The sequence below is a fragment of the Helianthus annuus genome, chromosome 3 (assembly GCF_002127325.2).
Source record: "Helianthus annuus cultivar XRQ/B chromosome 3, HanXRQr2.0-SUNRISE, whole genome shotgun sequence".
Lineage (NCBI taxonomy): Eukaryota > Viridiplantae > Streptophyta > Magnoliopsida > Asterales > Asteraceae > Helianthus > Helianthus annuus.
This window is the reverse complement of record NC_035435.2, coordinates 164,492,304-164,636,482: the sequence shown is the minus strand read 5'-3', so window position 1 is coordinate 164,636,482 and position 144,179 is coordinate 164,492,304. Positions and strand designations below refer to the sequence as shown.

At 37.0% G+C, this 144,179-nt stretch overlaps 7 protein-coding genes and 2 long non-coding RNA genes across 32 annotated transcripts; 5 read left to right on the top strand and 4 right to left on the bottom strand.

The window, feature by feature from the left end:
* The first annotated feature begins 37,653 nt into the window (after positions 1 to 37,653).
* On the top strand, positions 37,654 to 43,999 carry LOC118490247 (ribosomal RNA processing protein 36 homolog). Of its 2 annotated transcripts, none has more exons than XM_035987705.1 (10): positions 37,654 to 37,813; positions 38,452 to 38,581; positions 39,282 to 39,418; positions 39,503 to 39,569; positions 39,745 to 39,797; positions 40,600 to 40,654; positions 40,755 to 40,829; positions 40,921 to 41,038; positions 41,969 to 42,015; positions 43,741 to 43,999. In XM_035987705.1, exons 2-10 carry the CDS (start codon positions 38,459 to 38,461, stop codon positions 43,849 to 43,851), a joined length of 786 nt encoding a protein of 261 aa, XP_035843598.1. In that variant the 5' UTR covers positions 37,654 to 37,813; positions 38,452 to 38,458; the 3' UTR covers positions 43,852 to 43,999. The 2 variants fall into 2 exon arrangements, with proteins under 2 accessions (XP_035843598.1, XP_035843597.1); XM_035987704.1 differs by having other exon boundaries at positions 38,442 to 38,581.
* A 3,036-nt stretch (positions 44,000 to 47,035) lies between these two features.
* Positions 47,036 to 51,180, bottom strand: LOC118490246. 12 transcript variants are annotated; one of them, XR_004888805.1, is made up of 10 exons: positions 51,009 to 51,180; positions 50,298 to 50,416; positions 49,370 to 49,851; positions 49,137 to 49,257; positions 48,812 to 49,031; positions 48,486 to 48,606; positions 47,902 to 48,102; positions 47,611 to 47,667; positions 47,336 to 47,392; positions 47,036 to 47,248 (listed from the first exon to the last, which is right to left on the bottom strand). It is a non-coding gene; the product is annotated as an uncharacterized LOC118490246 (long non-coding RNA). The 12 variants fall into 12 exon arrangements; XR_004888804.1 differs by having other exon boundaries at positions 51,013 to 51,180; XR_004888812.1 differs by lacking the exon at positions 51,009 to 51,180 and having other exon boundaries at positions 49,370 to 49,551; positions 49,642 to 49,851; positions 50,298 to 50,540.
* Positions 51,181 to 68,086: 16,906 nt separating this feature from the next.
* LOC110930416 (F-box protein PP2-A13) lies at positions 68,087 to 70,434 on the bottom strand. The gene is made up of 3 exons (XM_022173713.2): positions 69,938 to 70,434; positions 68,817 to 68,935; positions 68,087 to 68,645 (listed from the first exon to the last, which is right to left on the bottom strand). Exons 1-3 carry the CDS (start codon positions 70,271 to 70,273, stop codon positions 68,249 to 68,251), a joined length of 852 nt encoding a protein of 283 aa, XP_022029405.1. The 5' UTR covers positions 70,274 to 70,434; the 3' UTR covers positions 68,087 to 68,248.
* A 2,536-nt stretch (positions 70,435 to 72,970) lies between these two features.
* LOC110930418 lies at positions 72,971 to 76,397 on the top strand. 6 transcript variants are annotated; one of them, XR_004888802.1, is made up of 6 exons: positions 72,971 to 73,117; positions 73,595 to 73,648; positions 74,240 to 75,278; positions 75,368 to 75,460; positions 75,535 to 75,610; positions 75,736 to 76,397. It is a non-coding gene; the product is annotated as an uncharacterized LOC110930418 (long non-coding RNA). The 6 variants fall into 6 exon arrangements; XR_004888800.1 differs by having other exon boundaries at positions 75,368 to 75,610; positions 75,736 to 75,870; XR_004888799.1 differs by having other exon boundaries at positions 74,240 to 75,460; positions 75,736 to 75,870.
* A 17,261-nt stretch (positions 76,398 to 93,658) lies between these two features.
* LOC110930420 (23 kDa jasmonate-induced protein) lies at positions 93,659 to 94,735 on the bottom strand. The gene is made up of 2 exons (XM_022173715.2): positions 94,212 to 94,735; positions 93,659 to 94,115 (listed from the first exon to the last, which is right to left on the bottom strand). Exons 1-2 carry the CDS (start codon positions 94,644 to 94,646, stop codon positions 93,927 to 93,929), a joined length of 624 nt encoding a protein of 207 aa, XP_022029407.1. The 5' UTR covers positions 94,647 to 94,735; the 3' UTR covers positions 93,659 to 93,926.
* Positions 94,736 to 97,642: 2,907 nt separating this feature from the next.
* LOC110930421 (phosphatidylinositol glycan anchor biosynthesis class U protein) lies at positions 97,643 to 106,104 on the top strand. 7 transcript variants are annotated; one of them, XM_022173720.2, is made up of 15 exons: positions 97,643 to 97,787; positions 98,186 to 98,398; positions 98,484 to 98,531; positions 98,607 to 98,667; positions 99,342 to 99,371; positions 99,614 to 99,738; positions 100,264 to 100,398; positions 100,481 to 100,557; positions 100,650 to 100,858; positions 102,891 to 102,947; positions 103,396 to 103,411; positions 103,661 to 103,718; positions 104,254 to 104,339; positions 104,420 to 104,476; positions 105,736 to 106,104. In XM_022173720.2, the coding sequence occupies exons 2-15, from the start codon at positions 98,236 to 98,238 to the stop codon at positions 105,826 to 105,828; spliced, it is 1,215 nt and encodes a 404-aa protein (XP_022029412.1). In that variant the 5' UTR covers positions 97,643 to 97,787; positions 98,186 to 98,235; the 3' UTR covers positions 105,829 to 106,104. The 7 variants fall into 7 exon arrangements, with proteins under 7 accessions (XP_022029412.1, XP_022029408.1, XP_035843595.1 ...); XM_022173716.2 differs by having other exon boundaries at positions 103,396 to 103,564; XM_022173717.2 differs by having other exon boundaries at positions 97,647 to 97,787; positions 98,191 to 98,398; positions 103,396 to 103,564.
* Positions 106,056 to 111,577, bottom strand: LOC110932425 (cytochrome P450 87A3). Its single transcript, XM_035987701.1, has 9 exons — positions 111,259 to 111,577; positions 110,293 to 110,614; positions 107,697 to 107,846; positions 107,328 to 107,579; positions 107,159 to 107,248; positions 107,001 to 107,079; positions 106,538 to 106,644; positions 106,289 to 106,416; positions 106,056 to 106,197 (listed from the first exon to the last, which is right to left on the bottom strand). The coding sequence occupies exons 1-9, from the start codon at positions 111,456 to 111,458 to the stop codon at positions 106,098 to 106,100; spliced, it is 1,428 nt and encodes a 475-aa protein (XP_035843594.1). The 5' UTR covers positions 111,459 to 111,577; the 3' UTR covers positions 106,056 to 106,097.
* Positions 111,578 to 133,336: 21,759 nt separating this feature from the next.
* Positions 133,337 to 133,898, top strand: LOC110932550. The gene is made up of 3 exons (XM_022175878.2): positions 133,337 to 133,549; positions 133,620 to 133,697; positions 133,803 to 133,898. Exons 1-3 carry the CDS (start codon positions 133,400 to 133,402, stop codon positions 133,896 to 133,898), a joined length of 324 nt encoding a protein of 107 aa, XP_022031570.1. The 5' UTR covers positions 133,337 to 133,399.
* Positions 133,899 to 134,345: 447 nt separating this feature from the next.
* On the top strand, positions 134,346 to 135,331 carry LOC110932551. The gene is made up of 5 exons (XM_022175879.2): positions 134,346 to 134,361; positions 134,542 to 134,698; positions 134,795 to 134,951; positions 135,032 to 135,127; positions 135,210 to 135,331. Exons 1-5 carry the CDS (start codon positions 134,346 to 134,348, stop codon positions 135,315 to 135,317), a joined length of 534 nt encoding a protein of 177 aa, XP_022031571.1. The 3' UTR covers positions 135,318 to 135,331.
* The last annotated feature ends 8,848 nt before the right edge of the window (positions 135,332 to 144,179 follow it).

The window sequence follows — 144,179 nt, the reverse complement described above, 5'->3', positions numbered from 1 at the left end:
TTGTGACTTCCATCTGCAATCTCTGGGATAGGCTTGACTACCCCTGGAACACTTGAGATCATGTCCTTTAGTTTCTGTAATTCCCTGGCCATAGCGTGATTGGTACCTGTATCCTGCATGAATCCATGGTTAGTGGAAGGATAATTATTTAAAGTGTTACCTCCCATTGGGTTCAAGTTAGGGAATCCATATTGCTGGGATTCTGGAACAACGGAGGGACCAGTGGAAGCAATGGTCTGCATTGGAATGAAGTCCCCTTGATGGACATCTGGATTTCCTGTTTGCAAACTTTTTAGGGATCCTGGCATCTGTAAGGATCCTGGTACGAAGGAGGATCCTTGAACCTGGGATGATCCTGGAACAAAGGAGGATCCTTGGCCCTGGAATGATCCTGGAATAAAGTAGGATCCTTGAAACTGCTGTGCCCCCGGATAGGCTCCCGGGTTCATGAAGGATCCCATGTACTGAGGATAGGATCCTATTGGCTGAAAATGTGAATCTGATGTCTGAGTCATTGCTGCCGAGTTGAGACGTGATCCTCTTGACTCCCCTGTGATCTGTACGTCTGGGATCCCTGATGGCTGAGAGGTGACCATTGGAGTCTCAAAACTCAAGGATTTTGGCATCAGTGGGGAATGATCCTCTGCCGCTTTCTTTTGTCTTTTGAGATCTCCAATCTCCCTGAGGATCCTGTCATTAGTTTCATCCTGCCGCTGCATACGATCCTTCATCTGCAAAATTAAAGCAAACACATCACTAGTACTGGGAATAGAAGAATTCATAGCAGAAGAAGATGGAGGTTTAGAGAAGGAAGGGGTTGGTCTCTTCTCAGCATTTCTCTGGGATCCTGCCGGTGGAGGAGGTAGAGTGGTTTGTGCTGAGGTGACTGCAGACATCGCCGTGGAGGTGTTCTTCAATGATGAAGCCATGTAACTCTTTGAAATGATTTCGAACAAAAGATTTTCTTTATGAATGAAGCACCAATTGCCCCACGGTGGGCGCCAAACTGTTTTGGTCAAAAATCACACAAGGATAATGTAACCAAACTTTATGTAAACGGGGTATGATGCTTGGTTAGCTATGAAAGTAAAGGATCACTTTTGTGATAAAGATACAAAGACACAGTGATTTATACGAGGAAAAAGCCCTTGATCAATGTATGATCTCCGGCATAAAAAACCTCGGGTGATGGCAACTACCGATCACCAACTTCAATATAATAAAAATGTAGTTACAACTTCGGATGATAATGAGCTGGGTACAAGGATCACTAAGTGTCTAAGTGTTGAGAGTTGTGTCGTATGTTGTGTCGTATGTTGTGTGTGTTCTTCCGAATGAAGAAGAGTGGTATTTATACATGTGTAGGTGACTTATTTTAGGTAGATAGACCACTAATCAGCTCATTACCCCTTTAGAAATAAAGATAATCTAGCCTAAATTGCTGCCCATTAATCAAGCTAAGTTTCCATATCCGGTACAACGTCTATCTCCAATTTAGCTCTTGCCATATTTGTGAAAACGCGTCCCTGGATCATGATGTGTAGGGCATATCCTGCTAGGTGTTCCTGCAAAACAATTTTGTAACAAGTGGAAGTGACCGTTAGTGTAAGGATCACCATATCGTCCCATGATCCTGATCCTGAAGTCTGGCTGAGGATCACTATCTGCCAAAGAAACAAGGATCACTGGTCAGGATCACGTATAAGGATCATTTATAGTAAAATCCAGCCCCAACAACTACCCCTGGAACACTTGAGATCATGTCCTTTAGTTTCTGTAATTCCCTGGCCATAGCGTGATTGGTACCTGTATCCTGCATGAATCCATGGTTAGTGGTAGGATAATTATTTAAAGTGTTACCTCCCATTGGGTTCAAGTTAGGGAATCCATATTGCTGGGATTCTGGAACAACGGAGGGACCAGTGGAAGCAATGGTCTGCATTGGAATGAAGTCCCCTTGATGGACATCTAGACTCCCTGTTTGCAAACTTTTTAGGGATCCTGGCATCTGTAAGTATCCTGGTATCTGGGATGATCCTGGAACGAAGGAGGATCCTTGAACCTGGGATGATCCTGGAACAAAGGAGGATCCTTGGCCCTGGAATGATCCTGGAATAAAGTAGGATCCTTGAAACTGTTGTGCCCCCGGATAGGCTCCCGGATTCATGAAGGATCCCATGTACTGAGGATAGGATCCTATTGGCTGAAAATGTGAATCTGATGTCTGAGTCATTGCTGCCGAGTTGAGACGTGATCCTCTTGACTCCCCTATGATTTGCACGTCCGGGATCCCTGATGGCTGGGAAGTGAATATTGGAGTATCGAAGCTCAAGGATTTGGGCATCAGTGGAGAATGATCCTCTGCCGCTTTCTTTTGTCTTTTGAGATCTCCAATTTCCCTGAGGATCCTTTCGTTGGTTTCATCTTGCCGCTGCATACGATCCTTCATCTGCAAAATTAAAGCAAATACATCACTTAGTACTGGGAATAGAAGAATTCATAGCAGAAGAAGATAGAGGTTTAGAGAAAGTGGGAGTTGATCTCTTCTCAGTATTTTTCTGAGATCCTGCCGGTGGAGGAGGCAAGGTGATCTGTGATGAGGTGACCGCAGACATCGCCGTGGACGTGTTCTTCAATGATGAAGCCATGTAATTCTTTGAAATGATTTCGAACAACAAAATTTTCTTATGAATGAAGCACCAATTGCCCCACGGTGGGCGCCAAACTGTTTTGGTCAAAAATCACACAAGGATAATGTAACCAAACTTTATGAAAACGGGGTATGATGCTTGGTTAATTATGAAAGTAAAGGATCACTTCTGTGATGAAGATGCAAAGACACAATGATTTATACGAGGAAAAAGCCCTTGATCAATGAATGATCTCCGGCATAAAAAACCTCGGGTGATGGCAACTACCGATCACCAACTTCAATATCACAAAAATACGATTACAACTTTGGATGATAATGAGCTGAGTACAAGGATCACTATCGCTTTTGGTGTCTAAGTGTATGAGAGTTGTGTGGAATGTTGTGTGTGTGTTCTTCCGAATGAGGAAGATGGGTATTTATACATGTGTAGGTAACTTATTTTAGGTAGATAGACCACTAATCAGCTCATTACCCCTTTAGAAATAAAGACAATCTAGCCTAAATTGTTGCCCATGAATCAAGCCTAGTTTCCATATCCGGCACAACGTTCATCTTCAATTCAGCTCTTGCCATATTTGTGAAAACGCGTCCCTGGATCATGATGTGTAGGGCATATCCTGCTAGGTGTTCCTGCAAAACAATTTTGTAACAAGTGGAAGTGACCGTTAGTGTAAGGATCACCATATCGTCCCATGATCCTGATCCTGAAGTCTGGCTGAGGATCACTATCTGTCAAAGAAACAAGGATCACTGGTCAGGATCACGTATAAGGATCATTTATAGTAAAATCCAGCCCCAACAAAAGTGTACATGTATTGAGTCTTGTTTATGTATTGTATACTAATGTGATGAATGTATGTGGTGAGTGCAGGTTGTACGAATCACGAGTCATGAGGATCATCAAGGGATAGAGATCGAGGATCGAGTCACTAGTGAGATTGTACGGGAACGTTGATGTATATAATGTAGTAAACATAAGCTATGTTTTTACTTAGTAAATAAGTCGATTGATGGATTTATGTGGAAGAGTTATGTTAAAGTTAATTTTTAAGTAAGTCAAGGTAATTATAAGGAAAGAAATTTTATGGTACGTGTTTCCGCTGCGACTTTAGTCAAATACAAAACTAGGGTGTTACAAGTTGGTATCAGAGCCCTGGTTTGAGGGAATCAAGTACGAGAAGGTAAGTACTTGAACTCAAACTTGTGTGCTCTTGAGATAAGAAATCCGTACAATCCAAGACTCGATCAAGATCCAAAGGTAAAGGGTTGATGAAAGTATGCATTTATGTATACGTATAACAAAACTGACGGTTTTGTATGTGCAAGGTAAGCATAAGTGTTGGAAGAGGATGATCCGTGAATGCAGCCTAGAATGAATACTAAGGTAGGCAAAGAGGTAATAAGACAAGTAGGCAAATGAACCCAGGTATGTGAATTTAATGTAAGGATGTAAGCAATGGTAAAGTTCATTAAAGGAAGGAAAAGTTTTAAATGAAAGACAAGGATTGTATGTAATGAGGTACTGAAAGTGATACACGCGCCGAAACCTAAGTCTACGGACATAAGGTGACAATTACATGAAGGCACGAAACTACTATGTGGATTGCGTACCTGGCCAGTACACGAGAAACGTATGACGTTCGTGAGATTATGATAATTGTTACAGGTATGTCCGGTAGAGTTGGGTAGCAGGCGGGCGTGTGGGGGAAATGGGAATTAAGACTCTCGGGAAGTTGAGAGTACTATGTAGGAATGAAAAGTATGAGTGGTAAAAAAAAATGAAGAATGTTGAATCCGTAAGAAGGTACGGATCAACAAGATATGAATGCAATGTATGAATGAAATGTTTGAATCCACGAGATGGATTCAAGGAATGCAATGTATGAATGAAATGATTTGAATCCATGAGATGGATTCAAGGAAGGAAAGATATGAATAATATGTCTGAATCCGGGAGATGGATTCAAGGAATGAAAGTTATGAATGCAATGTTTGAATCCGTGAGACGGATTCAAGGATGAAAGGCATGAATGATATGTTTAAATCCGCGAGACGGATTCAAGGTATGAAATGCATGAAGAGAATGTTCGAAACCGCTAGACGGATTCAAAACATAGAAATAATGAAAGGTATGGATGCTATGATTGCGTCCGAAGGACGAGTTAAAATATAGAAATGATGAAAATAGCCCACATCGCGATGTGTCAATAGTTTGACCGTGGTTGTGTCAAACGAATCATGTGAGTAAGTGCAAGGTAACTGGATGAAAGAATGATTAGGATTGGCATGCAAACCCAAATTTTTAATTTTAAAATGAAAGAAAGAAGTTTTGAAACCGGGATGAGTTAGATGTGTTAGTAATCGACTCGTGGGAGTCATAATGTAAGGCGAGCTACCACCCGGACAATAAGTTAAGTATGAATAAGAAGGGTAAGCTTGGTCAGGAGTACCAGAATAATGTAATGAATGTCTTTTCAAGTAAGTATGAATGGAAAGAAGCACGAACGTGTACCTCGATGCATCTATGATAAGTAAGAGGTGTCAGTGGGACTTGAAGGGTCAAACCGCAAGGGTGACGAAATAAGTAACTAGAGTAAAAGAATTGTATGTAAGGAATGAAGTATGGAATGTGTTATAGCATGTACGTAGGAAAATTGTAGAAGAGTTATAGATGGGTAATCACCTAGTGTAATGAATGATTGAATGATATATGCTAACCGCTGATGTTGTTGGTGATAATGTTGGATTAGTGATGTGATGAAACCAATCGTATTGGTGAAAGGACGTGCACGAGCGGAAGCTCATTACACGAAGGAATGAAAGTTGGCCTAAACGGTTAGTACTTGAGGAGAAGATGATCGATCTGGGTTGCAGATCGTGGTTTAGGAAATGAAAAAGAGGTTAGTGAAATGTTTAACTCATGATTGGAGAGATATGAACTATTTATATACGTGAACTAAGTAATGCATGAAGAGAAAGTAATAGTAATGTAAAATGAACGAAATGATTTAAAGACAATATAAAGGTATGCAAGGTATACGTAACTGTTGAAAACGTAGAGTAAGATTAACGTTAGAGTTAAGCACGTTGTTGTGACTATGAAATAGTAAGTTTTGTGGTGGTAACAAAACAAAAGTTGAATGTTATACAGAGTATGTAGAGAATGTAAATTTTTAGAGGTGAGATGGAGTAATTAGATCCATTAAGAATGGATCATATTAAAGGATGGAAGAGTATGTGTAATGACCAGTTATTGACAGGTCAAGTAAATGAAAATGCAAATGAAATAGGAAAGAATGATCAGGCAAGTATGGGCTAGTGGTCGTATGGATGGACTGGAAGAAAAGATAATGTGTGTTCGATGAAAGTGAGAAAGGTTTCGGGGACGAAACCTTGTTTAAGGGTGGTAGACTTGTAACGACCCAAAATCTGAATGTTAATGTTTGTTGTATGTTATTATGTGACACGTCAGGAAATAAATAACTAGGCTATTTAACCTAGTTAAGGGTATGGTCAAAAGTCTTAAATGATAAAGGTAATGTCATTTATGTTTTAAAAGTAAACCAAGGGGCTAAAATGGAACAAATGAAAGTTAAGTTATAAAATATCTAACACACACAAACACACACATACGTGTGTTCGAGAGAGAGAGAGAGAGAGCAGGAGGCTCCCATGGAGCCTCAAACCCTAGTTCCATCTTTATGCTCAAATCGGAAGGCAAGATGAAGCTCAAATCCATAACCGAGCATGGATTAATGATCTCCAACACGAGGGGATCATAAGGTATGTCGAAAATCTAAGATTGGTGATCATGTGTAAAATGGGTTATGTTCTAATCCGTGAGTTCAAGTGAAATTGAGCATTGGTATGTGTTATAATCATCATATAGAACATGGATTATGCATGGTTTAGGTTAATTTGATGTTTAAGGGTGAAACCCGTTTGTTATGGTGAAGATGATGACATGGATAAATCATCTATGTCTAAATTCTTGCTTAAAATTGATGTATTTTGATTTGTAAGATGGATTCTTATGAGGGGAATTGAAAGAAATGTGATACTAGTATGTTTGATGTTTATGCATGTATGATTCATGTTGATTAGAAGGAAGAAATTGATGAATTATGTATGAGATTAGAAGGATATGCATGAACTAGTTGTACACTATGCTTACAAGGTAGTACACATATCAAAAGCATGATGAAATTATGAAGAAATTAAGATTAGATCACTTGTAAGTGATTAATAAGTAGTTATGAAGTGGGTTTTAGATGATGTAATGTAAATTGATGATTTACTTATGTTAACAATGTTTGGAATCATACATGTGTGTGAGTGTTTAAAGAAATTGGATAAGAAACGGTGAATTGTTGTTAGATGAAGTGGACAAAATGTGATGATAATATGTATGATGTTTAATTTTAAATACCACATGTTGATTAGTAGAAGGATTTGATGAACTATGTATGAATTTAGAAGGTTGTGCATGAATTAGTTGTACGTTATGCTTAAAAGATGGTACGCGCCCCAATCGTATGATAAAATGTATGTATTGTCGTCCGTATAGTCGATTATGATGTTGCGGGTATATAATGATAAGTCGAAAGTTAAACTAAATGAACCGTTGACTTCTAAAAGTCAACCGTGTATAAGAAGGATGGTTAGGCGGGTTGTCCTAATTGTAAGATTAAGGTAACTTATATGGAGCGCGTTTGACGAATGTGTGTTTAATGCGATGACATGATGGTTTACATGAGTTTGAAATGATATGAATTTGGTCACATGTATTATGCTTGCTAGAAGTAACTAATGAAAGTCAAATAGGAATTATGCGATAGATATGATCGTTAACATGTACAATTATGTATGCTAATAAGAATGTGATTTCGATGACATGGAAGTATAGGAATCATGTCGAGACGGAATCAAGCACGGAAGGCTAACGGGTCAAAAGTGGCGAGGAAACGAGTATGAACATGGACGCACGAGGTAAGTGATTTCTTTGTAATCACTTCTTAGTTGTTTATGGAAAGTTATGTGCGATTTAATTAAGTATGATGATCGAGGTCAAGTAGGAAAGAATTGTATGAGACCGATGAAGTATTAAACGGATCTCCGAGCGAGGTATATGTGATTAAGAACTGTAGCTAAGTAGTAGGATTGGTTACTTATGCAAGGGAGTCCTTTGTTGTTAAGGATAGAGCAAAGTTGACAAAAACGCCCTTGATGGGTAAAACGAGCAAATGGTCTTAAAAGTTGATTACAAACAAGCTATTTGATTAAATGAATGTTTTGAAAAAGCAAGAAAGCGAGAAGTATGGTTGTCGTAAGCTAAAGACCTTAAAATGCGCAAATACCCTTAACGGGTCAAAATAAGCTCTTGAGCGAAAATGGGTCAAGAGGATGCAAGGCATCCGATAACTTAATCTTGTATGATATACAATGTGGACATTATTAGGTTCATAAGAAGTCTTGGTCAAACAAACTAGTTTTGTGGATGAAGGCATGAACGGGTCGAATAAATCATAAATTAATAATAAGGCGATAGCGTGTAAGATAAGAATTTCATTAATCCGGATATGGGATTTTAAGTTTATATGATAGAATGTGAATTTACAAGCATGTAGGAAGAAACGAGAGGTCAAACGGGTAAACGGTTCAAAAGTTACGTGCGTTTTAGTGCGTACGGACGACGAAACGAACCTGCAGAAAACTGCAAAAAAAAAAAACTAGAGGGCGTCGCCGACGGGTAGGGAACCTAAAGGTGGGATCCTAAGGAATATGTAGTAAAATGGTACCTAAAGGTGGGATCCTAAAGAATATGTAGTAATATGGTACCTAAAGGTGGGATCCTAAAGAATATGTAGTAATAAGGTACCTAAAGGTGGGATCCTAAGGAATATGTAGTAATATGGTACCTAAAGGTGGGATCCTAAAGAATATGTAGTAATATGGTACCTAAAGGTGGGATCCTAAAGAATATGTAGTAATAAGGTACCTAAAGGTGGGATCCTAAAGAATATGTAGTAATATGGTACCTAAAAGTGGATCCTAAAGAATATGTAGTAATAAGGTACCTAAATGTGGGATCCTAAAGGATATGTAGTAATATGGTACCTAAAGGTGGGATCCTAAAGAATATGTAGTAATATGGTACCTAAAGGTGGGATCCTAAAGGATATGTAGTAATATGGTACCTAAATGTGGGATCCTAAAGGATATGTAGTAATATGGTACCTAAATGTGGGATTCTAAGTTAAGAATTTCCTTTATGTATGTAGAAGCGTATTTATGTATATATGAAGATACGTATGGGTGTAGGCATGTATGTATTGAGATATGGATGTATGCACGAGTATATGAAGTATGATTTTGGATACGTTAAGTGTTAATGATATTAATTATGTACCTGGAAAACGAAGATTTATGCAGGTACATTATTGAAGACTCACAAGGGAATGGATACGCTAATGATATGCTTAAAGTTAGAGAGAAAGCTGAATGGAAAGTGTACATGTATTGAGTCTTGTTTATGTATTGTATACTAATGTGATGAATGTATGTGGTGAGTGCAGGTTGTACGAATCACGAGTCATGAGGATCATCAAGGGATAGAGATCGAGGATCGAGTCACTAGTGAGATTGTACGGGAACGTTGATGTATATAATGTAGTAAACATAAGCTATGTTTTTACTTAGTAAATAAGTCGATTGATGGATTTATGTGGAAGAGTTATGTTAAAGTTAATTTTTAAGTAAGTCAAGGTAATTATAAGGAAAGAAATTTTATGGTACGTGTTTCCGCTGCGACTTTAGTCAAATACAAAATTAGGGTGTTACACTATTGTGTTTAATCTCAGTGATACAATTGCACATACTTGAGTCTAGACAAGAACTTAGGACAAATTCGGATTATTACTCCTTTTTGTCTTTATTTTCGATTTGATTTTTAATAAGTTTTGGAGCAGGAAAATGCCACCTGTTATATTCCGAGGAAGAGGAAGGGGAAGAAGAGGCCGAGGAGAAATCGTGACACATCACGATCAAGAAGCTGGACCATCTGGTACAAGACATCCTTCGATGACACGGAGCGAAGAGCCACAACGACGAAGAGATCTTTACGAACCAGCGAGGCATTCCACTTCGCACAGCTCGACGCCATCCTACCGGCACTCCTTTGGGCCAGATTCAGAAAATGATCCCAATAACCCACAACCTTCCTTCATACCTCTACAACGTTCGGTTTCGCACCGGAATTATGACGACCCTACTCCATACTACATAGGTCAGTTTAATCCGGCTGACTACATACAGGAACCTTCAGGTTTTGTTCAACTAGGGCCACAAGACCATTTTTCTGAAGATCCCATGGAGGAAGATGAGGATCCCACTGAACCAGCTCGTGGTACGCCCACGCATCCGATAGAAGTTTCTGATGGGTCATCCTTCCATGGAACGCCCTATCAAGGACCTGACAGTTTCCAAGCGATGTTTGACCGACATGAATGGTACTACACGCCATCTCAACAAACATCTCAACAACCGAGACATCCACAGGATCCCTCTGAGGATTCACGCTTGAGGCAGTTACACCACCACCTCCGCCACCGGCACAACCAGTAATACCTGATCCGCCGAGGCGTAGGAGGACAAATGCTCGTATGTCTACACGAGGAGGAGGGGGTATCCACTTCAGCACTCCTCGACATTCTAGTAGTAGCCACTACCCGCCGCTACAAGAAGAAGGACCTTCAAGTCCTATACAAGAAGCGAACTCCGCACCAGCTGCACGAAATTCGCCACCATTTGGGTATGACCAACCCATACCTGCTTATACGGGTCCAACGGCTTACAACCCGTTCGAACCATCACAAGCACAATACAATTACGGCTATGAGCGCGACCCATATGTGGTGTCGGCTAGATATAATGCGCGCTACCCTGACGGAGCACATGGAAACATGGGACCACCGGACTACTCAGCTCATGGGTATCCAATACCTCCCAGACCTCCAGTTCCGCATCAAGCGCCGCAACCACGTTTTTCTCCTCCTGAACAGGAAGAAATACTCCATCGACTAGATCGTGTGGAGAGAGAGTTCGAGGAAGAAAAGAAAAGCCACCGAGGATTTCTCAAGGGCTTGGCGAACCTACTAAAGGGCAAAAAGAAGAAACGTGACCATTAGCCCTTAATAGTAGTACTACTGTAATTTCTACTTTGAAATAAGTCCCTGCGTGGACAACTTATCATATTTCAGTCCCTACGTGGACTTATCTTTAGTCCTTGCATGGACACCTATCTTGTATTAGTCCATGCGTGGACTTGTCACTTATTTTAAAAACCTCTATGAAGGTATGTATTATTTGAAAGACCCGTTTAGGGCAATATGTAATTGTATTTGAGATTTTGGAATGTATGTTATGAGTTTTGTTTTAATATATATAAAATAAATCAAAACCATTCCTTTTATATTGATCTGCCTAAATAAAGAATCTTAAAAGGTGAAACCTAGCTTGGGGTCTGTTAAGATCTAGTCAAGATGGTACGACCTAATTGAAAAGATTCTGATTCCCTGTTAACCTCTGTACGCATGTTAACATTCATGGCAGATGTGATTCGTTAAAATCACGCACGTCATTCTTATACAATAATCCTTTAAGGGTTTCAAAACCCAACTAAATGATTTATAAATCGCGGGTTAAATCACCAATAAAGGTGGCCAGAATTATAAAAACATCCATTAGTGATGTAGTGCCTACGGGCCAGTATTATTAAAACATCCATTAGTGATGCAGTGCCTACGGGCCAGAATTATTAAAACATCCATTAGTGATGTAGTGCCTACGGGCCAGTATTATTAAAACATCCATTAGTGATGCAGTGCCTACGGGCCAGAATTATTAAAACATCCATTAGTGATGTAGTGCCTACGGGCCAGTATTATTAAAACATCCATTAGTGATGTAGTGCCTACGGGCCAATATTATTAAAACATCCATTAGTGATGTAGTGCCTACGGGCCAACCATATTAAGACATCCATTAGAGGTGTAGTGCCTATGGGCCATAATAATTGTCTTATAAAGACAAAAGGCAGTGGTAGTCTATGACTCTCTGTCAGAAAGAGATAAAAGAACTACGGTTCAACTCTCTATGCCTTTGATTCTCTGAAATCTCGGCTAACATTATAAAACATCATCATGATTAGGCTTTATGCCGCCAATACTATTTATATAGTTAAAATAGGATATATTCAAATCCTAATATTTAATGAAATAAAAAGTTAACCAAATATGGTCTCTGTACCATGGTTGACAAATTGTCATAAAAGACAATCATATAATAATCTCCTAAATTAAAATTTTGTTATCTTCTGTAACAGATTCAAGTTACAATGGCGGATCCCAATGGAGAGAACAGCCACACAAACGAAGATGACTATGACAATGCGTCAGTGCATTTGACAGGCGCACAACTGAAGGCTCTGATTGACAATGCTGTCCAGGCAGCTATTGATCGTCAAAATACTGAGTCTCAAGGCAGAACTGTGTCAAAACCACCCTCTAAACCAAAGACACACTCCAAACCACCCTCTGAACCCAAGAAAGATGACGACAAGCACTCGTCTACTGAGCACAGCGTTCATCGCGATAGAGAATATACTGATGCGTCTAGTGCTAAGGGTTGCACCTACAAATACTTTGTATCATGTAAGCCCCGTGAATTTACAGGGGAGAAAGGTGCGGTTGATTGTATCACCTGGCTGGACGAGATGGACACGATTGTGGACATCAGCGGGTGCGCTGAGAGGGACGTGGTTAAGTTTGTGTCCCAGTCATTCAAGGGCGAGGCCCTGGCGTGGTGGAGAGCTCTGGTGCAGGCTTCAGGTAAGTCTGCCTTGTACAAAATGTCATGGGGGGAGTTTATTACCCTCATAAAAGAAAACTACTGCCCTCAGCACGAGGTTGAGAAGATTGAGGCAGATTTTGTCTCACTAGTGATGACAAACCTGGATTGTCAAGCATACCTGACAAGTTTTAACACTATGTCACGCCTGGTGCCATATCTTGTGACACCAGAACCTAGAAGGATTGCCCGTTTCATTGGGGGCTTAGAGCCGGCGATCAAGGCCAGCGTAAAGGCCTCTAGGCCAACGACCTTCAGGTCAGTTACTGACCTCTCCTTGTCTCTTACACTTGATGCTGTCCGTCTGAGGGCACAAAGGAGCAAGGAGGCTGAAAAGCGAAAGCGTGAGGATGAAATCTCACGAAAGTCTGGGAAAAAGCACCGTGGAAACGGTGAAGGCAAGAGAGGGTCGGAGGCAAAGAAGGAGGTGCAAGCTGATGGAAGACCTCACTGCAAGGTCTGCAAGAAACCTCACTCCGGGAAGTGTAGGTTTGCGTCTGGTTCACAGTCGCAACAAAAGACTCCATCCTGTGGGCTATGCAAGTCCAAGGATCATAAGACAGTGGAGTGCAAAAAGATAAAGGATGCAACCTGCTATAATTGTAATGAGAAGGGGCATATAAAGAGTAATTGCCCGAAGTATGCCAAGAAGGCGGAAGAGACGAAGAAGTCGAATGCGAGAGTTTTTCGCTTGGATGCAAAGGAAGCGGTTAAGGACGACAATGTGCTTACAGGTACTTTTCTCGTAAATAATATATTTGCAAGAGTACTGTTCGATTCTGGCGCTGATAAATCCTTTGTAGACCAGAAATTTTGCCAACTACTAAATATGCCAATCAAAACCCTTGACGTGAAATACGAAGTAGAGTTAGCAGACGGCACGATAGAAACCGTCTCTACTGTTCTAGAGGGATGTGAAATGTCCATTAGGAACCATTCTTTTCCTTTATCTCTACTTCCTTTCAAACTTGCGGGTTTTGATATCGTGCTAGGCATGGACTGGTTATCCCATAACCAGGCCCAAATCATTTGCGGCAAGAGGCAAATAGTCTTAAAGACTCCGAGTGGTGAATCTCTTACCATTCGAGGGGATACGCATTACGGATTGCCCGAAGACGTATCTATGCTGAAAGCTTCAAGGTGTTTGAACAGAGGCTGTGTAATTTACATGGCTCAGGTGATAATTGAAGAACCAAAGCCGAAGATCGAGGATCTTCCAGTCATTTCTGAATACCCCGAGGTTTTTCCTGAAGAACTACCTGGTTTGCCACCAGATAGACAAGTGGAGTTCAGAATTGACATCATTCCTGGAGCAGCTCCGATAGCAAGAGCACCTTACAGATTAGCGCCAACGGAAATGAAAGAACTGAGGACCCAGTTGGATGAACTGCTGGCGAAAGGTTTTATCAGACCTAGTTCATCTCCCTGGGGAGCTCCTGTCCTATTTGTAAAGAAGAAGGACGGATCGATGCGGTTGTGCATCGACTATAGAGAACTGAATAAAGTTACCATAAAGAATAGATATCCTTTACCAAGGATCGATGATCTGTTCGATCAGCTGCAAGGAGCAAGCTACTTTTCCAAGATCGACTTAAGGTCGGGTTATCATCAACTAAGGGTCAGAGATGAAGATGTACACAAGACTGCATTTAGGACTCGCTATGGTCATTACGAGTTCCTAGTGATGCCTTTTGGGCTCACGAATGCACCGGCTGCGTTCATGGATCTCATGAACCGCGTTTGCAAGCCGTATTTAGATAAATTCGTCATAGTCTTCATAGACGATATCCTGATCTATTCTAAAAGCCAAGATGACCACGAGAAGCATCTCCGTTGCATTCTCGAATTACTACAGCGTGAGAAACTCTACGCCAAATTCTCGAAATGTGAATTCTGGCTACGAGAAGTTCAGTTTTTAGGTCACGTTGTGAGTGAGCGTGGTATCCAAGTGGATCCCGCTAAGGTAGAGGCAGTCATGAACTGGCAAGAGCCAAAGACGCCTACCGAAATCCGTAGCTTCCTGGGGTTAGCAGGATACTACCGGAGATTTATTGAAAATTTTTCAAGGATTGCTGCGCCCTTGACTTCTTTGACCAAGAAGAAAAAAAAGTACATTTGGGGCCCAAAGCAGCAAGAGTCCTTCGAAATACTGAAGCAAAAGCTGAGCAACGCACCTGTGTTGACCTTACCTGAGGGTACAGATGAATTCGTAGTTTACTGCGATGCATCACACACGGGCATGGGGTGTGTGCTTATGCAGAAGGGCAAGGTGATTGCCTATGCTTCAAGGCAATTAAAGGTGCATGAAAAGAATTACACCACCCATGATTTGGAGTTGGGTGCCGTTGTATTTGCACTTAAGTTGTGGAGGCACTACCTTTATGGCATTAAATTTGTGATTTATTCTGATCACAAAAGCCTCCAGCACCTGTTCAACCAGAAAGAGTTAAACATGAGGCAACGCCGTTGGATGGAAACCCTGAATGATTATGACTGCGAAATCAGGTACCATCCCGGCAAGGCAAATGTAGTCGCCGATGCCTTGAGCAGGAAAGAAAGGGTAAAACCCATTCGAATCTATGCCAAGAGCATTGAGGTTAAAAATAATTTAATGGAAAGGATATTAGCTGCGCAGCGTGAGGCTGTGTTGGAAGCTAATTATCCTAATGAAAAGCTGGGAGTAACTGAGGAGCAGTTGACTCTTAGCAAGGATGGAATTCTTAGACTGAACGGACGTATATGGGTTCCGATATATGGAGGACTACGAGATGTTGTTCTCCAGGAAGCCCATAGTTCCAAATACTCAGTCCATCCTGGTGCTGATAAAATGTACCAAGACTTAAAGGCAAATTATTGGTGGATAGGCTTGAAAAAGTCTGTAGCCGCCCATGTAGCAAAGTGCTTGACTTGTGCTCAAGTCAAAGCCGAGCACCAAAAGCCGTCTGGCTTGCTACAACAGCCTGAACTTCCCGAGTGGAAGTGGGAATGCGTAACTATGGACTTCATAACCAAGTTACCCAAAACCAGGAAAGGAAACGATACAATATGGGTCATAGTTGATAGGCTGACTAAATCAGCTCATTTTCTACCCATCAAGGAGACGTATAGCTCCGATATGTTAGCCCAACTATATGTTGATAAGATTGTAGCCTTACACGGCATACCTGTGTCTATTATCTCCGACAGGGATACTAGATACACATCTCATTTCTGGAAAAGTTTCCAGCAATCTTTGGGCACGCGTTTAAACTTTAGTACGGCTTACCATCCACAGACGGACGGTCAAAGTGAGCGTACTATCCAAACGCTAGAAGACATGCTTCGTGCATGTGCGATCGATCTAGGTGGTAATTGGGATAAAAACCTACCCCTGATCGAATTCTCCTACAATAATAGCTACCACACCAGCATAAAGGCTGCGCCTTTTGAGGCATTATATGGTAGGAAATGCAGATCGCCTGTTTGTTGGGCGGAAGTAGGAGAGGTCCAATTATCGGGACCAGAGATTGTTTTCCAGACAACGGACAAGATTGTCCAGATCCGGGAACGTCTCAAGGCTGCCCGTGATAGGCAGAAGAGCTACGCTGATCCAAAGCGTAAGGATTTTCACTTCGAAGTGGGTGAGAAGGTATTACTTAAGGTATCACCCTGGAAGGGGGTGATGCGTTTCGGCAAGAAAGGCAAACTGAGTCCGAGATACATAGGACCTTTTGAGGTCATTGAACGAGTCGGATCAGTCGCCTATAAGTTGAACTTGCCTGAAGAGCTCAATGGAATTCACAATGTGTTCCACATCTGCAATCTCAAAAAGTGCTTCGCCGACGAATCGTTGGTGATTCCACACACAGATGTGCATATAGATGAGAGCTTAAAGTTCATAGAAAAACCTTTGTCGATTGAAGATCGACAGGTGAAGAAGCTTCGCAGAAAGCACGTACCGATTGTAAAAGTCAAATGGGATGCTCGTAGAGGTCCTGAATATACGTGGGAAGTCGAAGCTACAATGAAAGAAAAATACCCCTATTTATTTGAGTAAATCTCGGGTCGAGATTTATTTTAAGGGGGTGAGGATGTAACACCTCGAAATTTTGTGTCCAATGATGTGTTAACACGTGTCATTTGTTTACACGTGGCATCTATAATAAATAAAGGACTAATTTTGACAAACCTTGAAAGTATATAAATTCGAGGGTTATAAATGTCAACAAGGGTAAATATACTGTATAGTATCCCTAAATAATGCTTAAACCTTCAAACGAATAAATTATAGATCGTACAGAAACAAAACGCGGAAGAAAGTGAGAGATTACAAACTACAGGGGTTAACTGTGTCAACATGTTTAATAATACCTCTGAGTGACCCTTTAACGTTCCAAAGACTTTGTAACGGTATTATACCCTCACTAAAATAACATATATGAATTTCGCGAAGTTTCGATATGAAACGAGAAAGTTACGATCGAATTCGTAGAAGAAGGGTTAAAAGCGTCAACAGTGAAAGTTAAGGCTTTCCAATATAATTAATAAATAAACCGGGGACTTAATAATGCGGGTAAATAACACGAGGCCCCTATCGGTAAATAACCGAGGGCCAAACCGCAAAGTTACCCCTTCAAAACCGAAAGGTCGGGTAAATCATTACGAAAGATTTCGTTATTAATGGCCAGATTCTGCAATCATAACAAAAGATTTAAAAATTCTGAAATCTTAACCTCTCGCGACCCGCGTGAAGGTTATGTTTAAGTTGAGGCGGGCCGCGAGCCACCTCAAATACGCGTTTGATCCTTTAAACTCAAGCGACCCGCGTTAAAGTGCATGGGAACTCCCATGCGGGCCGCGTAAAGTGCCCAGATGCAGAATTGTTGTAACTACTTGGCCTTTGGACCATTTGAACGACCAAACACCAATTAATGGGGCATGGGCACCCTATACTCGACCCATAACCCTCTAATACACCTGCCATTCATCCAAGGGCACTTGTAGAGTTGTGTGTAATGATCTTGGAGCTTGGTTTGCACTATAAATAGCAATGTTGTAGTTACAACATTCACACAACTTAAAACACAACTACTGATCATTCTAAGAAGCTCCAAGCATCTTTCTCTGCTCCATAAGCAAGAACACAACTTCTGTAAGTGATCTAACCCTTTGTGGTGTCACATTTCCTTAGTAAATGGCTAAGAACCAAACCGTCGTAACTACGGTTTGACTTTACAATAAATCAGTAATGGTTCAGTCTTATGACGAATCAAAAGTGGTTATGAGTTGGTATTTACGTGGGTAATAAACCTCTAAAATGGTTCCCCCTGATCACCACTCTAACTATGTCAAATGTCGAGTCAAACGTGCGGTTAAAAAGTCAACAGAAAGCTATTTTAGCGATTTATGCATAATCTGTAATATATATGTTATGGAACCTGTTTTGATAATCATAAAACATGATAATAAGTATATAAACATGTTTGCGCTCGTTTGAATCGATCATTTACTATATTGAACCGGTTCGGAGCCGAAAGTCGCATAAGTTTGACTTTTGCTTTGACTTCAGTTCTGACCCGTTTTAGTGAGGTATAAATATACCTTAGGACTCTCTTAGGACCAGGTCACATGTTGGTATACGCCTCTGTGGTCGGTTCATGAGTTATCCGAGTCTTTTACGTATTTCCGTCATTCGCCTAAAAGTTGACCGTAACGGCCTTTTAAAATTAAAACGAGTATTTCGGACACGTGAATGGACCAAAACCTTGCTTGTTAAATTATAAGCATGTCCTTAAAGTTTCACGTCAATCCGAGGCCTAGAATGAGAGTTATGCTAAAAGGCGCACTTTTAAGAAAGTTTTGTAATTAACGGCGCAATTAGCATAACGCCCATCTAACCCAAGTTTTCGTCACCAAAACTTTTACCCACTGTGGTAAAATAATATTTTGGGAATTTTAAAGATTTTTAATAAATTTTACCTTGCTCATAACCTGCGGTTATGGCTACGGTTCGGTAAATACCGAATATGCCCTTTTTGGCCAAAACGGGAGTTCTACAAGGTCTTTTGATCCGATTCCAGTTGCTACTGGTTTTAAATAATAAATAAAGTATTTTAAGCTTTATAAGCTGTTCGGGAAACTCAGATTTCCTGTAGAACTCGAAAAGCCCTTTTAAAGTCTTTAAAATGACCGAAAAGCCCCTACGGGGCATAATATTAACTTAAACTCGTTACGGGCGTCACGGAAGGTATCCTACTGATACCAAAATACTTTTAAGGCATATTGACTTAGGAAATAAGCGTACGACTCTCATAGTTAACCGTTTCGCCTATTTGCGCACACGGTACGGCTCATGGAACTAGTTTTCGTGCAATAGCCGATATGGGTCAAATTATATTATTTGAACCCCAAAATCCAGAGTATGAACTATAAACCCATATAAAACAAGTCTCTGAACTTGTTGGGTCCAAATCATACTCCATTCTCGGTTTTCGCCTTTTCGTGCGAATTAACCATATCTATATATCGGAATCAACCGGTTTAAGCTACGGCTAATACAAGGACCGTTAGGATTCTAAGAGGTTAATTAAAACCTTCGTTCCAGATTAGGAGCCCCAGTAAAAGCTATCGGTGACTTGATCTAAATTAAGGATTAATACTTGCAAAGGTAAATACTTTAACTTATTTCCCCTATATGGGCTTGGGTTACGGTATATTAATACCGCTTGATTGAGCATTATATAATTCCATCGCTTAGGTGGTTAATTGATTAAATATGATCGGCTCATTTAAACAGTTTTGTTGCTTATAAGCCTTTGGGGGGTTTAATGACCGTTGTCCCGGATATCCTTGGCATCATTTTACGAAATGGCCACGACCATCGACATCCCGGTGTAGGCGTACACCCGGTATAAAGTGTCGACATTAAAATTAAAAGACGTAGCCGTTGGTTTTTATACTACGGTTTTACGCAAACGTGGTGTGTCTATAAATCTTTAACCCGGCACGACCCGGGCAACTGAACGTATAAAAGAACATGTAAAACGTTCACAAGATTTTATTATAATTTTCCCAAGTTATAAAAGAGTTTGTGCCTTGTGCATTCAAATCAATTTTAATAAACATTTTCAAATGTGTCAGTTGAATGTATTTACCAGTGTAAACTGACGTATTTTCCCAAAAAGATTAAGTGCAGGTACCTAAACGTAAATTGGCTGGTATTAGCTCCCTAGCGTCGGGATAAGCCTCGCAAGCTTGATTGCAGTATCTGATGGAACAATACTTTATGTTTACTTACGATCCACTGTGGATATATTCAACCCCTGTAATACATTTTGATATTACGATCAGAGGTTGAAATTTATATATTTATCTTATGCTTCCGCTGTGCATTATATAATTGTGTGGTTTGACTATATTGTTGCCAACATCGTCACGGTAATCCCCCACCGGGCCCACCGGTGAGACACGTGGAAATCGGGGTGTGACATTAAGCATGGGTGATCAGTCCATGCCTAACTAAGGCTAGGCTACCCAATACCCGCCCCTGACAATAACCCTGGTACCTAAAAATAATACTAACACTACTACTACTAATATATTATTACTAATAATAAAACTAATATTAACTACTAAAAATAAATAATAAATAACTAAACATAAACTTAAACGAGAGTATACCTCAAAACTATCTACGGCACGTTGATGTAGAGTTTCCCTACTCCTGCTCCTACTCGCGCTCCAAAAACGACTATTAACAACACCCAACGGGGTATCGTATACTCAGGATTCTCTATACTAGAGCATTCCCGTTAAAAAAACTGGTACCTAAACAACCTACTGAGACTCTTATTTAAAGCAAGCAAGCAGGCACCTCAAATCCGATGTTGGATTCAATTGACGTGCCTATGCTAGCTTGCTTGCTTATATATATTAGAGTAAATTACAAGTTTTGTCTTTTATGTTTGTCCCAAATTTCAGGTATTGTCCTTTACCTTTAAAATTGATGAGTTGTGTCCTTAATGTTTCCAAATCCTGCATGTTATGTCCTTTAGGCCAAACCCAGTTAGATTTTTTGGTTAAATCTGGTCACCCAGGGGTATTTTAGTCTTTTTACCCTGTTTACTTAGTATTATTAAAAAATAAAACAAAATGATTTTAAAAATTATTATTATTATTATTATTATTATTGTTATTATTATTATTATAAGTGTATATATATATACCGTATATCTTTAACAATTACCGCAACCCGTCACCGCCATCTCCACCACCCTCCACCGTCACCGTCACCACCACCACCCTCCATCTCCTCTAACCGTCGCATCACTCAAACCACCCACCTGCACTACCTCAACATTACCTTCACCTTCATGTTACGGTTCACCACAAAAAAGAGAAGCAGAGAGAGAGGGAGAGAGAGAAGAGTGGTTGTGATGTTCTGTTGAACAGTTGAAAGAGAAAGAGAATGGAACAAAGTGCGGCGGCAATTGTTGAGATTTAGGATTTTGAGGGGCCAAAATTGGGAAGACTGCTTGCCATCACCTGCCGCCACCACCTCCCACCCTCACCTGCCGCCGACCACCACCACCACCTCCCACGCTCACCTGTCGCTGACCACCCACTATCTCCACCATCGCCCGACCCACCATCACCACTCACTCCACCGTCTCCAACATCACCATCAACATCCACCCCTTCATGATTCCCCAAAACAGAGCTACAAAATATCCCCAAATCTACAAACTATCCACCCCTATGAAATCGTCTGAACAAACAAAAAATACCCAAATCTCCAAACTATTCAGATTCTCCAAAACAGAGCTACAAAAATATTCAAATTCTCTTTTCAAAAAAAAAACAAAAATATTCAAATCCCCAATGAAATTAAAAAACAACCTCCACATTTCTGTCTCCTACAACAAGCCCATGAAAAGAGCTACAAACAAGAGCATCATTAACCAACTTCTGAACCAATTCTAAGTCTATTGAGTGAGGATCGGAGATGGGGTTTTTGTGAGAATTTGTTGAGGAGTTAGTTGTAATACTGCTGCATTTGGGGGGCGAATTCATTAAGGATTTGGGGAAATGGGAATAATAAGTGAGATTAGATGGGGAGATGATGAAATTTGGTGGTGATTTGGGGTCATGGATAGTGGATGAATGGTTACTGGGTAACGAAAGAGAAAGGGGGGATGAAAAACAGGTTGCACCCATTTTGACTTTTTGAGGAGTCCACTCAATATAATGGTGATTTAGCCTTCATTGTAGATGGAATCGATTTATCTACCATCATGGCCGCCTTGAAGAATTTTAGGGTTTCGAAGGAAGAGGACGTTGTGGTGGTGGTAAAAGATGGATTCAGTAAATTAGAGATAGAAAGATTAAAGAGAGAAAGAGAGAGTGTGAGTATATATATATATAGTATTTTAGTTTTTTAAGTGTTTTTTAACTAATAGGGTGAAAAGACAATTATACCCTGATGTGCCTAGCTCATGATCTAATTTAACATAAAAAACTGACTGAGTTAGGCCCAAAGGACATAACGTGCAGGATTTTGAAACGTTAAGGACAAAACTCATCAATTTTAAAGGTAAAGGACAGCGCCTGAAATTTAGGACAAACATAAAGGACAAAACTTGTAATTTACTCAAAAGTTAGAAATAAAATTATAACAAAAAATAAACCATTTTCTAGTTAGCTTTAGAAATATTTTATATGGATAATATATGTACAAGTCTCACAAGTACGTGTTGTGTTTAGATTAAATCCAGTTAAAAACATGGTAGGATATTGTAAAATAACATAGATTAAAACCAGTTAAAAACATGGTAGGATATTGTAAAATAACATAAAAAAAGCTAGGTTTTACATTGAAAATAAACTGGAACAACTTCGTAAGTATATCTTCGATATAGAAATCAAAAGGATCCGATTCAAGCAAATTTTCAATTAAAAAAAATGTTGGAACAGCTAAAACTTTTTCGATCCACAATGTATGGCTCACAAATCAACCATCGGTATGATTCTTTGATAGAAAGAAATCACAAAAGGGGTATGTTGCTACCATTTTGAAAGGATTAAGAAACGCCGAAGTAATGTCTAGACCCAATGATTTAAAACCAAGATAAAAGATCCCAAAACAAGGAAACACCACTTCAATCGTCTCACGAATCCAAATAATAAATTCAGTTATATTTGAAACGAGACCGCGGGGGGGGGGGGGGGGGGGGCTTTTTTGTATATCAATACAATAAAGCAAAATAAGTTGTTGTGTATATAAAACCTCATTCAAACGAAATATAGTTTACTTACTATGTGTATGAAAAGTAATCTAAACTGTGCAATTACTTGCATTGCTACGTTGCTACAGGATTTGATGAGCTTGATACCAACCGGTACCGAAAATACCATTACCGAAATCCCTAAAAGTGGGTACTGGCACCGAATATACCTGGTACGGTATGGCTCGGTACCGGTCGGTACTGGTACGGCACCAGTATTTGAGAGTAAAAACCGATGAATACCGGTGCCGAACTGGCACCAAAAATACACCCGGTTTGGTGAATTTGATACCGGTACCAATACCCGATACCATTTACTCATTCCTTAATGATGTTACTATTCATTCAATTCTATTTTTATTACTATTATTATTATTATTATTATCATTATTATTATTATTATTATTATTCATTCAATTATATTTTTAATATATAGGTAAATTAATAATTAATATATATAAATATAGGTGAATGGTATGATAGTCTCTTTAAAATTATAAGGGCATATTACTCACTACTTGTGTGTTTTTTTTACTGAATTTGTTATATAAAACCACATGCTTACTTAGTTTCAATATACATTCATGAAAAATCTAGAATATATGGTTGATCTAGTGATCTACACACACATTATCCTCGTAAAGTAAGAACTTAAATAAAGTGGTTAATTATTTTGTAAATTCATTCCCTTATTGGATAAATAAAAAACCGTTTTACCCCACAAAATTAAAAATAAAAAATTAACAAATGAAAAGAATCACATTTACCTTTGTTGTAAGAGCAAACCTAGTTCAGACATACACACTGGTTTATCATACACTCCACTCTGCAATTACAAAGATACAAATCAAAGGGCAACTGCAGTGTTTTTGACAAAAATTTAACCTAAAATGACATATTTTATCAATTACTGAATTATACTTTTTCATAGTTAAATATAGGGGCTGCTAGAATGAGAACCACCCCGAGTTGTAAGAACCGCGAGAACTACACCCCACGGAGCGCCGTTCGCCGCGATTTTTTTTTACAAGTAGATGTGTGCATTATAAACACGGCCGTAAAAAATCACGGCGAACGGCGCTCCGTGGGGTGTACTTTTTTACACCTCAAGTTTGGTGTTTTTTAATTTTTTTTCTTTTTTTTTTTTCACCAAACTTGAGGTGTAAAAAAGTACACCCCACGGAGCGCCGTTCGCCGTGATTTTTTACGGCCGTGTTTATAATGCACACATCTACTTGTAAAAAAAAAATCGCGGCGAACGGCGCTCCGTGGGGTATAGTTCTCGCGGTTCTTACAACTCGAGGTGGTTCTCATTCTAGCGGCTCCCAATATATATATATATATATATATATATAATACATATAACAAAGGTGACATATGTTAGTTTGCTGACTTTCTGTGATTAAAAGTGTGTTTTTTATATAAACATGAGAACATGTTACCAGAAAACTCGGGATCTACTAATACCATGCTAACAAATTGGTTCAGGTAAAACACAACTTGCACTAAGCAGGTATCCTTCAAGGGGGTTGAAGTGTTGAACCTTATACCTCTGCTAGACGGACTCGAGCGCTTAACATTGCGCCACCACCTTAAAGGTTTATGTGATTAAAAGTTGTACTAACCTCTCTGCAAACTGGACACTTGGAATCCGAGCTTGCATACTTGAGCCCTTCAATGATCAAAACATGAGCTGCTAAACAGGCACAAGACTTGCAAAATATATGCCCACAGCTCAAAGCATATGGTTGGAAAACAAGATCCTGAATCAACAAGCGAACAGTACGATACTTGGACGGTTCAAAGTAAATTGTCATTTTCGTCCCTGAGGTTTGGCTAATTTGCGACTTTCGTTCAAAGGTTTGTTTTTCCGCATCTGAATCCAAAAGGTTTGAAATCTTGCCATTTTCATCCAGTTCGTTAACTCCATCCATTGTTCTCTGTTAAGTCAGGGGTATTTCTGTCATTTTTGCTAACTAAAAGGGCAATTCGGTTTTTTTCACTTCATGTAAAAAGACCGAATACAATTGCCCTTTAAGTTAACGAAAAAGACAGAAATACCCCTGACTTAACGGAGAAAAATGGACGGAGTTAACGAGCCGGATGAAAATGACAAAATTTCAAACCTTTTGGATCCAGACGCAATAAAACAAACCTTTGGACGAAAGTCACAAAACTAGCCAAACCTCCAGGACGAAAGTCGCCTTTTACTCTTATATAAATATAGAGTAAATTACAAGTTTTGTCCTTTATGTTTGTCCTAAATTTCAGGCGCTGTCCTTTACCTTTAAAATTGATGAGTTTTGTCCTTAACGTTTCAAAATCCTGCACGTTATGTCCTTTGGGCCTAACTCAGTCAGTTTTTTATGTTAAATTAGATCATGAGCTAGGCACATCAGGGTATAATTGTCTTTTCACCCTATTAGTTAAAAAACACTTAAAAAACTAAAATACTATATATATATATACTCACACTCTCTCTTTCTCTCTTTAATCTTTCTATCTCTAATTTACTGAATCCATCTTTTACCACCACCACAACGTCCTCTTCCTTCGAAACCCTAAAATTCTTCAAGGCGGCCATGATGGTAGATAAATCGATTCCATCTACAATGAAGGCTAAATCACCATTATATTGAGTGGACTCCTCAAAAAGTCAAAATGGGTGCAACCTGTTTTTCATCCCCCCTTTCTCTTTCGTTACCCAGTAACCATTCATCCACTATCCATGACCCCAAATCACCACCAAATTTCATCATCTCCCCATCTAATCTCACTTATTATTCCCATTTCCCCAAATCCTTAATGAATTCGCCCCCCAAATGCAGCAGTATTACAACTAACTCCTCAACAAATTCTCACAAAAACCCCATCTCCGATCCTCACTCAATAGACTTAGAATTGGTTCAGAAGTTGGTTAATGATGCTCTTGTTTGTAGCTCTTTTCATGGGCTTGTTGTAGGAGACAGAAATGTGGAGGTTGTTTTTTAATTTCATTGGGGATTTGAATATTTTTGTTTTTTTTTTTTGAAAAGAGAATTTGAATATTTTTGTAGCTCTGTTTTGGAGAATCTGAATAGTTTGGAGATTTGGGTATTTTTTGTTTGTTCAGACGATTTCATAGGGGTGGATAGTTTGTAGATTTGGGGATATTTTGTAGCTCTGTTTTGGGGAATCATGAAGGGGTGGATGTTGATGGTGATGTTGGAGACGGTGGAGTGAGTGGTGATGGTGGGTCGGGCGATGGTGGAGATAGTGGGTGGTCAGCGACAGGTGAGCGTGGGAGGTGGTGGTGGTGGTCGGCGGCAGGTGAGGGTGGGAGGTGGTGGCGGCAGGTGATGGCAAGCAGTCTTCCCAATTTTGGCCCCTCAAAATCCTAAATCTCAACAATTGCCGCCGCACTTTGTTCCATTCTCTTTCTCTTTCAACTGTTCAACAGAACATCACAACCACTCTTCTCTCTCTCCCTCTCTCTCTGCTTCTCTTTTTTGTGGTGAACCGTAACATGAAGGTGAAGGTAATGTTGAGGTAGTGCAGGTGGGTGGTTTGAGTGATGCGACGGTTAGAGGAGATGGAGGGTGGTGGTGGTGACGGTGACGGTGGAGGGTGGTGGAGATGGCGGTGACGGGTTGCGGTAATTGTTAAAGATATACGGTATATATATATACACTTATAATAATAATAATAACAATAATAATAATAATAATAATAATAATAATAATAATTTTTAAAATCATTTTGTTTTATTTTTTAATAATACTAAGTAAACAGGGTAAAAAGACTAAAATACCCCTGGGTGACCAGATTTAACCAAAAAATCTAACTGGGTTTGGCCTAAAGGACATAACATGCAGGATTTGGAAACATTAAGGACACAACTCATCAATTTTAAAGGTAAAGGACAATACCTGAAATTTGGGACAAACATAAAGGACAAAACTTGTAATTTACTCTATATATTAATTCAGCTGCTTAACTCGTTTTTCTTGTATAACTTTTAAAATATGACGTTTTATAAAACGACGAATATGTCATTAGAACGAGCATATTTTTATCTACGTTTTAATCTAAGTTTCACTAAAAACGGAGTAAGGTAAATAAAATAATATATTTAATTATTAATATTAACGGTCTCCTATATTAGCCAAGGTTTGTCAAGATATTTCACCTTTCACACAATTATCTTACTCGTTTAACAATATATGAAATATAAATTACATATTTCACACGTTTATAACCAGCACATTAAGATTCGGGGTATTACAGGTATTTATACTGATTGTTTTTAGACGACATCATTCGGACTGGACGCACCTTATGATGTGCGTCTTTTTTCGTTAGGGGGAAGGACGTACCTTCTGAATACCTGTTCGCATGCCTTGATTATTTTACGCTTTCTTACTGGGCGTTTGTTCGTTCAGCCTAGACGAAAGTCCGGACTCGGTTATGTATCTACAAGTCCCCCAGTTTATCAAGTTAGAATCTGGACTTGATAAAATTTGCATGGCTTATCCTGTTGTTCAGACGGTGACGTGGCACGTGTCTGTTAGTCACCTACATGTATCCGTAGTTTTTCCACCTTGGGAATCGTAAACATCTCCTGATATGACTTCTGATTGGACAGATGACGACTAGTTGTCTTCCATTCCCCCTTTGTTTATATATAAGGAGATTCTGTATTCACTTTTTACCTTTTCTTGTCTGATCTCTTGCTTCTTTTTCTCTCTTTCTGTGTTAGCTAACAACATCTTTCATTTTGGCGATCCTTCCTTCTCTCTTTTCTTCCATATCCAGATAGGTGCGTTCTTTACTTCTCTCATTTTTAAACATGATTCCGGGTAAAGAGAAATTATTTGTAAGTTTTAGTGTGTTAATGCAAAAGCAATTAGACAAGTTCATTAGGGTTTATCAGATTCTGACGCTTTTAAATCCAGAGCTTCCATGTTCCGTTTACAAAATTTTACACTCGAGTGTGTAATTTTGCAAACTAACGTGTTCTATTTACAAAGTTTTTAATAAAAGTCCTCCGGTTTTACCAAGTTCACCTTTCTCAAGTGAACCCCTTCGGTCTTAGCAGGATAAACCATTTAAGGTTTCCTGTAGGGCCTTGAACCGTAAGCCGTATTTAAATGTTTTTCGCTAATTTTACGAATTTATTACGGTCCGGGGGGGTCGAACTTTTCGCTCAGTAGTGTTATATATGTAGTTTCGTATAGAAATTTTTGGGTATATATGTTTTCAACCCTCGTCTTCATTGTCAAGCTTCGCCACTGGGGCATTGGATGACGAAGAGTTGATCCAATCCAACCACTAAAGCCCAAACCATAAGTATTTGTGAGCTAAATGGGCAAGTAAAAACTTGGGCTCGTTAGATAACCATTCAATGTTGGTTCAGTTCTGTTTGTTCATGATGGAAAACATACAAATCATACCTGTCACAGCAGATAGTGCAGAGGAGAATCCAGTGAGAGAGTTCGATATGCCTGTCATCTTGATTTGGTTCCTCCTTAGGGTGCTGACTGATGATGGTGACTTAGAAAACCGAAAAGGGTATCGGTTTAGGAGAGGAGGTTTCGTGATGATGTTATGGCTTATGGGGTGTGAATTGTGAAACTGAGTAACCCTTAAACCTCCACATAACTCTCCTTATATAAGCACCCAGGAGGAAACCTAATTAGTTACTAAGGGTAATATGGTCCATCAACAATTACCAACTAATTAATAATAGGTTCTAATATATTTTGATCTCTATAATGTAAATGATTAAGATGGCTATAGATTAAATATTAAACATAATATATTTAATCTTACATTCTCCCACTTAGCCGAGTAATCATTTACTATGAGTATTAGCTAAGCCTGATCAGGAGTTAACACTCATTTTAGCCTTAAACAAGTACTATAGCAGAGAAATACAGCCGTTGAATCATTATGCGACTCAGGACCCCCATTAATCATACTATAGCCTTAATTTAAAACCTAATCATCATGATCAAAATACACGTAAGCCCTTTGTTTGATTTGTAACTTTTATTTATTTGTCTATATGCCATTATACCGGTTGAACATATTCTAATAGACATACAAAATCAAACTTGAGGAAATTTCATTAAACATAAAACATAAGCTAGTACAATATGCTCAAATAAGGTCTTTACATAATCCCATATTCCGAACATGTTCTTCGTAAACCTTAGGAGGGAGACCTTTAGTCATCGGATCCGCAAGCATATCCTTAGTACTAATATACTCGATACAAAGATTATTTTCCTCAACACGTTCACGTACAAATAGATATTTCGTATCGAGATATAAACCAGCTCCAGTCGAACTGTTACTGTTCGAGAAACTAACGGCAGCTGAATTATCACAGTAAAGCTTCAATGGTCTAGAAATGGAATTAACGATTTTGAGTCCAGTGACCAGGTTTCTAATCAACATTCCATGACAAGTTGCGTTATAGACAGCAATGTACTCTGCCATCATTGTGGAAGTTGTGGTCAACTGTTGTTTATGACTCTTCCAAGAGATAGGGCCGCCTGCTAACATAAAGATATAGCCCGAAGTGGATTTCTTGTCATCTTTGCATTTGGCAAAGTCAGAATCAGAATAGCCCACCACTTCTAAATGATCACTTCTTCTATAAGTCAGCTTATAGTCTTTCGTCCCTTGCAGATATCGAAGTACCTTCTTAGCTGCTTTCCAGTGATCTAGGCCAGGATTAGTCTGATAACGGCCTAGCATTCCAGCAATATAAGCGATATCTGGACGAGTACAGACTTGAGCATACATCAAGCTCCCGACTACTGATGCATAAGGTATCTGGCTCATTTGCTCCTTCTCAACCTCTGTTGTCGGACACTGAAACGAACCGAAAACATCTCCCTTAACTACTGGAGCGACGGAGGGTTTGCACTGTTGCATGTTATACCGTGTAAGGACACGATCTATGTAGGCCCTTTGGGACAATCCTAAGATCCCTTTGTTTCTATCTCGGTGAATTTCGATGCCAATGACGTAAGACGCATCTCCGAGATCCTTCATGTCGAAGTTATGCGAGAGTAACCGCTTCGACTCATGCAACATGTCTAAACTATTACTTGCCAATAGAATGTCGTCAACGTAAAGGACAAGTATAGTAAAGTTGCTCCCACTCATCTTGAGGTAGGTGCATTGATCCACTTGATTCTTCATAAAACCTTGCTTCTTCATGACTTCATCAAACTTGAGGTACCACTGACGTGATGCTTGTTTTAACCCGTAAATGGATTTCTTCAGCTTACAGACTAGATGCTCCTGACCTTCAGGCTCAAAGCCTTCAGGTTGCTTCATGTAAACATCTTCGTCCAAGTCTCCGTTAAGGAAAGCGGTTTTAACGTCCATCTGATGCAGCTCTAAGTCGAAATGAGCTACTAGGGCCATGACGATCCTTAATGAATCTTTACGAGAGACAGGTGAAAACGTCTCTTGATAATCAATTCCCTCTTTCTGAGTGTAGCCCTTTGCAACCAATCTCGCTTTGTAGCGTTCAACGTTACCATTCGGATCCAGTTTTGTTTTGAACACCCATTTGCATCCTACGGGTTTGACTCCGTTGGGTAATTCTACCAAATCCCAAACGTCATTTTTCTTCATGGAATCAAGCTCATCAATCATTGCTTTATTCCATTCAGAAGACTGATCACTGCTAATGGCTTCATTGTAAGAGATAGGATCATTTAGCTTTCCGGGATCCATTTCAGTCAGGTAGGTAACATAATCATCCCAGTTAGGAGGCCTTCTTTGCCTGGATGACCTCCTGAGTAGATTATCGGGTTCAGCGTTGTCTTGGTTTTGAGCGTTTGATGTGCCTTCGTCATGAGGTATAATGGGTTCTGATTGTAGAGGTGAATTTGGAGCTGGTGCAGTAGCTTCAGGTGTAATAATTGCATTGGGTACAAGAGGAGTAATCGGAGTAATGGTAAGCGACGAGTCTCTCCCCCCCGCGTCTTGTACTTCTTGCAATTCTTCGTAAGGGTTGGTACTGCTCCCACTGACCTTGAAATTCTCCAGGAACGCAGCACGCTTGGTTTCAACAATACGGGTGACATGGGAAGGACAATAGAAACGATAACCCTTAGAGTTCTCAGGATACCCGATAAAGAAACAGGTAACTGTCTTAGGGTCAAGTTTCCTTAGGAAAGGATTGTAAAGTTTTGCTTCAGCAATGCAGCCCCATACTTTCATATATTTAAGACTCGGTTTCCTTCCTGTCCAAAGTTCATAAGGAGTTTTAGGGACAGACTTAGAAGGAACTCTATTGAGTATATGAACAGCTGCTTTTAACGCTTCAGTCCAGAGGAATAATGGTAAGTTAGTGTTGGCTAACATACTGCGCACCATGTTCATAAGGGTACGATTTCTTCTTTCAGCGACACCGTTCTGCTGAGGTGTACCAGGCATGGTGTATTGGTTCACAATCCCCTGGCCCTTACAAAACTCATAAAATGGACCAGGAGCTTGACCCACATCAGTATGTCTTCCATAATACTCACCGCCTCTATCTGATCTCACAACTTTAATCTGACGATCTAATTGCTTTTCAACTTCAGCCTTATAATCTTTAAAAGTTGTAAGAGATTCAGATTTCTCCTTAATAAGATACAAGTACATGTAACGAGAATAATCATCAATAAAAGTGATAAATGCAGTATGTCCTGTTATGCCAGCGATTTGGTAGGGGCCACTAATGTCAGTGTGAATGAGTTCTAATAAATTAGAACTCCTAGTGGCACCTTTCTTATTCGCTAATGTCATTTTACCTTTAAGACATTTGACACATGTTCCAAAATCAGAGAAATCGAGAGGAGGTAAGACTTCATCCTTTACGAGACGATTTAATCGCTCTTTTGAAATGTGGCCTAAACGCTGATGCCACAACATGGATGAAGTCTCTAAGTCTCGTTTCTCTTCCATCTTTGTGAGTGATTCATTAATGTTATATGACAACAAAGATTTGGAAAAGCCATCATCTAGTTCTAATCTATAGAGACCTCCATCCAGAACACCAGTACCATAAAGAACAGAATCATAATGGATAGAGAGTTGGCGATGACCATGGGAAACAATAAAACCGTCCATGTCTAACTTTGGTCCTGATACAAGGTTCCGAGTTACCTCAGGAACATATAAGGTATCATAAAGTTTAATACATAAACCAGTTTTCATAACTAATTGTAATGTTCCAATGGCCTTCACTTCTAATTCTCGATCATCCCCAACCTTAAGCGTTCTTTGGTTTCTTTCCAGCTTCCGGATTGAAAGGAATCCCTGAGTAGAATTGGTAACATGAACCATAGAACCAGAATCAAACCACCAAGAATTAGCAGGAACACTTAAATTATAGGACTCAAGTATCATAAAATAATCGTTACCTTTCTTAGCCAGCCACTCCTTAAAGTCAGGGCATTCCTTCTGCATATGTCCTGTCTTTTTACAGAACTTGCAGCGGATACTGCCTAAGGAGTTCTTAGAGCTGGAAGGTGCACTTGCATTAGTGTTAGGATTAGACTTATGGACTTTAGAAGCATCCTTCCTCTGATAATTGTGCTTCCTTTTCTTAGGATTGGAGGTAGTAAAGTTGGCAACATCAGTATGGCGATCCATCCTCATACGCTCCTCCTCCTGTACGCACATGGCGACCAGCTCACTCATCGTCCATTTTTCCTTCTGAGTGTTGTAGTTGATCTTGAATGCTTCAAAAGAAGAAGGAAGCGAAGTAATGATGAAATGAACAAGGAAACCATCACTGATTTCCATTTCCAGCCCCTTCAGCTTATTGGCCATGTCATTCATCATCATGATGTGCTCGCGAATGCCGCTCCTCCCATCATACTTAGTTGTCACCAGCTTGAGAATAAGAGTACTAGCGTGCGCCTTAGACGTCCCTTTGAACTGAGCCTCCACATGCTCCAAGTAGGTTTTAGCATCTTCAGAATCAGGAATAGCTCCCCTGATTGCATTGCTTATGGATTGCTTCATAAACATGAGAGACATGCGGTTACACCTAGTCCACTTTTCATGAGTTAACTGCTCAGCAGCAGTACTTTGAGTGGTAAGGTCCGCTGGCTTTTTCTCTCTTAGAGCATAATCAAAATCAAGCAATCCGAGAGTAAGCATGAGAGCATCATTCCAAGCAGCAAAGTTATCACCAGTCAAAGGTGGAATCCCGCAGTTGGGTGCTGATAGTGGAAATAAGATGAGCAAGTTATGATACTAAGGAAGAAATTCTAATGTGATCTATGGGCACGTTAAACTAAGGCAGGCAAAATAATGACCATTTTACATAATGAAGCTGTGATAATGTCTATTACTAACATCAAAATAATAGACTTAACTAAAAGTTCTACTTAAACAAAACAAAACAGCTTTGGCCAGAAGTGTAATCATTTAAGCATATGTGCAAAGTGGGTGTAGCAAATCAGCTTTGGCCAGAAATTGAAACAATCACTTTAGTTATGCACTTGCTAAGTATGCCATCTATGAAAGAATTAAATCAGCTTTGGCCAGATATTAAAACATTCATGCTTATGATGCACACTTAGCATAGCTTTTCGTAATACTTGAATGATAAGTAGATGTATCAAGTCAGCTTTGGCCAGAAATGATATATCAAAAGCTCATTCAAGTTAAGCTATTTCTGGTTTTGTAAAACATTACATTATCTGATTCTGATTAATTAACTAAGTAAATTACAAAACCATTTATTTAATAGCAAACCACCCGTTAGCGCGGATCGAACTAATGACGTTAAACAGCTTAAAATAATGAGATTGCGAGTCGCAACCACGATTTCGACTAATGACGTTATGGTTGCGAGTCGCAACTACGGTTTCGGCTAGTCACGTTATGGTTGCGAGTCGCAACTACGGTTTCGACTAGTCACGTTATGGTTGCGAGTCGCAACTACGGTTGCGAGTGATGACATTCTGGTTGCGAGTAGCAACCTCATGATTGCGACTAATGACGTTATGGTTGCGAGTAGCAACCTCATGGTTGCGAGTCATGACGTTATGGTTGCGAGTAGCAACCTCATGGTCTCGACTAATGACGTTATGGTTGCGAGTAGCAACCTCGTGGTCTCGAGTAGCAACCTCGTGGTTGCGAGTAGCAACCTCATGGTTGCGAGTAGCAACCTCGTTAACAGCTGTAATTGTGATATCATAACCGAAAATTCGAAATCTAAGGGATTAAGAGATATCCTTTCCTGTTTAAGCTGATCTAATTTTGTTAACAGATTTCGAAAATTTCAATCTCTTTATCTTTTAACAGTTTTCTAAAAATTTTAGAGGACAAAATTAGATCAAAATCAGGAAAAACACTTAATAATCCAAATCATATTCCAAAACATAACAGAATATTCGAATTTTCACATGAACATGATGAACCCTAATCATAAAAAATAAAATTCTGGAACCCGAAACCTGAATTTTAATAATTTTACTAAACAGATTTCGGCTAAAATTATAATCCAGTTAATTCGGTGAACAAACAATTAATCCTTTCATCGAAAATCATGATTTCGAGTCGATTCTGATGACTCGAAACCGGCTGTCAAGTTCATACGGTTTCAAAAAAAATTCCGTTTTCCAAGTTTCAATCCCAGAATTATGGATACGGAAACAGAACTGACTAATCAACATATGCTCTGATACCACATGTTGGTTCAGTTCTGTTTGTTCATGATGGAAAACATACAAATCATACCTGTCACAGCAGATAGTGCAGAGGAGAATCCAGTGAGAGAGTTCGACATGCCTGTCATCTTGATTTGGTTCCTCCTTAGGGTGCTGACTGATGATGGTGACTTAGAAAACCGAAAAGGGTATCGGTTTAGGAGAGGAGGTTTCGTGATGATGTTATGGCTTATGGGGTGTGAATTGTGAAACTGAGTAACCCTTAAACCTCCACATAACTCTCCTTATATAAGCACCCAGGAGGAAACCTAATTAGTTACTAAGGGTAATATGGTCCATCAACAATTACCAACTAATTAATAATAGGTTCTAATATATTTTGATCTCTATAATGTAAATGATTAAGATGGCTATAGATTAAATATTAAACATAATATATTTAATCTTACATTCAAAGCCTCAATTAAGTACTCGTTGGATTCATGTACTGCATCTTTTCATAAACACACACTTCTGTGAGAAAAAAAATAAACATAAAAAAATCGGCAGCCTTCATTTAATCCTTCTTGCACACAAGTGCTCGGTGAAGCTACTCAATCATCGGCTGTCGTAAAATAAAACTTACCTATACCTAGCTGCATCATCAACTATCACCGTGAAACCATGGTTCTTGTAGAGATTAGAAGGATCATTATTATCTCATGTTAGGGTTAAAGTTTTGTAGGAACAATTAATTTGATGATTAATTGAAGGTTTGAGATTTTACGAGTTAGTTTGATTGAAACGAATTTAATAAACATTTGCATTTTTATAAATATAGTATGAAGATTTGCCACGATGATATGCCTTCTTCGAGTAAGATTAATTTTGAAGTCAGTGACGAAGAGAAGAAGGAGGAAGAAGAAGTGAGTTTTAATATGCACATATTTATGCTTAATTTTTTGGTACACATCACACATTACTAATTCTCTTTATGTAGAAGTGATGAGCACTGAAAAGAGGAATAAAATATGTGATATCTAATAAGAATTGTACTAACTTGCCATTGCACCTGTGTTAATCACATAGTTATGTGTTGTTTGAAGTAAACACACACCAACTGAACATAACTAAAAGCAATAAACGAACACAAAGATTTAACATGGTTGGCGGACTCAGGAATTTTTCCATGGGGTGCGGAACATTTTTAAAAATTTTAGGCCCCTAGGTATGTAAGTAAAAAAATCGGTTCGTATCGGGTCGGGTCGGGTCATGTAAAATAAACGAACATCAAACTAAATTTATATAATCATCAAAAATATGTCAAACCTTGTTACAAACATAATTAAAACGTCGACGCCCTACGGGTTTTCATTTTTTGAAATCTATCCAAAATATCATCTAAAACTAATTCCTTAAGCAATTCTTTCTTTATATAACACAAGTTCATCGCTCCATAACATAATGTTTCAATTTTAGCTTTCAACTATTCAAGCCCTAGAAATCATAACGTAAGTTGTAATCACCCTAAAAATATATAAACAACATAATCACCCTAAAAATATATAAACAGCATAATCACCCTAAAAATCATCTAAACAACCATAAACAACGTCAAAATACATAAAATTTCAAACCTATTTAACAACTTTATTACCCTTTTTTCTCCTATAATATCAACCAAAATCATCAAAATAACAAAGAAACTTACCCGTGTTCGGATTCCGGTTAGATTTGGTGTCAAACGACGGTGGTATGGTGGCTGATTACGGTGGTTTCTGGCTGCTGGACTGTTGTCGTTGGGTGATGTTGTTCGTTGGCAGTGCAGGGACGCAAGAGAGAGAGAGAGAGAGCGGGAGAGAATTTCTAAAAGTTTTGTGCTTTAATTATTTTATTATAGTTTGAAATATTGTTGGGTTTGGTTAATGGGCTAAGACTTAGTGGGCTAGCTAGTTAGGAATTATAAGTGGGTAAAGGTATGGATATTTGAGTTTAAAATATAAATTGATAGCACTTTTTACCTAAGGGGTGCGGACGAAAAATTTCAAGGTTGCGGTCAAAAAATTCCAAGGGGTGCGGACGAAAAATTCCAAAGGGTGCGGACGGGATTTTCGACAGAATTTAGCACTAAATTTTTTTTCTCCGGGGGTGCGCCCGCCCACCTTGGGTTGACTTTAGGTCCGCCCTTTGGTCTGTTAACCCGACATGCATCAGAAACTCAGACTGCACTCTTAGCAAAATCAAACCAACTTTTTGGCATGGTCCATTGGGCCTTGAACTGAAAAGAGTCGATTTATCCACTAAAGCCCAAACAAGAAGAAAATGGCAGCCTCCTTTTGAAATTGTTTGTTAGTATAATTGGGCCAATAAAAACTTGGGCTCGTTAATAAACTGTACAAACCTCAATTAGGTGCTTTATTAGTTTATTGGATTTCTGACAGGGGCCTATCTATCTTATTGGCAAGGGGGTGCCCGACTGCCCGTGCTACGGCTAAACCTTGTCTCCAAAATACATTTTTTTCCTGTCTTATACGTAGGAGGATACCACCGAGCATCTATTAGAATACCCAATTTTAATAATAACTAGTATTTAGCATCCCCGCGTTGTGGCGGGGGCGTAAAACCGTGTCAAATAGTATCAATGTCACACCACCGTGAGCGACCACCAACACTGAACTTTGTGACGTGTTAATACGAAGCAATTAGACCGAAACATAAATATAGAAAATAATATTAACTAAGTCCATCTAGGACCCGCACGTTATGAAGAAATTGTCAAACGGGAAAAATAAACGACATAAAAACGTCGAACCATACGCGCACGTTGCGTCGTGTTAACTCGCAAAACTTAGAAAGAAACGTTGAACCACACATACTTTACGCCTACAAATTGGAGTACAACCCTTTATTTCTACAAATGTTAATTTGTATGTGCTTAAAAGTGATTTATGGTTGAAAGTAAAAGAAATTAAAGATAAAAGAACCCAAATATGAGTACAGCTCACTAAACATATGAGTACAATCATTCATGCCTACTAATGTTACAAATTGATATTATATAAATTATATAAATAATATAAATAAGCCCACATTTATATCAAATTTAGAAAGCCCAATTTTTATTATTTTTAAACTTATAAGTTATTAGCCCAATTTAAATAAGCCCAAAGCCCCAAAGTCCAAACTAAAAGAAGAAGAAGCAGGAATAAAGAAAAAAAAGAAGAAGCGACGAGACTGCTGCTGCCTGCCTGCCCACCGGCCTCCAACCACCAGCTCCGACCACCGTCGCCCGCCTCCCTGCTGCCCTGCTGTAGGCCTGCGCCGCCTCCCCACCACCGGTATACTTCTAATTTTGTGTATTTTGTTCACTTTTGATTTTAGGGTTTATGTGCAGTAGTGCAAATTCTAGGGTTTATGTGAAATCGGTTTTTAAGATAGGATTTAGTTACTAATTTTAGCTGTTATTGTGCTTTTGATTATAAAGTTTTATAGTTTATTAGTTTACATCTTATTTCTTGACTTTTGTTATTGTTAAATTAGGGGACTGAAAACAAGTTCTTATTGGAAAGTTTTTTTAAAAAAAAATCCAAGAAAATGATGACATTGATAAAAAAAAGTTTCATTATTATATGAATATGAATATGAATGTACGGTAAATTCTTTTTTGGGGATATCCCTGAATTTTTTCAAAAAAAAAAAAAAACTTTTTGTGAGAAAAAAAAAAGAAAAATCGGCAGTCTTCGGTCTTTTAAAACTTTATTTCTACACAAGCTCTCGGTGAAGCTATTGCCGAAAATACTCAAATCGTTGGCTGCCGTAAAAAAAGCGATTAACCGTGGTTCCTGTAGAGATCCGAAGGATTATTTTCTCCGGTTAGGGTTTTGTTCGAATAGTTAATTTGATGTTTCATTGAAGGTTTGAGATTTTACGAGTTAATTTGATTGAAACGAATTTAAATGTTTGCAGTTTTATATAGATTAAATATGAAGATCCGCCATGATGGTATGCCTTCTTCGAGCAAGATTAAATTTGAAGTTAGTGATGAAGAAGATGAAGAACAAGAGGAAGAAGAAGTAGAAGAAGAAGAAGAATCTGCTTCTGAAGATGTGAGTGATATTTGATAAGAATTTTACTAACTTACCATTGCACCTGTGTTAAATCTGTTAATTACATAGTTATGTATTGTTAGGATTAAATTAAACACACACGAACTGAACACAACCGAAAGCAATGTATGTGATGGCATTACAATAATGACACTCTGTAGATATGTTAGTATCTGCATTGAATATATTTATATCTATGTTGTCAAAGACGCAAGGCGCAGGCGAGGCGCATCGGTCTCGCCCGGAGCCTAGGCGCAAGGCGCAAAAAAAGCGTGGGCTTTTTTTAAGAAAAGCGCACATAGAGAAAAAAATATAAAAAATATGTTATGCTTTGATATAACTAAGATTCCACATATAAAATTAAAAAAAAACTATTATATATGCCATTTAAGATCATGAAGCTAATAGTTTTGCACGCGTGAGGCAGTTTTGCACGCACTCGGTTTCGTTTTTAATGGTCATTTGTGCTGTTTTACCTTTTTCCATGCGCCTCAACAACGTTTTTTGCGCCTAGGCGCGCACTTTTTGCGCCTCAGCACCATTTTTTCAAAAAAAATCCCATTTTTGCGCCTAGGCTACCACCAGGCGCTATAGGTGCGCCTCGCTGCTCCCGGGCGCCTAGGCGCGCGCTTTTTGCGCTTTTGACAACATAGATTTATATATTTGTTTTTGATTAAGCATGTAATGGATGTGTTATTAGGATGGGGAGAATGAGATACAAGAGGTGCTTGCAAATGTTACATTTGAGGAGTTGCAGAAAGCGCGTTCAGATGGGTCACATGTAGTTAATAAGAAGCCTAAGTTAGAGAGGAAGGGTAAGCGAGAGAATAAAAACAGGTACGTTATTTGTGTATGTTACCGTTTCCATCCGTATTGTTAGTTTACCGAGTTGTTAACGTTTGAGTACGGTTTTCTTTTCAGGCCAATGGAGATCAGTAGCAAAAAGCCAGTTGGTAGATTTAGAGAAGTCATTCAGGCTCCTAAAAAGGTGAACAATGTCTTGTGCGTTTAATCTATACTGGTTTTGTCGATTAGCTTTTATTTCTTTATTCATTGTGTTCATGAGGACCAAAACATCCACTCTTTACTTGCATAGGCTTCATGAAGTTCAATTTACGTAATGATGGTGTTTCAACTGTTTTATATACATTTGTTTTGATCAGGTTGTTCGTGACCCTCGTTTTGAATCATTATGCGGAACGCTTGATGTGGATGGGTAATTTACACCTTTCTCCCAGTTACATTTTTTTAAAGTTAAAACACTTTTAGTTCAATATTTAAAAAAAATTATAAGCAGTTAGTTTGTGAAATATGATTACAATATATATATATATATATATTGTTTCAGTAAAGTATACAATTTTTTTTAGGGAAAAATTACAAGTTTTGTCCTTTATCTTTGTACCACTTTTCAGACGGTGTCCTTTTTAACAAATGTTGACAGGCGGTGTCCTTTACTAGGTATTTTGTTGCAAGTTTAGTCCTTTACACCCAACCCAGTTAAAAAACCCTGTTAATTGTTGGGTGTAAAGGACTAAACTTGCAACAAAATACCTAGATAAAGGACTAAACTTGCAACAAAATATCTAGTAAAGGACACCGCCTGTCAACAATTAACAGGGTTTTTTAACTGGGTTGGGTGTAAAGGACTAAACTTGCAACAAAATACTTAGTAAAGGACACCGCCTGTCAACATTCGTTAAAAAGGACACCTCCTGAAAAGTGGTATAAAGATAAAGGATAAAACTTGTAATTTTTCCATTTTTTTAGTAAAATGATTTAGGATGTATTTATTGTAAAACTAAAAAAACAGTGCTTGAACAACTTTTGACCCGTTTGGCCTTTTTTTAATCTAATTTCTTCTATTGTCACCGCTTGATCGGCTATGATATCTAAAACATAACGCAAATCGGCTCATGCATAGGTAAGCGGGCTGCGTTTGCCACCAGTAATATAATAAAACACTTCTGGAATGTTTTCTTTTTGTGTTAATGTGACACTAATGTTCCGTCTTTCAGGTTCAAAAAGAGATACAACTTTTTATATGATAGCGAGCTTCCTGCTGAAAAAGAGGTATCTTTATTGAATTCAGAAGCATGTAAACACATGATGTTATTAATATTTCGTAAGTCGCTTTGTTTAGCTGAATGTTGTTGTTTCATGATCTCGATAGCGATTGAAGAACCAGATGAAGAAAACGAAAGACCCACAGGCCCTTAGTGGGTTGAAAGAGCGAGTGGCATGGATTGTAAGTGGTTTCATTAATCAAAATAAATAATTAAAATGATTTTGTCGATAATGTGTCATGTTATTTCTTCTTGTAACTTGTGTTGTTTTAGGACAAGCAATTGAAATCGGCATCCACAAAACGTACGGATAAAGAGATTCTTGTGAAACACAAGAAGAAGGAAAGAGAAGCGGCAAAACAAGGGAAACAGCCTTATTATTTGAAGAAATGTAAACTCTCTCTCTCTCTCTCTCTCTCTCTCTCTCTCTCTCTCTCTCTCGTCTGTGTGTAAAAAAAGTTGTGTGTGAAAATGAGAACTTGTACCTAATTTTAAAGGGAAAGAAATAACAGATGATGATTTGCAATTAAGTATTTGGCAAGTTTCTTGATTTGTGTTTTGCGGGTCTTTTTATGAACATCTTTAGGGCTGTAAACGAACCGAACAAACACGAAGAAGGCCATGTTCGTGTTCGTTAGTTAAGGAAATTAACGTGTTCGCGAACTGTTCACGAACGCATACCGAACATAAGTTTATGTTCGTGTTCGTTCGTTAAGGAAATTCAGTTGTTCACGAACAGTTCGTGAACACTGGTCTCGAACACAAACGAACACAAGCAAACACAAAAGAACGCAAACGAACATTTAACTTGAAAATAAAAAAATAAAAATATTGTTCTCCGTAAACATTGGATATAAGTAGTTAAATACAACCATCAAATGATAAATCAAAACACAAGAAGTCTAATACACCACCAAACGATGAATCAACTTTAACTAACTTAGACACAATTATTCCCAAAAATGTCTTAGCATGTCCAAATTTTATCTAACTTGGAAAAAATAGGGTTTCAAGTTTTCAATATGTTTAGATAAAATGTTTATTATATATTATTTTTAATATAATCAAACGAACACGGACGAACGTAACCGAACATATTACCGAACGTTCACGAACGCAGTCGAACAAACGAAACCTATGTTCGTGTCCGTTCGCTAAGCTAACCGAACGAAATTTTTTGTTCGTGTTCGTTCGTTAAGCTAATCGAACGAACATAAACGAACTTCCCGCCGAACGGTTCACGAACTGTTCGCTGAACGTTCGGTTCGTTTACAACCCTAAACATCTTTATCGACTATGATTTTTCTTGTTTTTTTTGCAGCTGAAATCCGAAAACAACAGCTTGCCGAGAAATTCAAGGAGCTCAAGGTAAGCATTTTTATATCTATAATCCTCTCTGCAGACCTTAACTTTTAGACTGTACGGCGTGGGAGGGCATGAAAAGAGGGTGTGAAGCGCCATGTGGCAGCCACGTCAGCACATGTTAGAAAAGGGGCGTGGTGCCAAAAAGCGCGGGGTGGGATGGGGCGTGGAAGGGTGGCGTGGTGTGACACGTGGCATACACTTTTTATCATCTTTTTATATTTAAATTTAAAAAATAAAACAAAACTAATAAAAAATCATGAAAATAAGCCACACCCAATCACCATCGCCCACGTCATCATCATCAACTCCACCATGCCAGTTGAGATTTTGCCGCCCCTCTCCCACCCTATTGACAACGCGGTCGATGGGATGGTGTTCTGGCGTGTTTGGAAGTCAGTCAAACTGTTTTCAATTGCTTTAAACTTTTTTTTAAAAGGGGTAACTTTGCAGAATAGTAATGAAGTTTCTACTTTGTTCTACTAAAGTCACTGAATCTTTTTTTTTTGTTTTTCTAAAGTCACTCAAGTATTATATGTTGTTCCAATCTTGTGTAATTTGTAGGTTACTTGGTAAGTTTGATGACGTGTCAGGTCATAATCTTTTTGATGCTCAAGTGGATTATACATAAAGTGACTTGGCTTTTTTAATTAAAAATATTAACTAAAAATGACTTTTTTTTTCTTTTATATTTAGTAAAATCATGTTTTTTTTTTGTTTCCTTGGTCGTGAAAAGAAAAATAGTAATTTTTTTTATTAAACCTGTTTTAATTCTTCAACACGCATCCCATTGAAATTTTTTATTAAACCTATTTTTTATTAAGCCTGTTTTATTATTAAAAACACATTTTAAGTTACTCAAAATCCCCAACCCATTTCGACTTTATCTGTTCTTATTAAAAACACATGTTATATTCATCAATCCTCAAACCCATTTATTAATATTAATTTATCAAACCCAGTAAACCGTTTTTTTTTGTTTCATCACCTGACTTGCATGAATCAATGATTCAATGGTTTGGGATTGATAAATAGTTAAATGATGAATGAATCAAAAATCACGTTTGAATGGATTTGAATTTAAGATGAACAGATAGGTTTTGCTTTAAAAAATTATTTGATATTTTGAGGGAAATAAGATTTTGAACATGTAGTTGATTAAAAATTTTGATCGATGATTGAAACTGAAATGTATGGGTTTTTTAGGGTTTAAAATTTGCTTGTTTAATATAAATGATATTCATATAAGCTTAAAAAAATAAAAAATTATAAGAAAAAAAAGTGGTAACCTGGTGACCTGGTAATTACACACTATTAGAACACTAAATTAAAGTTTAATTACTTTAGAGAGATAAATAAAGTTTGGATGACTTAATTGAAACAGTAACCAAACTTGGTTACATTTTTATGACATTTTCCCTTTTTAAAACTAGATTATTCTGATTATTTTAGTAAACTAGGTTTTTAGTTTTTGTTTAATACATTGAATATGTATAGATAAAGTTAAAAAAAAACAAAAACATATTGATAAGTCGGCCCAACCTGAACCAACCTGTTTGGGATAGCAGTTGCTACCCATATTGACCCAGAACCTGACCCAACTTGCTTGACCTGTGCACTTTGCCAATCTCTATATTTGATAGTTAAGGAAATGACTTATTTTTATATAGATTTGTCCAAATTCAAGATTATAAATTCTAAAATGACGTTGTATTCTGTGTATTTAACAAGGCTTCTGGCAAGCTTGCATCCTTCATCGAGAAAAAGAGGAGGAAAAACGCTGCGAAAGACCATAGGTTCATGCCGTACCGACGACCAAATGACAACCAACAAGAAACATAGAAATATCAATTATTTGTTATTTTGTTAAAATATCATAACTTGATGCTTTAGTTTTGTGTATGAATTGTTTAAGATTGATTAATCATTATGCAATGACCTAACTTCATGCTTTAGTAGTTTGGTACAAGTGATTTATGTTTCATTCAAAGGTACGTGGAAAAGTTGTCTTTGGCATTTGACTGAACATGCGTCAGATGGTACCTTTTGCCACTTCAGATAGTACCTTTTTGTTATGATTGCAACTTCTTTTTCTTGTATTTCCGTGAAAATTGTTTTATTTATTTATTTTATTTTATTTATTTATTTAATATAGTTTATTCTATTTTAAATTTGCATGTATGATTATTTTTTTTTTATGATAAATAGGCTTATCAAATCATTTTAAGTCAGTAGTAAAAGGACAAACATATTCAAGCATCAATATCTGTTTTGTTTTGTTTTTTTTTTTTATAATCGGGTATTTTTAAGGGAGGTGGGGGCGCTAATTGGGTAGTGAAATCGGGTTCTTAACCGTTTTAGCCTTTGGGTAGGCACGACGGATTGTTTCACAGGTATTGTTACCCGATGAATTTGAATGTTTGGGTTTGGTTTCAACAGTCGTTTGTCAGTTAATATAAAAAAAAAAAAAAAAAAAAAAATCATCACATCATCATTTCACCGTTTATACTTAAATCATTTCACCTCATCAGTATCACCCACATTTGATTTTCATGGGGGTGGTTCTTTGTTTTCGATTGAACCAACAAGACCTTCATACTGTTGACGATCATCCCGTTGCCGTGCAAGCCCTCCACCTTCAAACATTTGACCGATCTTTTCGTCTCCGTGTAAACCCTCAACCTTCAAACCCTTCAGCTTTTGAAGTCTATCATCCACAACATCCTAACGATTTGAGTTTTCGTGTCTTTCGTAAGCGATGTGAGAATTGGATTTGAGTATGTCTTTTATATTCGTGTATAAAACTTTTTTTTATTTTCATTTATAGAATATATATATTAAATGATTTTAGATTTAAATATATCTCAACGAAAGTCTTTTTGTATCGACTATATATTGCATACATGAATGAGAAAGACTTTTGAATGATTGAATCAACATGTCGTGCCGTTTTAAAAATGTGTATTTCATGATTGGATTATTGATTTTTAGATTTTATGGACTATGGTTGGATGATTATATTTGGATAATTGATGTTTATATTTCTCCTATTTTTTTTTTTTTTTTACTTTTTTTATATTTTTCTTTTATTTATTAATTATAACGGTATCAAGTCAATTAGATAAGTATAAGAGTAAATTTTCAAAATCGTCCATGAGGTTTGGGCATCTTTTGCCATTTTCAATCAAAACAACGTTTTTTTAATCATATAGTCATTCACTTTTGGGATTTTTTGTCATTTTCATTTTTTTAATCATATAGTCATTCACTTTTGGGATTTTTTGTCATTTTCATCCAAACGTCTAATTTGTTTTATTTTTTCTATCAAACATTTGGATGAAAATGGGAAAACTCTCAAATCTTAGGGACGATTTTGGTAAAAAAAAAAAAAAAAGTCAGACGTTTGGATGAAAATGATAAAAAATCTCAAAAGTGAATGACTATATGGTACAAAAAAGTTAATTTGGATGAATATTATAAAAATACCCAAAGCTCAGGGATGATTTTAGCAATTTACTCCAAATATAATGAGCTATCCCATTTCAAAACATGAAAAAACTAGTTGGTACACACATAAATCCAGGTAACTTGAACATCATATACCTGTCAACATCATCAAAAATCAAGAAAACTTGTAATATGCCACTTGATACATCACACATACATGAATATATCTATCAAATTAGTCTTGAATTTAATCCAAGTTGCATATGAATGCATTCATTAAATACGTCATAGATAGCAACTTATCATTCAAGTCCAACGTAGTTTGTTGTCATCTTGTTGAAAGAAAGACGTCTTTCCTTGAATTTCAAGCAAAATTAAACCATTTTTTCTTGAAATAGGTTTGGTACATGGATGTGACATTGATTGTGTAGATACATTAGGCCCTACAATGTTCAAATCATGTCTAAACTAGGTTTAATGGAGAAAATATCTGATTATACTATACGGGAAGATAAAACCATCTGAGTTTATCATATATGAGGGTTGTTCAATAGCAAACTAATTTTTAATAATAGACCGTAAGATCCGCATAATTACTTGTTGTCGGGAGAGAGATTGGTTTGTCTTGTTACATAACTGTCTTATATAGTTTTCTCATAAACCTTACAATACACCCCGCTTGCGGTATTCGCATATAATGTATATATGTGTGGGCGCTCGGAGGGCAAAAGTGAAAGTGCACTAATTTTAACGTTATTTTACTAATTTCATGAAAATAAATTTAAAAAAGGGGATGGTTAATCATGCATCATGTGGTGGCGTTGATAGCCAAAAGACAAGGGAATACAAGCAATAATTGGCCTTTGTCTTAATTGTCGAGTGTTCTGTGCCTTATGTCCAAGGCTTGATACAAAGCTACCATCGAGCCAGGGGTCTCACTGGAAGCAGCCTCTCTATTCCTACGTGGTAGAGGTAAAACTGTCTACATCATGCCCTCCTCAAATCCTACCTTAGCTTTGCTATTGGTGAGATTTACTGAGTATGATGATGATGATAAACCGACAATCATCAAAAAGACTGCCTTTTGATTTACTAGTTGGTCCGGTCAAACCAAACTCGAGAACCAAATTACGTCATAATTAATCAAAAACATATTTAGATAATCTATACTATATAATAAAAGAAACCATTTAGGGGACACATGTCATCATATTAGGCTATGTCTTATTGATAATAAACTAAAATTAAAATTATATACCACATGCTAATAGATAAACTAAAATTTATTTTCATTAATATACCGGTCGTAAAGCTATTTAAAGTTTTTGTGATTGTTTTATTTTAGTCACAAAAGATAAGAAAGAATAAAGAATGTAAGTTTAGTACAATTTATAACCAGTCCTAAGGAATTAAATAAACTAGAGGGTAGGCCCGTGCGATACACGACATGACCAACAGTTAGTGTCCTTCATTTTGTTGTGCGTTTGGGGAAAATGTTTATGTATGGATAAAAGATAATTAGCCAAAAGACAATGTAAGAGAAGTCATACAAAACGTGATAAAAGCTTGTACCATAAGCCGGCCACACAAAATTTAAGGCGTGCATAACACATGAAACTTTGTTTGTGGAATCTGTTTAAGAACAAACATGTATGCCAAGTCTAAAAACATACATTACAGGAAAAAAACTTAAAGGGGTTCATAAAGCTTCCGGTTTTATTCAATAATTCACCAAATCTTCTGCCGCTAATGCATGGCCATGTAGTCGACGTTCCCCTTAGTAGTTTCTTGTCTACAACAGGTTTAAGGAAGTAAACATAAGCAACGGGTATGAGTTAGTCAAATCAAATATCTATATGCTTATAGGCAAAATATATACCTTTCACCTGGAGCGCTACCCACAGAACCATCTGAATAAGCACCTTCATAAGTAGGGCTGGGAAATAAAAAAAGGAAATGTTAGGCAGAACTTTAACTTGGATGATGTATATATTAGTAGCTCATATGCCATTATTTTGTACTAAAAATTTGATAGAATGTAACTTCGTTCAAGTATTGAAATAGCGACAAATATTCAATTTTGAACATTTACTTAAACACAACACAAATGGATATGATGTGTAAAACGTATATGCTTATAGGCTAAATACATACCTTTCACCTGGAGCGCTACCCACAGAACCATCTGAATCAGAACCTTCATAAGTAGGGCTGTGAAAATAAGAAAGGAAATGTTAGGCAGAACTTTAACCTGGATGATGTATATATTAGTAGTTCATATTCCATTATTTTGTACTAAAAAGTTGATAGAATGTAACTCCGTTCAAGTAAATTCCCATTTATGAACTGCAATTCAAGCTCGTTGAAGTTCAATTCATTCCATTTAGCTATTTGGCATGTATAAATAGGGGAAAAAAACATAAACTAATGATTTAACTTAAATACCGCGTGTTTCTTATTTTCTCGACCATGGTGTAATATTTCTTCAAGAGTCACCAAACTTTCTGAACAGTTAGCACAACAGTGGTTTTCTTCATGTTGGCAGGTGTCTTCCGATATTCAGTCACAGGTTGCATAATGAAAGGGAGGATGCTTGAATGTGGCTGTGTATTTATAGAGACACGATAAGTAGGCTCTTGGGATGACCTGTGGCAGTTTTCATTTTAATGAAAGTTTAAATGCAAAAATGTTATAGGATCTGAATATGAGAAGTCATCAGGTGTAAAGTTGCTCGCACATCTAATTGCATCAATGATAACAAATAATAATAATAATAATAAATGATGATAACATATATTTTGATGTTATGGAATCTGAATATGAGAAGTCTATATATATATATATATATAAATCTATATTATTAAATAAAATGGATGAGTTAATTGGTTAAAATATTATTTGAAAATCGTTTGGTAATTCCTGAAAAAATGAAAAAAAAAAAAACAATTTTAGCAAAATAAGCAAAAACCATTTCATATTTTTTTTTAAAAAATGTATGATAATATGAACTATGAAGGCTGAATAAGTACCACATACGCTCCGTCTTCTCCGGTATTGATGGTTGCGTGAAATACGACAGAACTTCGGTCAGCATATCTTCGGAGCTAATATTAGATGTCCATGTCGATTTTGAAACCGAAGAATGATTACCTAACCACAATAATTCTTAGAATTAACATCAGCTCCATTATCAAGCAGCAATGCAACAATCTAAAACCACAAAACACCAAAAAAAAAAACAGCATAACCACAATAATTCCTAGAATTAACATCAGCTCCATTATCAAGCAATAATGTCCAAGTAATACTGGGTTTCCAATCGCGTCTGTTACATAGAAAATGTTTAGAGCCATACCCATTGTTGTAGATATCTCGGCATGTGTTACGTTCATCGCGTTTTCTCTAAACGTTCGTGTCACTTGGGCCAACAGCCCGGGTTTGTCGGGTTTGAATAGCTCGAGACGCACACCCTCGGGTGCCCTTCTTTCAACCGCGGCTTTTAAACACATGATCACTCGTTGCTTTTCGGCTTCTGAACTAATCGGGCTTCCATCTATATGTCTGATATAAAATTCCTGAAAAAATGAAAAAAAAAAACAATTTTAGCAAAATAAACAAAAACCATTTCATAATTTTTTTAAATTGTATGATAATATGAACTATGAAGGCTGAATAAGTACCAGATACGCTCCGTCTTCTCCGGTATTGATGGTTGCGTGAAATACGACAGAACTTCGGTCAGCATATCTTCGGAGCTAATATTGGATGTCCATGTCGATTTCGAAACCGAAGAATGATTACCTGACCATAATAATTCCTAGAATTAACATCAGCTCCATTATCAAGCAATAATGTCCAAGTAATACCGGGTTTCCAATCGCGTCCGTTACATAGAAAATGTTTAGAGCCATACCCATTGTTGTAGATATCTCGGCCTGTGCTACGTTCATCTCGTTTTCTATAAACGTTCGTGTCACTTGGGCCAACAGTCTGGGTTTGTCGGGTTTGAATAGCTCGAGACGCACACCCTCGGGTGCCCTTCTTTCAACCGTGGCTTTTAAACACATGATCACTCGTTGCTTTTCGGCTTCTGAACTAACATCAGCTCCATTATCAAGCAATAATGTCCAAGTAATACCGGGTTTCCAATCGCGTCCGTTACATAGAAAATGTTTAGAGCCATACCCATTTGAAGTTGAAAGCTGAAATTTCACAGGTTTTATATCCCAACCATGAACATGGTCGGAGTTGCAGACACGCCGCCCAAACCGCCTGCCTGACCGCCCAAGTTGTAGGCGGAAGTAGAGGGTGTAGGTCCCACAAGGAAAAGGAAACTCGACCTCACCATCAACTTCAAACCACCAAATTTGTTAGAGATAAGCAACTGAACGGAATCTGCATAAAAAACTACCAAATAAGCCTTATATATTAGTAGCATATCTCTCATCTATTTTACATATATATACCTATTTATCAAGTAAACAGTTCATAACTTCTTCATCGATTAAGTAACTTTTACATATTAACCTTCAACGCACCGTAGCTTTGACCAAACTTTGACCCAAAACTACACAGGGGCACGCCTTTTTGCCCCTGATCGACACTTTTTAAACCAAAAGGCGGGGTTGAAAGCAGAATTGCTAGAACAAATCTAAACCATTCATTTCTTTTAAAGTGAAATAAAAGTTGGTATATTTATAAAAAGATTAAATGATTTCCTTACCTAATTAACTAATTTCTCTACTTTTATTTTGCTCTCTCTTCCTCATAACAAACTTCGTACACATGTGCAGATCGGAGAATTATAGTGAATTTACATGTGTGAAGATGTAGACTTTCACCTGGATTCCTCTGTAGAAATCCAACTCCAGTATCTACGATCGTCAATCCCAGTTATCGCTAATCCATTGGAAGATATCAAAACACAAGCTTTTCCTGTGCCTTTATCCAACCAAACTTTCTGCAAAAAACAAAAAAACAAAAAAAAAAAAAACCAAAATCATATCAATAAACTTTATTTAAAAAAAAAAAAGCAAAAGAACCCATTTCAAGAAACATCAAGATCACACCATCTGCTTTAGTAAATTACTACCTAACTCAATTCAGTATCAAACCAAATTATCATGTCATCATTGTGGGATGTTTTGGATGTGAGCATGCATCATGCATTTAAACTAATTATTGCAATTTCAAACAAATTATAATCCGCTTTACAACTCTGTTTCTAACAAACCCTAATCACCAACCAAAATACATATTCAATTACACATAAACACATACAAAAGTGAAGTCTTTATGCAACAAAAATTGTTTCTAAATAAAACCAAAAAGAATCCCAAAATCAAATCAATACACTTCACTAAAAACACAAGGATCCAATTCAAAATTACCACTATTGTTATTTCAAGTTAAAATCATCAGTTTATAGTACAGATTCCAAACAAATAATAATCCAATTTACAAATCTGTTTCTAATATACCCTAATCACCAATCAACAAACAAATTCAACCAATACACACAAAACACTAATAATTGGCAAGAACAGAATTACCTACGTTTCAAACCCTCTTCTGGCCTCCCGAGTCCCGAGCGCACCACACCACCGAAGTCTCCATCTCTGGCAGCCGACACCAACCGTTCACCGTAGGCTGAACACCCAAAGGAGTTCCTTGAAATGGTGTGATCGATTCCACAGCTTCAGAGGTTGAGAGAACCCTAATTAAAAGGAATAAGGTGGATGGAGGCGGACTTATGATTTTGTAATATATTATTTTAATCAATATTAATTTAAGTATTGCATTTAAAACATCATAAATGTTGATTTTAAAATAGAACATGTAACTAAATTTTAGATTATATATAGATATTCAGTATCAAACCAAATTATCATGTCATCATTGTGGGATGTTTTGGATGTGAGCATGCATCATGCATTTAAACTAATTATTGCAATTTCAAACAAATTATAATCCGCTTTACAACTCTGTTTCTAACAAACCCTAATCACCAACCAAAATACATATTCAATTACACATAAACACATACAAAAGTGAAGTCTTTATGCAACAAAAATTGTTTCTAAATAAAACCAAAAAGAATCCCAAAATCAAATCAATACACTTCACTAAAAACACAAGGATCCAATTCAAAATTACCACTATTGTTATTTCAAGTTAAAATCATCAGTTTATAGTACAGATTCCAAACAAATAATAATCCAATTTACAAATCTGTTTCTAATATACCCTAATCACCAATCAACAAACAAATTCAACCAATACACACAAAACACTAATAATTGGCAAGAACAGAATTACCTACGTTTCAAACCCTCTTCTGGCCTCCCGAGTCCCGAGCGCACCACACCACCGAAGTCTCCATCTCTGGCAGCCGACACCAACCGTTCACCGTAGGCTGAACACCCAAAGGAGTTCCTTGAAATGGTGTGATCGATTCCACAGCTTCAGAGGTTGAGAGAACCCTAATTAAAAGGAATAAGGTGGATGGAGGCGGACTTATGATTTTGTAATATATTATTTTAATCAATATTAATTTAAGTATTGCATTTAAAACATCATAAATGTTGATTTTAAAATAGAACATGTAACTAAATTTTAGATTATATATAGATAATACATTAAAATTAAAATTAAGTGTTGGTCACAAATTGATGAAAAAAATTATATTCTATTACAGACTCTATTTTATTTCGTGCCTGATTTTGTGAAAGAAAAGATAAGTAAATATTATATCAAACGCTCATAGTCAGTGGCGAAGCTTGACCCAAATGACCGGGGGGTCAAAAACGTATATACCAAAAAAATTCTATGGAACCGGGGGGTCGAAAACGTATATACCCAAAAATTTCTATACGAAAACTACATATATAACACTACTAAGCAAAAAGTTCGAGGGGTCGGGTGCCCCTCCCGCCCCTTCTATACTTCACCAATGCTCACAATCATGATTCACTAATGAAATTATACCTTATAAATTATTCTATATCTATACTACCATATAATAAAAGAAATCAAATGGTGGACGTATGACACTTTTTATGAATTTCCCGTCTAAAATGTATTTTTCTCATTTGTCCCTACTTAATTGTTCAAATTCGAATAATTATGATAAGTATCAATTTCAATTTACATAAGTAATTAAAATTATATAACATATGTTAGAAATTAATTTTTTATTAATTTTATATATCAGATAATATTGAAAGTTATATACAATTTGATTAATAAATTAAGTAATAAAATCGACATAATATTTTTTAATTAATGAAAAGAAAATAAATAATATATTAATATAAAGTTTGGTTTTCGTGATTGATAATTTGGTTTATTTAAAAAAATTAGTATATGAAATTACATTTATTCAACCCGTGTATTACACGGGGTTCTAACCTATTACATAAAATATAAGAAGAATATTAAATTGTGAGTTTAATATAAGTGTATTGTTACGGTACTTATATTTAAAAATCTATACATATAATAAAAGAAACCATTTTCTAGACACTTGTCATTATATTAGGCTATGTCTTATAGATAATTATTATTTAGTTTAATCTCTTATAGATAATCATTATTTAGTTTAATCTATTCTAATTAATTATAAATAACTCTCTTGTCATTATATTAGGCTATGTCTTATAGATAATTATTATTTAGTTTAATCTCTTATAGATAATCATTATTTAGTTTAATCTATTCTAATTAATTATAGATAACTCTCCTACTAAATATTATTTACTTTAATCATCAAAACCAAACTTTGTGATAATATATTGTTTATTTTTATTTTCATTATTAAAAAAATTATTATATTGATTTTATTACATAATTTTTAAACAACTTGTATATCTATACTATATAATAAAAGAAACCAATTTTGGGAAACATGTCATTCATTGGAGCCATCTATTTTTTAGTTTTCTCATTTTTATCTTCTACTTAATTATAGATAAATAATATTAATTAAAAGATATTATAAAATTAAATTTAAACAATTCGTATAGGAGATAATATAATCTTTTGAAACATCCAGGCTCAGTATAACCTCGAAGCTCTCATCCGTGAAGCACAACACGCTTGCTTTAACGAGCGTACGTTGAAGAAAGAACGAATCTATCACGATGGAACTCAGCTCGTGAGCAAAGCCAACGGGATATTCTACTATCTGGACCGAATCTGGGTTCCGAGGAGGACAGATTTGCGAAAGATCATCATGAACGAAGCCCACAAATCCCGATATTCCATTCATCCCGGTGCGGACAAAATGTACCAGGACCTTCGCTACAAGTACTGGTGGCCTGGGATGAAAAGGGATATTGCTCTATATGTTGGTAGCTGTTTAACTTGTGCAAGAGTCAAGGCTGAACACCAAAGACCTTCAGGCTTACTCGAACAACCGCCGATACCCGTATGGAAGTGGGAAAGCATAGCTATGGATTTCATAACTAAGCTTCCGACCACGCCATCAGGTCACAACAGTATTTGGGTTATAGTCGACCGTCTAACCAAATCAGCCCACTTTTTGCCAATACGAGAAGACTATAAGGTGGCCAAACTAGCCCAAATCTACACCGACGAGATCATTAAGAATCATGGTACGCCTCGAGACATCATTTCTGATCGCGATGCTCGGTTTACATCGAGATTGTGGGAAACTTTTCAAGCAGCTCTTGGTACGACGCTGAATTTGAGTACCGCATTCCACCCGCAAACCGACGGGCAGACTGAAAGAACGATTCGTACTATTGAAGACATGCTCCGTGCGTGTGTTATCGATTTTGGTGGTAGCTGGAGCAAACACCTACCGTTAGTCGAATTTTCGTACAATAACAGCTATCACTCCAGCATCGAAATGGCACCTTTCGAAGCCTTGTATGGTAGGAGATGTCGCTCGCCTATTGTATGGCACGAGGTCGGTCATTCACAATTGACTGGGCCCGAGATTCTGCAAGAAACGACTGACAAGATCCACCAGATAAGGGAAAATTTGGTAAAAGCCCGGGACAGACAAAAGATGTACGCCGATAAACGACGCAGGCCCCGCGAATTTGCAGTTGGCGACTACGTGCTCCTAAAGGTATCGCCTTGGAAGGGAGTAGTCCGATTCGGCAAAAGAGGGAAACTTGCGCCTCGATTTGTTGGACCTTTTAAGATTCTGGAAAGGATCGGTAAGGTTGCCTACAAACTCGAATTACCGGAGGAACTCAGCAATGTCCACCCGACTTTCCATATTTCAAACCTTCGAAAATGCGTAGCCGACCACGACGCAATAATACCACTCGACGATCTTCAGGTCAACGAGACGCTACACTTCGTGGAAAAGCCTGTCGAAATCATGGACCGACAGACCAAGCAACTCAGACGCTCTCGCATTCCTATTGTAAAAGTACGATGGGAAGGCAAAAGAGGCGCGGAGTTCACTTGGGAACTCGAAAGTGACATGAAGGCCAAGTACCCGCAGTTGTTCAGATAGATCTGAAGCATCAAATTGGTAAAATCACACGGCGATGTACGGTTCTCGGCCTAATTGCGGGACGAAATTCCCTAAAGGAGGGGAGACTGTAACACCCCGTGTTTTCCAAAAGTCAAAGTCAAAGTCAAGTGTTGACTGTTATTGGAATTAAAGATTAATAAAGATTAATTTCATTTTAGTTTCATTTTGATTTTTCATATTATTTGGAGTAAGTGTTGTATAATCAAACTAATCGACCGATAATCGAACTGTGAATCAACGATCGACTGTGAATGATAGGAAGTAACAATGCAATAAAGCTAGTCAATCAATAATCAAGCTAATCAAATCAATCATCGAACTCAAGTGTGGATAATTTTAATGCTTTTATACGTGTGTGTGTGCCTTATGTGTTACTTGTGCATGTTTACTTTTATGTTAAAGTGTGTGGTGAATCAATCAAATCAATCAAGACTCAAAGGTGAATCAAACTCAATCGAAATCGAACCCAAATCGTGGTGTAAGGATGCTTGTATGTTAGATATAGTAGTTAGGACTAAAAGTAATTTGATTAGGAATTCTATCATTCTCAAATCATCGTTCATCGAACTCGAAATATCAAAAATCGTCGCGAAACACTCAAAGCTAGGCAAGCCGTTCGAACAGGGCAACCTGATCGAACAGGCTAGCCGATCGAACAGGGCAACCTGATCGAACAGGCTAGCCGATCGAACAGGCAGTTCGATCGGACAGCTGCTCGATCAGGGATGCTGTTCGATCAGCTGACCCTTTCCTCTTTTGGAAGCCTATAAATAGGGCTGTCTTTGTCAACCTTTCCACTTTTGGAAAAGCTCTGACCGACCAGCCTCTTCTCCTCACTAAATCTCAGATTTCTCTCAAACCGGTAAGTATTTCACTCTAATCCTTGTACGTTTTTGTTCATTAATCGATTCTCCATCTTTCTATCTTTCAAAATCTGAATTTCATCCGTGAAATCACCAAGATCTAGGTGTTCTTGAGTGATGTCATCATGGTGTTCTTGGTGTTCATCAAGAACTTCATGTTCTTGACTTCATTCAACCATGAATAAGCTAGATCTAACCGATTTCCACATAAATAACCTAAAATCTTCCAAAGATCTTAACATTTCACGGTGGAAAAGGATTGGAAGATGGGTTTTCATCTATCTTTCAACTCTTTTACACTCAAAAAGGTGAAAACGAGACTTGAACCGATTTACAAATCAATCTAAACAAACACATGGTTCAAGATTCGGGTTCAACCGAGAGATATACCGATTCCGGGTTAAACGTTAAACTTGGGTTCCAAACCGTCTCTGACCGAGTTTGGGTGATTCCTGCTCGAGTCAGTAGACTAAGTAGGGACTTCAGCTTTGTGGTTCAACTCGTAGTCAAAATATCTCTAAAACATCAACAATTAACGGGAATAACCAAGTGTTAAGTGATAGGTTAACCGAATCGAGAAGCTAGCCGAACGGCTAGGCTGTTCGATCGAACAGCCCAACCGAACGACTATGCCAGCCGATCGACTAGGCTAACCGATCGACTAGCACTTAGACCCACCAACTCACAAAGTGTAGTATTGACGAGATACTGTTCGATCGATCAAGCCACTCGATTGTAATCATTACTGCTCGGATCATGAAATACTATACTTCAAAACACTTAGACTTTTTGAAACATTGGAATGTCACCCGATCGAGCATGCCAGCCGATCGAGTGACATATTTGAAAACAACGAAGTGCTAGCCGATCGGTTGGGCTAACCGATCGAACAGCTGTTCGATCGGCCAACTTGAAAGGTAGTACAATCCATCATACACAAACACATCCTTCACATCAAAGGAAGAAACAATCCACTTGAAGGAACCAGCCGATCGAGCCAGCCAGCCGATCGAATGGATGTTCGAACGAACTTTCAAACCAATCGAACAGCCCACTCGATCGAACTGCTGTCCGATCGAATGGCCTACTCGATCCAAGTACATTGTTTACTTTTCCGCGTTACTCATCGTTGTGTTATCGAACTATTCAGGCTAACCTATTCTCAGTGCTCCCTTCAATCCACGATCAACCACTGTGAGTATACTCGATCCCTTTTTGTTTTCAGCACTTTTGGGTGTTACATACGTAATCTATCAAATTCACAAACAACACAAACTATTTGAACGCTAACCTACTTGCATGTATTACTTGTCTAAATGATTGCTGTTTATTATGTTTACACGTGGAGTGCTATCTACCTGCTTTAGCAACATAGTACTATAGTTTGGACTCAGCACCCGTTCACACGGGGGTTGCTAAGGACAATTACTTGCATGGATTACGGTGGTAATCATGTATCGCGAACTGTCTCGGACAGTCAACCCGAAGTCATTGGTATCGATGGTCCCATGTTGATAATTTACATGCATCGTTTGCCCTTGTGTACGTGCTTGGTTATGCGTAAACTATTCGAACTCTATATGCTATATCAAACTTGTGTACTCACCTTTACATTATATGTATTGACTTTTATTTTAACGTATGTGACAGGTGTTTAAGCTACTAGCGTGCTAGGGAAGCGAGGCAATAATAAGCTTCTAGGAGCCTGTGACCTTAGGACAGTGTCCACGTACCTGCTCCAGGGCCATAATTATCTGTAGATCTTGCACTGGCACTTGTAGTCAGTAAGATTTACGGATAGCCGTCTAGGAGTCTTAAAACAATATTTACTTTTGGTCTGTAATAATTAAGATTTGAGTTGTCGGAACAGTTCCCATATTGTTTAGTTGATTTCTATGATAACTTGTTATTATTTGGGACACGGTATGGGACGTGTTATATAACTGAATTGTATGATAGTTGTTGTGGAGACTTCTGAACAATCTGTTTCGCTCAGTGCCGCGCCCCGATGATTCCGCCATCGGTTGGGGTGTGACAGATTGGTATCAGAGCCATAACTATAGGGAATTAGGTTAGACACGATCTAGTCCGGATCGCTGTCTTAGAGACCTAGACTATAGTTAGGAACCAAGAGACCAAGTTTATGTGCTTATTTTATGTTGTTTCCTTCTATTCTATCATTACATCCGAACTCCGAGCCAAATTTCGTAATTTGGACGGGATTAGGAGTGAAATCCGCAAACTCCTGCCTAAATTACAAATTTTTGCCAATTACTTTGTGCTAATTTCTATCAACAAAACGGGGGAAAGTTATACCAAATTCGGGGCTGAAACCCATAAATTGATGAAAACTTCCTCTAAATTTTCTTAAAACAAGGAAGAGATTGCTAAGCTAGGGGTGAAACCCTAACCTTGGCAGTTATTCCGATTTTATTTCATCTCGCCAAGGCAATTGACGGACTCCCACGACCTGAACTCACGAGTATGGCCTAGAATGCGCATGCATAATGCCCAAGAATCGAGGCAGAAACATGTCCCCTAGAGTCGAAAGTGACGACAAGTCAACTGTGAATAGTTAAATTGCCATGGTTAGTCAAAGTCTAGTAGCCGCAGACAATCCATTTTCCGATTTTGAGTGTTGTTTTGTTGATTTTATATGAATTACCTGTTTACGTGTTTTAAGATTTGTTGGTTACTCCATTTGTTATCAATCTGCGTGACCTTTGTTGCTATCCTATCTCGATTCGAATCCCTGTTGATGTGATCTAAACGAAACCAATATGCTATGCTACGCTACGCCATACTATGCTACTCGATGTGTTGTATGTGACCGCTATATTCAAAACTTAGAGGCGGCTAGGAAACTAAGTGTGCTACTGCGTACTGTTAGGAGGAATTACGTGACATGAATTACCTCTGTGATAAAATTTCGTACGTGTTTAGGAAATTAAGTGCTCTATTTGCTTAATTGCTTATGTGCCCAAATTGCTTCTGTGCTTATGTGCCCTAATTGCTTCTGTGCTTATGTGCCTCTATGATTACGTGCTTATGTGATTATATGTGTTACGTGACGAGAGATGCGACGTGATTCTAAGCTTTAGAGATCTAAGAACGTGTGAGACTCGAATTCGTTGTGTTGAGCCTGTGACGATGTCTATTGCAGACCATGTCGTCATCTGGACAACCTAGATCACACTCGCGTCTTACCCGCCAGGAGAAAAGAGATCGACGTCTGGCTGCTATCATCTCTAAGACCGTGGCAAAAGCCGTCAGTGATGTGTTCGAGAACGCAAGCAAATCATCTGAGGAATCCCGAACCCTCACGCCCAAAGACTCCAACAAAGCTACTTTTAGCTTCAAACAATTCAAGGCATGTGGGCCAAAAGAGTTTACCGGTGAAGATGGCCCTACGGCTCTGTTTCATTGGTTTGACTCGGTAGAAGTCACCCTTCGTCAAAGCGGATGCCCAGATCACCTCCGTACTCTCAATGCTACCGGTGTCTTCCAGTCGCGAGCTTTGGACTGGTGGACCGCAGAAAGAAACAAGCGCGGGAACGACGCTGCATACGAGCTGACGTGGAAAGAATTGAAAGCAATCATGCTGGACGAGTTCTGTCCTCCCCACGAACGCCAAAAGTTGGAGGATGAGTTCTGGAGTATCAAGCAAAAGGAGGGAGACAATGCTGGTCTCACCGCCCGTTTCAAACAACTAAGCATTATCTGTCCAGACCAGGTCAAGACTCCCGAAATGACCATCAAGAAATACATCCGTGCTCTTCCGGATTGTATTGCAGATTATGTGTTCGCCGCCAAACCTGCATCAATCGAGGAAACCTACCTACTCGCTGCTGAGATTAACGACAAGCGAGTTAAGGCTGGTGTCTGGGATAAGCCATCCAAGTCGTTGCATCAAGTTACTACCGCATCAACCGACAACCCTATTGCTCAAGCCTCCAAGTCCTCGAGAAGAAGAAAGAAGAACAAGGGTTGTGCCGCCGCAACCAATGCTGCTCCTCTTCAGTCAGTACCGCCACAACAGCAACAACCACAGCGCACTGCGCCAGTGATCAATGCGCCGCCGGCGAAGCGTGCGTACACCGGCCCCCACCCACTCTGTGCTACATGTTCTTATCATCACCCGGTGGGTGTGGCCTGCCGTTTCTGTGCCCACTGCAATGTTTACGGGCATTTCACTGCGAGTTGCCGCTATGGTCCCCGTCAAACGCAAGCTCAAGCCGCTGTTAACCAAGCCCTGCTACCTGCTCCTCAAGCTCCTCAAGCTGCACAGGCCCCGGCAAACAATGTTCGGACCTGCTTTGCATGTGGTGACCCTAACCACTTCGCAAACCGGTGCCCGAACAGGGTGGTGAAACAAGAAGCGCAACAACCCCAGCAACAACAACAACAGCCTCAACAACAAGCCGCTCACGCCAGAACTTTCAACATCAATGCACGCCAGGCTCAAGCTGATAACAACGTGGTCAATGGTACGTTCCTTGTGAATGGTATATATGCATCATGTTTGTTTGATACTGGAGCCGATAACTGCTTTGTGTCATTTGAATTTGAGAAGCTTCTTAGACGTAAGCGCTCTTATCTTTCGACACCCTTCGAAGTAGAAGTCGCTACCGGAAGAACCATTGCTGTCAATTCTGTGCTCCGTGATTGTACTCTCGAGCTCAACAATCATATATTTCCGATTAATCTCATTCCAATGCAGCTCGGAAGTTTCGATGTCATAGTAGGCATGGACTTTCTTCGTGAAAACCATGCTGAAGTTGTGTGTGCCGATAAGATGATTCGTTTTGTGCTAGCTAGTGGTGATATTCTATGCGTTTATGGTGAAACTACTGCAAAAGATCTCAAGCTCATGTCCTGTCTCCAAGCTCGCAAATATCTCCGCAAGGAGTATCGAGCCTTCTTGGCCAACATTGTTGTAGCTGAGACGGACAAGAAAAAGAAAGTTGAAGTCAAGGATGTTCCTGTTGTCCGAGAATTTCCTCAGGTGTTCCCTGATGATCTTCCTGGATTACCTCCTAGTCGTGATATCGACTTTCGAATCGACCTTATTCCAGGAGCCAACCCAGTGGCCAAAGCTCCGTATCGACTCGCTCCATCTGAGATGCGAGAACTCTCAAACCAACTCCAAGAGTTACTTGAAAAAGGCTTCATTCGCCCGAGCACTTCTCCATGGGGCGCACCAGTCCTTTTCGTCAAAAAGAAGGACGGGTCGTTCCGAATGTGCATCGATTACCGGGAATTGAACAAGCTGACCATCAAGAACCGATACCCTTTACCAAGAATCGATGATCTGTTTGACCAACTACAAGGTGCTCAGTGTTTCTCCAAGATTGATCTACGTTCAGGCTACCATCAGTTGCGGATTCAAGAGGAAGACATACCCAAAACCGCTTTTCGAACCCGATACGGCCACTACGAGTTTGTTGTCATGCCTTTTGGGTTGACCAACGCACCCGCGGTCTTTATGGATCTGATGAATCGCGTGTGTAAACCGTTCTTAGACCGTTTTGTCATTGTATTTATCGACGATGTCCTGATCTATTCCAGATCGAGGGCCGAACATGCGCAGCATTTGCGATTGGTTCTCGAGTTGCTTCAGGGAAACCAACTCTACGCCAAATTCTCCAAATGTGAGTTCTGGTTGGAGGAGGTTCAATTTCTGGGTCACATTGTGAATAGTCGGGGTATACACGTTGATCCTGCAAAGATTGAGGCAGTCAAGGGATGGGTTACGCCAAAGAATCCGTCAGAAGTTCGCTCTTTTCTCGGATTAGCTGGTTACTACCGGCGATTCATCGAAGGATTCTCAAAGATTGCTGTACCGCTTACCTCCCTTACTCATAAAGACAAGCCTTTTGTGTGGGGAACCGCGCAGGAGACTGCTTTCCAAACCCTCAAACACATGCTGTGCCATGCACCAGTTCTTACACTGCCGGACGGAAGCGATGACTTCGTTGTCTATTGTGATGCTTCAAACCTTGGACTTGGCTGTGTTCTCATGCAACGAGACAAGGTTATAGCTTACGCATCTCGACAGCTCAAAATTCACGAGAAGAACTATACAACCCATGATCTCGAGCTAGGCGCAGTTGTCTTTGCCTTAAAGATTTGGCGACACTACCTGTATGGTACAAAGTGTACGATCTTCACTGATCACAAGAGCCTACAACATATCTTTAACCAGAGAGAACTCAATATGCGTCAACGCCGATGGGTAGAACTTCTCAACGATTACGACTGTGAGATCCGTTATCACCCAGGCAAGGCGAACGTAGTTGCAGACGCCCTCAGCAGAAAGAATTACGTGATAGGTGTTCGAAACATCCAGGCTCAGTATAACCTCGAAGCTCTCATCCGTGAAGCACAACACGCTTGCTTTAACGAGCGTACGTTGAAGAAAGAACGAATCTATCACGATGGAACTCAGCTCGTGAGCAAAGCCAACGGGATATTCTACTATCTGGACCGAATCTGGGTTCCGAGGAGGACAGATTTGCGAAAGATCATCATGAACGAAGCCCACAAATCCCGATATTCCATTCATCCCGGTGCGGACAAAATGTACCAGGACCTTCGCTACAAGTACTGGTGGCCTGGGATGAAAAGGGATATTGCTCTATATGTTGGTAGCTGTTTAACTTGTGCAAGAGTCAAGGCTGAACACCAAAGACCTTCAGGCTTACTCGAACAACCGCCGATACCCGTATGGAAGTGGGAAAGCATAGCTATGGATTTCATAACTAAGCTTCCGACCACGCCATCAGGTCACGACAGTATTTGGGTTATAGTCGACCGTCTAACCAAATCAGCCCACTTTTTGCCAATACGAGAAGACTATAAGGTGGCCAAACTAGCCCAAATCTACACCGACGAGATCATTAAGAATCATGGTACGCCTCGAGACATCATTTCTGATCGCGATGCTCGGTTTACATCGAGATTGTGGGAAACTTTTCAAGCAGCTCTTGGTACGACGCTGAATTTGAGTACCGCATTCCACCCGCAAACCGACGGGCAGACTGAAAGAACGATTCGTACTATTGAAGACATGCTCCGTGCGTGTGTTATCGATTTTGGTGGTAGCTGGAGCAAACACCTACCGTTAGTCGAATTTTCGTACAATAACAGCTATCACTCCAGCATCGAAATGGCACCTTTCGAAGCCTTGTATGGTAGGAGATGTCGCTCGCCTATTGTATGGCACGAGGTCGGTCATTCACAATTGACTGGGCCCGAGATTCTGCAAGAAACGACTGACAAGATCCACCAGATAAGGGAAAATTTGGTAAAAGCCCGGGACAGACAAAAGATGTACGCCGATAAACGACGCAGGCCCCGCGAATTTGCAGTTGGCGACTACGTGCTCCTAAAGGTATCGCCTTGGAAGGGAGTAGTCCGATTCGGCAAAAGAGGGAAACTTGCGCCTCGATTTGTTGGACCTTTTAAGATTCTGGAAAGGATCGGTAAGGTTGCCTACAAACTCGAATTACCGGAGGAACTCAGCAATGTCCACCCGACTTTCCATATTTCAAACCTTCGAAAATGCGTAGCCGACCACGACGCAATAATACCACTCGACGATCTTCAGGTCAACGAGACGCTACACTTCGTGGAAAAGCCTGTCGAAATCATGGACCGACAGACCAAGCAACTCAGACGCTCTCGCATTCCTATTGTAAAAGTACGATGGGAAGGCAAAAGAGGCGCGGAGTTCACTTGGGAACTCGAAAGTGACATGAAGGCCAAGTACCCGCAGTTGTTCAGATAGATCTGAAGCATCAAATTGGTAAAATCACACGGCGATGTACGGTTCTCGGCCTAATTGCGGGACGAAATTCCCTAAAGGAGGGGAGACTGTAACACCCCGTGTTTTCCAAAAGTCAAAGTCAAAGTCAAGTGTTGACTGTTATTGGAATTAAAGATTAATAAAGATTAATTTCATTTTAGTTTCATTTTGATTTTTCATATTATTTGGAGTAAGTGTTGTATAATCAAACTAATCGACCGATAATCGAACTGTGAATCAACGATCGACTGTGAATGATAGGAAGTAACAATGCAATAAAGCTAGTCAATCAATAATCAAGCTAATCAAATCAATCATCGAACTCAAGTGTGGATAATTTTAATGCTTTTATACGTGTGTGTGCCTTATGTGTTACTTGTGCATGTTTACTTTTATGTTAAAGTGTGTGGTGAATCAATCAAATCAATCAAGACTCAAAGGTGAATCAAACTCAATCGAAATCGAACCCAAATCGTGGTGTAAGGATGCTTGTATGTTAGATATAGTAGTTAGGACTAAAAGTAATTTGATTAGGAATTCTATCATTCTCAAATCATCGTTCATCGAACTCGAAATATCAAAAATCGTCGCGAAACACTCAAAGCTAGGCAAGCCGTTCGAACAGGGCAACCTGATCGAACAGGCTAGCCGATCGAACAGGGCAACCTGATCGAACAGGCTAGCCGATCGAACAGGCAGTTCGATCGGACAGCTGCTCGATCAGGGATGCTGTTCGATCAGCTGACCCTTTCCTCTTTTGGAAGCCTATAAATAGGGCTGTCTTTGTCAACCTTTCCACTTTTGGAAAAGCTCTGACCGACCAGCCTCTTCTCCTCACTAAATCTCAGATTTCTCTCAAACCGGTAAGTATTTCACTCTAATCCTTGTACGTTTTTGTTCATTAATCGATTCTCCATCTTTCTATCTTTCAAAATCTGAATTTCATCCGTGAAATCACCAAGATCTAGGTGTTCTTGAGTGATGTCATCATGGTGTTCTTGGTGTTCATCAAGAACTTCATGTTCTTGACTTCATTCAACCATGAATAAGCTAGATCTAACCGATTTCCACATAAATAACCTAAAATCTTCCAAAGATCTTAACATTTCACGGTGGAAAAGGATTGGAAGATGGGTTTTCATCTATCTTTCAACTCTTTTACACTCAAAAAGGTGAAAACGAGACTTGAACCGATTTACAAATCAATCTAAACAAACACATGGTTCAAGATTCGGGTTCAACCGAGAGATATACCGATTCCGGGTTAAACGTTAAACTTGGGTTCCAAACCGTCTCTGACCGAGTTTGGGTGATTCCTGCTCGAGTCAGTAGACTAAGTAGGGACTTCAGCTTTGTGGTTCAACTCGTAGTCAAAATATCTCTAAAACATCAACAATTAACGGGAATAACCAAGTGTTAAGTGATAGGTTAACCGAATCGAGAAGCTAGCCGAACGGCTAGGCTGTTCGATCGAACAGCCCAACCGAACGACTATGCCAGCCGATCGACTAGGCTAACCGATCGACTAGCACTTAGACCCACCAACTCACAAAGTGTAGTATTGACGAGATACTGTTCGATCGATCAAGCCACTCGATTGTAATCATTACTGCTCGGATCATGAAATACTATACTTCAAAACACTTAGACTTTTTGAAACATTGGAATGTCACCCGATCGAGCATGCCAGCCGATCGAGTGACATATTTGAAAACAACGAAGTGCTAGCCGATCGGTTGGGCTAACCGATCGAACAGCTGTTCGATCGGCCAACTTGAAAGGTAGTACAATCCATCATACACAAACACATCCTTCACATCAAAGGAAGAAACAATCCACTTGAAGGAACCAGCCGATCGAGCCAGCCAGCCGATCGAATGGATGTTCGAACGAACTTTCAAACCAATCGAACAGCCCACTCGATCGAACTGCTGTCCGATCGAATGGCCTACTCGATCCAAGTACATTGTTTACTTTTCCGCGTTACTCATCGTTGTGTTATCGAACTATTCAGGCTAACCTATTCTCAGTGCTCCCTTCAATCCACGATCAACCACTGTGAGTATACTCGATCCCTTTTTGTTTTCAGCACTTTTGGGTGTTACATACGTAATCTATCAAATTCACAAACAACACAAACTATTTGAACGCTAACCTACTTGCATGTATTACTTGTCTAAATGATTGCTGTTTATTATGTTTACACGTGGAGTGCTATCTACCTGCTTTAGCAACATAGTACTATAGTTTGGACTCAGCACCCGTTCACACGGGGGTTGCTAAGGACAATTACTTGCATGGATTACGGTGGTAATCATGTATCGCGAACTGTCTCGGACAGTCAACCCGAAGTCATTGGTATCGATGGTCCCATGTTGATAATTTACATGCATCGTTTGCCCTTGTGTACGTGCTTGGTTATGCGTAAACTATTCGAACTCTATATGCTATATCAAACTTGTGTACTCACCTTTACATTATATGTATTGACTTTTATTTTAACGTATGTGACAGGTGTTTAAGCTACTAGCGTGCTAGGGAAGCGAGGCAATAATAAGCTTCTAGGAGCCTGTGACCTTAGGACAGTGTCCACGTACCTGCTCCAGGGCCATAATTATCTGTAGATCTTGCACTGGCACTTGTAGTCAGTAAGATTTACGAATAGCCGTCTAGGAGTCTTAAAACAATATTTACTTTTGGTCTGTAATAATTAAGATTTGAGTTGTCGGAACAGTTCCCATATTGTTTAGTTGATTTCTATGATAACTTGTTATTATTTGGGACACGGTATGGGACGTGTTATATAACTGAATTGTATGATAGTTGTTGTGGAGACTTCTGAACAATCTGTTTCGCTCAGTGCCGCGCCCCGATGATTCCGCCATCGGTTGGGGTGTGACATCAACCCATATAATACATGAGGTTCTTAAAAATGTAACTTTTTCATTATTAATATATAAAATAAAATTTACTCAACCCGTACAATACACAGAGTTCTTAAAGATATAACTTTTTGTTATTTAATATATAAAATTACATTTATTCAACCCATGTAATAAATGAGATTTTTAAAGATATATTTTTTTAGGGATATTGGATTTTAATAATTCTAAGTTTCACCTGTTGGCCGATAATAATCCCAATTTTAAAAATTCCCTCTAATAATCTCAACTTGTAAAAGTTTGGCCGCCATTGATCCTTTTCTAACATAGGTGCACTTAAATCAATTAAGGAATCTCTAGGTGTAATTGAATCTATTGAGGATACCAAATTCTTATATGGTTCAAAAGAATCAATAGCGGCCAAACTTTTACAAGTTGGGATTATTGGAGAGAATTTTTAAAGTTGAGATTATTATCGGCTAACATGTGAAACTTAGGATTATTAAAATCGAATAACCCATTTTTTTTATTTGGTATGTAAAATTACATTTATTCAACCTGTGTAATAAACGAGGTTTCAAAAATATATATTTTTTTATTATTTGATACATAAAGTTACATTTATTCAACCCGTGTATTACACGGGGTTCTAACCTAGTATACTTTTCTAAAAAGAAAAATAAAGGAAGAGATTACAACTTCAATATCTCTAGTAGAGTTGGAAACTCATGTCTTGGGTTCGAACCCTTTGTAAAAAAATAAAAATTAGTTAAAACCGGTTCAACCCACCAAACCTGTGGAGGGTCCGATTCTTGGTCTAACCGGCCGATCAGGGCCGGACCTAGAGACTTTCAAATCTAGGCAATGACCAAAGGGATCAAAAAATAGGGTCTCAATCCTCTTAAAAATCTTATATAGCATATTGTATTAGGCCCAAATGAACGAAACAAAAACAATATTTATTGAAAGGCCCAATTGAAGAACTGATTTAAAAAACGAGAGAGTCCCAATTCTAACTCCAAGCAATACCCAATTTATATTTAATTAATTCATATTTAATTTAGGCTGACATCGTTATTCTCGCTAACTTAACGTCACACATGCTCATCCCGCTCAATAAAGTCACAGATTGGGGAGAAATTAGAGGCGAAATTAATGGTGCGGCAAGGATAACGCAGGTTGGTTAACGACTATTTTTTTTATAGTAATCTCTATATATTCTGATTCGCTCAATCATTGTTTGCCCTATATCCCTAGTTTATATTTCGAAACAAAATTGAGGTTTTCTTTATACCAAATTACCAATTCAAAGGGGCCCCGCCTTCGTAGTTTGCTTAAAACCTCCAAAAACGTTAGATCAGCCCTGCGGCCGATCCAATCTTCAAATGAGTGGTCATCACACTTAAAGAAAGTAAGCAACACTACTTTTTTTAACAACATTGCTAAACAACATATTTGTATCACAAGTAACTAAAACAATTTATTCAACAAATAATCGAATCACACCTTGTGAATTTTGCAGAAAACAACCAAAAAATTCTATAGATTACAAAAAAAAAAAAAAAAAAAAAAAAAACAGAAATGTTCACATTACTAATTATTTCTCTTAATCTCACCTTACTACATATCATACATACATGCTATAAGCCTATAACCTACTAATAAAAAGGTTACATGCAAATCAAAAAAGTTGCTTTTAACCTCATCTAAACAAAAATTTCAATCTTCACTTAGGGAGTATGACCACACTATCCACACACAGACCACCTTTAGTGTGTGTACAATCGATTTGTGTCATCGAAAACTTGATTTTCATCGGTACCTTTGAATCCTCAACAACAAAATCACCAGCCCGATAAAGATTCCATTTTCCAGGATCCGTCGACAAATAGCATTGACTTATCGCCTTTTGACCATCTGAAGTCGAGAGCTGGAACTTCACAGGCTTTATATCCCAGCCATGGACATGGTCTGAGTTGCAGACTCGCCGCCCAAACCGCCTGCCCGACCGCCCGAGCTGCAGGCGGAAGTAGAGGGTGTAGGTCCCACACGGAAAAGGAAACTCCACCTCACCGTCGACTTCAAACCACCAAATTTGCTGAAGATAAGCCACCGAACAGAATCTAGATAACAATAATGAAAAATCCAATTCGTTTGTCATTTATCGTAATCATTTCTTGTAATTTTAGGCCACAATATATATTTTTTTTCAAGGTATGCATGAACCACAAATATAAAAATATCTAAACATAATATATTCAATTAAAAATATCGAAAAAGATGCAAAATTTCACCTAGATTCCTCGGTAGAGATCCAGCTCCAGTATCTACGATCATCGATACCGGTTATTGCTAACCCATTGGACGATATTAGCACACAAGCTTTTCCTGTGCCTTTATCCAACCACACGTTCTGCAAAAGAATCCAAGATAATACCATTCAACAAAAAAATTTAATACACACAAACACATCAAACTAAAGACAATGTGATACGGAACGGAGCTGATCCAAGACTTGGCAGACTCCTAACTAGACGGAAAAGGCCCAAACATAAAAAAAAGATACAACGCCGACCCAAAAGTTAGCGGACCTCCTAGACCAGCTAGAAAGAGGTAAATAAGGCTTAAGGGGTCCTACTATTTACACCCAACTTTTTACTATTTGCACAAAGTGATGTGACATTAACAAATTTACACTTGTGTTTTTCTTTTATAACTTCCGATACATAATGTTTTGTTACAAAACGAATATGGTTTTGCGATGTGCTTATTTTTATCAATGTTTTGATATAAATTTTATAAAAAAGGAGCCGTATCAAATATAACGTTTTATAATTTTATATTACGTTTTTTAATAAAATTTGTATCAAAACGTAGATAAAAATAAGCATATCGCAAAACCATATTCAGTTTTTAATAAAATATTAAATATCAAAAGTTATAAAAGATAAACACATATATGAATTTGTTAATGTCATATCACTTGGTGACTTGGTGGTGCAAATAGTAAAATGCTGGGTGTAAATAGAATCATCCGACACAAAAAGACCCAAACATAAAACAATTGCATAACTTCGGCTACAAGTAGAATTACGAGGTCCATAAGCAATCAATGGAAAGCTCTCAACGAGTCGGATCACGTGACACCACCATAGCCGTCAGACCTGAATTCCATCAATTAGGCTACTGTGCATCACTTTATGTGCCAAAATTTACTTTTTTATCCCTAATTAAAGCAAAACAAGTCTAATAATTCTTCTAATTTCACATATAACCACATATTGTGAACCAAAAACTATTACTCATCATAACCCCAAATCATAACAAACACAATAGAACACATACAAATTAAAAAAAAAAAAATAATAATAAATAAATAAATAAAAATAAAAATAAAAAAACCATATTAACAAACCTTGGTGCCCCCATCAATAAAAGTGGGTGTAGACAACTTTGCATAAACATCCTTTTTACAAAGATTGTAACAAAACTTGTCATCATCAAACACCCTTGAAACAAACATCTCATAGTTATTAGGCAGTTTAGATTCCCACACAAAATCAGCCAATGACGCATGATGAAAAGCATGATTAAGAGATGCGAGTGTACAAATCTCCTGTGGGGTTAAGTGCAGGAGAATATAACCCACCACACTCTCCGGCAGATCACCGAGGCCTGGCTCCGGCGAAACCGGCGGAGCAGTGGTGGTGCTGTTGCAGATTAGGAGGAAAGATGAGAGCCCAGATCCCATAGAGGGATGGATACCCAGATGGGAAAATGGAAAAAGTTTGGATCTTTGGTTGGAAATTGGTTGAAATTGGGGGAAATTGAGATGGAGGGAGAAAGAATCGGTGATGATGAATAAAGGGAGTGACTTTGTTTGTTTAATTAGTTTTTCATGTGTTGAAAGATGCTTTTTTAGCTTTTATATAGAAAAAGCTACAAGTTTTGTCTAAAGCTATTTGATAACTTTTCAGGTAGGCGTGTATAAAAATATCCGTATTCAAAAATTCGATCCGAACTATCTGATATCTGAATTTGAAATATTCGAAAATTCGGATATCTGTATTTTCGGATTCGGATAGTAATTTTGAAATTTTTCAGATATCCGGAAGTTAATTTTTATTTTTTATCGGATATCTGAATATCCGAAAATATCCAGAAAAAATATCCGAAACTATCCAAAATATCCGAAAAATATCCAAAACTATCCGAAAAATATCCGAAAATTTATATTCAGATATCCAAAACTAGGGGTGAGCAAATTAACCACCAAAACCGATAACCGAACCATAACCGACATAACCGAACCACTAATAACCGATAACCAATATAACCAATGGTTATGGTTATGAAACTTTGTATAACCGCTTAATCGGGTATGGTTATGGTTATGAAGGTTTGGTTAACCGAATATAACCGAAACCGAACCGAAGTTGTGATGTTAACTTTATATAATAGATTTGTGTTTTACAAAACCATATAGAGAGTTTTTACTAAGATAGAAGTATGTTAATAGCAAAATGATCTTGATGTAGATGTCGTTTATTTTGATAAAGAACAAAGGTGTTATGGCCATAATTGTTTTTGTTTGAGAATTACCTTATTAAAAAAAAAACTCTAAATCAGTAGTTTAACCAAAAAGTTTAGTCTTTGTTATCTTATAAATTAGGCTCAAGCTAAGTTCAAATCGTGCACAACCCTATCTATTTCAAACCTTGCTTGGTTACTTAACCGAAATTAACCAAAACGAACCATAACCGACTTCATAACCGATTAACCATAACCGAAGTTTGGTTATGGTTATGGTTACCAAAACTTCATAACCGAACTAGCGGTTATGGTTATGGTTAATAGTAAAAACCGACCCAAACCGACCTATGCACACCCCTATCCAAAACTATCCAGAATATCCGGTTCGGAGTTTTAAAAAATAATAAAAAATAAAAATTAAATAACTAATGGATATTCGGATATCCGATTCACTATCCGATCGGATATCCAAAAATTCGGATACGGATTCGGATAGTGAAATCAGGTATCCGAAAATTTCGGATATCCGGTTTTGAACACTCCTACTTTCAGGTGTAGTCCCTTACAGAAATTTTAATTTATTTTGTTTTTATTTGAAACTCTCTCTTCATGTGAGTGTGTTTTAGGTTGATTTGATTAGTGTTAAAATGGAAATGCAGATAAATACATGATATCGGGAGAAGAAACGAGGTCCTCATATGGTGGTGTTTATTGACATGGAAAAAACATACGAGACGATAATGTACTACGTAGACTGATTTGAGATAATTTGGAAGATAGAGGAATATATAGACTTAATTAGGGATATGTATGTTAGCTTTGATATCAGAGTGTGTTCAAGATCGGATATTGTTTTTTAATATAAAATAAAAATAAGAAGAAAAGAAACAAAAAAAAATTGTATTCTTTCCCTCTATTATTCTAATTTGGCAAAGCTGTTATATTTGTTCTCTTTTGGCCACTTTCGGCAACCCGATGATATTATGAACTTAGAAAAAGCCAAAAGAATGTACTCCAAGCATGTAAATCACTCCCAGAGTTTAGATATTTTTATATGAAATAGTACTTATATAATCATTTTCTTATATTATCGCAGCTCATGTAATCATTAACATAAGATATTTGTAAAATTTTCAGATTTAACACATTTTTTTGAAATATTGATAAAGAAAACTGTATAATACGATTTGAAGCGTTACAATGTTATATCATAAATCGAGCAATTGAACAATTTTATTTTGAAAGTGAAATCGTTATAACTTTGTGGGTGTGACTTGTGAGATTGTGAAGAAAAATCCAAGATCAGGCACATAACGCCAAATTTCTTTTGGTCCCTATCGTATGTTTTGAAATTCAGGTGTTTAAAGGTTTTGTGTTATACGAGTTGTGAGAGCTCAGAAAACTCGGCCTTACGAAAGTTTTTTTTTCAATTTTTTTTTACCAAAAATCCTAAAAAAATCAACTTTTCCAAAAAAAATATAAAAATAAAATAAAACTAGTTTTTTTTTCCATTTATGACAGCCGTAAATGTTGTAAAAAAGTGATGTCATGCACTAGAGTTTCAATCATATATATATATGCATATCAAGTAGACTAAAGAGTCGAAACTTATCTATAGTCCATAGGCCCTTTGGTTACGACAATACAACATTGGGCATATTGGTTGGATGCCAAGATCACACTATGTTTGATTTTCTTTTGTAACACCCCAAAAATACGTTATACATTTATGCCACTTTAAGTGTCTAATTTGTAAATTAGATAAAAATTTAATTAACCAAGTTAAGAAAATGAGATGTTAATTTAACAAGAATGAAAGTTAATGTGAGAAATATCAACACTTGTAACTATAGGGGCTGAACTTGTTAAATGTGATATAAGTTTCACTAAATTAGAGAAATCACAAAAAATAAACACACTGATGTGTGTTGTAGTCGACCAGGAGCAAGACCAAAGGGGGAAAACCCTAACTTTCACAAAATCTCAAGATTAGGAAGATAATAAGAGCCCAAAATAATGCATGAACTCGAATTTTCAACCATCTAAGCTTGTTCATCAAAAGGTAATTCGAAAATTCTGTTTTTTAATGAGTAGTGGAAAGTGGGTTTTAACCCAAACATGAAATTAGGTGGAAACTTTGTGCAATTGTAAGTTAGGAATCCATAATAGATTGAGAATTTCATTTGATTTCGATTATTTGAATGGGTTAGGGTTTAAACCCACTTGTTGTAAGATTTAGATGAACATGATGATGTCTATAGTATGCCTATAATTGTGAATAAATGCATGGTCTTGTATGTGATAAAGAAATTAGATAAATTATCATAAGATGAAGGAAAGATAGGAATTAAACCAATTCTTGTTAAACTAGAAAGTTAATCAAGTAAAATCCATGCTATGAATACTTGTACATTATGCTTGTAAATACAATGCCCACCAAGTGTTTGATAAAATGCTTAAGAGATGGTTATATATGTAGTATGAGAAGAAAATGATGGAATGACTTGATTTAACTAAGTAAACGAATGTTGTAATGTAGGCGTGAAGGAAGAAAGCTCGAACACTAGTAAAGCGGGAGGTGTACAAGATCGAGGTATGTTCCGTTGCATACAAATCTTTGTTAAATTCTCTTTTTACTTAACTTGATATAGAACTATCTTGTATGACAATCGTGGTAAATAGTAAGTAAATAACAAATCCTTTGTGGGTTTGGGTATGCTAACGAAAGTTACGTTAAGCTATACATTTTGACCGATTTAAATTAAATCGTGTCAAGTAGAGATGAATGCCATCCGTTTGAACGGGTAGCTTCGAATGCCATAATGAATGTTGAAAGCTTAATCCGTTATACGGATAGAATGAAGAGTAATGTTGAAAGCAAATAACCCAATTAAATGGGTCGAACGTGTATGCTTAACTCTCAATGAGAGTGTTTATGCCAAACCCAATTAAACGGGTCGAAAGTGTATGCTTAACTCTCAATGAGAGTGTTTATGCCAAACCCAATTAAACGGGTCGAAAGTGTATGCTTAACTCTCAATGAGAGTGTTTATGCTAAACCCAGTTACTTGGGTAGTCGAACGCGTAAAAAGAATGAAAGTTCTTGTATGGATGGAGTTAAAATGAAGGAGTTATGATTTAATAAATGTGATAACTAACCCTTAACATTTGGTTGTTAATGTAGGTAAAACTCCACTTTAGGCGATTTGGAGATATGGAGCGAGCACGTGTCCACGCTTTATCATACCAAGCGCTTCCGCTAGTTATATGCACACTTTTTGGGTCCATGTCTTGTTATTTTGTTTAATCTTGTTAGAAGTCATACACCTAAAAACTTGTTGTCTTGTTGTGGAAAGTTTAAAGTTAAAATGGGTTGTAGATTGTCGTTAGTTTAATATGTTCAAAACAGGGGGCATGTTCGTTTTACGAACGGGTCATGCCCAATTTTTGTAAAAATTTCGTTATGCATCAAATTTGGTATTTTGATGTCTTTAAATTCTTTTTGTAAGTAATATGATTTTATTATGAAAAAGCGGACCTTACATCTTTTGAGCTATATTTACACTTCACTGAAAAAGTTCTGATTATGAATCTTTTATTTGAAACTCTAGTTCTTTTTTTAATTTTTTTTTTGACGTGTTCATCATGCTTAAAAAATATTTGAGTTGTTTTTTCAAAACGATTACACACTACACATGTCAAAGCTGATATAACACAAGATATCGTTAATGCAAAATTACATATAATATAGACTATAGTTAGAATGATCATAACTTAACGTGTATCATCAGGTTGAAAATATGAAAGCTTTACTAGAAACTGAGGCGAGACTTTGATTTTGTAATAATGTGATGTGTCATATCACTGTGACAGTATGGCTATGAGTTTGTAATTCTGACCGGTTTATATATGAATGGGTAGATTTGGGTTATGGATTTTTTTTAAGGGAAATCAAAAGATTTAGCTAAAAGAAAAGTGTGTCAAATTGGAGGTTTAGTGCTTATAGCCTCCTAAAGCATGTTATTTCAAAAAATTTGATCATAGTAATAAGTTTTTATTTATGATTATGTTTGAGGCATTAGCTACTATTATATTAGACACATAAATGTATGCAGTTCAACCCGCGTAGACCCGTATGAAAAACATGAACCCGTTTGACACTTTACAGTATATATGGTCACACTCGTCTTGGTCAAGTACAGACGTCTTATTCATGTGAAACCGTATGATCACCTACTAAGTTTGGCTTATTATATTACAACCACACATACATTATTTTTACTATTATGCTAAACATAGCGGCTAGCTGCAGGTTTCGATCAGATTGGCATAAGTAGTGCGTAACAGCCTTATTATAATTATGTGGCCCACGTTATGGATCTACGTCGAGATAGAAAATGGCACTGTAAGTTGGAGTATTGCTTCCTGTATCTATACTCACTTTTGTAGCATAACCTTCCATACTTGTTCGATTTTCAGTACCAGAAGCCTTTAACTTTTTACGGATCGCACACCAGCTACAATCATCATAATATCCAGGATCCTTCATCTCACAGTAAGCCTGCAACATTCATATACAAATAATTTTTCAGTTTGTTGTTATACATTTATAACACATAATACCATACAGGGTTATAACTTTTTTATATATACTTACAGTGTTGTTTCCTCCACTGGCAGTTTTCCACGGGTTGTTCCAAGCAACCATCGTATCACAGCAGTCCTGAATATTATACACAACAGCGGCAACTGATCCTTGACATTGTGGGCCACGGGTGCCAACATGCTCAAAGATTGCCCACTGCCCGTTCTGGATGTTTACCGGGTACTCCCCAACTACATGTCCTTGCCAATCGTGTGCAGTCACATAGGTTATAGGGTCCTGTGGCGTTGTAAACTCTGCCAAATGTGGTGCTAACAGTGGCGACATTGGCCCCTCCTGCAGCGGCTTTCTGAGACTGGGTTGAAACTTGCAACACCTGGTCGAGCTTGCCATCTGCGTTTTGGTAGTTCTTGGCGGCTTGGGCCCTTTGGGTACGAGTTCCTTGAGTTATTGGCTTGCCAAACACACGAACTGCGGTTGTTGCCATTGTTTAGATTGAAAGGGTAATAGAGAGTAAGTGATTGTTTGGTTGTCTTGGATATCTATGTCATGCGCGAGCCCCTATATATAAGGGTCCCTGCGGGTAAATCTTTTTCCGTAACTGCATGATTTGAAGGTGTATATATTCCTTATTTTGCTTAATTTTAAAGCCATGTATATATTGTGAATGCATGTCACAATCTTTGTCATTGTCATCATCGACAAGCTTAATAGTCATTATACTCTAGTGTTCCTTTTTATGTTTTTGTATGTTTAAATGTTACAATTCAAATTAGTGATAGTATGTGTCTGTTATAAGAAATGGTATTTTCTTTAACTTGCAATTAACAAAAACTTTATGAACTTAATCTATATAGTAGTGTCACAATCCGAATATATGTGTGTCCTTAACTCGAAAGCTTGTCCAGAAATACAAAAGTTGAATAATTTATCCATGTACGAGGAACATTCCCATTTATCCATGCCAGATGTCCAAGCAATAGGATCTTTGTCAAGTAATCTGATTCTAAACAGATAGACAACTTTCTAGATTCTCATAAAAACATAAAAGCAAACTAAGATCTTGGTTCTTTGATCTGTGGTATTTTTTTTTTGTTGAAAATATTGGATCATATGTACATGGAATTGAATATGATGCTTTTTAAGGTTTTAATTTTAGTTCTGGTTAAAATAAACCAAAAACTATAACCAAAACAATAACTAACAAAGGCTTATTGGCTTCATAGAATCTACTACAGGATAACTTAACTAGAATAATAAGCCAGTTAAGTTTAGAAAAGTATATTGATGTGTTTATGTATTCCTAGAGGGAGTGGAGTATATGTCAGTTAAGTTTAAGTTGTGAGAACTTAGAGAACTCGGCATTCCGAAAGTTTTTTTTCAAATTTTTTTTTACCAAAAATCCTAAAAAATCAACTTTTCCACAAAATATAAAAATAAAAAAAAACTAGTTTGTTTTTTCATACACGACAACCGTAAATGTTTTAAAAAAGTGATGTCATGCACTAGAGTTTCATTCATATATATATATGCATATCAAGTAAGACTTAAGAGTCGAAACTTATCTATAGTCCATAGGCCCTTTGGTTACGACAATACAACATTGGGCATATTGGTTGGATGCTAACATCACACTACACTTCACTGAAAAAGTTCTTATTATGAATCTTTTATTTGAAACTCTAGTGCTTTTTTTCTAATTTTTTTTGACTTGTTCATCATGCTTAAAAAATATTTGACTTGTAACGCAAGATATCGTTAAGGCAAAATTACATATAATATAGACTATAGTTAGAATGATCATAACTTAACGTGTATCATCAGGTAGAAAATATGAAAGCTTTACTAGAAACTGAGGTGAGACTTTGATTTTGTAATAATGTGATGTGTCATATCACTGTGACGGTATGACTATGAGTTTGTAATTCTGAATCTTTTATTTATGAATAGATAGATTTGGGTACTTTTATTTTTAAGGGAAATCAAAAGATTTAGCTAAAAGAGTGCTTATAGCCTCCTAAAGCATGTTATTTCAAAAAATTAGATCATAGTAATAAGTTTTTATTTATGATCATGTTTGAGGCATTAGCTACTATTATATTAGACACAAAAATGTTTGCAGTTCAACCCGCGTAGACCCGTATGAAAAAAACATGACCCGTTTGACACTTTACCCAACCTGCCTAACCCATCTATTTATGGAATATATGATTATGTCCGTTGGGTTTGACTTTTGAGCTATAGTGTTGAATTATTAACAAATATTAGGAGAGAGATAACAGAGAAAGTAGTTAATGTATAAGATTGATTCTGGCTCTAAGTCTCTAACCTGATCAAGGCTAGGAGCAGACAAAAGAGCTATGCTGATGTTAGGCGTAAGCCTCTGGAATTTGATGTTGGTGACCGGTTCTTCTCAAGGTATCTCCCTGGAAGGGAGTAGTTCGTTTTGGTAAGAAGGGAAAGCTCGCTCCTCGCTATGTGGGTCCTTTCAAGATACTCGAAAGGATTGGCCAGGTAGCGTACCGACTCGACCTGCCACAAGAACTAAACAACGTGCATCCCGTGTTCCACGTATTGAATCTACGTAAATGCCTAGCCGACGAGGAACTGCAGGTTCCCCTCGAAAACTTGCAAATAAACGAAGTCGTATACTTCGTGGAGAAATCGGTCGAAATCATGGATCAAGGTGTCAAGCGATTGAGGTGCAGCAAAATTCCCAGTGTCAAGGTCCAATGGGAGGGAAAGCGTGGCGCCGAATTCACTTGGGAGTTGAAAAGTGAGATGAAGGCCAAGTATCCGCAGCTCTTCGAGCAGTCTTCCTCTAAGATTTCGGGGACGGAATCTCCTAAAGGAGGGGAGACTGTAACACCCTGCGTCCCTAAACTTTAGGCTTTTGGCAAGTTTAGTCCCTGGACTTTGCCTATTGTCAGTTTTAGTCCTTAATCTATGTAATATTGATCTCTTTGATACTTGTGAAACTTTGTGAGTCATTATGATGCTAGAATCTTGATTCTTTATACTTAAACTAAGATTCTTGATGCTTAACTCTAGATTCTTGATACTTGATACTTGGAAACTATAATTCTATGAGGCTTGATTCTACGATTCTTGATACTTGATTGTCACACCCCAACCGATGGCGAAATCATCGGGGCATGGCACTAAGCGAAACAGATTGTTCAGAAGTTTCCATAACAATTATCTATATAATCCAGTTAAAGATACGTCCCATACCGTATCCCGAATAAACAAATACATTATTACAGATAACATCCAAACTAGTAGTTCTGTTCCGACAACTCAGATTTAAGTTAATACAAAACATAAATATTGTTCAAATGCTCCTAAAGACCCATCCTGACAAGATCTACAGACAACTATGCCCTAGTTGCTTGTTCCTGACAAACAACTATTTGTTGGGGGGCTCTAAAGCTTTATTCTAGCTTCACTTCCCTAGCAAGCAAACATCTTAAACACCTGTCACATACGTTAAAATAAGGTCAATACATAAAATGTAAAGGTGAGCATACAAGTTTAATAATAACATATAGAGTTCGAATAGTTTACGCATAACCAGCACGTACACAGAGGGAAATGATGCAAGTTAATTATCGACATGGATCTATCGATACCAACGACTGCGGGTTGATTGTCCGAGACAGTTCGCAATACATGATTACCACCGTAATCCATGCAAGTAATTGTCCTTAACAACCCCCGAGTGAACGGGTGCTGAGTCCAAACTATAGTACTACGTTGCTAAGGCAGGTAGACAGCATTCCACGTGTAAACATAACAACAAGCATACATTTAGTCACGTAATACATGCAATCAGTTAGCGTTCAAATAGTTTGAATAGTGTGTTCGATTGTGGTTTTGATAAGTAACGTATGTAACCCCCAAAAGTGCTAAAGCAAAAAGGGATTCGAGTATACTCACAGTGATTGATTATGGATTGAAGGGAGCGCTGAGAGTAGGGTTAGCCTGAATAGTTCGATAGCATAATGATGAGTAACGCAGAAATGTAAACAAGTGTGAATGGATCGAATAGCCTGGTCGATCGAACAACAGGTTCGGACAGGAATCACCTAAGTCCGGCCGGTGAACTGTTCGGAACGGTAGTTTGATGTTTAACCCGAAATCGGTGAACCTCGTAGATAGAATCCGAATCTTGAACCTCTTGACTGTTAGTATGATTAGTTAGTTGGTTCGAGCTCCGTTTCTATCGATTTTAAGGTTTTGAGTGTAAAAGAGTTGAAAGAAAGTTGGAAATCCTTCCATGAAAATGTTAAGTTTCTTACAAATCCTAATTTGTTTATGTGGAAATCGGTCAGATCTAAGCTATTCACGGTTGAATGAGGCCAAAGTATGATGTTCTTCAAGAACACCATGATGACATCACCCAAGACCACTTAGATCCTGATGATTTCACGGTTAGAAATCAAGTTTTGAAAGATAGAAAGGTGTAGAATCGTGTAATGATCAAAAACGTACAAGAATTAGAGTGAAAACTCACCGAAGTTGAGAGAAATATGAGAAAAGGTGAAGAACAAGGGCTGGTTCGGTCAGAGCTTTCCAAAAGTAGAAAGAGTGACAATGACAGGGCTATTTATAGGCTCCAAAAGAGGAAAGTGGTAGCCGATCGGCCAGGATCTCCGATCGACTGGGCTGCTCGATCGAACAACATGTTCGATCGGCTAGCCTGTTCGATCAGTGATTCCTGTTCGATCAGGAACCCCTTTTCGAGTGTTTCGCGACGATTTTCGATATTTCGATTTCGATGGACGATGATACGAATACGATAGAGTTCCTAGTCAAATTACTTTCAGTCCCAACTACTATATCTAACATACAATCATCTAAGTCACGTTTCGATGTCGGTTTCGATTGAGTTTGATTGCCTTTCGAGTTTCGATTGATTCGATTGAATACCACACAAAACATAAAGTAAACATGCACAAGTAACACATAAGGCACACACACACATATAGCAACACCAAAATTCGCATAATTCGAGGTTCGAGTTCGTGATTGATTTGATTACTTGATTATCGATTGATTAACTTTATCGCATTGTTACTTCCTACTATTCACAGTCATAAATCGGTCGCATTGATCAAACATTCGGTCATTTCATTTAGACAACACTTACTCCACATAATATAAAAAGCAAAAGAACATTAATAGTCAAAGAAGTCAAAGTTGACTTGGACTTTGACTTTGACTTTGACATTCGAAAACACGGGGTGTTACAGCCTCCCCTTGTTTAGGGAATTTCGTCCCGAAATTAGGCTGAGAGCTGCGCATCACCGTGATTTACCAATTTGATGCTTCAGATCTATTTAAACAACTGTGGGTACTTGGCCTTCATGTCGCTTTCGAGTTCCCAAGTGAACTCCGCGCCTCGTTTGCCTTCCCATCGGACCTTCACGATAGGGATGCGTGAGCGCCTGAGTTGCTTGGTTTGGCGATCCATGATTTCAACAGGCTTTTCCACGAAGTGTAAGGTTACGTTGACCTGAAGATCGTCGAGTGGTACGATTAGATCATGATTAGCAAGGCATTTTCGGAGGTTAGACACATGGAAAGTCGGGTGGACGTTACTGAGTTCTTCCGGTAGTTTGAGTCTGTAGGCGACTTTTCCGATCCTATCCAGAATCTTAAAAGGTCCAACATATTGAGGCGCTAGTTTCCCTTTCTTGCCGAATCTGACTACACCCTTCCAAGGTGATACCTTTAGGAGTACGTAGTCGCCAACGTCAAATTCAAGGGGCTTGCGTCTTCTATCGGCATAACTTTTCTGTCTGTTCCAAGCTTTCACCAAGTTGTCTCGAATTTGGTGGATCTTGTCAGTCATTTCTTGTAGAATCTCAGGACCGGTTAGTTGCGAGTAACCGATCTCGTGCCACACAATAGGCGATCGACATCTCCTTCCATACAAAGCCTCGAATGGTGCCATCTGGATGCTGGCATGATAGCTGTTATTATACGAGAATTTGACTAGCGGCAGGTGTTTGTTCCAACTACCACCAAAATCTATGACACATGCCCAAAGCATGTCTTCAAGAGTATGGATCGTTCTCTCAGTCTGTCCGTCGGTTTGTGGATGGAATGCAGTACTCAGATTAAGCGACGTACCAAGAGCCGCTTGAAAAGTTTCCCACAATCGAGAAGTAAACCGAGCATCACGGTCAGAGATGATGTCCCGAGGCGTACCATGATTGCAAATGATCTCGTCGGTGTAGATTTGGGCTAGTCGTTCCACCTTGTAGTCTTCTCGTATTGGCAAGAAGTGGGCTGATTTGGTCAGACGATCAACTATAACCCAAATACTGTCGTGACCTGATGGCGTGGGCGGGAGTTTCATTATGAAATCCATAGCTATACTCTCCCACTTCCATATAGCTATCGGCGGTTGTTTGAGTAAGCCAGAAGGTCTTTGATGTTCAGCCTTGACTCTTGCGCAGGTTAAGCAACTTCTAACGTAAAGAGCGATATCCCGTTTCATGCCCGGCCACCAGTACTTATAGTGCAGGTCTTGGTATATCTTATCAACACCGGGATGAATAGAATATCGGGATTTGTGGGCTTCATTCATGATAATCTTTCACAGATCGGTTCGTCTAGGAATCCAGAGTCGATCCAGGTAATAGAATATCCCATCTGCCTTGCTTACAAGATGAGCTCCATCGTGGTAGATCCTTTCTTTCTTCAAGGTGCGTTCATTAAAACACGCATGCTGGGCTTCGCGGATGAGGGCTTCGAGATTATGTTGGGCTTGAACGTTTCGGATACTGAGCACATAACTCTTTCTGCTGAGCGCGTCGGCAACCACATTCGCCTTGCCTGGGTGATAACGAATCTCACAGTCGTAATCGTTGAGGAGTTCTACCCATCGGCGTTGACGCATATTGAGTTCCCTCTGATCGAAGATATGTTGTAAACTCCTGTGATCAGTGTAGATTGTACACTTGGTGCCATACAGGTAGAGTCGCCAAATCTTCAATGCAAAGACAACCGCGCCTAGCTCGAGGTCATGGGTTGTATAGTTCTTCTCGTGGATCTTGAGCTGACGAGATGCGTAAGCTATAACCTTGTCTCGCTGCATGAGAACACAACCAAGACCAAGGTTGGAAGCATCACAGTAGATAATGAAATCGTCGTTTCCGTCGGGTAGCGTGAGGATAGGAGCGTTGCACAGCATGTGCTTGAGGGTTTGAAAGGCAGACTCTTGTGCGGTTCCCCACACAAAAGGCTTGTCTTTATGAGTAAGAGCGGTAAGTGGCACAGCGATCTTGGAGAATCCTTCTATAAATCGTCGATAATAGCCCGCTAGTCCGAGAAAAGAACGAACTTCAGACGGGTTCTTAGGCATAATCCAACTTTTGACGGCTTCAATCTTCGCGGGATCGACGTGTATTCCCTGACTATTGACAATGTGACCCAGAAACTGAACCTCCTCTAACCAGAATTCGCACTTGGAGAACTTGGCATAGAGTTGGTTCCGCTGAAGTAACTCGAGAACCAAACGTAGTTGTTGTGCGTGTTCGGTCTTCGATTTGGAATAGATCAAGACATCTTCAATGAACACGATGACGAAACGGTCTAAGAAGGGCTTACACACGTGATTCATCAGATCCATAAAGACCGCGGGTGCGTTAGTTAGACCAAAAGGCATAACAACGAATTCATAATGGCCATATCGGGTTCGAAAAGCGGTTTTGGGGATGTCTTCCTCTTGAATCCGCAATTGATGATAGCCTGAACGTAGATCGATCTTCGAGAAACATTGGGCACCTTGCAGCTGATCAAATAAGTCGTTGATTCGGGGCAAAGGGTATCTGTTCTTGATGGTCAGCTTATTCAACTCCCGGTAATCGATGCACATCCGGAACGATCCGTCCTTCTTTTTGACGAAAAGGACCGGCGCGCCCCAAGGAGAGGTGCTTGGGCGAATAAAGCCTTTTTCGAGTAATTCCTGGATTTGGTTTGAGAGTTCCCGCATTTCGGATGGAGCGAGTCGATAAGGAGCTTTGGCAACGGGGTTAGCTCCAGGAATAAGGCCAATTCGAAAGTCGATATCACGACTTGGCGGTAGTCCAGGGAGATCGTCAGGGAACACCTGAGGAAATTCACGAACCACTGGAACGTCTTTGACTTCAACCTTCTTTTTCTTTTCCTTCTCCCCTACTACAATGTTGGCCAAGAAGACTCGGTATTCCTTGCGGAGATACTTGCTGGCTTGGACGCATGACATGAGCTTGAGACCTTTCGACGCAGTTTCACCGTACACACATAACAAATCACCATTCGCGAGCGAGAATCAAATCATCTTTTCAAAGCATACAACTTCAGCATGGTTTTCGCGAAGAAAGTCCATGCCTACTATGACGTCGAAACTTCCGAGTTGCATCGGAATAAGGTCGATTGGAAAGATTGTTGAGCTCTAGGGTACAATCATGAAGAACAGAGTTAACAGCGACAGTTCTTCCAGTAGCGACTTCGACTTCGAATGACGAGGACAGATAAGAGTGCTTACGACTAAGGAGCTTCTCGAATTCAAACGACATAAAGCAGTTATCGGCTCCAGTATCAAATAAACATGATGCATAAATACCATTCACAAGGAACGTACCATTAACCACGTTGTTATCCGCCTGAGCATGACGGGCATTGATGTTGAAGGTTCGAGCATAGGCTGCTTGCTGCTGTTGCTGAGGCTGCTGTTGTTGCTGCTGGGGCTGCTGGGGCTCTTGCTTAACTACCCTGTTCGGGCACCTGTTTGCAAAGTGCTTAGGATCACCACATGCAAAGCAGACTCGAGCATTGACTGCAGGTGCTTGAGTTGTTGGTTGGCCTTAAGGGACGGGGAGTAGAGCTTGGTTGACAGTAGCTTGCACTGGGGCTTGACGGGGACCAAAACGACAGTTCGCAGTGAAATGACCATAAAGGTTGCAGTGAGCGCAAAAACGACAGGCTAACCCACTGGATGATGATATTAGCATGTCAGGCAGAGCGGGTGAGGGCCTGTGTATGCACGCTTCGCTGGCGGTGCATTGATCGCTGGAGTTAAGCGGTGGTGTTGTTGCTGCTGAGCTGGTACAGCTTGTAGAGGAGCAGCAGTTGTTGTGGCAGCACAACTCTTGTTACTGGAGCTGTTGTTGTTGTGCTTCTTCTTTCTTCTTGATGACTTGGAGGATTGAGCAGTGGCGGTGTCGGTGGGTGCTGTTGTGGTGGCTTGGTGCAGAGACTTGGTTTGCTTATCTCAGAAGCCAGATTTCACCCGCTTGTCATTGATCTCAGCGGCGAGTAGGTAAGTCTCTTCAATCGTTGCTGGCTTGGCGGCGTGACCAAAGTCGGCTACACAATCGGGCAGAGCTCGAATGTACTTCTTGATGGTTTGATCTGGGGTCTTGACCTGGTCGGGACATATGATGCTAAGCTGCTTGAAGCGAGCAGTGAGAGCTGCGTTGTATCCATCCTTCTGCTTGATGGTCCAAAACTCGTCCTCCAGCTTTTGGCGTTCATGAGGAGGGCATAATTCGTCGATCATAATTGCCTTCAACTCCTCCCATGTTAGCTCGTAAGCTGCATCATTTCCGCGCTTGTTTCGTTCGGCCGTCCACCAGTCTAGAGCACGGGACTGGAAGACGCCTGTTGCGTTGAGAGTGCGGAGATTTTCAGGACATCCGTTTTGTCGCAGAGTGACTTCGACTGAGTCGAACCAGTGAAACATGGCGGTAGGGCCATCTTCCCCGGTGAACTCTTTGGGTCCGCATGCTTTGAACTGCTTGAAACTGAAAGCAGCCTTGTTTGCATCTTTGGGAGCGTATGTTCGTGATTCTTCAGACAACTTGCTGGCGTTTTCATAAACGTTGCTTACAGCCTTTGCCACACTTTTGGCGATGATGGCGGCGAGACGCTTGTCCCTCTTCTCCTGACGAGTCAGGTGGTGTCGGGATCTAGATGACGACATGGTCTGCAACAGACATCGTCACAGGACTCAACACAACGAAATCGAGTCTCACCTCACACGCCTAGACTACTAAAGCTTAGGAACACGTCGGAACACATATCACATAAACACGTAGGCACATAACATGAAATCCACGTAAACACAGAAGCACATAAGCAATCAGGGCATAGAAACATAGAAGCACATACACTAATTCATATCTAAGCATAGAAGCAGTCAGAAAACAGAAACCTACCCTTCCAAGGTCGAGTGTCGTTCGTGTAGCGATCGCGTATAGCATATCGAATAGCATCGTGTAGTATAGCCTAACTTAGTCGTATAGCATAACATAACATAGTACCGTCTAGAATAGCAATGCGAGTCGTGTGTGTCGATCAAAGTGGTAGAAAAAATCGAGCGAATCATCAAAATAAAACACATAAACAGGTAAACACACATAAAACACATAAAAATCAATGAATCATCAGAGTCTGCGGTTGCGGGCTCAGAATCGAAACACATGAAATCGAGAAATAGATTGTCTGCGGCTACTAGACATCGACTACCCAAAGAGATTCAACTATTCGCAGTAGACTTGTCGTCACTTTTTGACTTTCGGGATCGCGTTTCTGCCTCGATTCTTGGGCATCCAACGCGTATTCCCTAGGTCTTACTTGTGAGTTCAGGTCGTTGGAGTCCGTCGAGGCTTTGGTGAGATGAGTAAAAGTTGGAATAAGTTGCTAAGATGCGGGTTTCACTCCTGGCTTAGCAATTTCTTCCTTGTTTTAGCAAAATTTGAGGAAGTTGAGCAGATAATTTGGTCGAGAGTTTGTGGTTTCCACACCTATTCCTGATGAATAATCTCCTCATTTGTGAATGAATTGCAGCCGGAACAAATAATTTAGTCGAGAGTTTTGAGGCTTTCACACCTAATCTTGACCAAATTACTCGTTCGGCGTCAGATGGTGAGGTGATAGCTGTGTAGGGCAAAGCAAGAAATATGAGGCATATAGGCTTGGTCTGTTGGTTTCTAACTATAGTCTAGGTCTCTAAGACAGCGACCCGGACTAGGTCGTGTCTAGCCTAATTCCCTATAGTTATGGCTCTGATACCAATCTGTCACACCCCAACCGATGGCGGAATCATCGGGGCATGGCACTGAGCGAAACAGATTGTTCAGAAGTTTCCATAACAACTATCTATATAATCCAGTTAAAGATACGTCCCATACCGTATCCCAAATAAACAAATACATTATTACAGATAACATCCAAACAAGTAGTTCTGTTCCGAAAGTTAATACAAAACATAAATATTGTTCAAATGCTCCTAAAGACCCAGCCTGACAAGATCTACAGACAACTATGCCCTAGTTGCTTGTTCCTGACAGACAACTATTTGTTGGGGGCCTCTAAAGCTTTATTCTAGCTTCACTTCCCTAGCAAACAAACATCTTAAACACCTGTCACATACATTAAAATAAGGTCAATACATAAAATGTAAAGGTGAGCATACAAGTTTAATAATAGCATATAAAGTTCGAATAGTTTACGCATAACCAGCACGTACACAGAGGGAAATGATGCATGTTAATTATCGACATGGATCTATCGATACCAACGACTGCGGGTTGATTGTCCGAGACAGTTCGCAATACATGATTACCACCGTAATCCATGCAAGTAATTGTCCTTAACAACCCCCGAGTGAACGGGTGTTGAGTCCAAACTATGGTACTACGTTGCTAAGGCAGGTAGACAACATTCCACGTGTAAACATAACAACAAGCATACATTTAGTCACGTAATACATGCAATCGGTTAGCGTTCAAATAGTTTGAATAGTGTGTTCGATTGTGGTTTTGATAAGTAACGTATGTAACCCCCAAAAGTGCTAAAGCAAAAAGGGATTCGAGTATACTCACAGTGATTGATTATGGATTGAAGGGAGCGCTGAGAGTAGGGTTAGCCTAAATAGTTCGATAGCATAATGATGAGTAACGCGGAAATGTAAACAAGTGTGAATGGATCGAATAGCCTGGTCGATCGAACGGGCTGTTCGATCGGCTTGAAAGTCCGTTTGAACAGTCTTGTTCAATCGGCCAGTAGGCTCGATCGGCTGGGCCATTCGAGTGGATTGTTTCTTCCTCTGATGTGTTTGTGTATGATGGTTTGAACTTTTGAAGTTTTCGTTGTAGTGTTTGAGAACACTGAAGTGTTCTTACCTTTCAGGTCGATCGATCGAACGGTCTGTTCGATCGGCCGGCTTAACCGATCGGCTAGGAACTTCAGAAGTAGTTCTCAGCAGGATGTCACTCGATCGAACAGCCTGTTCGATTGGCTGGCACTCCATACTACGAACGAGTTGCAAAATCGATTAAGTGCTGAAGCATAGTATCTCATGATCCGAAGAGTAATGTTTACCAATCGATTAGCATATTCGATCGAACATCACCTTGTCAATAGCATACTTCATGAAGTTTGAAAAGTGAAAAGTGTGGAACCATGTGCTAGCCGATCGGCTGGCCCGGCCGATCGGCTGGTATGTCCGATCGGCTGGGCTGTTCGTTCGAACAGCCTAGCCGTTCGGCCAGCAATTCTGACCTGGTCGGCCTTTCGTCTAACACTTGGTTGTTTGATTATTTGTCATGATTTTAAGGTATTTTGACGGCGAGTTAAACCGTAGAACGTGGGTTCTTACTTGCTTCACCGGTTCGGACAGGAATCACCCAAGTCCGGCCGGTGAACTGTTCGGAACGGTAGTTTGATGTTTAACCCGAAATCGGTGAACCTCGTAGATAGAATCCGAATCTTGAACCTCTTGACTGTTAGTATGATTAGTTAGTTGGTTCGAGCTCCGTTTCTATCGATTTTAAGGTTTTGAGTGTAAAAGAGTTGAAAGAAAGTTGGAAATCCTTCCATGAAAATGTTAAGTTTCTTACAAATCCTAATTTGTTTATGTGGAAATCGGTCAGATCTAAGCTATTCGCGGTTGAATGAGGCCAAAGTATGATGTTCTTCAAGAACACCATGATGACATCACCCAAGACCACTTAGATCCTGATGATTTCACGGTTAGAAATCTAGTTTTGAAAGATAGAAAGGTGTAGAATCGTGTAATGATCAAAAACGTACAAGAATTAGAGTGAAAACTCACCGGAGTTGAGAGAAATCTGAGAAAAGGTGAAGAACAAGGGCTGGTTCGGTCAGAGCTTTCCAAAATAGAAAGAGTGACAATGACAGGGCTATTTATAGGCTCCAAAAGAGGAAAGTGGTAGCCGATCGGCCAGGATCTCCGATCGACTGGGCTGCTCGATCGAACAGCATGTTCGATCGGCTAGCCTATTCGATCAGTGATTCCTGTTCCATCAGGAACCCCTTTTCGAGTGTTTCGCGACGATTTTCGATATTTCTATTTCGATGGACGATGATACGAATACGATAGAGTTCCTAGTCAAATTACTTTCAGTCCCAACTACTATATCTAACATACAATCATCTATAAGTCACGTTTCGATGTCGGTTTCGATTGAGTTTGATTGCCTTTCGAGTTTCGATTCGAGTTTCGATTGATTCGATTGAATACCACACAAAACATAAAGTAAACATGCACAAGTAACACATAAGGCACACACACACATATAGCAATACCAAAATTCGCATAATTCGAGGTTCGAGTTCGATGATTGATTTGATTACTTGATTATCGATTGATTAACTTTATCGCATTGTTACTTCCTACTATTCACAGTCGTAAATCGGTCGCATTGATCAAACATTCGGTCATTTCATTTAGACAACACTTACTCCACATAATACAAAAAGCAAAAGAACATTAATAGTCAAAGAAGTCAAAGTTGACTTGGACTTTGACTTTGACTTTGACATTCGAAAACACGGGGTGTTACATTGATACTTACTCTTGATTCTTGATACTTCATTGGTGCTTGACTCTTAAGACTCGTGAAACTTGATTCTTGGTTAAACGAGAGACTGGAGTCTTGTCACTGGCGGAATCTATGAAACTTGGAAACTTTTGTGTTATGATGTAATCTAGTTATGTGATACTTTTACCAAACTATACGCAACACAACGCTTAATCTAACTCGTAAACGAATCAAAGACGGGAACGCGGAAATGATAGAATTGACCAAGTGGCAATCCGATCGGATGGCCACTCGATCGACCCGTCATCCGATCCGCTATACACCGCCCTAGTCTCTCTCCGACACTATAAATAGGCCTGTCACATCAGTCCTTCACTGATGTGACAGCCTCACTCGACCCAAACGCACGCACACCACATTTCTTCGATTTCTCGGTGATTGCAGTATGTTTTACACTAGATTCTTGTACTTTCTTGATCTACACTTCATTCTCTATGTGATTCTCCTTTGAAATCACACTTTTCACCGTGAAATCTCTTAGATCTGAGTTCTTGAGGATGATGTCATTATGGTGGTTTGTACAAACAACCATATGATATCATTCCTAGTAAAATCTAGCTCAGATCTGAGGAATTCCATGTGTTTTTCACCAAATCTAAGCTAGATCTAGGATTTTTCATAATAAAACTTAAGTTATCTTCATCTTTTCTTCAATCTTTTACTTTAAATGGTGGAATCTGGTTCTAAACGGACTGTAGACTTGATGGATAGTCTGGAGTTGGTTTGAAAACGGGTTGTTGCCAGAGAAGACGACCATAGTACGGATTCCGACATAAACCTGTTATGAACAGACGACTGAACGGACAGGGGTGATTCCCATCCTATCAGAACGGTTGTATATTGATGGGTTTACCGTTGTCTCAGTACGTACCGTGCCGTCACCGTTAATCTAGAAACTTAGAAACTTTACAAAATTATAGACGGAACAAGGACCACTCGATCGAGCAGCAATCCGATCGGATAGCCATCCGATCGAACAACCACTCGATCGGGTGACACTTGTCTCACAACCTTTCAACACTTAGAAACTTTTTCAGAAACTTGAAACTTTGGAACCTTTAATCGAATGGCAATCCGATTGAACATCCATCTGATCAAAGCAACCAAGACACTTAGCAACAATTACACTTGAATCGAGTGGCAACCCGATCGGATAGCCATCCGTTCCCTCACACATTGTCACCTTAATCGACTGGCAATCCGATCGGATGGCCATCCGATCGGACAGCCATCCGATCCAGTGACTGATCCGACACTTTGTACAATATCGTTATTCTGCCCGACTCTTATCTATTGTAATCTAATCAGGCTAATTCTAAAAGAGCTCCCTTTGATCTAATAACGGTCTTAACTGTTAAGCAATCACTGTGAGTATACTCGATCCCTTTTTGTTTTAAACTTTAGGATGTAACATGTATTCTATAAACTACGAAACTTGATACTTTTGAATCTAAACTCTATCCTATGTGTACGTGAAACTTGTGATTCTTGATTCATGATTCTTTGTGCTATGTGACGTTCAATCCAGAGTGTGTAGTTCCGCCTTAACAATAGTAGCGCTATAGGAGATGCACCTCCCCATTATTCTCGGGGGTATTGTTAGGAAGATTCTAGTTTACCTTGAGTCTTGGGTAAACACTAAAGTATCGGGATACTTGGGTTATCACTGGTTGGACTGCGACACTAGCACGGCTGAAACTATTTTTATTACTTACATTGTGGATATGAGTTGTTTTAACCTACTATTCTATATACTCAAACTTGTATACTCGCCGGTACATTTTTGTACTGACTCTATTTTAATACATGTTGAAGGTTGATAGGATGCTGTGAATCAAGAACTTGCTAGGATGCTGCTTAGAAACACATCTTAGTTGAATTTAGGAACTTTGAAACTATTTTGGATGATTGTATTGACAATTTGGATGTTTGATGCTATTAGACAATTTGTTATGAAATCTTGATTAATATCTATCGAAACTTTTAGTGTTATGGAATCTCATGAGCAATCTGAACGCTTAGTGCTTGCACCCCAATGTTTCCGCCATCGGTTGGGGTGTGACATATGTCATGCGCGAGCCCCTATATATAAGCGTCCCCGCGGGTAAATCTTTTTCCGTAACTGCATGACTTGAAGGTGTATATGTTCCTTATTTTGCTTAATTTTAAAGCCATGTATATATATATATATTGTGAACGCATGTCACAATCTTTGTCATTGTCATTATCGACAAGCTTAATAATCGTTATACTCAAGTCTCTAGTGTTCCTTTTTATGTTTTTGTATGTTTAAATGTTACAATTCAAATTAGGGATAGTCTGTGTCAGTTATAAGAAATGCTATTTTCTTTAACTTGCAATCAAAAAAAACTTTATAAACTTAATCTATAGTTGTTTATTAAAATTTAACACAAAATTAAACACACTTATGCAATATATATATATATATATATATATATATATATATATATATATATATAATACATGCTTAAAAAATAGTGTCATAATCCGAATATATGTGTGTCCTTAACTTGAAAGCTCGTCCAGAAATACAAAAGTTGAATAATTTATCCATGTACGAGGAACATTCCCATTTATCCATGCCAGATGTCCAAGCAATAGGATCTTTGTCAAGTAATCTGATTCTAAGCAGATAGACAAATTTCTAGATTCTCATAAAAACATAAAAGCAAATTAAGACCTTGATTCTTTGATCTGTGGTATCTTTTTTTTGTTGAAAATATTGGATCATATGTACAAGAATTGAATATGATGCTTTTTAAGGTTTTAGTTTTAGTTCTAGTTAAAAGAAACCGAAAACTATAACCAAAACAACAACTAATAAAGGCTTATTGGCTTCATAGAATCTACTACACGAAAACTTAACTAGAATAATAAGCTAGTTAAGTTTAGAAAAGTATATTGAAGTGTTTATGGAGTGGAGTATATGTCAGTTAAGTTTAAGTTGGGAGAACACAGAGAACTCGGCCTTCCGAAAGTTTTTTTCTGTTTTTCTTACCAAAAATCCTAAAAAAATCAACTTTTCCACAAAATATAAAAATAAAAAAAAAACTAATATTTTTTTTCATTTACGACAACCGTAAATGTTGTAAAAAAGTGATGTCATGCACTAGAGTTCCAATCATATATATATATATATATATATATATGCATATCAAGTAAGACTTAAGAGTCAAAACTTATCTATAGTCCATAGGCCCTTTGGTTACGACAATACAACATTGGGCATATTGGTTGGATGCTAACGTCACATTATGTTTGATTTTCTTTTGAGCTATATTTACACTTCACTGAAAAAGTTCTTATTATGAATCTTTTATTTGAAACTCTAGTGTTTTTTTTTAATTTTTTTGACTTGTTCATCATGCTTAAAAAATATTTGACTTGTAACGCAAGATATTGTTAATGCAAAATTACATATAATATAGACTATAGTTAGAATGATCATAATTTAACGTGTATCATCAGGTTGAAAATATGAAAGCTTTACTAGAAACTGAGGCGAGACTTTGATTTTGTAATAATGTGATGTGTGATATCACTGTGACGGTATGACTATGAGTTTGTAATTCTGAACCTTTTATTTATGAATAGATAGATTTGGGTTATGGCTTTTATTTTTAAGGGAAACCAAAAGATTTAGCTAAAAAGTGCTTATAGCCTCCTAAAGCATGTTATTTCAAAAAATTATATCATAGTAATAAGTTCTTATTTATGATCATGTTTGAGGCATTAGCTACTATTATATTAGACACATAAGTGTTTGCAGTTCACCCCGCGTATACCCGTATGAAAAACATGAACCCGTTTGACACTTTACCCAACCTGCCTAACCCATCTATTTATGGAACATATGATTATGTCAGTTGGTTTTGACATTTGATCTATAGTGTTGAATTATTAACAAATATTCGGAGAGAGATAACAGAGAAAGTAGTTAATGTATAAGATTGGTTCTAGCTCTAAGTCTCTAAGATTATGTAAAAAAAAATGAGAAAATACATTTGCTCAATAGTACTTGTGGTCTCCCACACACACATGATGTATTTGTATATTTGTGTGAGTGTGAAGCTAGTAATGAAATTAAACAACCTAAATCATTAAATGAAAACATTTTCATTTTAACAGATGTACATACAACGGTATGTATGGTCACACTAGTCTTGGTCAAGTACAGACGTCTTATTCATGTGAAACTGTATGATCACCTACTAAGTTTGGCTTATTATATTACAAGCACACTTACATTATTTTACTATTATGCTAAACATAGCGGCTAGCTGCACGTTTCGATCAAATTGTGATAAGTAGTGCGTAGCAGCCTTATTATAATTATGTGGATCACGTTATGGATCTACGTCAAGATAGAAAATGGCACTGTAAGTTGGAGTATTGCTTCCTGTATCTTTACTCACTTTTGTAGCATAACCTTCCATACTTGTTCGACTTTCAGTGCCAGAAGCCTTCAACTTTTTACGGATTGCACACCAGCTACAATCATCAAAATATCCGGGATCATTCATCTCGCAGTAAGCCTGCAACATTCATATACAAATAATTTTTCAGTTTGTCGTTATACATTTATAACACATAATACCATACGGGGTTATAACTTTTTTATATATACTTACAGTGTTGTTTCCTCCACTGGCAGTTTTCCAAGGGTTGTTCCAAGCAACCATCGAATCACAACAGTCCTGAATATTATACACAACAGCGGCAACTGATCCTTGACATTGTGGGCCACGGGTGCCAACATGCTCAAAGATTGCCCACTGTCCGTTCTGGATGTTTACCGGGTACTCCCCAACTACATGTCCTTGCCAATCGTGTGCAGTCACATAGGTTATAGGGTCACCTGTGGCGTTGTAAACTCTGCCAAATGTGGTGCTAACAGTGGCGACATTGGCCCCTCCTGCAGCGGCTTTCTGAGACTGGGTTGAAACTTGCAACACCTGGTCGAGCTTGCCATCTGCGTTTTGGTAGCTCTTGGCGGCTTGGGCCCTTTGGGTACGAGTTCCTTGAGCGATTGGCTTGCCAAACACACGAACTGCGGTTGTTGCCATTGTTTAGACTGAAAAGGTATTAGTGAGTAGGTGATTGTTTGGTTCTCTTGGATATCTATGTCATGCGCGAGCCCCTATATATAAGCGTCCCTGCGTATAAATCCTTTTCCGTAACTGCATGATTTGAAGGGTGTATATATTCCTTATTTTGCTTAAATTTAAAGCCATGTATATATTGTGAAAGCTCGTCCAGAAATACAAAAGTTGAATAATTTATCCACGTACGAGGAACATTCCCATTTGTTTTTGTTTGTTTATGTATAATCCATGCCAGATGTCCAAGCAATGGGATCTTTGTCAAGTAATCTGATTCTAAACAAATAGACAACTTTCTAGATTCTCATAAAAACATAAAAGCAAATTAAGACCTTGGTTCTTTGATCTGTGGTATTTTTTGTTGTTGAAAATATTGGATCATATATACAAGAATTGAATATGATGCTTTTTAAGGTTTTAGTTTTAGTTCATAGTTAAAATAAACCGAAAACTATAACCAAAACTACAACTAATAAAGGCTTATTGGCTTCATAGTATATAGTTCTACTACAGGATAACTTAACTAGAATAATAAGCCAGTTAAGTTTAGAAAAGTATATGGATGTATTTATGTATTCCTAGAGGGAGTGGTCAGTTAAGTTTAATTATAGATAGAAAAAATGAGATTTAAATTTATATATTAACGTGCATTATATATGTTTAATATGCTTATACTCCAGTTCAGAAACAAAATGAGCATCATATTGAGTAACAATATCCACAAATCCACAATATATATGTGTGTATAAACCACACTAAGGTGTTTAAGACTAGGAGGCAAAAGAACCTGCACAGGACGAGAATAACCGATACATTCCGTTTCAAGTTAGTTTTTTGAACTAGGTTTGAGATTTGAGTTTTATGTGACAGGCATCCTGATAGGTAATTTTAACTACAGAAAACCACAAATGGGCATACCCGATATCCTGTTAACCTAATGGATAATGAGTAACGGGTACCAATGGTTGGTGATTGGTATGGGTATGGGTATGGAAAACTCTTAAATATATAACTACTTATTTATAATTTAGCACCACATGACATTGCCACTTGGCGAAGTTACTAAGAAGATGTCCTAGGTAGTTTATTTGTGCAACTTGTTGGCGTTTATAGAAAGCTCGCAACGAAAAGGTTTTCTTCAACAAACCCGTTTCCATCTCAAATATCATCGAAGAACTAAGGTGCTAAGTGTTCTTTGTGTGAAAAATAGGTCCGAATTCAAAGATATAGATTAGTCCCTTTGGTGTTCCTTTAAATTTGACAACATGTTGTAATTTTCCTTGATTCTCTGTATTCTTTTGGTTTCTAGTGTTTGCCACTTTCGGTTTCGTTAATAAAGTTTGCTGTTACAAAAAATATAATTAAATTTAAATTGCTATAACGATTAGTGTCAATTAATGATCATGGATAGTTTAGTAAGTTTTAAGTCAACGATGAGATCTTCCATAAATTAGGAATCACTAAAGCTTTAAAAGAAATTGATAAAGTTTTTTTCATTAGAACAACTAACACACATCCTCTACTATTAGTTATAGTTTTACACCAATGTTAATTATGGGACTAAAACCCTTAAGGATCGTCTGATTGGGACTCAAACCCTTAAGGATCGTTTGATTCGCAGAATTCCCTTGAATTGGAATTAGAATTAGAAAATTATTAATCCAAAATCTTGTTTGATTGATCCTTGATGGAATTAGAATTGGAAAGTTTTCATTTAATTGATGGAATTCACTTTTATTCCACTTTGTGATGGAATGTTTAAAATTGACCAAAAAATCTTCATCTTTTATAAAAACATTTCATCTAATTGTAATAATAACTAGTGGTTTTCCCTCGCGCTATGCGGCGGGAACTCAGTAGGTATCGGTTGTGTTCGTTATGGTATCGACACTCGCTATATATAGTAACTGAAAACAATAACTAAAAAAATAAAGTCGTGATATGCCCAAAAGGAAATCAACATGTGTTTTACATCAATCGAAAACCATAAAAACGAATATCGGTTCCTATACTACCGGTATCGGTACCGATGTTATTCGGTCGAAATCGATTTGGTTCGTCACGTATCGATACTCGTACAGTTTACGAAACAAAAAAAATACGTTTTCTTTTTTATATTGTTACCGGCACTCGTATAGTTTACGATACAAAAAATACATTGTTTTGAATATCAAAAAATAAATTAGTATTCAAGGTCGTTTTTTTCCGATTTGGTACGATAGCGGCAAGATATTCATTTTCAATAAAATTTATATCGCAATGTTAGATAAAAAATAAACATACTGCAGAATTAGATTATAAAAATATTAACGTACGCAACTTATTAAAAATAAAAATATTAAACTAAATGATGAATAACATATTATAATTTTTTAGATCAAAACTTAAAATAAATATTTTAATATTTTAAACACTATTCATGATCATTTCAAATTGATATGTATAATATAAATATAATAATATAATAATAATAATAATAATAATAATAATAATAATAATAATAATAATAATAATAATAATAATAAAACGTTTAGAAAATAACTTTTTTTGTTACTATTAGCATTTAATCTCTGTTGGACATATGAAAGATGTACCATCAAACACCTTTTAAAAGTCTAATCTCCATGTTAGCTCTTCACCACGCTTCTCCAGCTTGTCCTTAGCTTCTCTAAGGGCCCATGCATCAAAAAATTTAAAACGTTTGCAGATAAATTATGAGTAGGTTACGCTCCAGTAATAAAAAGAAAATACAACGCTTTACGTAAATAAGAACCCCCTCTGAAGAAGGAAGTGGCTTACGGAAGCGATGGGAGTTGGGTAGGTGGTGGATTTTTTTATGATAAAATGACATTATGGAACTAGTAATAAAAAGATGTTAACAGAAAAGAATAGGTAAAAAAAGTTTAAAATAATTTAACTATGTCGAGTAAAAAAATAAAAATCATGTTACCAACAAATAAAGTAAATAAAATAAAAAAAAGCAGCCGTCCTCGTTGTCTATCGTCTCCCCTGTTCGCTCCATCTTCTAAACCTAAAAAAACAACCGACAGATCTTCTTTCCATTCTACGATTCAGCAGGCAGGGAAGGTAAGGTTCAATCAGCAGGTAAGCTTCGATTAGCCACCATTTCTTCTCTATTACGATTAGCCACCATTTCTTCTCTATCACATTTGAATTGTTTTTTCGGAACGCCATTTGAATTGGATCGGACGAACCAAAACGAAAATCGTGCCATGACCAGCGATTTACGTGACATTGGTTTCTTCATTAATTGAAGTTATAAGAATTTTAAGTGGAAGGAGGTTTATCAGTTTCATTTGTTGATGAAATGTTAAATATTAACTGTTCTGATTGATGATATTTGATATTGATTTAATAGTTTGATATATATGATATTGTCTCTGCAAATAGCTAGATAGCCTTGTATAGTTTTATTAACGATGGACCAAATCTACGGCTCCCAAAGAGGGCACGAAAGCAATTTTATGGACATGTTTTGACAGGGCAGAAAGTAACCACAAACCTCATCCTCTGATCGGAAACAACCTCCACAATGGAGGAATCATCGGGGAAGACAACGAAGAAGCATCCATGGTTTTGGAGTTCCGCTGTAGCTTCGATAGTGCTAAGACTAGTACTCATAGTCTACTTCCCAAACACTCTCAACTTCTCCTCTCGCCCCGAAGTCTCCACCCCCATCACAAGCCTTCGTCGCCGTAATCACTAACGCTGCTCACAAACTTCAATTGCTTTTGTTTTTTGAATTATTGATTGATCAAGGTTTTTATGTTGATGTTTCAGTGGCGGAAGGTTATTGGTTAAAGCAATCTTCGATGTCGCCGTATGCTGGTTTGTTTTTTGATGTTTGTTTACAAGGTTCTGTTATGCGTATATTGATAACTCAATGAGTTTAATTCTTTACAGGCTCAATGTACCATGGATCTCCTCTTCTATTATCGATCCTTGGGCCTCTCACTGGTGATAGGTATATAAACGATCGATGGCATTTTAGTTTTATAATTTTGCAGTCAAATATGTTATAGGGCTATCTTTAATGGGACTAGGGGTGCAAACGAGCCGAGCCGAGCCCGAGTTTGACCAGGCTCGCGCTCGATTAACTTTATGTGAGCTCGGCTCGATTCGAGCTTTGTTTTCAAGGCTCGAGCTCGGCTCGTTTGTATTTTCTCAAGCTCGAGCTTGGCTCGTTTATTATCTATTAATTAATATATTAAATAAAAATAATATAAATAATAGACTTTTTAGGCTCGTGAGCTCGATAAGTGAAGCTCGGGCTCGAGCTCGTTTACTAAATAAGCTTATTTTTAGGTTCGAGGTCGGCTTGTAAACAAGTTTGAATAAGCTCGGCTCGACTCGGCTCGTTTACACTAAGGCTCGATAAGGCTCAACGAGCCTAACGAGCTTCACATGCGAGGCTCGAGCTCGGGTTCGATAAACAGACGAGCTTTATTTTAGGCTCAAGCTCCGCTCGGGCTCGATAAGGCTCGGCTCGTTTCGAGCTTTTTCTCGAGCCGATCTCTAGTAGCTCGCGAGCCGCTCGGCTCGTTTGCACCCCTAAATGGGACGTAGGAGGATCAATTCTGTATTTGTGATATAAAGTTGTTATAGTGTTCTGATAATTGCTTGTTACTATGCTTGCAGAGGTGAAGGACAAAGCCATCTTTTATGCGGGTAAAGTTTCCATCCTGCCTTTTAACGGTTTAAAATTAGAGGGGGTTAATTTGGCATGACCTATTATAAAAAGTAAATTGACAAAAGTTAACCGGGTTAAGAGTATACTCTAGCTTATGCATTTTACGTATGCTTATATCTTTATGTTTAACAATTTTTACTTCTTTGTTCATTTATTTTTATCAGCTTCTAGTATAATTTCTTAATTACATTGTTGATATAAAACGTATTTTTGGAAACAGTCTGGCATTTGTAATTGCAGATTTCATCACTGCAATTCTTATTCGTGCGATTGGCCAGCTTCTCCAAGTGGCGGATATCCAGAGTTTGAAATCATTAGGAGCTAGTAAATTTTCAAAAACATCAGGTATTTTTTTTTTCAATTTGCAAAGCCCAAACTATCTACACACCAAGTGTGTAGATAGTCACCACAAAAAGTTGTTTTTTGTCTTTATATACACACCCTGCAGTGTCGAACTGTGGCCAAAACGCGGCGTTTTGGTCCGGTTAACCAGGCAAAGACTGACGGGTGTCTGACAGGTCTGTTGACCGGACCAAAACGTCATGCTTTGGCCGTGTTTTGGTCCTGTCAACCAGACCGGGTGTCAGTCTTTTGTCTGGTTGACAGGACCAAAACGCGGCCAAAGCTCGGCGTTTTGGTCCCGTCAACAGACCCGTCAGAAACCCGTCAGTCTTTGTCTGGTTAACCGAACCAAAACGCCGCGTTTTGGCCACAGATCGACACTGCAGGGTGTACATATAAGGACAAAAAATACCTTTTAAGGTGTGTAAATAGGCAAATGGGTGTGCCAATAGGTACACCCTTTGCAAAGCCCCGTACCTTTTATGTTATTTAATTCTTAGAAAAGCTGATGAACTGTAAATTATGTAGAAAATTTTCCCGCTGGTGATATAGCCGCTCTTGTGTACCTATGGAATCCTTTGACCATCATCACGTGTTTGGGGTATTCAACATCACCGATCGAAAATCTGATGATTGTTTTGTCTCTATACGGCGCATGTAGGAGTAAGAACTCGATACCCCTTTTCTCGTGCATGATTAATATCTATATTATTGTTAATTAATTATCCAATTCTTAATGCAACAGGACTAGTTCCTCTTGCTGCTTTTGGATTGGTGATGGCATCTCATTTGTCCCTCTATCCCGTTATTCTAATCATACCAGTACGGTTATATCGTTATACTTACACCTTTCATCTTCTTTTGCTACACCAATTTTCAACGTTTTTTTTTTTTTTTTTTTTTTTCTGTTTTAGTTAGTTCTGTTAATAGGTTCTGGTCTAGATACACCGCCAAGAAAACTGTTTCTGCAACCAAATCATGGCGATGGTTACAAGAAAACTAATTTTTCATGGAGACGAGTTGTTTTGTTCTTTTTGTGGGCTTCTGTATGGGCACTCTATGTTCTAGTTCTGTGCAGTATTTCTCTAAAAGAGTACAGTGGCCTCGGAGAAATGTTTAAAAGGTACAGTCTATTACTCTATTATCATACTAGTATTAAGCCCCTGCGTTGCAGCGGTTGTCGTAAAACTGTGTCAAGTAGTATCAATGCTATACCATTATCAGCGATCACCAACACCGGAAAACTCGTAAAAACAAAATAAATAAAAACGAAAAAAAATAAAGACGAGCGAAAAGCAGACGTAAAATCTTTGAATTACGCACGCTCGTTGTAGAGAAATTAAATCGAAACATAAAACATAGAAAAAATAACTAAGTTAATCCAGGACCCGTGTGTTGCGACGAACGTGTCAAACGGAGAAAAATAGATGTGTTTTGACGGGCCAAACGGGAAAAATATACGAAAAATGTTGAACCCCACACGCACGTTGCGGTGCGTTAACTCACAAAATTTAGAACGAAACGAAAAGCTTGGGAATGATGAAAAGTATGGTGGAAAAAAATTGAAAATTAAAAAGAGTTGGGGTTAAATTGGAAAAGATGAAAAACTTTAGATTAATAAGTAAAAAAACAAAGGGTCTAAATTGTAAAAGTATAAAATTTTTGGGTAATATTATTAATAAGTAAAAAAACAAAGGGTCTAAAACAAAGGATATTAATAATTTATTAGATATTAGATTTAGATATTTATAATATTATTAATTGGATTTATTACTATTAAAATAAAGATAAGGATAAAGATAAGAGTAAATTTCAAAGTTCGTCCTTTATGTATGTCTAATACATCAAAGTATGTCCTTTATCTTTAATAACCTCAGAAAACATCCTTAATGTTTGAAAAACCAATCAGGTTATGTCCTTTACCCTAAACCTTGTTTGTTTTCCTAGTTAAATCAGGTCATGTGAGAAGCACATGAGGGTATATTGGTCTTTACCTTAATAAAAACCCTAAACTCCACCATCATCTTCTCCATCTTTCAATCACCTGCACATCAACATACCCCCTTCTTCTCTCTATCTAACAATCCTACCACCACCACAACCTGGCATATTCAAGAGAGAGTGAGTGAGAGAGAGAGATCGAGCAGAAGAGGAGGCAGGAAAGAGAGAGAGAATCGGCGGAGCCGGTGCCGTCGTCTACGGCGGCGGTGGTTCCAGCGACCCTCTCGAGTCACAGCCGTCGTGGGTTCAGGAATTTTCTCCGGTAAACTTATCCAACTCGTCATCTTCACCTCTTTTACTCTCAGGTCTGTAACGAGCTATCTCTCAAGTCCGTTTTGTTAGCGTTTCAGGTGGCGGTGATGGCGGCGACAGGTGGGTCGTGGTGGCGGTGGTGGCGGCAGGTAGGTTGTGGTGGTGGTAGGATTGTTAGATCTCAATAAACCACTTTGTTGCCCTAATTTTGGTGAGTTGTAAGAAATTAGGGGTTTTTTTGTTCATGGGTTATTGATGATAATGTTGATGATAATCTGGGTTTTGAAGTTTTGAATATCCGGGTTTTGAAGTTTTGAATATCTGGGTTTTGAAGTTTTGAATATTTTTTTCTGTGTTTTGAAGATCTGGGTTTTGTTTGAAGTTTTGAAGATATAATGTGCAGATTATGAAGCTTATAGTTAAGAGAAAGAAGATTTGAATTTTTTATAATTTTATTTTTCTAGTATTAAGGTAAAGACCAATATACCCTCATGTACTTCTCACATGACCTGATTTAACTGGGAAAACAAACAAGGTTTAGGGTAAAGGACATAACCTGATTGGTTTTTCAAACATTAAGGATGTTTTCTGAGGTTATTAAAGATAAAGGACATACTTTGATATAGTAGACATACATAAAGGACGAACTTTGAAATTTACTCTAAAGATAAAGATAAGTGATATTTATATATATATATATATTAGTTATTAGTATTAAAAGAAATATTTTAATTAAATAAATATAAATAAAATTTATGTGGTTGAAGGAGAGAATGCCATGTGGCATTATTTGTAGTCTTTTATTAATATTTAGATATTCATATTTAAATATTTTACTAGTTTAAAAAACTTACCATCGTTTTGTTAACGTATTATCTAATCATATAGATTGATACTTGCAGAACGTATGGGTTTATTCTCAGCGTAGAAGATTTATCTCCAAACATTGGTGTCTTGTGGTGAGTACTTACACATACCGTGGTCATAGTTGTTAATAGCGACCATAGCGGTCGCTATAGCGCGCTTTATGGCGATGCGACTATGTGTCGCTAAGTTGGTCATGGCGATGAATAGCGATTGTAGCGACAGTTATTATTTTTTTTTAAAATTTTTTTTAATGTTATAAAGGGTTATAGCTATAAAATAGCTAGATTTATAGGTTTTTGTTAAATATACATGTAAAATAGCATATATACAAGGGTATTTTGATGTAATATACATATAAAAATTTTCAAAATTCTTTTTCTAGTGTAATCGCTATTTATAAAATTGCCGTCGCTATTTGTCGCTATTCGCTACGTAGCCTAGCCATGCCTTGTCGCTATTTGTCGCTATTCGCTATCGACAACTATGACCGTGGTTGTTGTTTATGTACTACATTTGTTTTAACTAAGATTTTACGTACAGGTACTTCTTTGCAGAGGTATTTGATTTTTTTAGAGATTTCTTCCTGATAGTATTCCATATAAACATTCTTTTCATGGTGTTACCACTTGCTATACGGTTACATCATCGACCTTGCTTTTTAGCATTTGTCTACATTGCAATCTCTTCTATTCTCAAGTCCTACCCTTCGGTATATTCTCTAGTATTCTCTAGAAAGTGATCATCTTCATTTTCATATTTTGATACTTTTTGAATTGATAATATTATCATTCATGGATATGGATAGGTTGGCGATTCCGCTCTTTACTTGGGCTTACTGGGCCTGTTTGTCAATGCATTAGCCGGTAACTGATTAAACCACTTATACCACATCACTTTTTTATGCTTCTAGGCTTCTATCCATCTACCTTTTATAATTTGTTAAAGAGTAAAATGCCATTTTCGTCCCTGAGGTTTGGCCAGTTTTGCGACTTTCGTCCAAAGGTTTGTTTTTGCGCATCTGGATCCAAAAGGTTTGAAATCTTGGCATTTTCATCCAACTCGTTGACTCCATCCATTTTTCTCCGTTAAGTCAGGGGTATTTCTTGTTTTTATGTTAACTTAAAGGGCAATTCTGTCTTTTTCACTTTTAGTACAAGCATTTAGCATAATGTACAAGACCGAATTGCCCTTTAAGTCAACAAAAAAGACGAAAATAACCCCGACTTAACGGAAAAAATGGATGGAGTTAACGCACCGGATGAAAATGGCAAGATTTCAAACCTTTTGGATCCAGATGCGGAAAGACAAACCTTTGGACGAAAGTCGCAAAACTGGCCAACCCTCAGGGACGAAAATGGCATTTTACTCTTTGTTAATTTATATCTACATTTTTGGCAGATATGCAATTCTCGTTTTTCCTTTTCTCTGGGTATTTGGGGACGTTACTTCTTAGCCCTGTGATGCACAACCTGTGGATATGGCGGGTATGGTTATTGCCCATTTGTTTTGTGTAGTTGACTAGTTGTTATGTAACTTAATATTTTGCCCTAAATGAAATTTGTAGGGAACAGGAAATGCGAACTTTTACTTTGCTACTGCAATGGCTTATGCTTGCTTTCAGGTTGGTCAATCTATATTATATGCTGTTGAGGGGTGTTTTAGACACAAGTGTTGAGGATTGAGGTTTAACCGGGCACTTTCGAAAACTGATTTTTAGGTCAAACGTTAAACATTGCAATTTTTTGGTTTGGGAGAGTAGAATAAAAAGAATAAAAACGAAACTGACTCCGGTTTTAATAAATAGTAAAATGCCATTTTCGTCCCTGAGGTTTGGCCAGTTTTGCGATTTTCGTCCAAAGTTTTTTTTCCGCACCTGGATCAAAAAGGTTTGAAATTTTGCCATTTTCATTCGGCTCGTTAACTGCATACATTTTTCTCCGTTAAGTTAGGGGTATTTTCGTCTTTTTTTGTTAACTTAAAGTGAAACTCGGTCTTTTTCAGAGGTATTCGGTCTTTTTACATAAAGTGAAAAAGACCGAATTGCTCTTTAATTTAGCAAAAAAGACAGAAATACCCTTGACTTAACGAAGAATAATGGATGAAGTTAACGAGCCGGATGAAAGTGGCAAGATTTCAAACCTTTTGGATCCAGATGCGGAAAAACAAACCTTTGAACGAAAGTCGCAAAACTGGCCAAACCTCAGGGGTGAAAATGGCATTTTACTCTTTAACAAATTATAGTTTGGTTGGCATGCAATTTAAATTTTAGAGTTAAATGCCATTTTAGTCCCTGTGATTTGGGCCATTTTGCCAGTTTAGTCCAAAGGTTTGAAACGTTGCCATTTTAGTCCAAATAGTTTCAAGCGTTGCCATTTTAGTCCACTAGGTTAACTCCGTCCATTTTTTCTGTTAGCTAGAAGGGTAATTCGATCATTTTATATGGTCGAATTGCCTTTCTAGTTAACAGAATTACATATAAAATGACCGAAATGCCCTTCTAGTTAACAGAATAAAGGGATGGAGTTAACCTAGTGGACTAAAATGGCAACATCTGAAACTATTTGGACTAAAATGGCAACGTTTCAAACCTTTGGACTAAACTGGCAAAATGGCCCAAACCACAGGGACAAAAATGGCATTTAACTCTAAATTTTAAAACATGATGAAGTTGGTCTTAGTCTCCAATGTATGCACCATTGGTGTAACAAGTCCTACTCCAACCAAGAAACCAAATTTGGTGCAACGTCATTTTGGTGTAGTGTCCGGTGCATACATTGCAGACGTCCTTGCAGATTACAAAACCAATGTCCTGTTTCTCTGTGTCAGAAAAAAAAATCACATTTACAGTATTCCTTTTTTTCTGTGTTTCTAATTGCACAGATTATCTTAGTTGTGGAGAGTGTAAGTTCGATGCTTAACCATGATAGAGCTCTAAAGAAAGGTGCTACACCGGTTGCAAAAAAGATACAATAGTAGAACAGGCTATGCATGATTAAACGAAATCCCAGGAAGCTTGTTTTCAAGAGGCAATCTGCACTTGTGACCAGGCTTTTTTTAAATTGTTTTTCTTTTGGGACATACGAATAGTCGAATACGCAGCAGATGAGTTAAATGGTTTCATCACAGCTCGGTTCAATCACGTTTTTCTGCAGTATGGCATGTAATGTTGTTTTCATCTTTAATATTAGGTTCACACATAAAGTATATACCCAAACTTCATTAGCTAAGGCTTGTCGGATTGATTAGTTATGCTTATCTTTCTTGGAAAAACGGACATAAAAGCCATCTGGAAATTGTAAACCTGGAGTTCGAACGATTCCACCTCCTTTCACTAGTTGCCACCTAAGAATAATGTAAGGATATAGTATTAAGTTGTTATCTCATATTCTCTACCTTTTGCATGCTAATATGTATAGTATATAACTAACTATACCGATATCGTGTCACTATACAATGAAGAAAGATAGCCATCTCAAGTCTAGCGAAATCTGCACCAGAACAAAACCTTAGGCCACCTCCAAAAGCCATGAAATTCTGTGATGCACCTGTCAAATCCAAATCCTGCTTGCAATGCAATTTGGGAGCTCATGAGAACTACCATCTATAGCTAGTTTTATAAATGAAAATTTTTAATTTTTTTTATTTATAGTCACATAACCGTGTGAGGGTAGCTAAAGATTACCTTCCATCGCCATGGATTAAAGTCAAGTGGATCCGCATAATTCTCATGGTTTAAATGAACGGCCGGGGGACATACTATCACCACCCAGCCAGATGGAATTGTATAGCCTGCATAAAAAAAACCTTCATGAAGGTTCTCTGCCTTTATTTTCCCCGATCCTGTTGGTTAGCAGAGTATTGATGGGTCCCATGAGTTCACTTGCATAAAAAAATACACCAAATTTTATAAGAGTACCAAATTTTTACATCAGAATTTGGTATACTAGCATGACACAAACTTTAATTTTCTAGATCCTGTTGGTTAGTAGGGTATTGATGGGTCCTGTGAGTTTTCCAGGTTCCCATTTGCATCAACAAAAAATAAAAAAATACACCAAGTTTTATAAAAGCACTATTTGGTCTGCTTAGCATTTGAATTAAGCATGGCAAATGCTGTTTTTATAGTGGTGTTAGTTGATAATAACCTTTGAACTTGACATCTTTTAGAGCTTTTCTAAACAATGCAGGAACTACATTCCCCAGTCTTAGTGTTTCATTTATAACCTGTAAATTGTAATGTCTTCAGATCGATTAGTGTACCCGTGTATTCTTTTGTGAGAGTAACTAAGAGCATTCGACATACCTGAAATGTGAATGTCATCGACTTATATTCTTTCCACGTAAGCCCAGACACGGGGTTTTCCCGATCTCTGAGGATTTTCTCATGTTCTTCCTAGATCAGATAGCAAAAGATGCTGTTAAATCATTTATTATGTATATTTACTTTCTACTGATCGTTACGTAGTACGTACGGTTAATTCCTTTAATGCCCGAGGGTTGTCCGTTAGAAGCTTGATAGCAACTATAACCGCAAGCGAAGTTGTTTCAAAGCTTGCAAACAAAAGCAAAAACATCAAGTCCAGGGCAATCTCTTCTGTAAGGATTGTATCATCTTTCTTGAGTTCCTCAAGAACATAATCAAAGAAATCGGTGTTCGCCTCATTAGGTTTAGCGCGTCTTTCCTCTAGCATGTTCTTGAGCACCTTCATCACCTTCTTTCTTCCCTGGTTAATTTCATAATGAATAATCAGAAATTAAGACTCTTAATTAAAAGTATGGTTTATCAAGAACTAAAACAATATGCATTTTAGATTGTAAAAAATATATAGATTTTCCCGCACCTTTAGACACTTGTGATGTGCGGTTCCTGGAATCGCAAGAGGGATTGAAACTAAACCCATCATAAAATCATCAAAGTTCTCTCTTAGATTCTCAGATGACTTCTCTAGATCATAACTTATCAGTTTTTTGGCGGTGAGATCAAATATCATCTGTTATACAACAAATGGTAGTAAGAATAAGGTAATAAGCAAGGATTATGTTGGTGATTTTAGTATCACCAAACCATTTTGAGTAATCGAGATTTACTTAAAGACCTAATGAGAAATTTGAATAAACATTGGTACGAGTTTGGAGGCGTGGAGTGCACGCTCAAAATAAAATTGTTCTAGTTTTAGGTACCATGGAAACTCAATGGTTCTTAGAGCATCAATAACGCAAAGTCTAGAATACCCTGTCCGCATTTCGGACCACTAACTTCCGGACCACCCATGCTGTAGCACTTTGACTATGGTGGTCCGGTTTGAAATGGTGGGGACCACACACAAAATTCTTTTTATTTGTCTTTAGTGTAAAAGTGGGGTGTGATGTGAAGGTTTGGAATGGTTTAGCGTTGGAGGAAAAAGTGGAGTTTGGAATGATGTGGTGGGTTTGGATCTTGGACTTTGACAAGCGTTATGGATGCTCTTAGGGGCGAAGTCTCTAGAACATGGGGGTTGGCTCCTAGTGGGGTCCAAGGGGTAACAACCGAAGAAGTTTCAACTCATGTAACTGTTCACAGTTACACCCAACTGTTATACTCGTTCCCGAAGAGTTAAAATGCTTCACTCCAATCATTGTGATTGTTTGACCCTTATATATAAAGCGATTTGCGTGGTTTGTTTAACACATGAAATTATCAATTTGTTTTTCACAGAAAGTAACATCTCGTTCTATGCAAATTACTCTTGGTCTTATTCGATTCTTGATTTCATCGTATACACACGAAATACTATAACCTGAAAGTAAAATCATACACGATTCAGAAAACTATCAATGTTTTTTTATATGCGAAACCTACGGATTATTATTCGTTCCCAAACAATTGTACTTAGTAACATCAGAGCCGTCACCGAAAACTTTTGAAAAAATTTAGGCCTCGGGCGACGAAAATAATTGGGCCCAAAATTATGGTTAAGAGTAGATGAATTACAAAAATAAAAACTTAGTGATGGAGCAAAGACTTGAACTTGAGACCTTTACATCATTTTGAGATAGTTTTTGCTACTACACCACCAATACTTTTTTGCATAATAAATGGATAAATATACTAAATATATAATTTAATAAATATATACAAGCTTATAAAGACTTTTCGGGCCCTTTAAAATTTTGGGCCTCGGGCGTCGGCACGGGTTTGCCGGGCCCAGAGCCGGTCCTGAGTAACATTACTATATATAACATGCCACATGTCTAGGGCTGTAAATGAACCGAACGTTCAGCGAACAGTTCGTAAACCGTTCGGCGGGAAGTTCGTTTATGTTCGTTCGATTAGCTTAACGAATGAACACGAACAAAAATTTTCGTTCGGTTAGCTTAGCGAACGAACATGAACACATGTCTCGTTTGTTCGACTGCGTTCGTGAACGTTCGGTTACGTTCGTTCGCTTATATTTGTTCATGTTCGTTTGATTATATTAAAAAATAATAAATAATAAACCTTTTATCTAAACATATTGAAAACTTGAAACCCTATTTTTTGTAAGTTAGCTAAAATTTGGACATTCTAAGACATTTTTGGGGATAATTATGTCTAAGTTAGTTAAACTTGATTCATCGTTTGGTGGTGTAGTAGACTTCTTATGTTTTGATTTATCATTTGATAGTTGTATTTAACTACTTTATATCCAATGTTTTAGGATAACAATGTTTTTATTTTTTATTTCAAGTTAAATGTTCGTTTACGTTCATTTTTATTTGCTTGCATTCGTTTGTGTTCGAGACCAGTGTTCACGAACTGTTCATGAACAGCTGAATTTCCTTAACGAACGAACACGAACATAAACTTATGTTCGGTATGCGTTCGTGAACAGTTCGCGAACATGTCAACTTCCTTAACGAACGAACACGAACATGGTCTTGTTCGTTCGGTTCGTTTACAGCCCTACACATGTCTAGGTTAACAATTAAGGACTTTAGGTATTTATAAATTTCTTCACAAAAAGAAGAGTAAACTGCCAAAATGGTCCATGAGTTTTGGTCACTTTTGCCACTTTAGTCCAAAAATCAAACCTTTTGAATCTGGGTTCCTGTGTTTTCAATTTTGTTGCCATTTTAATCCAGAAGCAAAATCTAATCAGATTTTTTAGTTAACATCCAGCTTTTTTTGTCTTTTTCCTCCCTTTTAATAACGGGCAAAATGGTTAGATTTTTTAAATTAGTTATAATAAAATGTTAAAAGACCATTTTGCCCTTCATTAAAAAAGAGGAAAAGGACCAAAAAGCGTAACTGAAAAATCTGACCAAATTTTGATTTTGGATGAAAATGGCAACAAAACTGAAACCACAGGGACCCAGATTCAAAATGTTTGAGTTTTGAACTAAAGTGACAAAAATAACCAAACCTCAGGGACCATTTTGGCAGTTTACTCCAGAAAGAATAATTAATCTTCTACTTACATCTGCTGTCGCTGTTCTCAACTCTACAGTCTCTTGATTGGCCCACTTCTCTATATGTCTTGTTGTCACACTTTCAACTTCAAGAATCATCTTTTTAAGGCTTGCATGACCAACTAGATTTTGTACCATGTTCTTGAGATACTTATGCATGTACCCATGCAAAGAACCTAAATTTTGTTTCCCTAGTACCTTTGTCATGCTATCTGGGTACCAAAGTTGGAACAAATGACCCTCTTGTTGGAACACCATTTGGTTAAGCTCTGAATCGCTCGAGACTATAACCGGCAGCCCAACCAAACTGGTGCGGAATATCGTCCCATATCTGCCGTAATTAAGTGTTAGTTAGCTTAACCAATGTCACAAATATGAAACAATGTATATTACCTGATAAAGGCACATATATATTACACCTAATTACTTGGAAGTGTCTAGTAATGCCAGTATTAACTGTTAATAGTGTTACAAGTTTAAAAATTTAACAATTTATGGGAGTTGTTAACATATAAAAGTGTGTAATTGGAAACTTGAATGGGGAAATATGCCACCACAAAATGATATATAAAAGTCTGTAATTCGAAACTTGAATGGGGAAATATGCTACCACAAAATGATTCTAATCTTTGGACTAAAAACATAAAAAACTGAATAAAATTTTATACGACATATTAACTAATTTACATTTATAAATTGAAGTGTGTACGGATCCATTAGACTTTAAATATTACCTAATATCACTAATAAGTACTAGGTACAAAAATAATTTATTCTCTTTTTACATATATTAACCATAAAATCATTGGCCCTGTGGCAAAAACAATGCCTTTTGGAACACCAAAGTTTGTAGGTTTTGAGTTTAAGTCTCACCTAAATAAAGAAATTGCCGTTAAAAACATATATCAACCGTAAAGATTTAGCATATATATCTGCCATAGTTTGTGTTAACAAACTAAAACAAATAGAATTCACCTTTCAATTCTTTCCTTGAAAAAGGGAGGGGTGTCCCATCTTCGATTAGGCGCAAAAAACTGTAGGCTTTCACCGAATAGCGGCAAGCCCATTGAACCAGGAGGAAGGTTGCCATTACATTTAGGGTTCCTCCATTTGTATACCCAATATGTAATGCTGATCACAACCAAAGCTGCAATGCAGAGACCAATATGCCACATTCTTAATTGGTGACAAATTAATTAAACCAGGATTGCTAGCTAGCTGGTTCGCTAACGCTCCTGTTTTGTATTTTTAAAACATGATCATCGATCAAGATCGCGCAATATATAGACTTTATTGAAACTGATCGGATTATAAACAAACAAATGTGGAAGTTGTATATAGATTGAGAACATGATCATGATGTGTCGTAGGGGATTTCCTCTACATATGAAAACTGTGAACATGAGTTTGATACGGTGGGGATATCTTTTACATATGCAAGATCAAAGTTGTATTGTTTAAAAGTTATAGGAATATAATTAGCAACTCATTCATTATTTTAAAAGTTATAATCTAAAGTTAATGTTTTCAAGAATATCTACCACACTATACATGACTTTTTTAATCACCACACATTTTATGATATAATTTTTATTAGTTTACCAAAGAGCCATTGATGTGGTGGTGGAGTGGTAAGGGAGAGACTTGGTGTTTTAAGGGACTCAGGTTCGATTCCTGCCCTCCCCATTATTTTCTACGGCACCTGGTAATGATGGGAGACTAGGTGAATAGGTGGAGATTGCTAGTTCGATCTTTGAACTGAATGAGTTTTACCTCACTGCACTGTTGTGCCTTCGGGCGAGTGTTCACGGGCTTCGGCCCTAGGTGAGCGGTTTCTTCGATTCGGAGTCGAGTGTATCTTAATGTGGTGAATTTCGCAAATAGCTCATTTAAAAGATTCGTTGACCGTTAAAAAAAAAAAAAATACTTTAGCAAAGACTAATGGTTGGACCACGGTGAGAAAAATATTTGTGTGGACGTGTTAGGCTAGTCAAAGGTGGTTGATATTTGTTAAATTTGTAATTCTTACTTATTACTTAATTATTCGTGCTTTCGTGGTCATAATTTCGTAAACTATCAAGGCTTTTAGTGCTGTAAACGAGTCGAGGCGAGCTAGAATTTCAAATCGAGCTAAGACTTGAGGCTCGAGCTCGACTCGATTAGAATTTGAGCTAGTTCGGCTCGGCTAGATCTATCTCGAACTAACAAAGAACCGTAAAATTTACTACTTAAAAAGCCCTTAAAAATGAATTTTCTCCATGGACTAAGGACGATAATTGCCATTTAATTTAACTATATGGTTAAATATGCAAAGTATAAATAGTTAATTCACTTTGTACATTGTCTTTACCTTCTTTTATAGTGGGGATACTCCTTTAGTTTTTGTTTTCTAAGCGATGTGGGTCAAAAAAATGAAGGATGTAAACCTTATCGAGCCAGCTCACGAGTTCACGAGCCGAGCCAGACCAAGCTCGAGCTTGGCTCCGAGCCAATTTTGAGCCGAGCTTTCTTCAAGTTTTTTTTCGAGCAAGCTGCGAGCCACAAGTTTTTTGGACACCCCTAAACACTTTGGACTATAAAATGTGTAAAAGGAATTATAATTGTTTTTTATTTAATTGTTCGTGGTCATAATTTAGTAATACCATCAACGCTTTGGACCATATATAATGTGTAAAAGGAATTGTATATTTTTTTTATGAAAGAATCGCAATCTACAGAGCATTTAGTTGAGAAAATAATCATGTCTAGTTTGTAAAATTATTAACGGGGTAGTAGAGGCAGGGTTGATGTAAGTAGGGTGTTTAAAACCGGATATCCAAAAATTCGGATTAGGGCTGCAAACGAACCAAACTTTCGGCGAACAGTTCGTGAAATGTTCGGCGAACAATTCGTGAAATGTTCGGCGGGAAGTTCCTTTGTGTTCGTTTTTTTATTAAATAAACGAACACAGACAAGAAATTTCGTTCGTTTAGTTAAATGAACAAACATGAACAAAGGGCGCATTCGTTCATTTATGTTCGTGAACGTTCGGTAACGTGTTCGTTTGTGTTCGATAGTTCATCAGTGTTTTTAGCTTTTGTATTTTACTTGAATCCTTCAAAATTCCGACAAATAAAATATTTAATAAGTGTTAATGTATTATATATTTTGTTCAAGAAACATTTGTTTGTCTTCGTTTGTTACCATTTGTGTTCATGAACATTAGTTTGTGCTCATTTGTGTTCATCGTCGTTCGTTTTTCGTTGCCTAAAATTAACAAACACAAACGAACACGAATACATTTATTTCCTTAACAAACAAACACGAACATAAAACCGCGTTCGGTAAGTGTTCATGAACACATATATTTCTTAACAAACAAACACGAACAAGGACTTGTTCATGTTTGTTCGGTTCGTTTGCAGCCCTAATTCGGATATCCGAACTTTTCGGATACCAGATTTCACTATCCGAATCCGTATCCGAAATTTCGGATACGGATTCGGATAGTGAATCGGATATCCGAAAATCTAACTTTTAAGTTAATTTTTATTATTTTTTCCATACTCGGAAACAGATATTATGGATAGTTTCGGACATCCGAATATAAGTTTTCAGATATTTTTTTGGATATTTTCGGATATTCGGATATCAGAAAAAATAAAAATTAAATTTTCGGATATTTCGGATATCCGAAATATCCGAAGATTTTGAAAATCACTATTCGAATCCGAATCCAAAAAATTCGGATATCCGAATTTTGGATATCCGAAATTGGATATCCGATTTTTCGGATATTTCGGATTCGGATATCGGATATCGGATATCGGATATCAGATATTTCGGATCGGATTTTTGGATACGGATAGTTTTGAACAACCCTAGATGTAAGTGCCTGGGGTGGAAGTGGTAGAGGCAATGGGGATTGTAATTATGGTGGCAACGACGACATTGACAATGGTGAGAGGTGGTGGTGAGTGGCAACGACAACGAGTGAATTGACGCAATGGTGGCACCGAAGATGGCGGTGGTGGGGATGGGGGTAGGGGGTAGGGGCATGGTTGTAAAACAAGGTCTCCAAGGCTGAGTACTATTCGAGTAGTCGCTACAAGGTAGGTTGCCAAGGCGACTTTCTTCAACTCCGCCTAATTACTCGGAATCAATAAAAAGCGGTCAACCTCGACCAGAATCGGATCTAGTAGGTCAACTCGGGCCGAGTTTGACTTAAAAAAATATAACATAAATTCTATGCCTATCATTTTAAAGAATTAATATCATTTTCACGTATTTTGTTATAAATATTAGTAAATTTATGTTATTTGACTCATATTTAATTTCTGAAAACTAATTTCTTTATAATTTAACATGTCCGAGTACTCCTCGAGTACTCTCCACCTAGGCCGAGTACTCTCAACTTACCGGTCGACCGACTAGGGAGCGCCTAGCGACTTTTACAATCATGGGTAGGGGTGGCGAAGATGACCACAACGATGATTGTGATGATGACGGTGACAATAGTGATTGTGGGTAGTGATTGAGGTGACAATGGTGATAAAACGACTTTATTTACTTTAATTGAATTCGATATTTAAATGAATACTAAATTTGTTGAATTAAACTTTTCAGTTTTAGTTTTATTTACCATGTTATGTATTTTTTTTTTCAACGGTAAGAAACGGCGTGTCAACAACCGTGACATCGAGCGCTGTGACCAAAGTCGACTACAAGTTATGTATTACATTTGAATTTCAATTCTAACAAGCCTAGGAATCATATAAAGTAATTATAACTAACTACAGTTTTAGTTTTATTTATTATCCAGCAAACCATGTTGTATATTACATTTGAATTTCAATTTTAACAACTCTAGGAATCATATAAATTAACTATAACTAACTAATTGTATTGAATTTATGTAAATTATAACGAACTAGGATTCAACTAATTACACTGGAAAACAAATATACAATTATAAACGTATTTTAATATTATAATGACATCAAAATAAATCAGTGGCGTTGATTTGTGGGGCGACCACGGTGTATAATGATGTCTTTCCTAAAGACAAAGGAAATTTAGTTTAGGCATGAAGTAATTTAAAATTAAGCATCACAATATTTCCGCTTTTGGTATGGATTTTAGTCTATGTTTTATTAAATTAAATCGTATAAAAATTTAAAACCATGTGTAGTGGTTTGAGCAATAATGTCTCCACGTATTTTGCGACACGTGGCAGTTCAGTTAGCATGGGGGCATTATTTGGGGTTATTGCAAAAGTGGCATAGTGGGAATAATGCCCAATAACGCCCAATAACGCCCCTTCCAATCATTAAACAATTATTTTTTAATTAAAAACTTAAAATACTTCATTAAATTAAAAAAAAAATACAATACTAGAAATAAAAAAATAAAATAAAATCCGACTAAATTAAAAAAAAGAATACACTAGTTTTCGTCTTCGCTTTCTTCACCCTCGCCAACTTCGTCTTCCTCGTCCTCCGTTTCTTCTTCACCCTCAGGTGGTACATACCGAACAGCGGACGCGTGTTGTACCAAATCAACCATTAACGCGGAATGGTACGGTTCGTAACGCAACTCTCGCGCATTATTCACTCTTTCTTCCATTAACGCCTGTGGATGCTCCTCTTGAACGGCTTCTGGCACATAATTCTGGCATATCGCCTTTTCTTCGTCTTCCAAAATCATGTTGTGCATGATTATACAAGCGTACATAACATCTCTCATTTTTTGCTTGGTCCATGCACGACAAGGATTTTTCAAATATTGCCAACGTTGTTTAAGAACACCAAAGCATCTCTCAATGTCTTTTCGTGAAGACTCTTGAACCTTTTTAAAGTATGCTATTTTTTCATCAATAGGATCACTAAATGTCTTCACGAAAATCGAATACCTAGGATAAATTCCTTCGGACAAATAATATCCATGAGGGTAGTAGTTTCCATTTACGTAAAACGACGCTTTTGTAGCTTTGCCAGAAATCCACTCCTCTAACAACGGAGATTGTTCAAAAACATTTATATCATTGCATGACCCGACCACGCCAAAGTAAGCCGACCAAACCCAAAGGTCCTGTGAAGCAACCGCCTGAAGAATAACAGTGGGTCCTTTTTGGTCACCCCGTGAGTGTTGGCCTCGCCATGCGGTCGGGCAGTTATCCCAACGCCAATGCATGCAATCCAAGCTCCCGATCATACCAGGCAAACCATGCTCCGCCGAATGTACCTCGTAGATCTTTTGAAGGTCGTCCCATGTGGGCGTTCTAAGATAACGCGCACCATACACATCAATAATACCTTTACAAAAAAAAATATACACAAACATAAGCTTCAAAAAAATTGTAAACATTACAGTAAAGTATAGGAACTGTACTGCGACACAAATGCTCCAAGGTGTCTCGTGTTGTTTTCTCGTCCATTTTTAGATACTCGTCGTTGATGTCGGTTGTGTTTCCATAAGCAAGGATTCGTAATGCCAACGTACACTTTTGGATACCGGTAAATCCAAGTGCCCCTCTCGCATCCGCTTTTTGTTTAAAATAATCGTAGTTGGCTTCCAAGTCGTCGACTATGCGTAGAAACAACCGCTTACTCATTCGGAAACGACGCCTAAACATTTGGTTCGAAAATGTCGGCGCCTCATCAAAATAATCTTTCATCTAACGATCGTGTGCCGCGCGTCGGTCTCATTCATTATAACCTCTTTTATTTTTTCCTGGTTGGGGGCGACGACAATGCTTCACATATCTCACCGCTAGTTGACAAGCACTCGTAACCGCCTCTTGCTCGACCTCCTCATTAGTGAAATCATCGTCATCCGCAAAAAACTCTTTGTAGTAAAAATTTACAATGGATGAGGAAAAAGGGGAATCCATCAAGTTTTTTTTCTAAAATGAAAGTGTTTTTGAGAGAGTTTTGGTTAATTTAGAATGAGTTTATATACATATATAGGTAAAAGGTTTAAAAAAAATAAAAATAAAAAAATAGCCGTTAAAGAACTAGCCGTTGCTAGTTTATCATTGGTCAATCAAAATGCTCGCAGCGTGTTTTAAAGAACGCTGATTTAATTTTTTTCGAAAAAAAATGCTAAAAACGCTCCTATGTAATGGGTTCCGGGCGTTTTTCGGCATTATTTTTGAAATTTTTTTAAAAAAAATTCTATGCCTATCATTTTAAAGAATTAATATCATTTTCACGTATTTTGTTATAAATATTAGTAAATTTATATTATTTGACTCATATTTAATTTCTGAAAACTAATTTCTTTATAATTTAACATGTCCGAGTACTCCTCGAGTACTCTCCGCCTAGGCCGAGTACTCTCAACTCACCGGTCGACCGACTAAGGAGCGCCTAGCGACTTTTACAACTATGGGTAGGGGTGGCGGAGATGACCACAAAAATGATTGTGATGGTGACGATGACAATAGTGATTGTGGGTAGTGATTGAGGTGACAATGGTGATAAAGAGACTATTTACTTTAATTGAATTCGATATTTAAATGAATACTAAATTTGTTGAATTAAACTTTTCAGTTTTAGTTTTATTTACCATGTTATGTATTTTTTTTGAACGGTAAGAAATGACGTGTCAACAACCGTGACATCAAGCACTGTGAACAAGTTCGACTACAAGTTATGTATTACATTTGAATTTCAATTCTAACAAGCCTAGGAATCATATAAAGTAATTATAACTAACTTCAGTTTTAGTTTTATTTATTATCCAGCAAACCATGTTATATATTACATTTGAATTTCAATTTTAACAACTTTAGGAATCATATAAACTAACTATAACTAACTAATTGTATTGAATTTATGTAAATTATAACGAACTAGGATCAACTAATTGCACTGGAAAACAAATATACAATTATAAACGTATTTTAATATTATAATGATATCAAAATAAATCAGTGGCGTTGATTTGTGGGGCGACCACGGTGTATAATGATGTCTTTCCTAAAGACAAAGGAAATTTAGTTTAGGCATGAAGTAATTTAAAATTAAGCATCACAATATTTCCGCTTTTGGTATGGATTTTAGTCTATGTTTTATTAAATTAAATCGTATAAAATTTAAGACCATGTGTAGTGGTTTGAGCAATAATGTCTTCACGCGTTTTGCGACACGTGGCAGTCCAGTCAGCATGCGAACATTATTGGGGGTTATTGCAAAAGTGGCGTAGTGGGAATAATGCCCAATAACGGTCCTTCCAATCATTAAACAATTATTTTTTTTAATTAAAAACTTAAAATACTTCATTAAATTAAAAAAAAAATACAATACTAGAAATAAAAAAAAATAAAATCCGACTAAATTAAAAAAAATACATTAGTTTTCGTCTTCGCTTTCTTCACCCTCGCCAACTTCGTCTTCCTCGTCCTCCGTTTCTTCTTCACTCTCAGGTGGTACATACCGAACCGACCATGCGTGCTGTACCAAATCAACCATTAACGCGGAATGGTACGGTTTGTAACGCAACTCTCGCGCATTATTCACTCTTTCTTCCATTAACGCCTGTGGATGCTCCTCTTGAACGGCTTCTGGCACATAATTCTGGCATATCGCCTTTCGTTCGTCTTCCAAAATCATGTTGTGCATGATTATACAAGCGTACATAGCATCTCTCATTTTTTGCTTGGTCCATGCACGACAAGGATTTTTCAAATATTGCCAACGTTGTTTAAGAATCCCAAAGCATCTCTCAATGTCTTTTCGTGAAGACTCTTGAACCTTTTTAAAGTATGCTATTTTTTCATCAATAGGATGACTAAACGTCTTCACGAAAATCGAATACCTAGGATAAATTCCATCGCACAAATAATATCCATGAGGGTAGTAGTTTCCATTTGCGTAAAACGACGCTTTTGGAGCTTTGCCAGAAATCCACTCCTCTAACAACGGAGATTGTTCAAAAAACATTTATATCATTGCATGACCCGACCACGCCAAAGTAAGCCGACCAAACCCAAAGGTCATGTGAAGCAACCGCCTGAAGAATAACAGTGGGTCCTTTTTGGTCACCTCGTGAGTGTTGGCCTCGCCATGCGGTCGGGCAGTTATCCCAACGCCAATGCATGCAATCCAAGCTTCCGATCATACCAGGCAAACCATGCTCCGCCGAATGTACCTCGTAGATCTTTTGAAGGTCGTCCCATGTAGGCGTTCTAAGATAACGCGCACCATACACATCAATAATACCTTTATAAAAAAACATACACAAACATAAGCTTAAAAAAAAATTGTAAACATTATAGTAAAGTATAGGAACTGTACCGCGAAAAAAATGCTCCAAGGTGTCTCGCTGTTTTCTCGCCCATTTTTAGATACTCGTCGTTGATGTCGGGTGTGTTTCCATAAGCAAGGATTCGTAACGCCGACGTACACTTTTGGATACCGGTAAATCTAAGTGCCCCTCTCGCATCCGCTTTTTATTTAAAATAATCGTAGTTGGCTTCCAAGTCGTCGACTATGCGTAGAAACAACCGCTTACTCATTCGGAAACGACGCCTAAACATTTGGTTCGAAAATGTCGGCGCCTCATCAAAATAATCTTTCATCAAACGACCGTGTGCCGCGCGTCGGTCTCGTTCATTATAACCTCTTTTATTTTTTTCTGGTTGGGGGCGACAACAATGCTTCTCATATCTCACCGCTAGTTGACAAGCACTCGTAACCGCCTCTTGCTCGACCTCCTCATCAGTGGAATCATCGCCATCCGCAAAAAAACTCTTTGTAGTAAAAATTTACCATGGATGAAGAACAAGGGGAATCCATCAAGTTTTTTTATAAAATGGTAGTGTTTTTGAGAGAGTTTTGGTTAACTTTGAATGAGTTTATATATATATATATATATATAGGTAAAAGATTTAAAAAAAATAAAAATAAAAAAATAGCCGTTAAAGAACTAGCCGTTGCTAGTTTATCATTGGTCAGTCAAAATGCTCGGAGCGTGTTTTCAAGAACGCTGATTTAATTTAAAAAAAAAACGCTAAAAAACGCCCCTATGTAATGGGTTCCGGGCGTTTTTCGGCGTTATTTTTGAAATTTTTTTAAAAAAATTCTATGCCTATCATTTTAAAGAATTAATATCATTTTCACGTATTTTGGTATAAATATTAGTAAATTTATATTATTTGACTCATGTTTAATTTCTGAAAACTAATTTCTATATAATTTAACATGTCCGAGTACTCCTCGAGTACTCTCCGCCTAGGCCGGGTACTCTCAACTCACCGGTCGACCGACTAGGAAGCGCCTAGCGACTTTTACAACCATGGGTAGGGGTTGCGGAGATGACCACAACGATGATTGTGATGATGACGGTGACAATAGTGATTGTGGGTAATGATTGAGGTGACAATGGTGATAAAAAGACTTTATTTACTTTAATTGAATTCGATATTTAAATGAATACTAAATTTGTTGAATTAAACTTTTCAGTTTTAGTTTTATTTACCATGTTATGTAATTTTTTTTCAACGGTAAGAAACGACGTGTCAATAAATGTGACATCGAGCACTGTGAACAAGTTCGACTACAAGTTATGTATTACATTTGAATTTCAATTCTAACAACCCTAGGAATCATATAAAGTAATTATAACTAACTTCAGTTTTAGTTTTATTTATTATCCAGAAAACCATGTTATATATATTTTTTTGAAAGATCAACAAAAAATTTATTCCATATTCACCTGGACAATATATTACATTTGAATTTCAATTTTAACAACTCTAGGAATCATATAAACTAACTATAACTAACTAATTCACCTATATATTCACCTATATATTAAAAAGAGAAGGTATTGAATAGTAACAATAAATAAATATTAAAAAGAGTCTTGAATGAAAACTAATAAAAATAGAAATGAATGAATAGTATTGGGTACTGGTATCAAATTTAACAAACTGAGTGTATTTTCGGTATCCACTTGGCACCGGTATTCATCGGGTTTTACCCTCAAATACCGGTGCCGTACCAGTACCGACTGTATCAAGCCGTACTGTACCAGGTATATTTGGTACCGGTATCCATTTTTGGGGATTTCTGTAACGGTATTTTCGGTACCGATCGGTACCGAGCTCATCAAATCCTGTAGCAACGTAGCAATGCAAGTAATTGCACAGTTTAGATTACTTTTCATACACACAGTAAGTAAACTGTATTTCGTTTGAATGAGGTTTTATATACACAACAACTTATTTTGCTTTATTTTTTGTCTTTTTACATAATGAATGAATTGTAGCATGTAAAATTAACTTGGATATTTAGATTATTGATGAGAAAATTGTATCAAATCCTATAATCAAACCGGTATCGTATCGGTAATAAATTTACTATATCAAATCATTTTCGGTACCAATTTGGTACCCACCTTTTAGCGTTTTCAGAATCGTTACTTTCGGTTCGATACCGGTCTAGCACCATACCTATATTTATTGATTTTTACCTTCAAATACCATACCGTATTGTACCGAGCATTTTCGGTGCCGGTACCTAACTTTGATGATTTTCCGGATCGGTACTTTCGGTGCTGTTACAGGTACCGAACTCATCCATATTTTAACGTATTAGCACTGTAATAACTGAACTGAAAACAACCGAATTTCCAACGTGTAGGACGTGTGGGTCCTATTATTATATATTAGGTTATTTAAAATCGCTTTTTTAGGACGGATTGTATATCCTTTTCACGACATTTTTATTTATTGATATTCGGTATCGGCTTGCCGTTACTAACACGCGTTTTGCAGTCATTGGGTCCCCGCCACATCGCGCGAGCGGAAATTTAACTAGTTGTATTGAATTTATGTAAATTATAACGATCTAGGATTCAACTAATTACACTGGAAAACAAATATACAATTATAAACGTATTTTAATATTATAATGATATCAAAATAAATCAGTGGCGTTGATTTGTGGGGCCACCACGGTGTATAATGATGTCTTTCCTAAAGACAAAGGAAATTTAGTTTAGGCATGAAGTAATTTAAAATTAAGCATCACAATATTTCTGCTTTTGGTATGGATAGGGCTGTAAACGAACTGAACGTTCAACGAACAGTCCGTGAACCGTTCGACGGAAAGTTCGTTTATGTTCGTTCGTTAAATAAATGAACGAACATGAACAAGAAATCCCGTTCGATTAGTTAAATGAACGAACATGAACAAATGTCTCTTTCGTTCAATTGTGTTCGTGAACGTTCGGTAAGGTGTTCGTGAACATTCGTTTATTTGCGTTAGTTTATGTTCGTATGTTCGTGTTTTAATTAAAGTTTTTTGTACTTTCATATATTTTATATATACTTTTTATACTATTAAACTTTTATTTATATCATTACTTTAACAATTAAACTAGGAAACCATCTTTCACATTATTTATGCACCATTTTCCTTTCTTTTCTCATTATTTACATCGACGACGAATATGATCTACCTCTGTTCCACAATAAGGGATTCAAGTTCTAGAGCTACTCTCTGGGCCATCCACCTATATCCTTCATCGCGTTCGCCAAATTTATTTGTGTACGCTTGTGTTCGTGAACCGTTCGTGAACACGCTCATTTCCTTAATGAACGAACACGAACATAAAATCTCGTTCGGTAAGTGTTCATGAACCGTTCGTGAACACATTTATTTTCGTGTTCGTTCGATTCGTTACAGCCCTAGGTATGGATTTTAGTCTATGTTTTATTAAATTAAATCGTATAAAAATTTAAGAGACACCGTATAAATGGTGATTAATCATATAGTTTTTAAAGCAAGTGACAATTATGGTTATAGTTATTAAATAGGTTACTTTATTACTTTTAATTAAATTATACCTTTTTAGATGATTATCTTATGACTTATGAGACAATACCACTTGCACCGGATTAAGATAAATAAATCAAAACGATGTATATATTGGTCGGGATACGTCTTGTTGACAACCTTTTAGTCTCATAACTTAGTATAAAAGTTACAAATATGTACATTGAATTGTTTCATATAATATTATGTCTTCATATTTTGTTAATATTTTGATTCACAATTTACCTATTTGTTTATCAAATATTCATTTTAACGTATAAACATATAGATTGACCATCTTTAGTAAATCTTTTTGGTTTCATTTTATCATATAGGACATTCAAGAACGACAAACAATGTCAAACTCATTTACCTAACATTATTCTTCAATTAATTACATGGATTAAAGTTCAACTAATATATGCATTTTACTAGTACTCGCTTAAAGTTTTAATTATTTAAAAAAAGAATAGCAAAATTTAGTGGCGGATCCAGGAATTTTTTTCATTGGGTTCACTTTTTTAGATACTCCAATTTCATACGACTGAACATAAAAAAACTCTTTTGAGAAGTCTAGTTCTCAAGCTTAGAGATCTAGGAAGGCCAGAACATTGTGTTTAACAAAATTGCTTGGGTGAAAATTTACGGAATACCTATTCATTTATGGTGTGTTTCTACTTTTGATAAGATGTCAATAATTAGGTATTGTGTGATTGTTGGTTTGAAGTTTATTAAATGTTGTATAGTACTCTACCACAGATTTTGAGTATAGTATATTATTAGGGAGGTTAAAAATTTAGGCTTTTTGTGGTATAATTCGAGATCCAAAAGAGAGTCTATCCTGTGGTCTGATTGATGTAGATTTGTAAATATGTACCGGTTGTAGTTTGGGGTTGCCTTGGTTTTGAGGTAGCGGTTTGTTTCTAATGAAGTTTACCTTTCAAAAAAAAATAAAAAATATAGTAGGTTGGTTTTTGATTTGTTGACCAATGGTTGTATTTATTGCTTGATTATGTGAATATAGGTATCTTCATGGTGGGTAGTAATCAAGGGGCATATATCATGTACAGAAACCTAAGCATTGTGAACATAACATAGACACTTTCCAAAAAGAGTAGTTACCTGAGAGTACGAGATAAATGCCGTTCAGCAGAATTGAAAAAGATAGAAGCGAAAGATCTGATACTGTATTTGCAACTCTTTCATCATTTGTAAACAAGTGTGCAATGTTTTTCCGGAACACCAGATAGAGAACAAAGAAAACGGCGCCTATCATGCCCGATGTCCCCAACAACACTTTTATACAAAACTTCACTGCTTTCGCGTTTCCTCGCCCTAACTCATTCGCCACCCGGACACTTCATACATGTTAAAGTTACAATATAAGGTGTATCAGTCAAATATACAAATATAATTCACATTTTTCTATATATGTCAATACAAGATAAGATCTAACATCATTTTTGCAAAGAAACTGTTAATAACTTACCATCCGGCACCATATACACTACTAGAAAAGACATTATTTTAGGCGTTTTAATATTACATTTTGGGCGTTTTATCACTTAACACCGCCCAAAATATTACTTTTGCATATTCCTAACAATTTTTCGCCAAAAAAAAAAACAAAAGAATAGCCTAAAAAAGTATACAATATGGGCGAACTTCAGTGGAGCCCAAAGAAATCAATTATTTGGGCGAAGACTTGTAAGTGGCCCAAAAATAACAGTTTTTTTGGGCAAAAATTAATGTGGCTAAAAAAAACATGTTATATAAATAGAAAAAACCCTAACAAATCCAAAGCAGTTACTTCAATTCATGCATCTCTCGATTAATGATTCTTCTCCATCAAAGCCTTACCATCAATTTCTTTGATTCTTTCAACTTATTGATTTAATTCTATTGTTCATTCAATTCAATCATTCCATTAACAAAGGTATATAGAGTTTCATCATATTATCTTTTATATATTTACTCGTTCTTGAATTCTTTTATGATCACTAATTGATTATATGTTGTTATTAATTTGTAGATAAAAATTGTACGTATACTTCGAAACATTTCTCTTCAATATTCTATCAAGACTTAAAGGTATGTAATTTTGGTTTTATCAATAATGTATTCTATTTTTATTTAAAGATTTGTGTATAACAAAAGCAATATTAGTCTAACATTTTGTGTATAATATTTCTAATCTATATATATATATATATATATATATATATATATAAATGAGATGTGATTTGGGCTAGGTGGCATTGGATTTGGGACATTTTTGCTGATGTGGCAACTTATAGTTTTGAGTTTAGGAGGGAATTCTCAAATGCCTTCATCATTCACGATTTTAACAAAAAAGTGGCGGGATCCGGCTGTGATTCGGGTCACCCAATATTAAAAAACGGATCCTATATATCATCTTTACCAGACCACCATATCTCATAACCTCACTTTTCACAAACCCTATATACCATTTCCTAAATCTGCTTCTTCGTTTTTCAGAGATTCATCGTCCTTAGGTATGTTATTATGCCATTCCTTCTTTGTTTTCGTATTGTTAATCTAATACATCTTTGATTTTTTTCGATTTCATCAACTATCTTACATATTCAGATGAGATTCATAAGGACGACAATGTTTTGATGCTTTCTTCATCTTCATGTAAATGCTATTTGTTTCATGTTTCCAGATTTGAAGAGATCGATTTGTTTGCTGTTTAATAATGATTTACGATGTGTTTTGTCATATCTAGGGTTTGCTTGTGGTCTTTCGTATCCGTCAAAACCCTAATCGACCGGAGAAATCGTCAAAACTTCTTCACAATATGGTTAGTTTCTTCTCTCAATTTTGTTATTCAATCATCTTTCATCCACATTCAATTTTACAAACCCTAAAGCTCATCTACGGTTTCATCTGTAATTAGATCTTATGCTGTTTATTTATGTTATTAGATCTTATAGGAACTTTTTTTTTGTTCAAAACCCATTCGGCATATCTTAATCATTTTCATTGTTATTTGTTTGTAGATCGTTCCACATAATTTGAAGGTATGTGATTTATATTAGATTGTTATTTATTCTAAATGTTTAATGTGAATTTTTGATGATTTTTATGTTTTTTTTTTGTTGATCGAACCTGTTATATGTAAGTTTAATCAACAATCTATAAAAAAATTGTTCTTTATCTCCTTCTCCGCAGATGCTTATTGTTTGATTTTTCTTTTTTTTTTTCCGTTGTTTGTTGGTTGTTTGTTGATGATGATTTTGCATTATCCGATTCCAATCATATGAAATGATATTTTGTTGATGTTTTGATTTTGTTCTCATGTTACTCATATTTTTATTTACAGTCTTTTAGTTTGTTGTTGATGATGATATGTTTTGATTGTGTCCGATGTTTCTTGATTGTGCTGATGAAGATTTACAGTGGTCTGATATTTTTTCATCCGGTATAATGTTTTTGTCTTTGGAATATTGATTTTGTTTCTAAAAAATAAATATTTTTTATTTTTTTAAACCGTCTCTTTTTATTTTTTGATTTGGAAGTTTCTCAATTGATTAAATTATCTTTTAAAGCTTATTGATTGTTGATTTAGGAATATTGATTGTTTTTCTATAAATACTTTACCGTTTTATTTTTTTAAAAACCTTCATATATATTTTTCAGATATGCATCCCTTGCACAACAGTCCTTCATTTTTAAAGCTTATTGATGAAGATGACCTGATATTTTTGGTACGTTTATGTGTATTCTAATTACTAATCATATTTTAAGTAAACTGTTTTTTATCTTTTTTTTATTTTGTTTTAAACTTCTAGCAAATAAATGGTGATTTATATTTAGTATGATAATTTATGGCATTGGATGTTAGTGATATAATTTTCAGAATTCAAATTTTAAATTTTAAATTTTGAGGTTTCTATTTTAAATTTTAAATTTTTTTATTTTTAGTATGATAATTTTGCGGAATTAAGGTTTCTGTTTCTATAAATAAATGGTGTTACGTTTTTTGAAACCTCAAATTTAAAATTTTAAGGTTTCTATTTATATTTCCGGAATTTAAATTTTAAATTTAAAATTTTGAGCAATTTTAAATTTCGTTAGTGATTTACTTTTAGTATGATTATTTTCCGGAATTAGGGTTTCTATTTCTATTTCCGGAATTCAAATTTTAAATTTAAAATTTTGAGCAATTTTAAATTTCGTTAATGTTTTTTTTTTGAAACCTCAAATTTAAATTTTAGTGATTTATTTTTAGTATGATAATTTTTTCCGGAATTAAGGTTTCTATTTAAATTTTAAATTTAAAAGTTTTCCATTAATGTGTTTCATTTTAAATTTCGAATCTGTAAATTGAATTTAAATTTGAAAGGTTAGACTTTCCTAATAAGTTTGCTTGATTTACGGGATTGGATATTAGTGATTTGATTTTCAGATTTTAAATTTTAAATTTTGAAGTCAATCATTATTTTAAATTTAAATTTTGAAGTAAACCATTATTGTGTTTGATTTTAAATTTTGTATGTTTTGAAATCTTGATGTTTTTTTTATGAGATGCTTTGACTATATTATTTGTAATTTTAGGGATGCTTCGAGTCTTTGACTATTGTTTTTGTACTCGAGTTGCATATCTCACAAACTTTTTGTGTTTTGTAATTTTAGGTGAAGCGCTTCTTTCAGACTCCTTCCCCTACAAGGAACTATTGAATGGGTTCCTATGAGAAGTTGAAGAAAAGGTATATTTTGCACTGTTTTGTGAGTTATAGTTGTTTGTATTTTAGTTATAATTTTTGTATTTAATTAGTTTTTAATTCTTTAAAGATGTCTTTAATTTCTTTTTAAATCTGTTTTTGTTTCTATAAATAGATTAGTGTTGTTAAAGATGATTTTTGTATTCGAAATTATGATTCGGTTTCTGTAAATAGACTTCGTTTCTATAAATAGATTACCGTTATATTTTTTTTAAACAATGGTTACTTCCTTTGCAGTTATGGATAATGAAAACAACGTTCCTTCGTTATTAAAGTCGATTAAGGACTATGATCCTATATTTTTCGAATTGTTGTCGACCAAAAACAGGTTAGTTCAGTTTTGTTGGTGTTGTTTGTTTTTTGATATGTATAGTCTTTCTTTTTTATTTTTGTCTTTAGGTGTTAATTTGAAATTTTATGTGATTATCTTTTGAAGTTCTCATGGTTTGTTTTGTGAGTTATAATTTTTTGTATTTAGTTATGATTTTTGTACTTAGTTAATTGTTAATTCTTTAAAGATGTCTTTAATTTCTTTTTAAAGTTGTTTTTGTTTCTATAAATAGATTAGTGTTGTTAAAGATGATTTTTGTATTCGAAATTATGATTCGGTTTATGTAAATTGACTTTGTTTCTATAAATAGATTACCGTTATATATTTTTTTAAAACAGTGGTTACTTCCATTGCAGTTATGGATCATGAAAACAACGCTCCTTCATTGTTAAAGTTGATTGGGGACTATGATCCTATATTTTTGGTATGTTTCTTAAGTTTTCAGTTTTGTGCACACAATAAGTTATTGCAACTTATATGTTTTTTTTTGTTTCGATTGATAGGAAATACCATATGATTTTGCAACCTTATTGTGGGGAGAACAACTTTCATATGTCAATGTCTTAAAATTATTGATGATGATTTATCGTGAGTCATTGAGTTATAATTTTTGTATTTAGTTAGTTGTTAATTCTTTAAAGATGCCTTTGATTTCAATTTTAAAGTTGTTTTTGTTTCTATAAACAGATTACTGTTGTTAAAGATTATTTTTGTATTCGGAATTATGATTCGGTTTCTGTAAATAGACTTTGTTTCTATAAATATATTACCATTATATATTTTTTAAAACAATGGTTACTTCCTTTGCAGTTATGGATCCTAAAAACAACTCTCATTCGTTGTTAAAGTTGATTAAGGAATATGATCCTATATTTTTGGTATGTTTCCTTAGTGATTTGATTTTTAAATTTTAAATTTTGAAATCAATCATTATTTTAAATTTAAATTTGAAAGTTTTCCATTAATGTGTTCGATTTTAAATTTCGAATCTGTAAATTGAATTTAAATTTGAAAGGTTAGACTTTCCTAATAAGTTTGCTTGATTTACGGGATTGGATATTAGTGATTTGATTTTCAGATTTTAAATTTTAAATTTTGAAGTCAATCATTATTTTAAATTTAAATTTTGAAGTAAACCATTATTGTGTTTGATTTTAAATTTTGAATGCTTTGAAATCCTGATGTTTTTTTATGAGATGCTTTGACTATATTATTTGTAATTTTAGGGATGTGCTTTTATTTTGATTCATTAGGTGTTTATTTTGGATGGTCCGGAGTTTTTGGCTGCAACTATGTTGGACAGAGATATGCTTGCTATTGCTGTAAATTAGTACCATGTCGGTTGGTTTTGCTTGGTAAGGTTAGACTTTCCTAATAAGTTTGCTTGATTTACGGGATTAGATATTAGTGATTTGATTTTCAGATTTTAAATTTTAAATTTTGAAGTTAATCATTATTCTAAATTTAAATTTTGAAATAAACCATTATTGTGTTTGATTTTAAATTTTCAATTTCGAAGTCAATTATTATGTTAAATTTAAATTTGAAAGTTTGCCATTAATGTGTTTGATTTTAAATTTCGAATCTGTAAATTGAATTTAAATTTGAAAAGTTAGTCTTTCCTAATAAGTTTGCTTGATTTACGGGATTGGATATTAGTATACTTTGTTTATTGGGTTTTAACTAATAATTTGATTGACTCGGTTGTTAGATTTGTGACAATGCGTCGGACAAACAACATTGGGAAAATATACAGCCTTGAGCCTTGGTAAGTTAACACATTAGTTAAGGTTATGATGTTTTTTCATGGCACCGACACATTATTGAGTAGTAGCGCATTAGGTTAGTGATATTAAAATTTGTGCCTTGAGAAATTTTGTATATTGATTGATGTTTGAAATTGATTGTGAGGTCTTTGATTGTGCATTGTATTGCTGATTGATGTATGAGATTTTGTTTATTGGCATAAGGTATTAGATAAGATGTGTTTGAAGTTGTGAAGATGAATAAGTGAGACATGTGTAGCAGATTTTTGTGAGTGCACAACACATTAGTTAGGGCTTTGAATTATTGCTACAGGTTAGTGATGTTAGAGATTGTGTTATGAGAAATGTGTAGATTGAATTATGTCTGTGTTTGATTGTGACACCTTTGATTGTGCATGAAATTGCTGGTTATATGAGATTTTGTTGATTGTAGACAAATAAGTTTGAACAGAACTTATTAGATTTGAAAGTTTGCCATTAATGTTTTTGATTTTAAATTTCGAAACTGTAAATTGAATTTAAATTTGAAAGGTTAGACTTTCCTAATAAGTTTGCTTGATTTACGGGATTGGATATTAGTGATTTGATTTTCAGATTTTAAATTTTAAATTTTGAAGTCAATCATTATTTTAAATTTAAATTTTGAAGTAATGGCAATCTGAGTCTGATTTTTTTCGTTAACGATTCTGGTAAACTTTCCCGATTTGGGTTTTCTGCAAGGCTAATCATCTAAATTAATTTGTTATTTTTATGGTTTACCATTGCATAAGTTAGTATAATTTGTTGACAAAGTTTTGTTTTGTGGGATAGTAGTCATAAATTGAGTAATATTCAAGGTTTATGTGTTTCTATTTTGATTCATCAAATAAGATGTGTTTGAGTAATATTCAAGGTTTATGTATATATGAGATTTTGTTGATTGGTATAAGGTGTTAGATAAGATGTGTTTGAAGTTCTGAAGATGAATAAGTGAGACATGTATAGCAGATATTAGTGAGTGCACAACACATTAGTTAGGGTTTTGAATTATTGCTACAGGTTAGTGATGTTAGAGATTGTGTTTTGAGAAATGTGTAGATTGAATTATGTTTGTGTTTGATTGTGACACCTTTGATTGTGCATGAAATTGCTGGTTATATGAGATTTTGTTGATTGTAGACAAATAAGTTTGAACAATTAGATTCACATTTAAGTATAAAAAATGAGAGGTTGTTATAATCTGAATTATATTATGAACGAAAAACTGAAAGGAAAAGGAAAAAAAGAATAATTTAACACAGAGAAAAGAGGATAGAGAGAGAGAGTTGCCACATTTTTAAAACCAAAAATATAAGGTAACCATGCTTCTAAAATTTACTATACTTTTTAATAATATTTTGTGGAAAATGGACTATATTGGGTAGGTAGTCAAACATGGTTTTTAGGGTCAAAACGGTTGTGTTGGGTTGACTCGGGACACTTTTATGAAAAACTTGATGTTTCTGACCTTAATAAACCATTTTTGTAGATGACCAATGTATATCTCTATTTGAGGAATCTCCAAAGATCTAGAGCCGATTGTTTCATAGAGCTGTGAAGTTGCGTTAAACATACTGGATTTTGAACGATCCGACAAACCATTCGAGGTACTTGGAAGATTAAGTCTCTTACCTGGGTGGTTATTACAGGTTTAGGATGTTAAACGATTTTGGATGTACTCTGCGATGTCGATGATGCAGAGATGTTGGTGAAGCTCAGGTTAACAACTTCATGTGTATATTTTAATGAATAAAGTTTTTGTTGTTTATATTTTCTAATTTAAACTTTTAATTAACTTCTAAATTTAATTAAATGAGTCTGTTTTGCAGGTTCGAACAACTTCATGTGTATATTTTATTATAAAAAATAAAAGCTTTTTTTGTTTCATGGGTCGTTCAGAGAGGCAAGTTTCTGCCTCCGGTTCTTGCTCGAAGTTTCTGACCTTACTCGCAACACATTGACTACAACTTTCAATTCAAAACAATTATAAAAAAATTACGTTTGAAAACATGTATTTTTATTTTATTTAATGACATAACTCGATTAATATAAAGTAAATTTTTCTACCCGCGAAGTTCGCGGGTGATAACCTAGTATAGATATGTATGATATGTGTGCATTGAAGATAACCCTTTATAGTATACCCGTCCAAAATTTATCTAATAGAGATAAATTTTGGATTGTCCCCGTTTGGGACTGCTTTTTAAATATTCTATCTCATTAGGATGTGTATGTATTTTAACTTGTTAACTTTTTAAGAAAAAATTGGCAGTATTTCCCCTACTCCTTCGGGTTTGTGGTTTAACCGCATACTTGGGGAGTTGAGGGGAAACGCTGTCGATTTTTTCTTAAATAGTTTTCACGTTAAAATATATACATGTGAGATAGATTATTTAAAAAGTGGGTTAGGATCCACCGCCTAATTGCATACTTAATTGCATATCACTTATTTGATTATTTTAATTTTTCAGATGGAAGGTAGAGAATATTGGATGTACAATAGTAGCGTCGTGCGTACTTCCGAAATATATACGAAAGGCGTTTCTACTTTTCTTAAGGTTGCTGAAGCTAATCGGAGGAATGTTGGCTCCAAAGAGATTTGGTGTCCTTGTATGAGTTGTAAAACTTTTCAAAAATTCGGAAATATTCGTGATATAGAGTATCATTTGCTTGCAAATGGTTTTATGCCTAATTACACTTGTTGGTCAAAACATGGGGAATCACGGATTGATGGTGCCACAACATCGACTAATATAGACAATGAGGATAATGAAAATCTCTTATATGATGGCAATTTAAACGTTGATGATTTAAATGGTGACGACTTAACTGATGACACTTTAAATGATAAAAACTTAGATGACATGTTTAAGGATTTATAGAATGATATCGACGATGATGATTATATAAAATTACAACATCTAATTGAAGATGCACAAAAACCATTATACAGCGATTGTGAGATTTCAAAACTTGAAGCTGTGTTGAAGTTATTTAACTTGAAAGCAAAAAACAGATGGAGCGATACAAGTTTCACAGATCTATTAGTTGTTTTGCATGACATACTTCCGAAAGATAACGAGTTACCAATTTGATTTTACCAAGCCAAAAAAATGATGAATCCAATGGGATTGGAAGTGGAAATAATACATGCATGCCCGAATGATTGCATCTTGTATAGAAATGAGTATGAGAGCAGTCATAAATGTGTTGTATGTGACGAATCTAGGTACAAGAGAAAAAGTAAAACTGGTGAATATCATAATGATGTGACCAAAAATGGACCACCGGCCAAAGTAATGTGGTATTTTCCAATTATACCAAGACTAAAACGATTATTTTCAAACGAGAAAGAAGCAAAACTGTTATACATAACGGGCCAAAAGAGAAAAAATAGTTGGTACAGCATATCTTCATCCTAATTCGACTAGGATTATACATAACGGGCCAATGGCTGATGGTTATGTGAAAATCGAAGTAATTGAAATATATCCCGAATACAAGAAAACGTCGCTTCCTGAACTTTCATGCTACGAGGAACTTGAAGATTATGGTGATGCCATTGGTCATTTCATTCAGTGGCCACTTTCTTCTATAAAGGTTGTTTAATGTATGAAGTAAATATTACTTTCTTTTACTCTTACCTTCTAATATGTTTGTTAAACTGTAGCTTTCAAACATAGAGGCTACTCATCATATTCCAACCATGATACAACCAGCTCATGAAAACACATGTTATTCACCAGAGGTTAGGAGTCTCGTTTGGGTCTCGGGTTGGGTTACTCGCGTTCGGGTAGTATATTATGTAGATTATTTTTGTTTTATATGATAACAATTTCATTTACTTTTATAGTTTGAGGATGTCACCGAACAATATCAAATTCATGAAAATCATCAAATTGATATGACAATGGTTGAAAATGTTAGCGATGAGGTAATCATGTACTAACATTTAGATTGATGAGGTAATAAAATCAATCAACTAATAGTATGTTTATAATTATGTAGTTTCTATTTGGCCCGCATGATGTTTCAACTGAACATGACGTTGATGGATCAGAAGAACTGGATATGATGGTAATCGAAAACTCAAATATGTTATATATGTTTGTGTGCGTATATGTAACTACCATTTTTATGAAAATTTGTTTGTTAAATAATGTAGTTTTCGGAACCTGTTGAACAAACTCAAGCTTCAACGATGTCAAAGGAACAAAAAAGAATACAAGAGGCCTTGTGGAATATCGAACATTTGCGCCCTAAAAGTATAAAATCATTGGCCGAACGGTTAAGAAAACACTATGGAGGCGAGACGAGCATTCAACTTAAGTGTCCTACTGGGATGTATCCCACTACCGATTCCAGTCACTCATATACTCATATGACTACGTCAAAAATGAGGGGGTGTTGCAGTTTTTAGCAAACGGATTGCTTGATGCCAGCTTCATACATTGGTGTCAAATGTAAGTTATATTATAATTATCATCATCTCTGACATCTATATTTTATTTTTAAATATGGTTAAGTATTTTAACATTATGTTTATTTTCTTGAGATTAGGTTTTTATATAATCACATGCGGTAAAAAAAAGAGAACGCAGAAGGAAAAACTCGTGTTGCCTACTTCAATACCCAATACATCACCGGGAAAGAATGTGAGAAAAATCTGGCAAGTGTTAAAGAACACTTAGTCGAGGTCTACAAACTTCACAAGGACAAAAAGTATTTTCTCGCTCCATTTTTCTACGGGTAATGTATATTATTGTATTTTAACGTGTTATATTTATTTTTTTAATTTTATTATTGATCTTTTATAATGACTATAGCTTAATTACTTTTTTGAAGTGGTCATTGGGTGTTGTTTATTGTGTCCCCTTTGGACCGGAAAGGTTGGATTTTGGATTCAGTGTCGATTAGAGCCGAAAAGAATAAAAATCATTATCCTCTAACAAAAGCAATTGAAACTACCTTTGGAAGTCAATTTACATGGAAGATGGCAAAGGTATGTTATCCATATATATTTTGTATTTTATAAAATTAAAAGATTATTTTATTAATGCATTTTCGTTTGATTCAATGTAGTGTATGCAACAAGATGGCTCTTGGGAGTGTGGATATTTGGTAATAAGAAACATGTTCAACTTTGTTCTCGAAAAGCAATATGATTTTCCGAAAAAGGTAAGTGTTGTATTTAATTTACATATTTTGAATCAATTCTACATGTTTGAATCAATCTTATTTTGTTTACTTGCTTTTTCAGATTTGGAACGACACAAGAGATGTCACTGAAGCGGAAATCGATGAGTTGGTTAAGAACATCATGACACGGTTTTTCAGAGAAGTGTTTAATGATACCACCAAGAAGTAGTATCGTGTTTGAACAATTTTTGTAAGATATGTCCGCTATCAAACATGTTTGGGATATATCTGTTTAGGTTTGTTGATGAAACACGTTTGTGATGTATGTTTAATGTAATTTTGGTTTCATTTATATGCATTTGTCTTTGTTTTTTACAAATTTTTGGGTGGCTGCATTTATTGAGAAATTCTTGGCATTCAGCAGGGTTTTATAAGAACTTTTTTGGGCATTTAAAGGGTTTTTTTTGAGCGTTTATGGTTCAAGTAGTTTAGACTTTTAGGAAAGTCTTTTTGGGCGTTTTGGGATTTATTTTGAGTGATTTATGGAAGGTTTTTTTGGGCGTTTCCATGTTATTTTGGGCAGTTTTGAGCAGGCTTCTTAGGGCCCTTTTTTAGGCGTTTTATTTACCATATGGGCGAGTTAATAAACGCTCAGAATGAGTCCTTTGTTTTTTTCCAGCCACTATTGTTTGGGCGTTCCTAAATCTACAGAAAACTGCTCAAATCAATGTTTTGAACGCTCAAAGAAATAATTTTTGTGGTAGTGATAGAAACCAAGACTTATCATGAACTCCCATGAGTTAATGCTCAGGCTGTAAAAACATAGCAGAAAATGAATTTATTAGTTTCTTCTAAAATGACACGTAAAGGGAGAAACAAGAACATGTGTTGATACCAAATGGAGAATGCCGATATTGCGACCTCACCGTTTGGCATGTATCCAGCAAGTAAGACCAGAATAACATGGTACCATAGCTCCAAGCTACACAAAAAGAGGGTTAAACAACGGTGGCGGATCCAACTCAATTAATTTAAAACAGCCCAAATTTCTCAACTCAAGTCAATCAAAAAGTCAAAAACCTCCCTGGTTCAAATCGGAAGGTGGAGGCGGAGGTGGTCGGAAGGTGGAGGCGGAGGCGGAGGACAGCCGGTGTCGGCGGTCGGAAGGCGGAGGCGTCGCAGCCGCTGCTGATTCTGACTATGATGTTGCTGAAGGTGGAGGCAGGAGGCGAGGTTCACTTTGTTCTGTTTTTGTGTTATGGGCCTGTGTTGTTGTTGTAACCCTAAATGGTTTTAAATTAAAGAAAGAAATAAAAAGAGAAATAAAAAAAGGGAACAAAAATATGCCTCATATGAGATTCAAACCCGGGTGTCTTGGGAAGAATAACGCGGAAATAACCAGTGGAGAACCAAGGCTTTTTGTTTATGGGTCCCTTTTATATTTTACTTATGGGTTCCTTTTCAGTTTGTTATATATATTTACACTAAAAATTAAAAACCGAATGGGTTCCTGGGAACCCGTTCTTTGTTAACAGGTCCGCCCCTGGCAAAATTAGACATGTATAAGACGTCAATCCATCATTAGCTCTCAATAAGACCTCATGGTATGACAATGTTTTTTAATTGACACCGAAAGAAATTTGATACGACTTTTGTGTACTGATGAAACACCATTCCTTGTACTTCGGTACCAACTATTAGTTCAAAACCAACTATTCATATGTCTGTGATGTGTGTGTGTGTGAGAGAGAGAGTTGTGAGATGTGAGAGATGAAAAATATGGATACCTTGTGACCTAACTTTTGGCAATTTATTACCAATGGATTACCAAGGAAATTCACTTTACCTAGATTTCCGACAGACACTTTGATCTTGTAAACACTATGTTTTGGAGTGTTAGAGCTTCCGACGGATACTTTGATATCGTAAACTCTATGCTTTGGAGTGTTAGAGCATTCATAATGGAGCCTCTATAATCATATATTGCATATAATATAGAAAAAAAATAAAGGAGACAACAAAAACATCGTTATCTTGGTTAGTTTTCAACCTTTTATGAGAAAAATAATAAAATAATTGTTTGTAAGTAAGGTAGAGATAAAGGTAAAAAGTTACACGTGGAAGGGTTATGAAAAATAAACAAATTTTTATAGAAAAATATGTGGTTAATATTAAGTTAGCCAATCTATAAAAACAACCCATGTTAAGATCACGAAAACAACTTTTTTTCACAATTGTATGCTTGGTATATACAACTAATGTAACACCCTTGTTATTATTTTAAAGGTTTTCGTATAATTAAGGAAAATAAACATGTAATTACGATTGAGTATCCTTGGAAAATACGAGTAATTTAAAACTTTTACAACTTAAAAGTTTTCAACATTATATAAATAAGTTCGTCGTTTAAAAGTTATGACGTAACGCCGTGCGGAAGCTTTAATCTCGTGTGTTCGGTTCTTCTTCGACCTTGATCTTCATCCGGGCACTCTTGGCGATCACCTATGATCAAAACCAACTTAAAAGTTAGTTTTGATAGTTAAATAACAAGTTTAAACAAGTTATATGGGTCAAACAAACAAAATTAAACATTTTTGGGATTCAGGGGGGGCGTCGCGCTACGCCTAGCCCCCATTTCGACAGAATGTTGTTTGCTGGTGCTGCAGATTCTCAGCATAACCCGATTTCACGGAAATGAGCATAACTCTCTCGTTTTTAATCTGTTTTACGTGATTCTTTTTCTTACGCGTCCGTAATTTAATTCTCCATCATATGGAGTTAAAATCCAACATCCAACATAATAAATTTTGAGACTTCTAAGCCTTCGACTCGTTACCTTTTTACCGAATTTTAGCCCGTTTATGCATTTTATCAAACAAACGTATTTGTTTGATCCTTATATTACATACACTACTTCAATTTAATGTTATCTACCATTTTAGGTTCTAATCACAGGTTTATTACACAATTTAAACCCATTTACGTTCGTATGCTTATTTTGACCCGTTAAGGGTATTTAAGAACTTTGAAGCTTGAAATCGCTTTCATTCATTTCTAGTATCTTATTCCTACATTTCTTATCAAGTAATCTTCCACCACAACTAGATGTGCGTTTGTTTTTAATGTGGATATCTATATGTTCCGAGTTTTACCCCTCAGATTATTATTTTACGGCAAAACTCAAATAGAGCCATTTGACTAACATATTACATCTTTCAACTTCTATACTTATTCTAAGTATTTATCTAATCATGAAATTCGTTTCCAAACAACCTTTAAGGGTTGTTTGTTCAATTTAGCCTACAAGGGCGTTTTGGTCGATTTTGGTCCTCCTTTTACGACGAAGGGTTGTTTGTTCAATTTAGCCTACAAGGTTGTTTGTTCATACTCCGTTTTATTTTAAGTCCCGTTAACTCGGGCCCTTTATATACTTTGTTTTCTCAAAGTATTTTTCATCCTTTTAATAAATATTAGATTTATTTATTTAAATCCTAATATTCACCGGGTTTACTTAACCACCTACGGTATTTTACCCGTTCATTATTATTAACATGGTTTAATTACCAACCCCGATTTCGGGGCGTTACAACTAGTAAAACAAATCTTTGTTTAATCTTTAAGAAAGCAATGGTAATTTTGGAACATGGGCAATATTGACTAAGAAATATGTTCTTTGATTACATACATCTCAATATTTTGACATCAACAAATAACTTGCCTCTTCGATAATAGGTGCCATGTTAAGTATCAGTCATTTGATTTTTTTTTGTTGGTGGTAATTATAGGTAGTTAAATCTAATGCTTTATAGCTATAGTGCTATACTACTAATTAGCAAACAAATAACATATTTCTTGTATGTAAAATAATTTGTTGACATTTAGTGGTCAACAAATGATACATGATAGTTCATTATGATGATGCATTAAGGTACAATTTGATGAGGATTCCGATTCTGATTTGTCCGATTTTGGTTGAGATCTCCTATGTTAAAATGATGTTCTTGCAGGTTACTTTAGTAATCCGGAGGCAACCGCGTCTACTTTAGACTCAACTGGATGGCTAAGAACCGGAGACCTATGCTACATTGATGAAGACGGGTTCATCTTCGTGGTCGATAGATTAAAAGAGCTCATCAAATATAAGGGGTATCAGGTAACCGTCGCAACTCTCTCATAACATATGGGACAAGTTTGAACCTGTGCCCTTTGAAGGTTAAACATAATGCAGGCTTTTTACAATAAAGAACGTTTTTTTTTTAAATCTTTAATAGGTGCCTCCAGCAGAACTCGAAGCTTTGCTGCTAACACACTCTGAAATCGACGATTGTGCTGTGATCCCGTAAGTTTACAATTCTGTTTTTTCTTTACCACAGGACCACCTGTACTCACCGATAGATCGCAGCTTAAATTCTGTTTTTATGACGTGTCCCATAGGTTTCCTGACAAGGATGTAGGACAGTTTCCGATGGCATATGTGGTGAGGAAAAATGGAAGTGGTCTAACTGAAAAGGGCGTTATGGACTTCGTTTCTAAACAGGTAATTATTTTATTCCAGCTTTCGGTCATAAAGTTTGCGGGTTTTTTAACATATTTCAACCAAATATATGAGTATAATCATGAATGCTATGCTTGCTACAGGTGGCTCCGTACAAGAGAATAAGGCGAGTAGCCTTCATCAGGTCGGTCCCGAAGAACCCGTCTGGGAAGATTCTGAGGAAAGATCTAATACAACTTGCAACTTTCAAATTGTAAGAAAGAATATGAAGATATGCGGGCTTTTTGAGATGCGAGAGAAAAGATCTGAACATCTTAGTAAAAAGAATTACTGTTTGTTTCTGTTTGTATAATATTTCAGTTTCAAGCTATAGATTATAGAGATTTAGAGGAACAAAATTATTATCCTGAAAGATTCTTTTCTAAGTTATATTAGTTAAAATTGGCCAAGTTTTAGAAAAAAAAAACAGTAATTCTGTTTACTAAGATGTTAAATACATAAAAATCTTTTAACATAAAATGTCTTGATGATAATTTCGTAATACAACCATTTAGAGTTGTGGTTAGTTAATGTTAAATATAAACAAGCTGGCAATGAGTCGAACCGAGCTGACATGCTTCAAGCCTAAACACTTGATCTTTTTTTTTACTAAGATGTTAAATACATAAAAATCTTAAGTATTATGCGAATGTGAATTCATTAAATAACTTCATCATATTTTACATATAAACGTAGGCTTACATTCAATGTTTACGATGTACCCGCGTCCATCGGACGGGTGTCCACCTAGTATTAATATTAAAAAAAAGTTATTAAATAATTATAAATAAAAGTTATGAGGTTGGAGGAGAGAATGCCATGTGGCATTATTTGGAGTCTTTTATTATAAGTTATTATATTTTTTATTCATTCTTATTTTTGTTGAGCTGTAATCCACGCATGTTTTACATTTGAGTTGCATACGTGTTTAATTTCCCACTGAAAACACACTTGTAGACTTGTAGTCATAAAACCCTTATTCCTCTCAGCTACTCACCGCCAATCCCACCGTTAGTCCATCGTTGATCTCCGCCAGTACCACCACTAGTCCACCACCACTCACCGGTAGACTTTACTCTTTCATTTCACTCTGATTTCATTCTCTCTCTCTCTAGATGAGCTTTAGATATCTCCAACCGGCCGCCACTGCATATGTTGATAAGTCAACAAAAACGGTGGTCAAACAACAAATTGGGGGTCAAGGTTTCGTCTTTCCGGCCAACCTACCATCTTCTCCCGAAACAATCACCACCACCTCCCCCGAAGCCAGACGTAATGGGTTGCGATGGTGACGTCGCCGCCAAAGAAGACCGCCTGAAACGGGAACCATCGTCTATCTCTCTTTTACTTTCTGTTGTGCATACTCATGTTGTACCTTGTGCCTCCTTTGTTGTGTACGATTTTCTTGTGCATCCTGATCTTGTACCTTGTGCTATCTTGCACATCAAAGGACAAAATTGTAATTTGAGTTGGATTGTCAGTGGCCTTTGCCACCGACTTTGTGTTTTAAGTAATAGTAGAATATATATTTTTTTAAGAAAGAATCACAATCTACAGAGCATTTAGTTGAGAAAATAATCATGTCTAGTTTGTAAAATTATTAACGGGGTAGTAGAGGCAGGGTTGACGTAAGTGCCTGGGGTGGAAGTTGTAGAGGCGATGGGGATTGTGATTATGGTGGCAACGACAACATTGACAATGGTGAGAGATGGTGCCGTGGTGGTGAGTGGCAACATCAACGAGTGAATTGACGATTATGGGCAATGGTGGCAACGAAGATGACGGTGGCGGGGTAGGGGTGGCGGAGATGACCACAGCGATGATTGTGATGATGACGGTGACAATAATGATTGAGGTGACAACGGTGATAAAAAGACTTTATTTACTTTAATTGAATTCGATCTTTAAACGAATACTAAATTTGTTGAATTAAACTTTTCAGTTTTAGTCTTATTTCCAATGTTATGTATTACATTTGAATTTCAATTCTAACAACCCTAGGAATCATATAAACTAATTATAACTAACTTCAGTTTTAGTTTTATTTATTATCAAGCAAACCATGTTATGTATTACATTTGAATTTCAATTTTAATAACCCTAGGAATCATATAAACTAACTATAAGTAACTAATTGGTATTGAATTTATGTAAATTATAACGAACCAGGATTCAATTAATTACACTGGAAAATAAATATACAATTATAAACGTATTTTAATTTTACAATGATCAATTACAAACAAATTTAACGTACAAAATGTACGAACTGAAGGTTTTACTGAAAAAACGCGGTGACATTTTCGTAAGAGTAAATTACAAGTTTTGTCCTTTATGTTTGTCCCAAATTTCAGGCGCTGTCCTTTACCTTTAAAATTGATGAGTTTTGTCCTTAATGTTTGAACATCTTGGACGTTATATCATTTATGGCAAACTCAGTTATAATTTTCAGTTAAATTATATCATGTGCACTGCACATGAGGGTAGAACGGTCATTTCACCTACCACTTGTCTTTCCCTCTCTTTAATACCCTGATAACATCACTGTGGTTCACCTTTGCAAATTAGGGCTCACAAGTCAACTGCAAATGAGAGAAATGATGACCATGAAAAAAGAAATCAACACTACCTGGGTTACCATTCATAATGAATATGTATTTTGTTATACAATATAAAATAACAAAGCAAACAAGTCACAATTACTCTGACGAACAACCATTGAAATCAAGAAAATGGCATAAAAAGGTACTCACAAATCCTTTCTTCTCTTAATATATGAAAATTGAAACCCTTCAACCGTTTTGTTTAGGATTGTTGTTGTTACCAGTGGAACTCGATACCTTTGTTAGGCATGCCTCTTGTTTTGAAATCTATATATGAAATTATAAACATCACACATCTGGTAATTTCCAGATTCAGCAAAATCAACAAACCTGTCACACCCCCAAAATCCACACGTGAAGTATCACCGCCTGGAGGCATGACTGACCAGGATTGAGCCACCAATCATATTGAACAATGTAAGTAGTAAATGTAATTCAACCAAACAATATGAAAGGTGTTCAAAACAAAAGTATAGTTCAATGTTTAGCGGAAGCTTAAATGTAAAACCCAACATAAGTAATAAGTTTGAAATGTCATAAATGTTTAACATGGTGTCACACCCCGATTTCCACGTGTCACCGGTGGGCCCGGTGTGGGGTACAGTGACGTAGTTGGCATCGTCATAGACAATCAACACAATATAATAATGCACAGCGGAAGCAGAATAGATACATTTCAACTTTTAAATAATTTGCAATAATAAATATCACAGTAGTTGAAACGGATCCACAGGCGGATCAAATAAAATAAGATAAAAATAGTTCAACAGATATTTGTCGTCCGAGCTTGCGAGACTATAGTGGACGCTCTTAGGAAACAGCCAGCCTATTTTCGTATAGTACCTGCACTTAACCTTTTGGGAAAAATACGTCAGTTTACACTGGTAAATACAAATCGACTGATTCATTTTGAAAATGATTGAAAATTGATTTAAATGCACAAGGCATAAATATTTTTATTAACTTGGGATAATTATATAATATAAACTTGTGAAAGATTTACATGCACTCGTATCTTTGGTGGCCCGGGATCTGCTGTCCGGGCTAAGAATTAAATGACACACCACATTAAAGAGTTATACACGCCGAGTGTACGCCTACACCCCGTGCTCTGGTCGTGGCCATCTCGTAAGATAATGCCAAGGATATCCGGGACACGGTCAATAACCCCCCAAAGCCTAAAGTAAGACAAGACTGTTTAAACGAAGTCGCACAAGCTATTCAAGACTGTACACCCATAAGGAGCAGGACTTGTGCGCCCGATCAAGCGGTATTTTAAATACCGTACCCCAAGCCCGTATAGGGAAAATAAGTCAAAATGTATTTACCTGAGCAGTATAAGTCACAAATGATAAGTGTTGGTAGCTTTTACCGGGCCTCCTAATCTGGAACAAAGGTTTATAATTAACCTATTAGATTCCTAACGGCCTTTTATTTAAGCTTAAGCTTTGACCGGTTAGTTTAAGGATGATACGGTTTACGCACGATTAAGCGAAAGACCGGATAGAATGTGATTTAGACCCGACAAGTTTGAATACTTGTATAATATGGGTATACTAAATACATTCTGGATTATGAGATAAAAATGATAACGTTTGACCCGTTTCGGTCAATTTACGCAAACTAGTTACGTAAGCTGAACCGAACGCAAAAAGGGCGTTACGGGTAGCCAAAAGAGTCAAATGCAAGTTCCCTGAGATAATATGCTTTAAATATGATACAACATCAGTAAGTCATGTTCTATATTGCCCGGAATAATTTTAAACTCAATTTATGCCTTATAAGGGCATTTTGGTCATTTAAAAGATTATAAAAGAGTCAAATTAGAAATCTGAGTTTCGGGTCTGGTTCATACAGTAAATATACCTCATTTAACATATTATAACAGTAGGGTATGACCCATATACCAAATTTATCATTTAAAACCAAACTATGCACCGTAGGGGTATTTTAG

What these genes read in the sequence shown, in the direction of transcription:
- LOC118490247 (XM_035987705.1), top strand. Translation starts at nt 38,459, where the DNA reads ATGAAGATCCGCCATGATGGTATGCCTTCTTCGAGCAAGATTAAATTT. An exon ending in AAGCGAGAGAATAAAAACAG is followed by an intron (nt 39,419 to 39,502) that starts GTACGTTATTTG and finishes TTTTCTTTTCAG; the next exon opens with GCCAATGGAGATCAGTAGCA. An exon ending in GCCTTATTATTTGAAGAAAT is followed by an intron (nt 41,039 to 41,968) that starts GTAAACTCTCTC and finishes TTTTTTTTGCAG; the next exon opens with CTGAAATCCGAAAACAACAG.
- LOC110930416 (XM_022173713.2), bottom strand. Translation starts at nt 70,273, where the DNA reads ATGGGATCTGGGCTCTCATCTTTCCTCCTAATCTGCAACAGCACCACC. An exon ending in TTATTGATGGGGGCACCAAG is followed by an intron (nt 68,936 to 69,937) that starts GTTTGTTAATAT and finishes ATTCTTTTGCAG; the next exon opens with AACGTGTGGTTGGATAAAGG. An exon ending in ATCTCTACCGAGGAATCTAG is followed by an intron (nt 68,646 to 68,816) that starts GTGAAATTTTGC and finishes ATTGTTATCTAG; the next exon opens with ATTCTGTTCGGTGGCTTATC.
- LOC110930420 (XM_022173715.2), bottom strand. Translation starts at nt 94,646, where the DNA reads ATGGCAACAACCGCAGTTCGTGTGTTTGGCAAGCCAATCGCTCAAGGA. An exon ending in CCAGTGGAGGAAACAACACT is followed by an intron (nt 94,116 to 94,211) that starts GTAAGTATATAT and finishes TGAATGTTGCAG; the next exon opens with GCTTACTGCGAGATGAATGA.
- LOC110930421 (XM_022173716.2), top strand. Translation starts at nt 98,236, where the DNA reads ATGGAGGAATCATCGGGGAAGACAACGAAGAAGCATCCATGGTTTTGG. An exon ending in CAAAGCCATCTTTTATGCGG is followed by an intron (nt 99,372 to 99,613) that starts GTAAAGTTTCCA and finishes TTTTGGAAACAG; the next exon opens with TCTGGCATTTGTAATTGCAG. An exon ending in TGGCTTATGCTTGCTTTCAG is followed by an intron (nt 104,477 to 105,735) that starts GTTGGTCAATCT and finishes CTAATTGCACAG; the next exon opens with ATTATCTTAGTTGTGGAGAG.
- LOC110932425 (XM_035987701.1), bottom strand. Translation starts at nt 111,458, where the DNA reads ATGTGGCATATTGGTCTCTGCATTGCAGCTTTGGTTGTGATCAGCATT. An exon ending in TGAGAACAGCGACAGCAGAT is followed by an intron (nt 107,847 to 110,292) that starts GTAAGTAGAAGA and finishes GTTGTATAACAG; the next exon opens with ATGATATTTGATCTCACCGC. An exon ending in CGATGACATTCACATTTCAG is followed by an intron (nt 107,080 to 107,158) that starts GTATGTCGAATG and finishes TACAATTTACAG; the next exon opens with GTTATAAATGAAACACTAAG.
- LOC110932550 (XM_022175878.2), top strand. Translation starts at nt 133,400, where the DNA reads ATGGCTGATGGTTATGTGAAAATCGAAGTAATTGAAATATATCCCGAA. An exon ending in GGCCACTTTCTTCTATAAAG is followed by an intron (nt 133,550 to 133,619) that starts GTTGTTTAATGT and finishes GTTAAACTGTAG; the next exon opens with CTTTCAAACATAGAGGCTAC. An exon ending in ACACATGTTATTCACCAGAG is followed by an intron (nt 133,698 to 133,802) that starts GTTAGGAGTCTC and finishes TTACTTTTATAG; the next exon opens with TTTGAGGATGTCACCGAACA.
- LOC110932551 (XM_022175879.2), top strand. An exon ending in CTCGCTCCATTTTTCTACGG is followed by an intron (nt 134,699 to 134,794) that starts GTAATGTATATT and finishes ACTTTTTTGAAG; the next exon opens with TGGTCATTGGGTGTTGTTTA. An exon ending in AATATGATTTTCCGAAAAAG is followed by an intron (nt 135,128 to 135,209) that starts GTAAGTGTTGTA and finishes TTGCTTTTTCAG; the next exon opens with ATTTGGAACGACACAAGAGA.